This window comes from Rhineura floridana, chromosome 10, assembly GCF_030035675.1.
Source record: "Rhineura floridana isolate rRhiFlo1 chromosome 10, rRhiFlo1.hap2, whole genome shotgun sequence".
NCBI classification, from domain to species: domain Eukaryota; kingdom Metazoa; phylum Chordata; class Lepidosauria; order Squamata; family Rhineuridae; genus Rhineura; species Rhineura floridana.
In genome coordinates this window covers 25,313,393-25,435,288 of record NC_084489.1, presented here as the reverse complement: position 1 = coordinate 25,435,288, position 121,896 = coordinate 25,313,393, and the positions used below count along the sequence as shown (strand labels likewise).

At 41.5% G+C, this 121,896-nt stretch overlaps 1 protein-coding gene across 8 annotated transcripts; it reads right to left on the bottom strand.

Moving 5' to 3' along the window:
• Window positions 1-1,799: 1,799 nt before the first annotated feature.
• On the bottom strand, window positions 1,800-80,870 carry TOPAZ1 (testis and ovary specific TOPAZ 1). Of its 8 annotated transcripts, none has more exons than XM_061586339.1 (21): window positions 80,772-80,870; window positions 78,566-80,093; window positions 75,212-77,609; window positions 72,774-72,841; window positions 70,415-70,527; window positions 68,313-68,374; window positions 65,695-65,810; window positions 62,998-63,083; window positions 56,943-57,065; window positions 54,983-55,046; window positions 46,036-46,187; window positions 26,228-26,320; window positions 23,718-23,824; window positions 21,534-21,600; window positions 19,983-20,157; window positions 14,902-15,002; window positions 8,468-8,633; window positions 6,545-6,709; window positions 3,853-4,056; window positions 3,357-3,540; window positions 1,800-2,072 (listed from the first exon to the last, which is right to left on the bottom strand). In XM_061586339.1, the coding sequence occupies exons 2-21, from the start codon at window positions 80,091-80,093 to the stop codon at window positions 1,862-1,864; spliced, it is 6,183 nt and encodes a 2,060-aa protein (XP_061442323.1). In that variant the 5' UTR covers window positions 80,772-80,870; the 3' UTR covers window positions 1,800-1,861. The 8 variants fall into 8 exon arrangements, with proteins under 8 accessions (XP_061442323.1, XP_061442327.1, XP_061442322.1 ...); XM_061586343.1 differs by lacking the exon at window positions 80,772-80,870 and adding an exon at window positions 80,478-80,496 and having other exon boundaries at window positions 78,566-78,788; XM_061586338.1 differs by having other exon boundaries at window positions 78,566-80,870.
• Between the last annotated feature and the right edge of the window lie 41,026 nt (window positions 80,871-121,896).

The window sequence follows — 121,896 nt, the reverse complement described above, 5'->3', positions numbered from 1 at the left end:
ATTGGGGGATTGTGTCTGCCCCTTGGCAACTGTGCTGTAGGGTGCTTCAGGGTACTATTTTGTTTCCACTGCTGTTTAATATCTATACAAAGCCACATGGAGCAGTGTCATCAGTATGTTGATGACATCTGAATCAGGAGAGGCAGTGATTATTTTGAACTGGTGCCTGGATGCAGTGGGGGACTGAATGAGGGCCAACAGACTAATACTGAATCTTAGCAAGATGAAGACTCTATGTGTGGGCTGTGCCCAGGTCCAGGTGTTTGGAAGTTTTCGTTTTAAATGAGGCCACACTCCCTTTGAAATAACAGGTAATTTGCGGGTGCTCCTTGATTCATCATTGTCACTGGAGGCCTAGGTAACCCCCCTGGTGAACAGCACCTATCATCAACTTAACTTTGTCTTTTCCTGGGCAGGGATAACTTAGCCACTATGATTCATGCAGAGGTAGCCTATGAATGGACTACTGCAAGATCCTCTGCATGGCACTTCCCTTGAGACTGGGACAGAAGCTTCCATTGGTGCAGAACAGTGCAGCCAGGTTGTTGAGTGCAGAGGGCACTGCACTTGCTGCCGATCAGCTACCAGGGCATGTTCAAGGTCTTGTTGCTAACATATAAAGCTCTCAACTTGGGGCAAGGTTACCCGATAGGGCACCTGCCCCTGTATAGACCTCTAAGACCTGGAGCAATTTCACTCATGGCACTGCATCCTACAGAGTATCAAGGGGCAGTGACCCAAAAAGAAGTGTTTTCTGCCATTGTCCCTGCAATGAGAATACCCTTCTGTCATACATGAAGCATTACTCATCTGTTGCTTCACGTCTGGTAAAAACATTTTTTTTGGTTAGGCTTTCCCTGATCCATGTTTTGACCCTAGTACTGAATTGATTTTAACGTTTCTGTAACTTTTCTACAGGTTTTTATGTTACTTTTATTATTTATGTTGTATTTTTGTATACTGCTTAGATTTTTTAAAGTATTAAGTGGTTTAGAAATGCTTTTAAGTACTTATTTAAATAAAATAAATGAAGCTGAGTTCAGCTTTGAATCACACAAGTCCTAGCTCACACTCAATTTCTTTTTTCAAATGATACAAACAGTAAGGGTTTACCCAGTCTCAACCTTTTGACATCCTTATGCTTGATGCGTAGGAGGAAAACAATCTCCCTGGTGTTAGCACACTTCTTGTATTAAGACAAAGACCCAAAATAGTAGCTGCTTCACAGGATTCTATATCTTATTGTCAGGAGTAGGCAATATCAAGTTCAGGTTCTTCTGGAAGATCTCTGCATAATTTGCAGATTGGCAAGGGTTTTACTCCTAATTCTTTTTAATAGCAGCAACAGCCAGCTTTCCCCACCAAAATTAGGGGCCTGAAATGAAGAAACCAGTAGACTTGTCTGAAAGACCAGTAAACTCAGTCCAGTTCTGTTAGTCAAGACAAATTCCAAGGCTCAGAATGTGCTCAGAGGCACCCTGTTCTTTTAATTTTAACAATGCTTTTAGGAACTGGCTCAGGTTGGTAGATCTTGGTGTTCTAGCAAAAAACAATGTTGACAAGCCAGAGGTCTGCCCATCTCTGCCTTATTTATATAGCAGTATATATAGCAGGGATCTACCAGGACCTGAAGTTTCCTGAACGAGCAGTCCAACTTTAAACACAACTGTTATTTGGGTTCCTGAAGTTAACATGGCAAAAGCTTTGTTAAAAAGCTAGATTTATCATTTGTGTAATTTTCCATACAAGTTAGAAAACTGAATTATATCAATTAATGAGAAGAGTCTGAACACAACAGAAACCATCTTTATTGATTTATTATTTTGAACAATGATTACTCTAACTGAAGTCTTATCAATTACTAAAAAAGCCACACCTTTCCTGCCCATTTCATATTCTCTTTCAACCACTTAAGTACAGAAGCATATTCCAAACTATACACTTGCTCCATGTTAACATTTACTGTCAAATGCTTTATGAAAAGCTTTGGAGTAGATATATGAACAGCTTGAATTAACCTCTCCACAGCACTTTGATAGTCATCTGTGTTTTGTAAATTGTTGCCTTCACACCTGAAAAAAGAGTTTTTATAATCAACAAAAGTTGTAATAAACAACTAACTGCTCTGAAAGAGTTTAGCAATGTAGTATGGGCAACCATCTTGCCCCTCTTCCCCAAATACACTTAAATCCTCTTCTGTGAAATCTTTCAACTAGGAACAAATCGTAACCAATGTGACAGGTCAACAGAGCCTAAACAATGTCTTGGAAGAATCAGATCCTTTCTTCTCCAAGCTTACTACATGCTCTTAAATGATAGTGTGACTGACTATCTAGCAGAGAATGAGGAAATAGTGCAACCCCCCCAGCCCCCTGGACAAAAAACTGAAAGGAGAGTGAAAGACAACGCTGATAGAAGTAGCAAGATAAGGTGGAGAACATTCAGTAAGAGGAAGACAAACACAATGAGTGGAGTTTTCATGAAGTCGAATAAATAAAATAAATAAGTATCACAAATGGAGGGCGGAGCTAGGTATTACCAGAAACATGACATCTCTTCCCAGAAATAAGTAGAACCATAGCATGTTGAATAATGGTGTGATGTCCTTGTGCCATGCATATCCACACCTGTTTTACAAAGTTGGCTGCAGGTCGTGGGAACACATATAACACAATGCCATGTGGTACATAGTGTTATATGTTATCATGGAGTAGCAGGAGTAATGTGATTCTTGTAACATCTAATTCCACACTAATTAGCAGAAAGTAACAGATAATACACCATAGCAATAGTTTGCTAGAATAATTTGGACAACAAGGTGACAGGTGAGTGCACTTAGATCAATGTGGATACTAACTGTATTGCATTTTCCTCTATTTTAACCTTTGTTAACGATCCTGGAAATTGTATATCGAAGGGTGGTACACAAATCTAATACATTAACCATCTAGAAATGGATTTCTACAATGTGAAATCTGAGACATGAAAAAGAGAGTTTCCATCACATGGGGATAACTGCACTTAGTAGGTTAATACAAAAATAAGATGGCCAAGGAAATGTTCACACTTCTTCTCACAGTAAGTATCAGACTTTCCAATTCACTGGTTGGTCCCTATTGTTTTTATAGAGGTGACCTAAGCTGCACAGGCCTTTGCTGGCTATCGTATTAGGGAACCAGGTGTTTTTTTCTTTTACTGGCAACATTTTGTATCCTTTGTTTGGGTATTTATCATACTTATATGAATTTTCCTAAGTAACTTATAAGATTATTTTGTGTTTTAAGTCATTGGCATAAGCAACACAGCTCTGAGAGGCTACACAGTCACACACTTGGAAAATCATCAAATGAACTAACCTTTTCAGTACTATTTGAAGTATTTGACTGGAAGCTCCAGGACTCTGAATACTACTAGCATTTGAAACCAAGAAGATTTCAACTGCTAACAGCATCTCAATCTCAGTCATGTAAGAGGGAATCAGTAGAAGTTTACGGTAAAGATTTCCTTCCAGTGGTGGGTAGCAACCCAATGCTAAAGCACCTAAAGAATGACAATAAAGGACGTGAAAGCAGGTGTTAATGCTGTGCTAATCAAAATGAATCTCTAGTTTTGTGTATAGGCACTTGGCTCATTTACTGCTTTATTGCAAAACCAATATACTTGGAGCTTCTACTAGAGCTGTTTCCAATTTCCATCTTACTGTAATTACTGCTCAACAAATTTAAGGGGAGGAGAAAAGAAGTGGCGGCAAGCTTCCCCTTTCTGTTTAGAAAGTCCAAGGTTGCCCTATGCCAATAAAACTAAGGAACTCTAAACTTCAACCATTCAATATAGTAGACATTGAGAACTTACTTTTATAAAGCGTCCTGGCTTTAAGCCATGAAGAGCTTCTTCCCAGTGCTGTGATTAATGCTCTAAATAAATTAAATTCAACAGGGATGTTCTTTGCAAGCATGAATTCTACTACAGTAGACGATATTCCAAGGTTCTTGCTTTCTGAACAAGCACCTAGCAGTTTATTAAATAAAATGCTGTACTGGGATACATCCAAATTATCTGTAAAAGAAAAGCATTACAAACGACTAATTTTCTTCAGTTATTAAGTAAACCACTGGCTTCAGCAACGTAATAGTGAAACACTATAGCAAAATATTTCTGCTTCTGCTTCAATGTTTTTTAAATGCAGATCTGAAGGTTTCCTCTTCATAGGTCACAGCTGAGCTTAGAATGCAACTGGTCTCCCCTTAAGTCTGAGGCATCATTGCTTCCTGTATTAGCATCTGCAATATCAGTTTATGTTAAATGAAAAAATTCAGAAGCATATACACTTAGCAATACATATTTGCATATCATGTATGTTACGTGGAAATAGATTTTCATGAGAAGAGGGATTTTGAAGATTATTGTGGTCTGCAAAACAGCATAAATCCTCCATCCCAAGACATGCAAGCAATGTATTAACTCTTCTAAAGATTGGGTGTCAGCATACATTGGGATGTCTGTTGGCCTGGTCCCAGTCTGTTTCTGGGCCCAATTAAAAGTGCTGTTTTTAATTGTTAAAGCCTTTATCTGCTTGTGGCTAGGCTACTTGAAGGATTGCTTTTTCCAGTATATACCTGTGGTTTTGATTTTCATTGGAGACTCTTCTCTGGGCTCCTCTGCCTAGTGAGGCGAGGCAGTTAGTGACTAGAAAAAGGGTCTTTTTGGTGGTGGCGCCAGAGATATAGTCACCTAGGGTCTCAGGCATCATAGTCACCTTACTGTTTGGGTAGCAAGGTCCCATCCAAGTTCCTATGTATGAGCCAATCATCATGAAAGGGGTGCATGTTAGCCACTGAGAAGAGTCATCCTTTCATGCTCACTGGAGCCAATCAGAGTGATAGGAGTTGAGTCAGCCACTAAGACTCTTTTCAATAGCTAACACACAGGCTATCCTTTCAAGCTGTTTGGCTGCTAGCGACATCTGTTGTAGTGGGGTATGGATTCTAAGATGAAATGGAGAGCTAGGCAGATGAGTGAAAAGTAAAAATGGAGCGTGACTGTGAGGGAGCATGGTATAACTATCACAAAGGGACCCTGTACTTCTGAATTTGCCACTACACTACAGTGCCCTGCTTATGGAATGCCCTCCCTGACTGGTGCCCACACTGTGATCCTTTATGTATCAGATGAAAACCATTTTGTTCTGCTAAATCTTTTAAGTTATTCCCCTTGCTGCTTTTATATTGTTTTTAGTTGCTGTGTTTGTGACAGTTTAGACGTCTTGATTTATTTATAACTAGTTTTAGTGTTTATCATTTACATTTTATATTTGGTATTTTAATGATCTGTAAACTAACCAAGAGAACTCAGTTACATAGGCACTATGTTAACACAATATGCAAACAAATGTTCATCCCATTTTTGCCCCTCACAATCTGGAAGGATAGGTTAAAACTGAAAATCAGGCCTGCCTCAGTAAGCTTCATGGGTAAACAGGCATATAACAACCTAAGAACTGGATCAGACCAAAGGCCTGTGTAATGCACAGTGGCCAATGACATACTTATGGAAAGCTCACAGGCAGGACATGAGAGCGATAGCCCTCTTCTGCTGTAGTTCCCCAGTAATTTGTATTCAAGGAATTTGAACTCTAATCTCTACAGTGCAAGTTCACCACTTTATCTATACAGGGTTCCAACACTGCTATATTTCAAGAATCTAACCCAAGAATTGTTTGTTCCCATCCCGATGTCATCCAAAATTGCTCACTGGCTCTTGGCGTCATTTTCTGGAGTGCACATTACCAGCATGCTGCTCTTCTGATCATCCATCTCTGCCCCTACAGCTTGTTTTGAAGTTTCCCTACTCCTAATGAGTGAGAGTGTATGCCTCACTTTACTCCCTTCTCTGCCTCTGCAAACCTCATGGCACTGCAGCTTTAACATTTCATTGGCTATGAAAGAATGTGTTGTGAAGGACAGGCGGGTCAGATCCCCAGCAGGAATCCCATGCAAAGACTACTTTCCTGACTTAAGGTTGCGGGCCTCTTGAGGAAGGAGTCTTCATGGAGGCTAAGACAAGCTTTGGGTGCTCCTTTCTGGTTTCAAGGAGAACCAAACAAATTCAGACTGCCTGACTTTCTAACAGATGCAAAAATACATTCTAAAAACAGGGCATGACAAAAGAAACCTTAGAGATGTAGAAATATACAAAGGGCAGTGATGCAATGCATCTACCTAGATACATATTGTTGCCAAATGTATCCTGCTTTGTAGATTTCTGGAGGGTCTCAGGAAATTCATAAGGTTATTTTTCCTAATTCTGTAGACCTCAAGAGAGTAGAAAGAAGCGGTTGTTTTAAACTAAACAGTTGCTCTCCTTTCAGGAGGAAAACAAAAGAAAACAGTTGCCAAGCTTTTCTTAAGAATTGAGCCATCCATACCAAGTGCTTACAGCATAAATAAAATACCAGTATCCCAGTATTAGTTTAAATGACATCTGAATGAGACGGTTATAGTGTTTTTCAGAGTTATTGATTGAGAATTGATATAAACACACTTACCATAACAATTTTGTAAGCCTGGTAGATTTTGCAAGACTTCGAATGCCTCCCTGTAACGGCTCTTTGTCATGCATTCAGATGCTATTGTACATAGCAGGTTATGTCGATTGAGCACGTCCATTCTATCACAAGGCCATGATAGAGTATTTATTACCCACTCTGACTCTGGAGAGATTAATACTAATATTTTAAAAGTTATTAAAACAAGGCCATAAACGCTGACAAACAGAAGTTATAGGGCCCTGTGAGAAATCCCAGATGACCACTCACCTTCTATTTAGCCATTTAACACAGAATGGATTTCCAAGGACAGCCTAAGGAAACTCATTCTGAAGCCCAGTTATGAACTAGTGACTGGTGTGAATCTCATGGGAATGTTTGGAGACTGCCAAGAATGAGTATTATCTTGGCACCTGATGTGGAAAACCACCAGCGCAGCCTGGCCTTATTGACAGGGTTGAGTTCCTGACTGAGATATTAACCAAGTAACCTTAAGGTCTTCAAACAGGGTGGGGGCTGTTTAAAAAATATGTGACGAGAGGATGAATTGCACACATGCACTACAGTGCCCTGTAGATCTGCCTGCCTGTTTTAATATCGATATGGGACTTTGATAATGAAAGTAAATTGATTAAATTTGCATATACTATTGACTTTTGATCCATCCTTACTTTTGACCTCATGATCCATCCTGTTTTATTAATATGCAAGAAGATATATATTTTGAATGTTTATAATAAAAGGCTAAAATAAGTAGATGACCCCCAATTTGAATTGTCTAGGCCACTGTTCAAGGTTGGCTCCCCAGATGTTGCTGGACCACAACTCATATCATCCTTGTCCATTGGCTAAACTGGATGTTAATCATGGTGTTAATGGGAATTATAGTTCGACAACATCTGGGGACCCAAAGCTGAAGAACAGTGCTTTTTTGTTTACAGACCTAGCAGGTTGAGAGAATGGCCCTTATTAACCCTGGAAATTTGGAGGCTAGTAACACTGTTGTCTTCCCACCTTCCAGGGAAAGGATGTCACTCAGGTAAGTGGTTTTGGCCTCTGAAAGCCTAATCCTCAGTGATGCTATCCTATGATCCTTTCCTCGCCACTGCACCATACCATCTTGCTGTTACGGTACTACTTCCAGTGATACTGAGTAGTCAGGAGCAACATCCTTCTAGAAGCCACAAGTTCCACTTCCTGGATGGCTACTGCTGAAATCAGCTACTAATAAAATGTGTTATTTGAAGAAGAAGCAACCCTGTAGTGCTGTGTTTGCAGCATCATGGAACAGGCCATTAATCTTACAGGCCATTACATGACAGGGACTCAGGGATTTGATATTTCTTAATTTAACCAAACTTGAAATATGCAGGACACCAAAATTTAGATGAAGTACAGTTTCCCCCTCTTCCTTTCTTTATTGTGTATTTATCTTCAGCATATTTTATTTATGAGGCCTAGGTCATCAAATTCTCAAAGATATAATTAAAAATGTGAGTTTGAATCTTTTGACCATATATTTTGGCTCTCTTCAATTTTTGCTTTTACTATAACATCTAGATGGAACCTACACACCCATGTCATTATTGATTGATTGCATTTGTATACCGCCCCATAGCTGAAGCTCACTGGGCAGTTTACAACAATTAAAAACATTAAAAACAAATATACAAATTTAAAAACACATTTTAAAAAACAATTTAAAAACACATGGTAAAATGCCTGGGAGAAAAGTCTTGACCTGGCACTGAAAAGATAACAGTGTTGGCACCAGGAGCACCTCGTCAAGAACATCATTCCATAATTTGGGGGCCACCACTGAGAAGGCCCTCTCCCTTGTTGCCATCCTCTGAGCTTCCCACGGAGTAGGCACCCGGAGGAGGGCCTTTGAAGACTTGTTTGTTTTTTAATATAGAAATGTACCTCTCAGTGCCCATATTGCTCCATCTGGGCTCCCACATTTGAGAAAGATTTCCACAGCAACATTAACAATTTGGCATCTTGGTGCCAATCTCTCCTGACCAAGAAGTCCGTTCAAAAATGTGAAATGTATCTTCAAAGCATGAAGCATATCCAGAACCTTCTTGGCCTATGATACAGAGGGGGAAAGCATCATTGAAAATTATCGCAACACAAGTCTCTCGTTCATGCAAGGCACTGATACTAATCCTAAGCACAATGTTTTCTTTGGTCTTAGCTAGTAACATTGAGAAGTCCCAAAAATAGGCACAAAAAGGAGTGTTGGTTTTTACCTGTGATAAGTGCATTTCTACTGTGGTAGGATGACACCCTCATTTGGTTGCTCCTCCCACTTGCTCTTTCTCGGAGATGGTAGGATGCAGAACTGGAAGTAGATGGCTGCCTCTCACAGAGAGCATATTGTAGGCTAACTGGTATAGCCCTGCCTTCTAATGCAAGTGGGAGGAACAACTAACAGATTTGCCATCAACCATATGAAAATATTGGTTCACTGAAATTGCAATACACAAGTGTTTTGAGATACAGTCCCTTCACTGGGAATGGTCTTTCGCTAATAAATTTAATTCAAGTTTATTAAGGGTACTAATATTGCACCTGCATGGTCTACAATTCAATCTAGGGGCTCAAAAATGCAAGTGTTCTGTTGGCGTATGTTCAATAACTACTGAAACCATTTTGAACTTTTAAAAATGGTTATGTAATTTACCAGACAATGCCCCTGGGGCTCCTGATCCTTGTAAAAAAACAAAAACAAAAAGTTACCAAGAAATTATGTATGCCGTAAGAGGAAAGCAAGCACCATGTAAGAGACTCTTATAAAAGCAAATCACAAGCTCATCTATTGGTGTGGGGGGGGGGGTTGCGTTATACCCAACCAATTAATTTTTTTATCAAATAGAGCCATTTTGAAATTTGGCATGTCCTCCAGGTGACTCAATAACCATGATGTACATGGAAGTAAAGGAAACATTGTCTTCTCCTAACCTCACAGTCCAATTCCTAAGAATGTGTATGTCTCTTGGAATTGAAATGTTCACCTGCGATAACAAGCTAGTTTAAAACTGTATACAGTAGGGCCCTACTTCTCGACATTCCGCTAATATGGTGGTTTTCAATTACAGTAGGGCCCCACTCATACGGCGCTTATTCTGCCTTTTCAGCATTTTTTGGCATGATGCGCTCCAAGAAGGGCGCCAGGTGCCATTTTATTGTCGGTGTTCCACTTTTCATTTCGCTTTTCAGCGGGGGTCTGGAACCTAACCCGCCATATCAGTGGGGTCCTACTGTACAATTCTTTTCAGGCATCCACAGGTGCTGCTTGAAACTGGTGATCAACTTCTAATTAAACCCATCTCTACTCAGAACACATGTATAAAGGCACTGTTTCTGCCAAGGCATTGTTATGCAATCTTGTTTATTCATTGGCAATCACTCGTGGCTGAGTAAGATTGTCTTCCAGGGTAAGATCTTTAACAGTGGGTCCGTAAGTGACTGTGGAGGCCAATTCTGGATCCACACAGCCTCCCACAGCGAGGACATAGGTTTCCAGATAGAAGATGGTCACAATGAGGATTTACTTGACGTGCCTTCCGCTTAGCTGGTTTGTCCCTTTTGCCCTGTACTTGTGCTTCTTCAAAGTCCATAGTACCTTTGATAATGGCTGACCTCCAATTGGGACGCTCATGGGCCAAGGCTTCCCAGTTCTCGATGCTCATGTTACATTTTTTTAGATTAGCTTTGAGAACATCTTTAAACCTCTTTTGCTGTCCACCGATATTCCGTTTTCCATCCTTAAGTTGGGAGTAAAGTAGCTGCTTTGGAAGACGGTGATCAGGCATTTGAACAACATGGCTGGTCCAGCGAAGTTGACGTTGGAGGATCATTGTTTCAACACTGGTGGTCTTTGCTTCTTCCAATACGCTAACATTAGTCTGCCTATCTTCCCAAGTAATTTGCAGAATTTTCCGGAGGCAGGATTGGTGGAATCTTTCAAGAAGCTGGGAGTGGCGTTTATAGATGGTCCATGTTTCACAGGTGTACAGTAAGGCTGGTAGTACAATAGCTTTGTAAATAGGCATTTTGGTCTCCCTGCGAATATCCCGATCCTCGAACACTGCTTTATTCGGGAGAATGCGGCACTCACAGAGCTCAGACGATGCTGAATTTCAGTGTCGATGTCAGTTTTTACAGAGAGATGGCTGCCAAGGTAAGAAAAGTGATCGACATTCTCCAGCGTTGCACCTTTAAGCTGGATTGATGGCGCTACAGAGGGATTGGTTCACACTTGCTGATGAAGCACTTTGGGTTTTTTGATGTTAAGCGAGAAGCCAAGCTTTTCATATGCTTCTGCAAAGACATTTAGGATAGTTTGAAGATCTTCCTCTGAATGTACGGACACCACATTATCATTGGCATATTGAAGTTCTACGAAAGAGGTTGTAATTACCAGAGCTTGGAAAAGTTACTTTTTTGAACTACAACTCCCATCAGCCCCAGCCAGCATGACCACTGGATTGGGCTGATGGGAGTTGTAGTTCAAAAAAGTAACTTTTCCAAGCTCTGGTAATTACCTTACTTTTTGCTTTCAGCCTACTGAGATTAAAAAGCTTTCCATCTGTTCGATATGTGATTTCCACGGCAGTGGGAAATTTCCCCTCAACAAGGTGTAGAATCATGGCACTGAAAATAGCAAATAAGGTCGGAGCAATGACGCATCCCTGTTTGACACCTGATCCCACTTTGAATGGATCACTTTGAGAGCCATTGTTATCCAAAATTGTCACCATCATGGAGTCATGGAGTCATCGCAAAATATTCACAAATTTATCAGGGCATCCAATTTTCAGAAGGATGGTCGAGAGTGGTTCAATTTACAGTATCAAAGGCCTTAGTCAGATCAATAAACGCCATATACAGAGGTCGGTTTTGCTCCCTGCATTTTTCTTGAAGCTGTCGTGCAGTGAAGATCATGTCCACTTCCCCCTAGAAGGGCGGAAACCATTTTGGGATTCAGGGAGGATGTCTTCTGAGATAGGTAGGAGGTGATTTGCGAGGATCCTTGCAAGGATTTTACCTGCGGTAGCTAGAAAAGAGATGGCTCAGTAGTTCCCACAATCTGTTCTATCACCCTTCTTGAAAAGAGTGATAATTATGCCATCCCTAAAGTCTTCTGGGATCTCCTCCCTCATCCAGAGTTTTTGATGCGCTTATGAAGTTGTTGTGTAAATTCAGACCCACCTTATTTAAAGACTTCAGCAGGAATCCCATCAGGTCCACTAGCTTTGCTATTCTTCATTTGATTAATGGCTTTACTGACTTCATCCAAATTAGGGGATACTGCAAGCTCATCTCTAATTTGTTGTGGGATTTGCGAGAAGACCTCATCAGCCACAATAGAGTTACGATTAAGGAGGTCGTGGTAATGCTCTTTCCAACGCAGTGCAATAGACTCTTTGTCCTTTAGAAGTTTGGTACCATCTATTGAACGTAAGAGATTTGTACCATAATTTGTTGGTCCGTAGATGGCCTTTGTGGCATTAAAAAAGCCCTGTGCACCATGAGCATCCGCAAAATGCTGGATTTCTTGACCTTTCTTTATCCACCAGGCGTTCTTAAGTTCTCTAATTTTTCTTTGGACCTCAGCCTTTGCACTGGCATAATTTTTTTTGCTTAGCAGCACAGTTAATATCTTTTTGCCATATCTGGAAGGCTTTCCTTTTCTTGTCAATGATATGGTCAATCTCACTATCATTCTCATCAAACCAGTCCTGATGTTTCTTAGTTTGGTATCCAATAGTTTGTTCACACGCTGCAATAATGGAAGTCTTCAGTTTAATCCAGTGTTCCTCAACGTTTTCAGGGAGTTCCATAGGTAGATGTTTCTTGAGAGTTGTTTGAAAGCAAGCTTGCTTAATAGGATCTTGAAGGGCGTGGATGTTCATTTTACACCTTGGTTTTCTTCTACAGTGCCTTGCAAAAGACTCCTGACCAAATGGTACATTGTAATTTCATTCTGTGTGATATTTTATTTTGAAACACTGAAACTCAAAATCAATTATTGTAAGGTGACTTTGGTGTTATGTTGGGAAATGTTTGTAAGAAACATAAAAAACTGAAACATGTTGCTTGCATAAGTATTCAAACCTCACACATTAATATTCAGTAGAGTCACCTTTCACTGCAATAACAGCTTTAAGTCTTTTGGGGTAGGTATGTACCAGGTTTGCACACAATGTCAGAGGGATTTTGGCCCATTCTTCTTGGCAGATTTGCTCCAAGTCGTTCAGGTTGGTTGGACATCACTTGCTGACTGCAATTTTCAAAGAGCACCACAGATTCTCAATGGGATTCAGATCAGGACTTTGACTAGGCCACTGTAGGACATTCACCTTTTTGTTCTTGAGCCACTCCAGTGTTGCTTTGGTCTTGTGCTTGGGATCATTGTCCTACTGAAAAGTGAATTTCCTCCCAAGCACCAGTTTTTGAGTGGACTGAAGCAGGTTCTCTTGCAGTATTTCCCTGTATTTTGCTCTATCCATTCTTCCTTCAATTTTAACAAGATGTCCAGTCCCTGCTGATGAGAAGCATCCCCACAGCATGATGCTGCCACCACCATACTTCACTGTAGGGATGGTGTGTCTTGAGGCATGGGCAGTGTTAGGTTTGAGCCACACACAGCGCTTTGAGCTTTGGCCAAAAAGATCTATCTTAGTCTCATCTGATCACAAAACCTTTTCCCACATTGCAGGTGGGGCACTCTCATGCTTTCTGGCAAACTCCAGACGCGCCTTCAGATGGTACTTTTGGAGTAACGGCTTCTTTTTTGCCACCCTCCCATACAGGCCAATGTTATGCAGACCTCTTGATATGGCTGACTGGTGCACCATTACTCCACTCCCAGCCACTGAACTCTGTAGCTCCTTCAAAGTGATGGTTGGCCTCTCTGTGGCTTCTCTTACAAGTCTCCTCCTTGTTTGAGCACTGAGTTTTGAGGGACGGCCTTTTCTTGGCAGTGCCTGGGTGGTGTGATGGAGCTTCCACTTCTTGATTATTGATCCAACTGTGCTCACTGGGATATCCAAACACTTGGATATCCAAACACTTGGATATTATTTTGTACCCTTTTCCTAATCTAGGCATTTGTGTTACATTATCTTTCACTTCTGTAGAATACTCTTTGGTCTTCATTTTCCTTCAGATCCACAGCCTACCAATCATCCTTTAACAGTGGGGTTTTTATCCTGACAATGTGACAGCAACTTTAATGGTAAGGTAATTGTGTCCTCGATAGGGCAATTTCTTTCATCTGTATACACTGAGAGCTTTCAAAGCACAGGGGTTGAATACTTAATGCAAGCAACATGTTTCAGTCTTTTATGTTTCTTACAAACATTTCCCAACATAAAACCAATGTCACCTTACAATGATTTTGAGTTTCAGTGTTTCAAAATAAAATATCATACAGAATGAAATCACAATGTACCATTTGTAATTCAGCAATGTAACAGCATTGGTCAGGGGTTTGATTACTTTGTAAGGCACTGTATTTGGGGGATGACCAGCCAAAGCTAAGCACCTTTAAAATCCCATTGATTTAAGTAGGAGTAGTAAGCTCCTACTTTGGATTTTGATTGGACTTTAATTTTTTTACCCTGATTATATTGTCCTAAAAGCTTATGATTTCTGGAATGTTTTGGTTTCAATAAAAAAGATTTTTTCGTTCTGTTTCCCTTCTTAAGTTTTAATTGCCAATAAAAGTCAGAAATTTGCCGAGGACATTCATCTAATTTTATTGTGGCGATTCAAAGTTGGCGAAAGCATACCAGAATAATCTTAGGAGTCTGGAAGTTATCAATGAAATTATTAGTAATTAACATGAGTGAAGAAACAATGAAATTCCCCCCCACACACAGTATGCAACAATATCGATTGATTAAAGATCCCCAAAACCATGCAAAGGTCACATGTGTAACTTGCACGTTCATGTAATGTGATTAAACACAGATAGGTCTAGTAACAAGCAAACTAAAAGGTAAAGGTAAAGGTGTCCCCGCACTTATAGTGCGAGTCGTTTCCGACTCTTAGGGTGACGTCTTGCGACGTTTACTAGGCAGATGGTATATATGGGGTGGGATTGCCAGTTCCTTCCCCGGCCTTTCTTTATCCCCCAGCATACACCGGGTACTCATTTTACCGACCACGGATGGATGGAAGGTTGAGTGGACCTCGACCCCTTTTACCAGAGATTCGACTTCCTCCTTTTGTTGGAATCGAACTCCAGCCGTGAGCAGAGCTTCGGCTGCGTTACCGCCGCTTACCACTCTGCGCCACGGAGCATCTTAACAAGCAAACTAGCATAACATAATTAATCAAAGTACCTTTGACCACTGCTGCATTTTGTAATATGAAAACATAATGTCAATACCAATCCTTCCCAATAAAGTTGTGTCTGTCTCATTGTGACATGCATCAGCCTTAACTAAAAAAGAAAAATATATTAGCAACTGTGGCTTTAGACTTCTTGAAATGTTTTTTTAAATGGAACAAAATCAATATAATGAATTTGCTTATAAAAACAAATTACCTGCATTTGAGATGTTGCCTGCAACAAGCCCTCATATGAGAAAAATATATATATCACACAGAATATTCAAAGCAACATCTAGAGCAGGGATCACCACGTGTTGCCTGAGGGCACCATGGGTCCACAAAAGCCTTTAATTGTGTCCCCAGCAGGCAGCCCAGAATATAAGGTGTCATTTTTTAATATCATTAAGTCTCTTGCCCTCCTAGAAGCAAAGCTATGGAGCAAAACATGTAAGTACAGGAATATCCTGCTATACGGACATACTCTATACTCCACCATGCTCCCGTTTACGTACGCTTGCTTCACACTTACGGACACTTAACAGTGTGTGTGGGTGGAAACATACGCGATCGTGCCACCGCAAATCAGCTGGGAGGCGCGATTGCGATCAGCTCGGAGGCGCGGCAGCGCAGCAGCAGAGGCTTTAGTGCGGGGCTTTGAGGCTCCGCATGAAGGAGAGGTAAAAAAAAAGTTTTAAAAGGTAGTGCTTCACTTTAAGGACATTTTCGGTTTACGTACTTGCTCTGGTCCCATTGAGTACGTTAATGCGAGGTATTCCTGTATCCTTCTAAGCGATTTCTGTGGAATGAGTCAGCCTGGTTGCTCCTGTCAGTTTTTTTAGCCAATGAGTTAAATCAGACATGTGAAGTTGTTTGTTTGAATCCCTATGGCTCTAAAGCACTGCTGTTTTGCCCTCCCTTTTAGTGCACTTTTCCTGTGTCTGTCCTGTACAGGGCTCGCCTGAGATCAGGTAGTGCCTAGAAGTTATTTTCTGCAAATACTACTATACAGTGAGTGTGGGTGAATGTTAAGAGAATCCCTCTCTCTCAAAAAGGCAAATGTGAAAACTTCGCAAAGAGGCTTAGACAAGTCTCCTGCTTTGCAGGAGTGAAAGACCAGGGACTCATTAAGAAATCACTTATAATTAACTTACAGTACAATGGCATACATGTCTACTTAATAGTAAGTCTCTGTGTTTAATGGGACTTACTTCCAGGTAAGCTGGTACAGGATGGCAGCCTAGGCCTTGGTTTACGGTTGGCATTAGGGAAAAACAGGGTTAACAGCTATATGGCAGGCAGAAATTCAACAGGTCAAGCCTTTTCTAGTATGGAAATACGATTATGGGAAAATTTTCACGATGGCTACTCTCTAATTTTGTGTTATGCTCCACCCCTATGGCAGCCATTTTGTGTTATGCCACAACCCCATGGCAGTCATTTTGCAACTGGTGCCCCCAACACTCTCAAAATCTAGAATGTGCCCTCTGGTCCAAAAAGGTTGGTGACCCCTGACCTAGAAGGCTAAACAAAATTTCTGCCTAGAGGTGATGCTAGTCTGTACTCAGTATTGGACTTGTCCAAAACCTCACTGAATGAATTTCAAGTGCTTTGTTCATGTGACTATATCTTTTAAGCTTGGGATTCTTTTGCAAACTTTGCAAAGCCAGTGAAGTCAAGGTGGTGGTTTGGCTTTAACACAGTTTGACTCTTGACATGGGGGACATTAGAATAGCATTGTATGGGAGAGCTAGTTACAAGATTACCCACTTCCATAGGGTCAATGTGACATTAGTTCTGTGGAATAATCTGCATTATTTTATGCAAATAGCTTTTTAAACATACAAGAAACATAGCTGGACATGCTTACTACAAAGCAGGTCCCACTGGACATAGTGGGACTTATGAGGAAATATGCCGAGGTTTGTACTTTAACTTTGTTATGAAGAGTGATCAAATATAAGGTTTTTGGCTCTTCAGAGTGGTGTCTTTACAATAATATGACCATTTTCAGGGCCAAGAAACCAACATCAACAGTATGGAGACAGTAAGTTAGTTCAGACATAATGTGATCTGGCCCTTGGAACATTCCCTATCCACTCACTGGCCCTGCTTTGCACCCTGAGTGTTTTTGTCTGGTTGGTTTGTGCCCTGGAAGTCTGACAATGCCTCATACATGTCTGGATTGGGGACACAGAGGGGTGGGTGTGTTTGTGCAGAAATTAGCCTACTGTACAAAGGAAGACATCTGTTGCTCCGCCCACTTTTTACTCTGGATCTACCAATCACTGGCTTGTGGGCCTCTAAAGGATGCCCAGAAGGAAATGTGGCACTTGGGCTGAAAAAGGTTTTCCGTCCCTGCTCTTGATCATAAGACTCTGGCTTGTTTGAATTAACTGGAGTTTAAGCAGTGATAACAAAGTTTAGCCGTAACAGTAAACCACGGCCAGTTTAAAGTCAAGAGTGGGAGGTTTTTATTTCTTCTTCTTCCACGCAAAAAGAGTGCACGAGCCCCAAGCTTTTCATAGCTAGTGCACACAATGCAAAGTTTCAGTTTGACTTTATGTCCAATTTGTCCAGTGAGCTGGTGCTAGGGATGGAGAGAAATTAGATTCAGTTCACATTTCAAGCCAAATTTATCAAGTTCACACTTTCTGAAGCAATATGAGAATGAAGACACAGGCATCCTTGGAAATTCGCACATTCAAATTTTGCAATACAAAACAAAGTTTACAAAAATGCACGTGTAAGGGGAAAGTGCATTAAACTGAATGTATGAGTGAAAGTAACATAAATGCATTATATGATGAGAAATCGCTTGCAAAAAAGTGTACATTAGTCAAAATTGCATACAAAAATGTGTTTATTGGGAGAAATTCTTACTAGAATGTTCAAGAATTTTCATGAGAATTTAAATTGCAAATTGCTGCAGAAATATGAAGAAATTAATTTAAGATTGGAAAAATGAGAACTTGAAAGCACCAAAATTGACAGATACTTTTATCCCTAGTTAGCATCCATGGTAATCAGGGGTGTAGTCGTCCAGGGTTTCGGGAGTCTTAGACCCCTTACTTTATTGGGAGCAGGGTCCAGCCAGGACACTTTGTCGCCAGAGTCCCATGAGCCAATCAGCATAAAAGAGAAGTGTCTTAGCCACAGAGAAGAATCTTCTAACACGCTTCCTTGTCCTTTCCTGCTGATTTGAGCCAATCAGAGTGAAATGAGGTGAATCAGTCACTGGGAAGACTCTTCTCAGTAACTAATACTCCCTTTTCATGCTGACTGGCTCCTAAGGATGTCTGCTATTATTATTATTATTATTATTATGGTAGAAAGTGTCCAGGGGAAGGACTGGGGAGTGTGGCAATGTCGATAGAGAGCAAGCAAGCGAGGAAGCATGACTGTGAGGAGGCATGGCATGACTATCACGAAGGGACCCTGCACTTCTGAATTTGCCCCAACCCTATTGATGGCTACAGACTGTCACGTATTCCTTTCACATTTGCCGTGGTGAGTAATAAGTATTTTGCCAACAACAGCTTATATACCATGAAACTTTATTTGTTTGGAGCCAGACTGTACCATCTGTTCACAGTATCCCATTTGAGGGCATTAGATGGTGCAGTGCTGGCTTTTCCCAGCTGGCCATGACTCTGTGTGTGTGTGCATGTTTCCCTTGGCTGGAAACACCCTATCAGAAAATAAAAATATATGGGTAATGGGTTAACTCCTTTTCACACTACAGCAAGTGTTTCCATACCCAAGGACAAAGCCCAAACAGACCAGGAATGGGAAAACAAAGCAGACATATGTCTTATATGTTAGAGGAACTGGGGATCCACCTGATAACTGGATGGAACTATTATCAGGTGGATTCACAGTTGGCTACAGAAACATACTCAAAGAGTGCTTATCAATGGTTCCTTCTCAAGCTGAGGGAAGGTAACAAGCAGGGTACCATAGGGCTCAGTCCTGAACCCAGTGCTCTTCAACATTTTTATTAATGACATGGATGAAGAGGGCAGGGAATGCTTATCAAATTTGCAGATGATACAAAGTTAGGGGGATAGTCAATACCCTGAAGGACAGAAACAAAATTCAAAATGATCTTGATAGGCTGGAACACTGGACTGAAAACAATGGAATGAATTTTAACAGGGATAAGTGCAGAGTTCTACACCTAGGAAAAATAAACCAAGTGCACAGTTATAAGATGGAAGCTACTTGGCTCATACTACATGTGAGAAGGATCTTGGAATTGTTGTTGATCACAAGCTGAATATGAGCCAACAGTGTGATGTGGTTGCAAAAAAGGCAAATACTATTTTAGGCTGCATTAACAGAAGTATAGTTTTCAAATAGCATGAAGTATAAGTTCACCTCTATTCAGCACTGGCTAGCTTTATCTTGAGTACTGTGTCCAGTTCTGGACACTGCACTTTAAGAAGGGTGCAGACGAACTGGAAAAGTTTCAGAAGAGAGCAACAAGGATGATTACGGGACTGGAAACAAAGCCTTATGAGGATAAACTGAAAGAACTGGGCATGCTTAGCCTTGAGAAGGGAAGACTGAGGGGAGATATGATAGTACTTCAAAGGTTGTCACACAGAGGGCCAGGATCTCCTCTCAATCATCCCAGTGTGCAGGACACAGAACAATAGGCTTAAGTTACAGGAAGTCAGATTTCGACTGAACATCAGGAAAAACTTCCTACCTGTTAGAGCAATACAACAATGTACAACAATGGAACCAATTACCTAGGGAAATGGTGGGCTCTCCAACACTGGAGGTATTCAAGAGGCAGCTGGACAGCCACCTGTCGGGTATGCTTTAACTTGGATCCCTACATTTAGCAGGGGGTTGGACTTGATGGCCTTATAGGCCCCTTCAAATTCTACAATTCTATGATTCTATCATTCTGTGGGTCCTTTTTTAAAAGTTCTCTCCTGCTTGTATCCTGTCCCCAAATCTCACTGGGATGGTTTACCTGCCTGAAATACTTGTGGTGGTGGTGCACTTGAAAGAGTACTTGGGAGTTGACATTTTAGCGAACACCCCTCAAGAATAATAGACAATATTCTGAAAATTTTACCTGCAGCTGCAAATTCACAAAAAGGAATGCCGGGTCTCTCTTCTGCCACTGAACTGGTTAGGATGCTAGCAATGCACAGTGAATACTTTTCAAGGTCACCAACATTTTCACACCCATTTCTCACATTAATGTATAAAGTTCCTAATTTGAACCAGTCATCTTTTTCTTTACAATGCTGTTCAAAAAGTAATAAAAAGTAAATTGAATTATTCACAAATATAATACAAACACAAATGTGATAAACATAAAAAGCAGTTAAAGTTTTTGTTTTAAGTTAGCAGCATGATCCCACTTCAGTAACTTGGGCTTTGTTTGCTACTGGGCCACTGGGAAACCAGTAAACTTTGAGACCTTTAACAATATTATACATGAAAAAGATTCAAAATAGTTACTGTACAAAGAGTTTTAATAATTCTGTTCCTGTAAAATGCAATCCAATTTTGAAATAGGAAAATATAAAGAAAAGTATCTAAAATGCACTGCCTTGGACAAAATACAGAAACTATTTGCTACTTAACAAACAGGGGAAACAAAGACACTGAATACAAAGATGACTGGGTTTCTGTTTTGTTTTTTAAATGCATACAAAATGCAGCCATGAAGTTGGCCATCTGCCTCAGGAGAGGCTGTTTTACTTGTTTCCCTTCAGTGAGTTTTCCACAGAAAACCGTGCATGCCTGCATGCACACAGAGCTTTTATCCACAGCAAAAAGCTGTCAGAGATGCAAGTCTTCATCATGTTGAGAAGTCAGGTGCAAGCCTTATACCTTCAGATTGGGTACTCTCAAAGCAACTACCAGAGCAGAATCTTCTTGATTTTGTAACCAAAATCTCCAGCTGATCTTCTATGCCAACAAACAAGAGGATGAACAATATGCAGTGTCATAAAGTCACCAAGGCACTAGAGACATCTGGCAGGCCGATTTTACAAAAACGTCAACCTTTCCAAGAAGCAGTTATGGTTGTCAAAACAAGAAGTTGTGTGTATTTGAGATCATAGGATGATGGTGTAGAGGTCAAGTGAACTGGTAGCTATGATGAATTAAACAATTAATTTACAAGCAATTCACATCAATAGTAAAAGAGGTAGTTGAGAGTACTGATGGCTATGTTGACTTCTTATGCACACTGAACCCGATTCCTACTATCTTGCTCATGAAACTAAACCTATTCTGCCCCTTACTCATGAATGCTGGCAAGAGCACACAGCATTCAGAACACTTAACAAATTCTTCAATGTGAATCATGAGAAGGATGATGAAGTCACATTTAGAAACCTGAAAAGCTAAAAACTGCTTGGAAGGTCCCCCCCCCCATTTAATTTACAACTACCTTGAGAAAGAAAAGTATTATTTCCCTCCATATTTGTACAGACACTGAACCACCAAGAGCCAGTATGCCATTTAAATATTGAGCACCCCAATTCCTAAGTTATATTTAGGAATAAGGCCTACTGAATCCAACAGATCTTACTTCCATATGATTTGATAAGCATTTAGATGTTAAGTATTCTCTCAAGTCTGTTTTCAAAATAAGAAGTATGTACTGTACCTGAAATTCTGCTATTGCTGAATCCAAGTCACAAAGGCTGGCCTTATGGAAATGTCTTGCCTGAAATCTTATGAACAAAATATATATAGTTATCTACTTTGGAAAAAGCTTAAAATTGGGTTTAACATTAAAAATATTGAAATTCTGAAACATTATATATTCCTCCCCCTAAACTCTCCCACAACATTATAATCAAAATATGACCCCATCTTTGTTTTTTCCTAGCATGCATGAGTAGTGCAGAAAGGTCAAGGGAAGCAGCTGCAGCACACAACAAAAGTGTGCAGCTGGATGTGCCCTATTATTGCAGAGGATTTGAGGACACAATTTTCTGCTATCATAATATTTTAAAAATTGACAGGGGAAGAAACTGGTAAAAGATATCGACAACGTAGATTACAATGGTAACAGCATCTCCTATTCTCCAACTTGTGTCCTCCAATTTTGTCCCTACAAGAGTGCCTGTACTCTTACTGGGGATTGTGGTAAGCAAGATCCAGTGCAAAGAAGCTCCTAGGAGGGGGTGGGGAAGGTGTAAATATCATGCTTTGGCAATTAATTAGTTGGATGGGATATACATTTACAAGATACAGCAAACCAGACCTCTAAATAGATGGCCCCCAAGGAGAAATTCCTTAGGTCTCTTAGAGAATAGATGTTGGGTTGGAATTACAGAGATGCTCCAGATGGATGGGGGAGAAGCCACAGCTTGGTGACAGAGCATTCAGTTTGAATATGGAAGAAAGCGTCCTGTTTTTTTCCAGGTGCCTTATATATCTACATCTTGCAAATCTATTTCTCACGAAGTGCTGCAATTCCTATAGATTCTCAGTGGAACATGCATCTGTGTAGCTCATCAGTTACTTGGTTGGGTTTTGCTCCAAGTCCTGCTTTTCTCTAACCACAGGCTCCAACAGAGAATTTAAGACCCAGCTTAGATGTAATGACCATGGTTAAGACTTCCAGAGTTGATTAAACCATAGGTTATCATTGCATTCAAACTGGGAAACTGGTTTAACCATGATCTGATCCTGGCTTCTATCCTAGTTTGTAGTCTCAAGATTAAACCAGTTTCCAGGTTTGGATGTAATGGGAAATTATAGTTTAACAAAACCCTGCCTAATTAAGGAACATGAGAGAAAGGACAAAGGAGCATATAAGGCAAAATGCTTGTTTTTTAATCTAATAAACCACTGATTATTAGAACAGGATTTTTATGGCTGAATCAGGCCTAAAAACTCAGTAATGAGAGACCATTATCACATTGTATGCACTCATTTGAAAATGATACTGCCAAATCTTATTTCTTTTTAACTGTATATCGTAAACATGACTTAACTGAGCCCCCAATGGGAGCTTCCAAAATAAAAAAATAAAGTCAGTAAAGTAAAACAGCATACAGTAATACCTCAGTTAACAAGTCCTCCAGGAAAAAAACTCCTTTTAACAAAGTCTTTTTTGGGTGACAGAGTCAGAATGTGGCTCCTTGTCTATTGGATTGCGGCTGCTGCAGACAGCTCTCTCACACATGGCTGGAATGGTGCTCTTTGCAGGTGGCACAAGCACCTCCACAGTAAGTATTGCTTCGGTGCCCTAGAAGCATGGTTTACTTCAGACACATCTGCTTGAGTATAGCAGAGGATGGCAGAGAGAGCGCATGCACAGAGTGGTGGCGGCGGCTGCCCCTTGCCTACCTGCTCGAGTGTATGGAGAGGACTATGCTCAAAGCTTTAGATTGCTATAGAAAGATGCTACATAATAAAAGAAAAAAGGCAAGGCAGGCATCCCTGATGCATTTTCGAAGAAGCCTTCGTCTGTACGCCAGTCTTACCTGACCTGGTTGTTTCATTTCTGACATGCGTGTTGTTAGTTTTGAATAAAAAGTTTGCTGAAATACGTTGAACTGCTCCTTTTTGTGGTCCCTATCCCTACTCTTTCCATGTTATTCCTGTTTCTGGTAGGAAAGTTTCTTTTAAAGAAGTAATGTCCAGGAACACATGTATTTCATTAACTAAGGTATTTATTATGAAAACATATAATCTAATACAAATAACAAACTAATACATAGTTGAATCTCATCTTGTTGAGATTGAGAAATAATTTATAAAATATGTAGACTGACATTTTATGGCACCAGAAGTTGAGAAAATGTATCTTTTAGCTGTAACACAGAAAAGTGCATACCTGGATATCAAGACAGTTCTCTCTTTACTGGAAACTTGTAGTTGGTTTAGGAACTTGGTGATATAGTTAACATGCTCATATTCGAGAACCATTCCAGCATCAAGAAGCTATGGTCAGAAAAAAACCCCAAAACCTGAATATTCCTATAAACTTTCTACACCATTAGATGTGTACCATTTCTGTACCAGTGACACAATAAGCATATTTAGGTAATGCGTCTACGTATACTGATTTCAAAAGTCCTCTGCAAGCAATCAGTTCTGACCTCTGGCAAGAATTATCAGTCATTCCCCCAGCAGAAAGAGAAAAAGGGGTGGACAGTCCCACCCAATTTGTGCTCTGACTTCATTCACAGTCAGTATTTGCCCGCCCCAACAGATTACAGCAGTCCTTGACAGCAAAAAGGGGTCACCAACCTTTTTGGACCAGTAGGCACATTTCTAATTTTGAAAAACTGTTGTGGATGCCAGTCACAAAATGACTGCCACAGGGGGATGGCATAGCACAACATGGCTTCTGGGGAGGCCATAACACAAAATTAGAGAGTACAGTCATTGCTGCTCCCTCTCCCCAAAATAATCTTATGCTTGCTGCGGGATGTCACCTATGTCCTGCTGGTACAGATTACAGAGATCACACAATATTGCTTTCTCTCTCTCTCACACACACATGCACACAATGCTGTTGCTGTCTAATAACAGGAAGCATTCCTTAATACCAGAAAAAATATACAAGGTGGCCACACCACACTCACTCTTTTCTCACACACAGCACATACACACACTCATTACACACATACAAGTGAGACATTCATACACTTCACATATACACAGCCAGACGTACATCTTTCTGCCCAAATGCATCTCACTCACTCACACACACTCACTCTCACACAAACACACACACACTCCCTCCCTCTCCCCCCCACACACTTGAGCAGCCCCCCTTCAGAAAAGCTCCTCCATGGGTAAAAGCAGTGCCTGCCATTAATAAAAATGGAAAAACATCCCCTCCCCCCAAAAATATCCATGAAGGTCACCAACCTTGGGTGTTGGTCTAGTATAATAAATAATAATAATAATAAATTTAATTTATGTGTCGCCTATCTGGCCGATGGCCACTCTAGGCGACGTACATACAATAAATATGGCAAAATAGAATACAAAATACAATGAAATAATATAATACATAACATACTTAATAGGAGGCATTTAAAACAGGAGAATATTAAGCCTCCCCAGAAGTCCCAAAAGCCTGCTGAAAAAGCCAGGTCTTTAAGGCCTTGCGGAACATATTCAGGGAAGAGATGTGCCGAAGATCTTGTGGGAGGGAGTTCCAGAGGGTGGGGGCCGCCACTGAAAAGGCCCTCCCTCTAGTGCCCACCAACCTAGCTGCTTTGGTTGGTGGGACTGAGAGAAGGCCTTGTGTGGCCGATCTTGTCAGGCGGCATGATTGGTGGCGTTGTATAAATGCTTAAACAACTTGTGCTTTGGATCAGGGAAAGCTGGTGGAGGAATTCTATGGATAAATTGATTTTGGTGGCAACAGCAATTCCAAACTTCCAGCCAAATTTTGCCTAATCCAGTTACACTGACTCATAGGAACAGTATAGTTTGCATTACCTATGGTAAAACCATTTCAGCTGCCATTTCAGGCAACAGATTCTAGTTGGGATGCCAACAAGCATCTCTGTGTTATGTAACAGAATGCATTTTTTACTCTTCCTCCAGATACAAAATGTCTAAGGCTGCTACCAACAGGATTGAGTCTTCCCAATACTACAGACCATAGCCTTTGCAGAGGCCTGTAGAAGCTGGCAAAAGCGATTAGATTATGCCAGTGTACAGGACAACCCACAATTCTATAAAGCTGTTCAAATAATTCTGCCCCCAAATCATCTAATTTACAGTTCAAAATTCAGCTGTAACCCTACTTGCTCCCATTATATTTCAAAAAAACTGTTTCTTCTTCCCTTGTAGTCAAGTGAGCACCTTTCCAAACATACAAGGTCCATGATGTTATAGAAACAGAAAAACCTTCATGGCTTTCATAACTTTAATGGTCTGAAAAACCACCCAGCTATAATGGACTGAAGAAACACTGAGAGGCCTCAATTATAAGGTTGGTATTAAAATGTAACAGTTAAATAGCTTAATATAGTATCTGCAGGATTGATGAGATTTCTACGTATACTGATCGTAGATAATAAAATGTATTTTCAATAAATAAAAGACCTTCAGGATTCCTCCATATTCATATAACTTTTTTTCTTACTTTTGAAAATTCTAACTTTCATATAAAGGGCACAGTCAGTTTTTTAAAAAGGTTTTAGCCTTAAGTAGCACTCTGTGCCTACACACTTCAGTATGAAATGGCATAAAATCAAATATAAAAGAACACAGTATATGACAGCATGTAGTAGAAGCACAGAAATTTATGCAGAAAGCAGAATCACTAGATCAGAAAATATGTTTAACATTTAGGATGGAATCAAACAATCCAAATCGTACCTTGCACGAAATGTCAATTAACTCAGACACTACGTCTTTCAGTTGCATGGAAGCCACTTGTTCAAATACTTTGAGGAGAATGTCTACAGTTGGCTAAACAAAACAAATGACTTAAAATTTGAGCTAAACACATTGAATGTAATTAACAAAACTTAAAATACAATTTCAATCTGAAATGAAACAGCTGGCTATCATTTATAGGTCTTCAAAGATTTGATGCTTACTCCTGAAACATGACTGCCACTTCTGAGTGACTGAGAACCCATGCCTTTGCAGTACTGGGGAACCTCAAGCATCAGACCAGCATGTGATGATGGTAGGGGAAGTAATTCTCTGTGGTAGCCCCCACGTTGCAGGATGACTTACTTCCACGCTGAGGTGTGTCTTGCGCCACCACATGCTTTTTGACAACTGGCCAAGACACACCTCTCTACTCAGGCCTTTGGTTGAGGGACTGTCTTCTCTCCTCCTGCATTGTTCACAGACTGTTTTGTAGTTTCATGTTGTTTTGTGGGTTAATGTTATTTTCATCTGTTTAACTGTAGTATTTCTTTAACTCAGCCTGGGACCATTTGGTGAAGGGCAGATTATAAATGCAAATAAAAATAAATAAATAAAAAACTTACATTTGCCTAGCCCTACCTGGTTTTCACATACAGTCAATACCATTCCAGTGTGGGATCCCATCTGTATGACAGCAACCATTATGTTGTCAGGAGACTTCTGAACTAGAGCAAAGGTTAAGTTGCAACCTATGCTTTTCTATTGCCAAATGACAATGGTCACAATGCAGAGTAGTGTAAATTAGAGACAAGTGTACAGAGGGAGTTTTGAAAAAGCTGCTAACTACGCAAATTACAGGCCAATTACGTTAATAAATGTAGATGTTAAGGCACTAACAGCGATTTTTACTAATAGAATGCAGACAGAGATAGCAACGGTAATACATTCGGATCAAGTGGTTTTTATTCAACATAGAAAAGGAGCTGGTCATTTAAGATTGATAACCAACTTTGTTGCTTTAAACAGTCAAAGAACAGATCCAGCTGCTCTTACTTCCCTTGATGCTAAAAAAAGTGTTTGACAAAATATATTGGCAATTTATATTTTGGAAAAAATGGATTTCCTCAAGAATTCATAAGGTGAATCAGATTCTTAAATTGCAAGTAAAGACAAACAGAATCCTTTCAGATCTATTTGGTTTGGAGAGCTACCAGACAGAGCTGCCTTCTTTTTCCATTGATACTTGATCTTCATTAGAACAGTTGGCATGCACAATTAAGACAGTATAGGGAGATCTATAGTTTTGTTTGTGGAATTTAAACTAGTTTTGTATGCGGATGATTTGTTACTATTTATTAGTAGACCTGAAACACGTGTATTAGAATTAATAAATAATATTGGTAGAATTTCAGGAGCATACAATTATTTGATTAAAATATGAATTAATGTTAGTGGGCAATTGTAAACCACCTACTTTGTATTCTATTTGGTGATTTTGTTGGTGTCTATAGGTCCTAACATATCTAGGCATTTTAGTTGAGAAATATTTCTCAAATGACTAAATGAACTTAAATAGGTTGATAGCAGATTTCCAGGAATTTGGAAAGATGGGCAAATATCTTGTCATGGATAACATAGTGCTATGTGGTGTGTATATATATTCCTGAACCTTATTTTCAAAAGATTAATGGGATACTTTGGAAATTTATTTTGGACAATTCTCTAATTTTTCACTTAAAAGAATGCAACTGCTAATATTAGGAGGAGAATTTAATTTTCCACACATTAATTTGCACCATAAGGCATATCTTTTAGCATGCACAACCTGGCAATTTTCTTCTTACGCGCACCCTGGACTTCAGAAAAGCTGATTTTAATAAACTCAGAACAACTGTACGTACGGTTCTATGGCAAGCCACCCTAATGAGAAAAGGAGTCCAAGATGGGTGGAAGTTTCTAACAAAGAAAATTCTAAAAGCGCAATGGCAAGCAATTCCAACAAGGAAAAGAGGGGAGAAACAGCAGAAGAAGCCAATGTGGCTTCACAAAAAGCTTAGAGATGACCTGAAAACAAAAAAAGGACACATACAGGAAGTGGCAAGAAGGCCAGGCCACAAAGGAAGAGTACAGGCAGGTATCACGGAATTGCAGGGATGGTGTCAGGAAAGCTAAAGCTGAGAATGGACCATTGGTCTCACCTGAAGGGTGATTTTCCTATGAGTACGGACATCACAGCGGGTATTAGCTCCACCTATCGTGCGAAGGCAAGAATGTCTTTGAAGTCAAGACTAGGGGCGTCAGGCCCCTCCCACTCTCCAGTTCATTCGCAGCGAGTCTAAGGAGAAATATCTAAAAATACAAGAACAAGGCCAACAGGCCTGGCAGGAGGAAAATAACACAATAGTACCATGCATAGTAACATGACTCCAACATAGCGGTATAACAGAACTAGAAGTCTTGACTTCACTCTTAAATTTAAATATAATAGCGTAACAGTAATATATAACACATTAGAAAATATATAGTCATCCTCCAACTGGGAGGGTCGTGATGTCCGTACTCATAGGAAAATCACCCTTCAGGTGAGACCAATGGTCCATTTTCCCTATGAGTCCGGCCATCACAGCGGGATGTACCAGAGCAGCCCATACAGGGAGGGACCACCCACGTGTTAATCGTCATTAAGAACCTGTTGCAACACTCGTCTGCCAAAAGAAGCGTCAGCAGAGGCATAGCGATCAATTTTATAATGCCTTATAAACGAGTGTGGGGTAGACCAGACTGCAGCCCTACAAATATCGGCAACAGGAGCATTAGTGGCAAAAGCAGCCAAAGTGGCAGCTGACCTGGTAGAATGAGCCGTTATACTAGCTGGAACTGACAGCTTCAGAGACTCATATGCTAAAGTAATACATGCCCTTAACCAACGGGATAAGGTAGAATTGGATACTTTATGTTCCATAGACCTTGGATGAAAGGATACAAACAGAGACTCCGTTCGTCGAATCTCTTGGGTCCTAGACAGGTAGGTCTTGAGAGCCCTCCGGACATCTAACGAATGCCAAGCCTTCTCGAGAGGATGGGTAGGATTCGGGCAAAAGGAAGGCAAAACAATGTCCTGGTTGCAATGAAAAACCGAATCAACCTTGGGACGGAAGGAAGGATCAGTCTTCAGCACAACAGAGTCCTTATGGAAGACGCAGAGGTGTCGAGCAGAAGACAATGCGCCCAACTCCGAAACGCGTCTGGCAGATGTGATTGCGATCAGGAACAAGACCTTGAAGGACAGCATACGTAGGGGCACAGTCCTGATGGGTTCAAACGGAGGGCGTTGCAAAGCCTGCAGAACGTTCGGCAAACTCCATGAGGGAAACCGATGGACAACAGCCGGAGAGCGTAGGGCGACTCCCCTCAAAAAACGTTTGATGAACAGATGTGAGGACATAGGAGCTCCAGGAGAGGACACTGAGAGAATGGACGACAGAGTGGACGCATGTCGACGTAGAGTGTTGGGTCTAAGTCCCATCATGAAGCCGCTATGGAGATATTGCAGCACCTGTTGCATGGTGGCCTGGGATGGATCGTGGTGGTGGAACTGGCACCACTTGGAGAAAGCCACCCAAGTATGTTGATAAATACGAGTGGTAGATGGTCTTCTCGAGGCCAAAATAATATCAATCACAGCGTCAGACAGGCCAGCTGACCTCAAATGTCCCCGTTCAAACGCCACGCTGTTAGATTGAGCCAAGTAGGGTCCTGGTGCCATACTGGACCCTGGGATAGAAGGTCTGGCCTGACTGGAAGTGTCCAAGGATCCATCATTGACATTGCCAGAAGATCTGAGAACCACAGTCGGCGTGGCCAAAATGGTGCTATCAGAACCAGCTGTGCCCTCTCGGTTCGCGCCTTCCTCAAGGTTTTGGCTAACAATGGTATGGGAGGAAAGGCGTACAAGAGACCGTCTGGCCACGGTATTGTCAGAGCATCCATTGCTTCCGTTGTTGAATCCAGGTATCGGGCAAAGTACCTGGGAAGCTGGCAATTGCGACTGGAGGCAAACAGGTCGATTGAGAATTCGCCGAACCGACTCTGAAGACGATGGAAAATGGCTGGGTGAAGATTCCATTCCCCCGGAAAAACCTGTTGTCTGCTGAGCCAGTTTGCTGTCACATTCCAAATCCCTCTGAGATGTTCTGCTTTCAGGGATTGTAGATGATGTTCTGCCCAGACAAAGATGAGGAAGGCTAGGTCCTGCAGAGGACGAGACCTGGTGCCCCCCTGTCTGTTCAAATGTGATTTTACACACGTCCGTTCAAATGAGGACATGGTCCAAAGGGAACAGAGACTGAAAATGAAGTAGAGCTAAATGTACAGCCTTTAGCTCTAGCCAGTTGATGCTTTGAGTCTGCTCTGTGGTGGACCAAACCCCCTGAACGTACTGGGAGTTGCAGTGGGCTCCCCAGCCGATGAGGCTGACATCTGTGGTTACAACAGTTCTGTGTAGTTCTCTGAACGGCGTGCCCTTGGAGAGGTGTTGGGACCTCATCCACCAGCGGAATGATAGGCGCAGCGCGGGGGTCAAGCGAACTTTACGATGGTTGGAGCTGGCAATGTCCTATTGAAAGGGCAGTAGAGTCCATTGAAGATGCCGAGTGTGGGCTCGAGCCCATGGCACAATATGGATTGTAGAAATGAACATTCCGAGCACCCTGGCTAGAAGCATGACGTCTGCTGATGTTTGTTGCATCAGGGACCTTGCGATGCTTGTGATGGCAGTGATGCGATCTGGAGCCAGGAATACCATTGCCTGCAGAGTGTCCAACATTGCCCCTAGATGTAGTAGGCGTTGGGTTGGTTGGAGATGGCTTTTGTCGAAGTTGACAAGCCAGCCGTAGGTCTCTGCCCTGGAAGCGTCGGTTCCAGGAGCCCCTGAATGAATTGGGGTCATAGGATCTGAAGTTGTGGCCTCGTCCTCCTGGCCGCGTTCCTTGAAAAGGCTGGTTAGTACGGAAGGAAGGAGATCGCCTGAAAGGCCTGTGGTCGATGTTCTGGACAGTGGCCAGAACCGGTTTGTGGGCGTCTTTGGAATCAACCAGCACTGCCTTTAGAGCTTCCTCGCCGAAGAGTAATGATCCGTAGCAAGGAGCCCTGGACAGATTCATTCTGGCTGCTGAATCAGCTTGCCAGTGGCGAAGCCAGAGGGTCCGTCGAGCGACTATCTGAGCCGTCATGGCTCGTGCCCCCAATTGAGTGGCGTCCAAGGTGGCATCGGCCACAAAAGCTGCTGTCTTACGCAACTTTACCAGTGACCTTCTGAGGGCGACAGGATCAGGGTTAGTGTCCTCTAGAAGATCATCCAGCCACATCATAGCTGCGCTAGAGAAAATGGAGGCCGAAGCGGAGGCACACATGGAGAGGGCAGTGGCCTCGTGATTTTTGCGGAGGACGAAGTCTATTCGTCGCTCAGTAGTGTCCTTTAGTTGCGATTCCCCTTCCCTGGGCAAGAGAGAATGTGAAACGAGGCGAGTGATTGGTTCATCTATGCCAGGGACGTCTAACTTGGTGGCAAAGTCCGGAGCGAGGGCGTAAAACCTGTCAGCCAGGTTTTTGAAGCGGCAAGAATGGAATGGGTGAGCCCATTCCTCAGAGGCCAATTCGGCAATCAGGTCCGGCACCGGGATGTAATGTTCAGTAGGTGCAGGGGATTTGAGAACCTTGGCCCCTTTGATGGCTGGGGTGGAGGAAGTTGAAGGCGCAGTCTGGAGACCAAGGGTATTAACTACCCTGCGTGCCAGGGACTGATAGTCTGAAGCATTAAACAAGCGATACACAATGTATCCTCCTCATGATCTGAATAATCGCTCCAGTCATCTCCTTCAACGTGGTCAGTGAAGGTTGACTCCTCCGCATACGAGGCTTCGTCAATACATCTGCCTCTGGCTACATCAAAGGGGTTAGGTGAACAGGAAGGATGAGCTTCATGACACGCACGTTGGTCCATGTTGAGTTGGGGTATGGCAGGAACTTGTGGTGGTGACTGCATTTGGTTGAAAAATGCCAGCATGGCTTGAAGTTGGAAGAGGAAATCAGGGGACGGCAGCAGCCCAGTTGTGGTAGATGTTTGTGCCTGAGTGGCTATTGGAGCAGATGTTTGGGACGGTAAAACGGAGGGAGGCTGGTTAGGCGAAGGCTGAGTGTGGAAGCCAGCAAAATCTTCCTCGTCAGAGGAAGCAGCAGGGGAATGAAGTATATCGGTTATGTGTGCCTGAGTTGCTGTGGTAGTGGTGGGGGTTGGCACAGAGGCATAGCGTGGCCGCTTTGGTTTGCTATGGCTTGAAAGATGTTTTGTCTTAGCCATTGCTTTAACATGCTTAGGCTTAGTCGCCTTAGAGTGTTGCGGCTGGGCTGTTTGTGACATGCCTGGCTGATCTGGCATCATATTGGCTGATTGCGACATGCCTGGCTGTTCTGCCATCTTATATTAACTTGGGTGCAGTACACGGCCACAGAGGGGGCAGGATGTAAAGACCCAAACTGGCACAGTGTACGACCACAGAGGGTGTAGGATACACTGGCAGATGGCTAAGTGCACGGCCACAGAGGGGGCAGGATGCACTGTGGTATCAGCGTTAGAATAATATAGGCTGTATAATATAGGCTATATTTTAGGCTTGGTACACGGCCACAGAGGGGGCAGGATGTACAACATATAGTTCAGATTAGTGCTGTAGGCTGGATTTCAGGCATGGTACACGGCCACAGAGGGGGCAGGATGTACTGAATATAATTCAGATTTAGTACAAGTCAGCCACTGATATTAAAGCTCCAGCCTTGATGATACTGAATATAATTCAAATTTAGTACAAGTCAGCCACTGATATTAAAGCTCCAGCCTTGATAATACTGAATATAATTCAGATTTAGTACAAGTCAGCTCCAGCCTTGATAATACTGAATATAATTCAGATTTAGTACAAGTCAGCCACTGATATTAAAGCTCCAGCTTTGATAATACTGAATATAATTCAGATTTAGTACAAGTCAGCCACTGATATTAAAGCTCCAGCCTTGATGATACTGAACATAATTCAAATTTAGTACAAGTCAGCCACTGATATTAAAGCTCCAGCCTTGATAATACTGAATATAATTCAGATTTAGTACAAGTCAGCCACTGATATTAAAGCTCCAGCCTTGATGGTACTGAATATAATTCAACTTTAGTACAAGGCAGCCACTGTATTAAAACTCCAGCCTTGATGATACAGTTATAGTAAATTTGTGTGTGAGGAAGCCCTGTGTAAGTCTGTCTACAACACACAGACAACACACATACAGATAGCTTGCAGGGAAGGTATCCGTTGGTTAATAAAGGGGTAACAAAAAAGGTGGGAAATTTGAATCCAACAAAAATGGCGCCCGGAAAAAAAAAGGGTGGGAAAAAATGATCTAAAAATGGTGGAGATAGACGGAGCAATGGCGGCCGTCTGGTAACGAACTGGGGGAAGGGTAGCCCAGCACAGTCTCGCAGGGGGAGCCGCGGGGCCGATAGCCGCGCTTGCGGCTCTAAAAAACCCCAAGAAGGAGACTGCCGAGAGAAGCCTGTGACGGATGAGGCAGCAGGAAGGCAAGCCGCTGCCGCCGCCGGCTGCAGAGCTCTCTGCGGCGAAAATTAAAGTCACGGAGATAGAGGGAGAAAAGGAGCCGTATCAACAGGCTCTGGAGAGGCAGAACCCCGGCAGGCTGAATTAAGGCGGCAGGCTGAAATTAGGTGTCTGGGGAAAAGGGCAGGGAGCCGCAGCCGCAAGCTCCCGCCTGGAAGAGAACCGCAGCCGCGGTCCCTTCAAAAGCTCCACAGAGCGCGGCTTGAGCAGGAAAAGCGCTACGGGAGAGACAAAGCCGCGAGCTCCCGATGGATGGCAAAGCCAGGGAGGGAAAGGCTCAAAAACGGCCAAAAAAGGTAGAGAACCGCAGCCGCGGTCTCTGTGGGGACCCTCAGACAAGCAAGGGAAATAAAAGTAAATGGAAGGCTAAACACAAAAACATGGAGAACCGCAGCCGCGGTCTCTGAGGGAACCCTCAAAGGAAGTAGAAATAAACTTAAATGAAGTTAAACAGAAAAACAGGGAAAGGATGGACTGGGGAGACACACAAGTAACACTAGGTTCGCACCCAGTCAGAACAAATAAACAGACAAATACGAAAAAACTTAGCTAAATGCTACGCTATAGTATCTCAATCTTGTTCGTATGAAGGCAAGAATGAACTGGAGAGTGGAAGGGGCCTGACGCCCCTAGTCTTGACTTCAAAGACATTCTTGCCTTCGCACGATAGGTGGAGCTAATACCCGCTGCGATGGCCAGACTCATAGGGAAAATGAGCTGAGGTTAGCGAGGGATGCTAAAAGCAACTAAAAAGCTTTCTTCAGGTACGTCCATAGTAAAAGACAGAGAAAAGAAACAGTGGCACAGCTACTCAATGAGGATGGAAAAAAGATAACAGATGACAAAGAAAAGGCAGAAGTGCTCGATTCCTACTTTGGTTTAGTCTTCTCCCAAAAAAGGGTCTGTGACCCTCCCGGGAAACATGAAGTAGAAGGGGCAGGATTGAAGCTTGAGATTGATAGACAAATGGTCAAGGAATACCTAATCACTTTGAACGAGTTCAAATTGGCAGGGCGCAATGAACTGCATCCTAGAGTTTTGAAGGAACTGTCTGAAGAACTCTCAGAACCGCTGTCTATTATCTTTGCGAAATTATGGAGGACTGGTGAAGTGCCGGATGACTGGAGGAGAGCTAATGTTGTCCCTATCTTCAAAAAGGGCAAAAAGGAACTGGGGAGCTACAGACCAGTCAGCCTAACATCAATGCCTGGAAAAACTCTGGAGCAGATTATAAAGCAGTCAATACATAAGCACCTTGAAAACAATGTAGTGATCACTAGGAGCCAACATGGATTTATTTAACGAACAAAGTCAAGGAAGCTCTTAGAGGCAAAAAGTCTTCCTTCAGAAAATGGAAGTCTTGTCCGAATAAAGAAAACAAAAAGGAACACAAACTCTTGCAAAAGAAATGCAAGAAGACAATAAGGGATGCTAAAAAAGAATTTGAGGAGTGCATTGCTAAGAACATAAAAACCAACCAAAAAAAAATTATATAAATACATTCAAAGCAGGAGACCATCTAGGGAGGCAACAGGACCCTTGGATGATAAGGGAGTCAAAGGTGTACTAAAGAACAATAAGGAGATTGCAGAGAAGCTAAATGATTTTTTTGCATCTGTCTTCACAGTGGAAGATATAAGGCAGATCCCTGAACCTGAACTAACATTTGCAGGAGAGGATTCTGAGGAGCTGAGACAAATAGTGGTAATGAGAGAAGTTCTAAGCTTAATAGACAATATAAAAACTGACAAATCACCGGGCCCAGATGGCATCCACCCGAGAGTTCTCAAAGAACTGAAATGTGAAATTGCTGATCTGCTAACTAAAATATGTAACTTGTCCGTCAGGTCCTCCTCCGTGCCTGAGGACTGGAAAGTGGCAAATGTAACGCCAATATTCAAAAAGGGATCCAGGGGGGATCCCGGAAATTACAGGCCAGTTAGCTTAACTTCTGTCCCTGGAAAACTGGTAGAAAGTATTATTAAAGCTAGATTAACTAAGCGCATAGAAGAACAAGCCTTGCTGAAGCAGAGCCAGCATGGCTTCTGCAAGGGAAAGTCCTGTCTCAGTAACCTATTAGAATTCTTTGAGAGTGTCAACAAGCATATAGATAGAGGTGATCCAGTGGACATAGCGTACTTAGACTTTCAAAAAGCGTTTGACAAGGTACCTCACCAAAGGCTTCTCAGGAACCCGGGGAGGGTTAATTGTCTTGATTGAAATGCCTCCTGCCCTGTTTTAATATTGTTGTTGCAGCTGTATTGCTTTTATACTGTTTTTATATTGTATTATTGTATTTTATTATATTGTGTTTTAATGATTTTGTACGTCGCCTAGAGTGGCCATTGGCCAGATAGGTGACACAGAAATTAATTTTATTATTATTATTATTATTTATAACAGTCATGGAATAAGAGGAGAGGTCCTCTTGTGGATAAGGAATTGGTTAAGAAGCAGAAAGCAGAGAGTAGGAATAAATGGACAGTTCTCCCAATGGAGGGCTGTAGAAAGTGGAGTCCCTCAAGGATCGGTATTGGGACCTGTACTTTTCAACTTGTTCATTAATGACCTAGAATTAGGAGTGAGCAGTGAAGTGGCCAAGTTTGCTGACGACACTAAATTGTTCAGGGTTGTTAAAACAAAAAGGGATTGCGAAGAGCTCCAAAAAGACCTCCCCAAACTGAGTGAATGGGCAGAAAAATGGCAAATGCAATTCAATATAAACAAGTGTAAAATTATGCATATTGGAGCAAAAATCTTAATTTCACATATACGCTCATGGGGTATGAACTGGCGGTGACTGACCAGGAGAGAGACCTTGGGGTTGTAGTGGACAGCACGATGAAAATGTCGACCCAGTGTGCGGCAGCTGTGAAAAAGGCAAATTCCATGCTAGGGATTAGGAAAGGTATTGAAAATAAAACAGCCGATATCATAATGCCGTTGTATAAATCTATGGTGCGGCCGCATTTGGAATACTGTGTACAGTTCTGGTCACCTCATCTCAAAAAGGATATTATAGAGTTGGAAAAGGTTGAGAAGAGGGCAACCAGAATGATCAAGGGGATGGAGCGACTCCCTTATGAGGAAAGGTTGCAGCATTTGGGGCTTTTTAGTTTAGAGAAAAGGCGGGTCAGAGGAGACATGATAGCAGTGTATAAGATTATGCATGGCATTAAGAAAGTAGATACAGAAAAGTTTTTCTCCCTCTCTCAAAATACTAGAACTCATGGACTATGGAATTTGCTCCCACAAGACACAGTAATGGCCACCAGCTTGGATGGTTTTAAAAGAAGATTAGACAAATTCATGGAGGACAGGGCTATCAATGGCTACTAGCCATGATGGCTGTGCTCTGCCACCCTAGTCAGAGGCAGCATGCTTCTGAAAACCAGTTGCCAGAAGCCTCAGGAGGGGAGAGTGTTCTTGCACTCAGGTCCTGCTTGCGGGCTTCCCCCAGGCACCTGGTTGGCCACTGTGAGAACAGGATGCTGGACTAGATGGGCCGCTGGCCTGATCCAGCAGGCTCTTCTTATGTTCTTATGAAGAACAAATCCTGCCAAACTAATCTTATCTCATTTTTTGACCGAGTAATCTCCCTTGTAGACTGTGGGAATGCTGTGGACATAATTTATTTCAACTTCAGAAAAGCTTTTGACAAAGTGCCCCAAGATATTCTGATTAGCAAGCTAGCTAAATGTGGGCTGGATGGAACAACTATCAGGTGGATCCACAGTTGGCTCCAGAATTGTACTCAAAGAGTGCTTATCAATGGTTCCTTCTCAAACTGGGCGGAAGTAACCAGTGGGGTACCACAGGGTTCAATCCTGGGCCCAGTGCTCTTCAACATTTTTATTAATGACTTGGATGAGGTACAGAGCATGCTTTATCAAATTTGTAGATACAAAATTGGGGGGCATGGCTAATACCTTGGAAGACAGAAACAAAATTCAAAGGCACCTTGATAGGCTGGAGCACTGGGATGAAAACAACAGAATGAAATTTGACAGGGATAAATGCAAAGTTCTACACTTAGGAAAAAGAAACCAAATGCACATTTGTAAGATGGGGGATACTGGCTCAGCAATAAGACATGTGAGAAGGATATTGGAATTGCCGTTGATCACAAGCTGAATATGAGCCAACAGTGTGATGTGGCTGCAAAAAAGGCAAATGCTATTTTAGGCTACATTACCAGAAGTATAGTGTCCAAATCATGTGAAAGTTCCCCTCTATTGCGCACTGGTTAGGCGTCATCTTGAATACTGAATCCAATTCTGGTCTCCACACTTCAAGAAGGATGCAGACAAACTGGAACAGGTTCAGAGGGCAACAAGGATGATCAGGGGACTGGAAACAAAGCTCTATGAGGAGAGACTGAAAGAACTGGGCATGTTTAGCTTGGAGAAGACTCAGGGGAGATATGATAGCACTCTTCAAGTACATAAAAGGTTGTCACATAGAGGAGGGCTGGGATCTCTTTGCGATCGTCCCAGAGTGCAGAACACGGACTAATGGGCTCAAGTTGCAGGAAGCCAGATTTTGACTGGACATCAGGAAAAACTTCCTGACTGTTAAGAGCCATACGACAATAGAATCAACTACCTAGAGAGGTAGTGGGCTCTCCGACACTGGGGGCATTCAAGAGGCAGCTGGACAGCCATCTGTCGGGAATGTTTTGATTTGGATTCCTGCATTGACCAGGGGGTTGGACTTGATGGCCTTATAGGCCCCTTCCAACTCTACTATTCTATGATTCTATGGTTCTATGATTCTTTGAACACTCGAGCATAGGTAATTTTAGACATGATTTATTTATGATCCCTCTTTGGATGGGTAATGTTGGAGTCTAGGCATACAAAAAGAAAAGGACCTAGACCACTGTCAGGTCCCAGTTGGGGGAGTCCTCATTGATGGAGTCCTCATCAGAGGGTGACCAGGAGGTTCCAGCCAGCTCCACGTTTCTGGGGCCCATTGGTAAAGGCTATCAGTGGACTATTTGGCCTCTTCTTTTCTTCCTCAAACCACCCTCCTCCTCCCTCTTGGCCTCACCCCTTTAAAGTAAAACAAAACCTGAACAGAAAAAATGGGGTGACATAAGAATCAGACAGAGAGAAATGCGCCTCAAATAAGGATGTGAACCTAAAGGCTTATCTTGAGACTTTGAGAGGATAGACAAGAGAGTTGATGCCTTGCAATGAGGAGTGTTAGGATATAGACCCATTGTCAATTCATCTTGAAAAAAAGATAAAATTTCTTTAAGAGCCGCTCTCTTCGATGCACAACGTCGTTCCAGGCACCATAATGAAAAAATCTTCCATGTATTCTGGTACAACTTCATGGTGGAAGACCTTGTAGAAGCCAGTCTATCATAGAAATCAGCAAGCCTGCTTTCATGAGTAGTTTCTGATCGATTTCCATACATGAAGGTTCAGCCACACTGGGTCTGGATGGAACAGGCGACCCTGAGATAACAGGTCTGTCCTGAATGAGAGTGGCCATGGAGAAGACTCTACCAGGCATATTATTTCCAAAAACCAAGGCCTGTGTGGCCAGTATGGAGGTATTACTGTTGCTTTCTCCTCCCAAACTTGACGCAGGATCCTGGACAAGAGAGGGATCGGTGGGAACGCATAAAGAGTTTCTCGAGGCCACTGTGTTGTCAAAGCCTCTATCACCCCTGCCCCTGGGTCTGTATAATGGGAGAAAAACCTGCACACCTGATGATTCAGGGATGAAGCAAAGAGATCGGCACAAACTTTTCCGAAGACCCTGCAAATGTCCCTGAATACTTTGGGATGAAACTTCCATTCCCAGTGCTGGGTCCGTTCTCAGCTCAACCAATCTGCCTGATTGTTGTCTTCTTCCTTCGAATGCTCCACTATCAGAAATTCTAGATGACACTCTGCCCAACTCATTAGAAGGGCCAGCTCATTTTGCAGGGGTCGAGATCTTGTTCCCCTTCCCCTGTGCTGATACAAGTGGGCTTTGTCTGTGATGTTGTCGGTCCTGACCAGCACAGAGCCGATATCCCAGCATGGCAAAATGTAGGGCCAGGCGGATTCTACGTAGCTGCAGCAGGTTGATAGGTAGGAGTGACTCTGATGCTGACCAGTTGCCTTGGGCCATTCTGCTGCTGCACAGAGCCCTCCAGCCCCACGGACTAGCATCTGTTGTGACCACAGTTCTCGGCGCATCTCCAAATGGGACCCACTTGTAGATTTGTAGCCTGCATCCACCACTGGAGACACTAATGAATCTGCAATGACACTGAAACTTGAATGTCAAGCTTGGCCGCTATCTATCTCTAGAATGGCAACAAAGACCATTGCATCTGTCAAGAATGGTTTCTTCCCCATGGAGATACCTGAACTGCTGAGATCACAAGCCCCAGGATCTTTGCCAGTTTCATCAGATCCACTGATGAAGACGTTCCAATGGATCTTATTGTCTGTGACATCTTGGATACTCATTCGGGAAAGAGCCACCATTCTGGTGCCTGTATCTGTTATGGTTCCCAGGTGAAGAATACAGCATGAAGGATGAAAATGACTCTTTCCCTGGTTGATAAGAAAACTGTGGTCTCATTTTGATGCATGCCAGAGTGGAATAAAGATCCTCCCATGCATTCTCCAGAGAAGACGAGCGAATTAGAAGATCGTTTTAATCCCTTGTACTCTGAGGTACGCAACCAGGGTGACCATAATCTTGGTGAACACTCAGGGAGCTGATGCCAGACCAAAGGGTATCGCCCTGTACTGGTAGTGCTGACTATTCACTGCAAATCTAAGTAACAATGGGCTTGGAAAGCCAGAACATGCAGGTAAGCTTCCTTGAGATCTATTGATAAGAGGAGAACCCCCTGCCTGAGAACCTCCTTGATGGACATCAGGGTCTCCATTCTGAACCTGCGGTACTTTATGAACTGATTGAGATGTTTTAAATCCAATACCACCTGGAAGGATCTGTCCTTCTTGGCTGCTGTAAAGAAGATTGAACAGATACCCAAAAGGTGCTACCCTGGCGGCACTGGCTTTATTGCTGCAATGTCCAGTAGATGGTGAATAGCCTCCTGAACTCTGGCTCTCTTGACCGGATTTGTTGGAAAAGGAGATGGAATGAACCTGTGAGGAGGTGACACAGTGAGTTCTAGTCTGAGACCCTTTCTTAGCATCTGCAGCACCCATCAGTCTGAAGTGATGTTGCACCATTTGTTTGAAAAATTCTGCAGATGACCACCCACAGGGGGAAGGGCATAGTCAGAATTCATGTTTGTTCCCTCATGTCTGCTGACCGGAGCCAGGCTTCTTGGAGAATTGCTGCTGCTGGCTACGGGGAAGTGAAACACTGTTTGCCCCAGGGGCAAAAGGGTTGAACATCTCTGCCCCAATCTGGCTGCCAAAGGCACGAAAGAACTGGACAGATTGACTGATTGAATACAGGTGATAAGGTTTGTGAAAATTGCACTTGTCCTCCATTTTCAAGGAAGGCATTGCCTTTGTACCCCTGGACTCCACTAAAACCTTATCCAAGGCTGCAGCCCAGAATAACTTGCCTCCTGTATACATCTCTAAAGCCAGGTTAGAGCATGCGGTGGGGTCCGTGTTCCAATGACAAAGCCACAAAGTTCTCCAGGCAAATATACGAGCCACTAAAGCTCTAGCTGAAAACTGGACTGCATCCACTGAAGCATCTGCCATAAAGACCACCCACCACCTGTGAAATTTTCAGTAGAGGTTTTCAAACCCAGGCATGATCCTGCTGAGAATTGTTGAACACCTCCTCCAACCACAGCATAGCAGCTCGTGCGAAGACTGAAGCTGAGTCAGCAGCCCTTATCAATAGGGCGCTGGCGTTGTGCACTCTCTGGAGGCCTAAGTCCAACTTTCATTCCATCACATCCTTGAGCTGCACATCCAAACCTTTAGGATTTAGGGTGTGGCTTACCATACCTTGCACTAGGCATCAATGAGCAGACACATCAATTGGTCCATAAGTGACTGATCCAGCAGACTTTTTGTAAAGGTGTCAAGCATTGCTTTAATAACCTTCGGAAGCAAAAATGAGAGCTTGAGCACTCAAGACGTAGGGTTGGGATCTGGGCACACAGAAACCACTGTGAAGGATGAGGAATCCTGTGAAGGAGCCTCCTCTGCAGTGTTCATGTTGACAGCCTCCATGGCCTTACATAGCAATGGTAAGTAATGTTGTTTTGAAACACCCAATTGGAAGAAACCTCTTCCGACTCAGACACCTCACTCCGCTCTTCTTTATCCAGAACAATTAAACCTGAATCAACTGCCTCTGAACCTTCAGCAGAGGATAGCTGATGAACCCCTCCCCTGGGTACCGCATGAGGGTCTAGTGAGACATGCCTATGAATCCTCCGAAGATGCTGAGGGTGAGTAATCTGGACTTGAGATTTTGGGGCTGAGCTGACTGAGGCAGCTGAGCCCCTTGAAGTCATGCCCCCAAGGGCTGAATAATGATATTAGGATTAGGTGCAGCAGCCAGGAAAGGTTGCAAGGTAGCAGCCAGGTCTTTAGACAGGTCTGCTAACAAAGTATCTTTCAGCTGCATTAGCATGTCTGAAGTTAGATGCAGCTGCACAGGAGGGGAATGAGACTGCAGATTCTCTGAGGAAGTGCTGAGCCCTCCCCATTGAGAGGGATGCTTGAGAGGACACTGGGAGATGGCTAAACCACACAGTAGCTGAGTCCCCAAAAGGTATCAGGAGAAGATCTAGTAGAGAAGATAGTTGCTAAATCCCTTCTGTGTTGGTCTCCTTCATCCCCTGATAATTGCTCCATCCCTTACAGCCCTACTCGAATCGCCCTCAGAGGCAAGCTGCTGTGCAGGGTTTCCTGCCAAAACGGTTTCTCCCCCTTCTCTTGCTCTGCACCTTCCCTGTTGAATGGGCTGGTGCTGGGTCTAATATCCAGCTCCCTGCAGTCTCCGAGACCCACTGTAGTGAACAGCTGAAGAACTAACATGAGAGCTGCTGCTGACCTTGCTGGGGAATCCCTTCCTATGACGCATGAGACTGGCAAAGCACCCTCTGGACTGTTGGATGAGGGGTTGGCAGAAGCTGTATGAGTTCCCACTGTGCTTGTGGAAGCACCTTGGGAGGTGTGAAGCTGCGGTAATGGTGGCAGTGGCCGGCCTTCCTTACTGGCATGGCCAACTTTTCCTTAGATTTCCCCATAGCCAAGCAGGAGATCATGCTGCAGCACGTCTAGCCGGCTAGCAGAGTGGCGGACAGGCTAAGGGCTTCCTCTGCCAGTCTGTCGGCTGTGCTGCATTGCCGGCTCTCCAGAAATTGTGGAGGAGAGGACGAAGTATAGAAGGGGAAACTGGCGGGCGCAATAAAATAAGTGGTAACTACCTTTTATGGTTAGTGAGAACAGAAAAAGACAGAATGAACACACACAAATATACAACATAAATCCACAGAATACCAGCCTGAAGGGCAGAATCACAGAAGTGAGCAGAGTGCAAAGAATTTGACCACACAGCGAAAGGAAGAATAGAAAAACTGTTTTCCAGAGGCTAAGGGGAGGCTAGAAGCAGCAACAAAAATCAAACAGTGCTATTCTGCCTCTGACCACAAGGTGGAGCTCAAAACCCACCTGTGATCATCTTACATGTACAGAAGTCTCTTGTCTCCTTAAGAGCCTGGTGAGAACAAGACAACCGCCTTTAATTTTAGCAACCAGAGAGACATGGTGCACATTGTCTTGCCAGTAAGCTCATGCTAAATTAACTTTAAGGGGCAATCTGGATTTGGAGATATACAGGCAGCCTTTTATGTGGAAGAAATGGGTTGATTGTGGGATCTATACTCTAGATCAGCTGATAGGCTTAGAAGGAGAATGTTTGATATTTGCTATATTGTGGTTGAAATATTATCTACCAGTGAATCCTGAATGGCAATATCTTCAATTTACAGTACCTGCTGGTGCCTGTTTATGGGTTGTCTGCTTTGAGTGCTTCAGCAACCTAACTTGTTGGGAGGGAAAACTATTGGATCTTCACAGAAAGCTAAACACATAACTGTTGCTTATAAATGATTAGTGGAGTTGTGTAAAGAAGTAGTTCAGGCACTTAGAGAGAAGTTGAATAGGGAATTAGAATGTGATATACAACCTCAACAATGGAAAACTGTTTTAGAACATATACAGAACATTTCCTTAGACTTAAAATTGATATTGATCCAGCACAAATTAATGTTTTGGGTATACTGGACTTCACAATGTCTTTACAGGATGGTATTTATGTAATGCTGGGCATGCCTCGTTGAGGCATATGATGTGGGCTTGTCCAGCAATTTTGTTTGTTTGGTTTAAGTAGTTGTCTGTAGGAATTTTATACTGATGAAATCCTTGACATTTGCAGATGTTCATGTGCTTCTAAATTATATATATGTAGCATGGATATTAGAGAGCCAGTGTGGTGTAGTGGTTAAGGTGTTGGACTATGACCTGGGAGACCAGGGCTCAAATCCCCACATAGCCATGAAGCTCACTGGGTGACCTTGGGCCAGTCACTGTCTCTATTCATAGGGTCGCTATAAGTTGGAATCGACTTGAAGGTAGTACATTTACATTTTAGCAAGGATATTAACGGCAGAACAACTAAGTGGGTGTTGTGAGTCCTTATGGTTGCTCAGCAATTTATACTTAAAGCCTAGAAGGATAAATACCCACCATATTATGCAATGGCCTGAAGATCTCACTCCCCTTGCTACATTTGAACATATTTCTGACAAATGTCAATTCTGTGCAGATACCTATCAGGATATTTGGATCACTTGTATACATCTGTATGTTTAAATTAAGATATATTCTCAGTGAGCTCCTGGGTTTTTCCCTCCTTCACTTTTCACCTCCCTCCCCCATTTTTAAAAAAAACTTGTTATAAACATACACTTTAAAAAGAAAAATAAATAAATGTGAACCTTTAAGGTGCCAGCAGCTTCTTTTGTTACATCCAACACAGATATACTTCTGAAATTCAGCTTAAATTTCTTTCAGTGAATTATTTTTATATTAGGTTATATGCAAAGTTATATGCTAAAGTTACTTAATTCCAGTGATTTCAATGAGTTTGCTCTGAGTATGGCTAACAATGCAATCTAATACATCTCTACTTTGAAGTAAGCTCCATTGGGTTCAATGGGACTTACTCCCAGATAAGTATGTACTGGACATCACCCATTATAAACACGTTAAGAGCTGAAAGACAATCAGTTGATTGGCTAACAATAGATGCACAACCAATTAAAAAGCTTTACTTTTGTCTGATTTTTTTTGTAAAAAAGTCTATTCAATTTTACATAAATCAGAGGAATGAGCACACCAAATCTAAATTTTTGGTTGCACCCATTAACATCTTTGGCTCTTGTCCTTTTTTTAAAAACTGTCTTTATTATTTCCAAATTTATAGCTCAGAACCAAACCCAAGTAAACAAAACGGAGGACTTGTTAAGATAAACACAACACATAGCAAGTCATTATAGCATGAGTCAGAGCTTTTAAGCTACAACTGTATACCTATTTAGGATGCAATTAAACTCATATTTACTCTGGGCTGAGGGGAGTTGGATGTAGCAGACCCCTGGCTGAGCCAGCAGGGTCCTGGCTCCACTGTGGTCTGCCAGCAGAAGCCTCTTACCCTGACTCAGCTGCAGTGGAACTGGCTCAGCTGGAGGTTTGCTGAGGAAGCTCAGACCAGTGGAAGCCCCCCCCCCAAAAAGCGTGTCAGAGCCCGGGGGGGGGGAGGGACTTATGTGACATCCAACTCCTCTTCAGAGCACTCCTGCGGGTCCTAACCCAGGACAACGCTACACCGAGGAATAGAATAGACAAAGCTACACCGAGGAAAAGGTCGGTCAAAAAAAAAAATCCATTATAATGGGGAGCGCTTACTCGATGGTAAGGGTATTTAAGAGTGCCACCCTTTTATTTTCCACTCATGCACGCAGCTGTCGGCTGAGCCGATGCTCTGCTGACCTGCCAGGTCCTCCTTCACCAGCTCTCCTTCCGCCGGCTTCCCCTAAATTGGATTGCTCTATTACTCACTGGGACTTACTTCTGAGTAGACATGTAGAGATCACGCTGTTAAAGATACCAGGTCACTTACCAGTATTTTAATCCTTATGCTACTGTGGAATACATGAAATAATTCTGTCAACAAATAGGACTGGAGCAAAGATGTCAGCAGGTCATTTAGCATTTGTGAATCCAAGCATGTCCTAAGAGTACCTTTTTTGTAGTAATCTGTAAATATTTGGGCTAAAGAAAATGAGAAACAAGTGTGAAATTATTAATGTTAAATAACATACTAGTAAAACATGAATTAACACAAATAATAGATTTCAAAAGGCAATAAATGTGTAAAAATGAAGCATCGAGATTCTATTTTACTGGGCATTTTACAGATGTTTTTATGAGGATATGAAAAGCTGCTTTATTCCTTATCAGAATTATTTCATGACAAATTGGAAGAAAACACTTTTATCAAATTATTATTTTTGTTTTGCTTTACAATCTGAAAATGCTCGTATCCCTAGTTAGACCCAAGTAAGGCAGCGCACGAACTTATTGTTTGTAGCACAAAAATGTAGTTTTCTCAATACAGAATGGACCACTGGTCTCATCTGAAAGGTGGTTTTCCCAGGTATCATGCCATCAAGAGAGTATTAGCACCTCCTAGTGTCCAAAGGCAGGAATGCATGCGAGTCAAGACTTTTGGTGCTCCTTCAGGTGAGACTCAGTCCATTCCGGACGACTTGCATTCAGGATCCGTAGAAACTCGGAAGAAACATTAGTTAGAAGGAGCACAACATGAATAAACATGAATATAAGGATATAGCCTGAGCCACAGTGAGAAATGGACCATTGGTCTCACCTGAAGGGTAATTTTCATATGAGGACGGCCATCACTGCGGGATTTGGTTCCACCTATCGTGCGAAGGCAAGAATGTTTTTGAAGTCAAGACTAGGGGCGTCAAGCCCCTCCCACTCTCCAGTTCATTCGCAGCGAGTCTATAGAGAAAAATCTAAAATACAAGAACAGGGCCAACAGGCCTGCTAGCAGGAAAATAACATGCATAACAACATGACTCTAACATAGCGATATAACAGAACTAACAGTCTTGACTTCACTAGTAACTTTAAATAGAATAGCGTAACAGTAAAATATAACATCTTAGTAAAATAGCTATACATCCTCCAACTGGGAGGGTCGTGATGGCCGTCCTCATATGAAAATCACCCTTCAGGTGAGACCAATGGTCCATTTTCCACATGAGGCCGGCCATCACTGCGGGATGTACCAAAGCAGCCCATAATAGGGAGGGACCACCCACATGCTAATCATCATTAAGAACCTGTTGCAACACTCGTCTGCCAAAAGAGGCATCAGGAGAGGCATAACGATCTATTTTATAATGCCTTATAAACGAGTGTGGGGTAGACCAGACAGCAGCCCTGCAAATATCAGCAACAGGAGCATTAGTAGCAAAAGCAGCTGAAGTGGCAGCTGACCTAGTAGAATGAGCTGTTATACTAGCTGGAACTGGCAACTTAAGGGACTCATATGCTAAGGTAATACATGCCCTTAACCAACGGGATAAGGTAGAATTTGATACTTTATGCCCCATAGACCTTGGATGAAAGGATACAAACAGAGACTCCGTTCGTCGAATCTTCTGGGTCCTATACAGGTAGGTCTTGAGAGCCCTCCGAACATCCAACGAATGCCAACCCTTCTCTAGAGGATGAATGGGGTTCGGGCAAAACGAAGGGAGTACAATGTCCTGATTGCAATGGAAAACTGAATTGACCCTGGGACGGAAGGAAGGATCAGTTTTCAGCACAACAGAGTCCTTGTGAAAGACACAGAGATGACAGGCAGAAGACAATGCGCCCAGTTCCGAAACCCGTCTGGCAGAAGTGATGGCGACCAGGAACAAGACCTTAAAGGACAGTAGACGTAAAGGCACAGTCCTCAGGGGTTCAAACGGAGGGCGTTGTAAAGCTTGGAGGACCTTGGACAGATTCCATGAGGGAAAACGGTGAACTACGGCCGGTGAATGTAAAGCAGTGCCTCTGAGGAAGCGTTTAATGAACGGATGTGAGGAAATAGGGGCACCAGTGGAGGACACTGAGAGAATGGACGACAGAGTGGACGCATGTCGACGTAGAGTGTTGGGTCTGAGTCCCATCAGAAAACCGCTATGGAGATATTGCAGCACCTGATGCATAGTGGCCTGGGATGGATCGCAGTGGTGAGACTGGCACCACTTGGAGAAAGCCACCCAAGTATGTTGATAAATACGGGTGGTAGATGGTCGTCTAGATGCTAAGATAATATCAATAACAGCGTCAGAGAGGCCAGCCGACCTCAAATGTCCCCGTTCAAACGCCATGCTGTTAGATTGAGCCAAGTGGGGTCCTGATGCCATACTGGACCCTGGGATAGAAGATCTGGCCTGACTGGAAGAGTCCAAGGATCCATCACCGACATTGCAAGAAGATCTGAGAACCACGGTCGGCGTGGCCAATATGGTGCTATCAGAACCAACTGTGCCCTCTCGCTCCGCACCTTCCGCAAGGTTTTGGCTAACATTGGTATTGGAGGAAAGGCGTACAAAAGACCCTCTGGCCACAGTATTGACAGCGCATCCACTGCTTCCGCTGTTGTGTCCAGGTATCGAGCAAAGTACCTGGGAAGCTGGTAATTGCGACTGGAAGCAAACAGGTCGATTGAAAAGACGCCGAACTGACGCTGGAGACGATGGAAAATGGTCGGATGAAGTTTCCATTCGCCCGGAAAGACCTCTTGTCTGCTGAGCCAGTCTGCTGTCACATTCCAAATCCCTCTGAGATGCTCTGCTTTTAGGGATTGTAGATGTTGTTCTGCCCAGACGAAGATGGTGGAAGCTAGGTCCTGCAGAGGACGGGACCTGGTGCCCCTCTGTCTGTTCAAATGTGATTTTACACATGTGTTGTCCGTTCGAATGAGGACATGGTCCAAAGGGAACAGAGACTGAAAATGAAGTAGAGCTAAGTGGACCGCCTTGAGCTCCAGCCAATTGATGCTCTGAGCCTGCTCTGCTATTGACCAGACCCCCTGAACGTACCGGGAGTTGCAGTGTGCTCCCCAGCCCATGAGACTGGCATCCGTGGTGACAACAGTCCTGCGTAGTTCTCTGAACGGAGTGCCCCTGGAAAGATGTTGGACCCTTGTCCACCAGCGGAATGAAAGGCGTAGTGCGGGGCTCAGAGGAACTGTGCGATGATTGGAGTTGGCAATGTCCTGTTGAAAAGGCAACAAAGCCCACTGAAGGTGGCGAGAGTGGGCTCGAGCCCATGGCACAATATGGATGGTAGAGATGAACATTCCGAGTGCCCTGGCTAGAAGCATGACGTCTGCGGTTGTTTGTTGCATCAAGGAGCCCGTGATGTTTGTGATGGCTGTTATGCGATCTGGAGACAGAAACACCATCGCCTGCAGGATGTCCAACATCGCCCCTAGATGTAGTAGGCATTGGGTCGGTTGAAGATGGCTTTTGTTGAAGTTGACAAGCCAGCCGTGGGCCTGCAAAACATTGAGGGTGAACGTTAAATGACGGTGAGCCAGTTCCTCAGAGCTCGCCCGTATTAAAATATCGTCCAGATATGGGTAGAGATGGACCCCTTGAATCCGGAGGTAAGCCACTAAGGTGAGAAGTACTTTGGTAAACACTCGCGGAGCAGAGGAGAGGCTGAATGGCATCGCTCTATATTGAAAGTGCTGGTGGCCAAAAGCAAACCGAAGGAACTTTCTGTGGGCTATGCAAATGGGGACATGGAGATACGCTTCCTTTAGGTCGATAGAAACCAGGAAGTCTCCTTCTTGCAGGCTTTCAGTAGTGGAGTGGAGGGATTCCATTTTGAACCTGCGGTATGTTACAAAACGGTTGACGAACTTGAGGTCCAATACCGCCCTCCATGACAAATCTCGTTTGGGCACAGCAAATAGGAGGGAGTACACCCCTTCCGACCTCTCTGTTGTAGGGACTGGCTCTATCTATGTCCAAGAGGTGATGTATAGCTGTCTGCATGATGCTGTGCCTGGCCGGCGCCCTGGGACAAGGGGATGGAAGGAATTTGTCTGGTGGGGTCGCCCAAAACTCTATTGCATAGCCAGAACAAAAAAGGTCCCTGATCCAGGCGACCTTAGTCAGACGCAGCCACTGGTCTCCAAACATAAGTAGTCTGCCACCAACAGGAAGTGCATTATTACTGTTTGCATTGGCGAAACCCTCCCCTATATGAGGACGATGAAGTACCTCTGCACCCTTGGTACTGACCTCTGCCCTGGATACGTCGGTTCCAGGTTCCCCTGAAGGAGTTGGAGTCATAGAATCCGAAATCGCGGCCTCGTCCTCCTGGCCGCGTTCCTCGAAAGGGCTGGTTAGTGTGAAAGGAGGGAAATCGCCTAAAAGGTCTATGATTGATGTTCTTGACAGTGGCCAAAACCGGTTTGTGAGCGTCTTTAGGATCAACCAGCACTGCCTTTAGAGCTTCCTCGCCGAAAAGCAAAGATCCGGAGTAAGGAGCCCTAGAAAGATTCACTCTGGCCGTAGAGTCAGCTTGCCAGTGGCGAAGCCAGAGTGTCCGTCGAGCGACTATCTGATCCGTCATGGCTCGTGCCCCCAGTTGAGTGGCATCCAAAGTGGCATCAGCTACAAACGCCGCTGTCTTGCGCAACTTTATGAGAGACCTTCTGAGAGAGACAGGATCAGGGTTAGGGTCCTCTAGAAGCTCATCCAGCCACATCATTGCTGCCCTGGAGAAGATTGAAGCTGATGCGGAGGCTCGCATGGAGAAAGCAGTGGCCTCATGATTTTTGCAGAGAGCGAAGTCTAATCTTCGCTCAGTAGCATCCTTTAATTGGGATTCTCCTGCCCGAGGCAAAAGAGATCGCGACACTAGGCTAGTGATCGGCTCATCTATGCCGGGGACGGCCAGCTTGGTGGTAAAGTCAGGAGCGAGGGAGTAAAGTTTGTCAGCCAGGTTCTTGAAGCGGCGAGTTTGGAATGGATGAGACCATTCTTTGGTGGTCAGTTTAGCGATGGGATCCGGCACCGGGATGTAATGCTCAGTTGGTGCAGGGGATTTGAGAACCCTGGCCCCTTTAATAGCTGGAGCGTTAGCTGTTGAGGGCGCAGTTTGGAGACCAAGGGTGTTGACTACCCTGCGTGCTAGAGGTTGAAAATCTGAGGTATTAAACAAGCGATACGATGTATCCTCCTCATGTTCCGAATAGTCACTCCATTTGTCTCCGTCAGCATGGTAAGCAAAGGTTGACTCCTCCCCATACGAAACGTCATCAAGACATCTGCCTCTAGCTACGTCAAAAGGGTTTGGGGAGCAGGAAGGGTGTGCCTCATGACATACGTGTTGGTCCATAGTGCGTTGAGGTATGGCGGGAACTTGTGGTGGTGACCGCATTTGAGTGAAAAATGACAGCATGCCCTGAAGTTGTGAAAGAAAATCCTGAGCCAGCTGCAGCCCCGTTGAGGCAGATGGTTGTGCCGGAGTAGGTGGCGCAGTGGGCTGAGCCGGAGGATAAGCCCTGGGCGGCAACACGGGAGGAGGCTGGCTAAGTGTTGGCTGAGTAGGAAAGCCAGCAAAGTCCTCCTCGTCAGAAGCAGCAGCGGGGGAATGAAATATATGTTAGCTGTTCCCGGGCTGTTGTGGTGGGGTTCGGAACAGAGGCATAGTGTGGACGCTTGGGTTTGCTGTGGCTGGAAAGATGTTTAGCCTTAGCCAGTGCTTTGGCATGCTTAGTCTTAGTTGCCTTAGATGATTGCTGCTTGGCTGTCTGACATGTCTGGCTGTTCCGCCATCTTATATTTACTATGGGTGCAGTACACGGCCACAGCGGGGGCAGAATGTAGAGACCCGAACAGGCACAGTACACGACCTCAGAGGGGGTAGAATGCACTGGCAGATGGCTAAGTACACGGCCACAGAGGGGGCAGAATGTACGATGGTAACAGCGTCAATATAATGCAGATTAGACTTCAGGTTTGGTACACGGCCACAGAGGGGGCAGAATGTACAGTTCAAGTAAGTTGTTCTTTTGTACAGAGCGCCCTGGTACACGGCCACAGAGGGGGCAGAATGTACAGTTCAAATAAGTTGTTCTTTTGTACAGAAGCAACTGGAGTGGGGAGATCAGACAGCTTGCGCAGTATCAGCCGCCTAGTCCATACAAATAGATTGCACAGGCACAGCCTTGATGGAACAGTGGAGGTACGTTCAATAGCTGCAGGGGGCAAAGTGTTGACAATAGGCAGCAGTAGAGGTCAGGTGAGAGATGAACCCTTGTAGAGCTAACTAGTCCTAACTGAAATTCACATACAAGGAAACCCTCTCAAGGTAAAAAAACCCTTTTAGTTAGTGCAGGAAAGACTAAACAAAAAGGGAGGGAAGAAAAAATGGGACAAACAAAATGGCGTCTGTACAAAGAGCGAGAAGAAAGGGCACTCAAAATGGCAGAGGAAGACAGTAATGGCGGACGCTGAGGAGCGACAGCAAACTGACCCAAGGACTGTCTAGCACAGTCTCAAGGGCGTGTGACAGCCGGGTCTGAAGGGTGCAATCGCGGCTCGTACAAAGGGAGTACCGTAGCCGCTAAAGCAGCCGCCGCCGCCGATTACAGAGGCTTTCGCGGCGAAAAACTGCAGCCACAAGTCCGGGTGGGACAGCCGGAGCTTGGAAACAAGTCAATTTCGGGGGGAAATCACTCAAGCGAGAGCCGCAGCCGCAGGCTCCCGGATGGAATTTTTAAGTACGCTCGCGAGCAAAACGTCGCGGCAGCTCAGGAAGGCAGTGAAAGCAGAACGGCCTCCTAGGGAAAAACGTGAGTCGTGAAGGCACGAAACAACCGGGGGGCAAAGCTGGGAGCTGCAGCCGCAAGCTCCCGCGTAAAAATGGAGATAGCCGCAGCCGCGGTTTCTCTGAGATCCAAGCTAAGAAATAAAAGGCCAGGAAAACGTTCCGGGAAAGGGCGAACCCCCCCCAAGGGAATTCCCCAGGAATTACAAACAAACAGAGATAGACACTAGACAGAGGGAAGGAAATCACTTGGGAACACAGAAACGACAAAACCTTCACACCCTGTCAGACAAATACACAAACTAACACAAATAACTTAGCTATATGCTACGCTATAAGAGATATCAATCTTGTTCGTATGAAGGCAAGAATGAACTGGAGAGTGGGAGGGGCTTGACGCCCCTAGTTTTGACTTCAAAAACATTCTTGCCTTCGCACGATAGGTGGAACCAAATCCCACAGTGATGGCCGGCCTCATATGGAAAAAAAATTTTTTGAACAACAACAGATAAACCCTGAAGGAGCAGGTTCGTAGCTTGGGGGTTCTCCTGGAACCATCTCTGTCACTTGAGGCTCAGGTAGCATGAGTGGCACGGAGTGCCTTCTAGCAACTTCGGTTGGTGGTCCAGCTATGCCCCTATCTGGACAGGGATAACCTGGCTTCAGTTGTCCATGCTCTGGTAACCTCCAAGCTAGATTACTGCAATGTGCTCTACGTGGGGCTGCCTTGAAGATGGTTTGGAAGTTGCAGTTTGTGCAAAATGCAGCGGCCAGATGGGTTAGAGGGACCAGATGGTTTGAACATATAAAACTGATTCTGGCCCAGTTGCACTGGCTGCATGTATGTTTCCGAGCTCGATTAAAGGTGCTGGTTTTAACCTGTAAAGCCTTACACAGCTTAGGACCACAATACCTGATGGAACTCCTCTCCTGACACAAACCCACCTGTACACTACGCTCAACATCAAAGGCCCTCCTCTGGGTGCCTACTCTGAAGGAAGCTGGGAGTCTGGCAACAAGGGAAAGGGCCTTCTCAGTGGTGGCCCCCAAATTATGGAATGATTTTTGTGACGAGGTGCGCCTGGCGCCAACACTTATCTTTTTGGTGCCAAGTCAAGACTTTCCTTTTCTGCCAGGCATTTTAGCATGTGTTTTAAATTGCTTTTTAAAAATGTGTTTTTTAAATTTGTATATTTGTTTTTAATATTTTTAATTGTTGTAAACCGCCCAGAGAGCTTCGGCTATGGGGCGTTATACAAATGCAATAAATAATAGTAATTGGGCTGGTGTGGATATACCACCCCACTGCTGGGACTGCCAATCTCTTTTTTCAAATGGACACACTGAGGAATAATGCAGAATCAATCTGCAATGGGCTTTTATTTTTGGAAAGAAACCAGTTTGTTAAGAAGCGCTTTTCAGGGGCAAAAAATACGCAACAGTTCTAGATTGGGTGTGAGCTAGATAGAAAAAACAAGAATGTAGTCTCCAATGATTGTAGAATAAAATATCTTGTGTACACAGCATTTTAATTAAGTCACTTTAATATCCACTGGTTCATATGATAGCACCTAACACCTCATCAAGGGTGTCTCACTACATATATATTCCAAGAACACCTTATTGCAGGCAGAGTGTTAGGGAAATGCAATTTCCCTGACAACAAGGAAACTCACTACATTGAAGAATGTCATCTGGATCCCCTGCAACAATTCAACTGCATATTATTGTAAAAAGAATATTATGAAAGGACCTTGGTCTCAAATACGTAAGTCTGAATAATAAAACTTCCTGTTTCAGCATTAAAGTACTAGCAAAGTATGGCCCATGAACCAAAGAAGTTCAAGAGATTGCACTACAAGAAAGCTTAGTCAAGATATAATTCCAGTTCTAAGTACTGTTGTAGAACTGTCCTCATATTTAGCTACAAGTGTTTGGGATTGTGATCTAAATATTAGTCTCAATAATTGCAGCAATACCAACATTCATGGCCAGAAGCCTGAGAACTCACCTACTGCCTACTATTTCAGAACTGATGCACTAGGATACATGTTAAGAAACTATGCAATGCTAACAGCCAAATTTCTGTTCCACACAGTTGGACCATTGTAGTCTGTTACACATAAATCACTTAAAAAATATAGTACTGTCAATTCTCAAACACAGTTTGTCTCATAATGGTGATTTTATCATACCTGCACGCTGCAACAAAACCACTTCACCAATATTTATGTATGCCTTAAGTATTTCATTGAAAATCTAGAAAATAAAATAAAACCACAAATCTATTATAAATGTATTATTGCTTTTTACAAATATATTGTAAGTTTCCAAACTGTGATGAAGCCCCAAAGCAAATAATTTAGTTTTTAAATATTATTATTAAATTTAAATCCCAGCCCTCCTCCTAGAAGACAGCCGGTGTGGTGTAGAGTGTTGGACTATGTATCCCCACACAGCCACGAAGCTCACTGGGTGACCTTGGGCCAGTCACTGCCTCTCAGCCTCAGAGGAAGGCAATGCTAAACCACCTCTGAATACCGCTTACCATGAAAACCCTATTCATAGGGTCGCCATAAGTTGGAATTGACTTGAAGGCAGTCCATTTCCCTCCTCGCAGAGGGAGCCCAGGGAGGCAAACAAAAACACTAAAAACATATTTAAAACATCTTAAAAATAAAACATCTTTAAAAACATCTTTACAAAACAAATCTTTAAAACAACTTTAAATAAAACTTACAAAACAATTCCAACACAGATGCAGACTGGGATAAGATCTCTACTTTAAAGGCTTGTTGAAAGAGGAAGGTCTTCAATATGCGCCAAAAAGACAAGAGAAGGTGCCTGTCTAATATTTAAGGGGAGGGAATTCCAAATGATAGGTGCCACTATACTAAAGGTCTGCTTGCTATGTTGTGCAGAATGGACCTCCAGATGAGATGGTATCTGCAGGAGGTACTCACCTACACAGCACAATGATCTAAGCTGACACACTGATCTATGTTTAGTATACCTGAAAAATCAATACATACTAAACTGTGATAAGATTTAAATCTAGACAAGAATGTAAAGCATAAATAACTTCTGAATGGAACTGGAATAATTGTTTTACCATCATAAGAGTCCAGGTGTGCTCCTGGACTCTGCTCTGAACTTGGAGGCCCAGGTCTTGGCCATGGCCAGGAGTGCCTTTGCACATTTAAGACTAGTGCGCCAGCTGCGCCCGTTCCTGGAAATGCCTGATTTGACTATGGTGATGCATGCCTTAGTTACATCCCTTAGTTACATGCCTTAGTTACATCCCATTTAGACTACTGTAACGCGCTCTACGTGGGGCTGCCTTTGAAGACTGTTCAGAAACTTAAACTGGTACAAAGAGCTGCAGCCAGAGTATTAACAGGGGCTGGTTACAGGGAACATACAACTCCCTTGTTACAACAGCTCCACTGGCTGCCAGTTTGTTTCCGGTCACAATTCAAAGTGCTGGTTTTGACCTTTAAAGCCCTATACAGCCCAGGTCCAGGCTATCTGTCAGACCGTATCTCCCTATACGAGCCTGCCCGGGCCCTGAGATCTTCAGGAGAGGCCCTTCTCTCAGTCCCAACACCCTCGCATGTGCGATTGGTCCGGACGCAAGATAGGGCCTTCTCGGTGGCTGCTCCTAAGTTCTGGAACTCCCTTCCTAGGGAGGCACGAATGGCCCCCTCCTTGCCATCCTTCCGTCGGCAAGTAAAGACTTTTTTATTCCGACAGGCTTTTGGGATAGAAGGTGTTTAGGATTGGGCTTTACAAGGCTTGTTTTAATGTTTTATATTATTATCTGTATTATTTTAAATTGTTTTTAGATTTTAAGTGCCTTTTATGGTTTTTAGGTTGTGCATAGTTTAATTGCATTTTAATTGTATGTTTTTCTATGTTTTTAACTACATGTAGTTTTATTTGAAAGCCGCCCTGAGTTCCAGTTTGGAAAAAGGGCGGGGTAAAAATAAAGTTTCAATTCAATTCAATTCAATCATCATCACTGCCCATTTTCTTAGATTCTTTCATTCCCTGAGTCCTGTGACATGTGCACAGAACTCAAAAACTAAAGGCATGTTTTGTCCTTTAACTGGTCAGCTCAAACAAAGTATTTTAGAAGAAACACACTGCTCTTACCTTGTCATTTCCTGGTACAAGAACATGTGAATACCAGCAATTTATTCTCTGACAACCATTCAATGTATTGAAATGCAATCTGCAGTATCCATAGGGTAGTAGATATGCCAATCCTAATGTAGTCTGCAATATAACCAGAGATCAGTCATTTCCCCCCCCCCTTAGAGTTCTCATTTAATTATCTCTGGTACACATATTTAGGAATTAATGTGCATGAAGCAAAATATGGTTCACATAACACTAAGTATCACAGTGTGTTAATCTAACTAAGGTTTGTTTGAATATACAAACCCATCTCAGCAGACTAACCATGGTTTGTTTTCTGCCACCCCAAATATGAAGCCATGGTTATTGGCTTATAAACCATGATTTGTTTTAATTATGGTTTGGCATTATATTTGAACCAGACAGCCTTGCTTAACCATGGTTTGTTACTTTACCTCTCATGCTCACCAACCTACAAAGGCATGAGGCAAGACTAGATGGAAAGCAGACCAAGCTTTGAGGAAACAAGTAATGGCTTTTTTGTCTGAGAGATGACCTGCAGTTTGTTGAACAAACCATGGCTTAGTGTTATGAGTACGCATTGCCACTAGAATGGTGAATATATTGTGTAAGTTTCTTTTTTACTGTAGATACAGAATTTAGAATGTAAAATAGCAAAAAAGAACAGACCAAGGCTGCATATATACTGTACCTTCAAAGTACCACCCAAGAATCCTGGGAACTATAGTTTCTCCCTCACAGAGCTACAATTTCCAGGCAGTTAAGCATGATTCCTCCCACTCCAAAAAGAGCCAGAGTTAACTTGAACCAAAGATAACAGGACCCAAAACATAATCATAAACTGACAATCAAACCCTGGAAGGGAATGCAGTCAGATCACTGCTGCATAACACAGATACCCCTTCCAGTTCACACGATTCTTTGTGTAGGATGGGGACAATGAGCTTTACGGTTATGGCATATGTGTAACCTTAGAAGAAAATGAATCCATCAAACTCAGGAGTTATAATCAATAATGCATGTAAATTGCAGGAATTATGACCAATAATGCAGTTTACATGCAGCAAGAAACCAAAGAAACATAGCCACAGCTCAACTATTTTAACTCAAACTAAAGGGAGCCACAGAGCCTCTCCACTGCAGTTCCCAGCAATGAGCACTTCAAAGCCAAGTCAGGTAGGATGTCTCCATACCACTGTAAAAAAGGAACTTGTTACGGTAAGTCTAATGTTCTATTTTCCTACAGTGGAGGAGGCTATCTTCATATGGAATGTCTGGAAGTAGTACATATCCTAGGGAGAATCCCTTTCAGTGCTGTAACCTAAGGTCAATAACCTACCTGCCGAAGCATTTGCCTTCTGAAAGAACTTTCTGTGGCATTATGGGCGATCCCCAAGAAATAGTTCCTCCCTCTAGAAACTTCCTAGCTTAAGTGCAGTGCTTGCCTGGCTCAGTTATATTTATTTGGGACTTTGGGTACAGTGAGTAAGGAATAAGACAGGTATGTAAAGTTAAATAATAAAGGGAGACTCAACTTAAGTAGGTTCCCATGGAACATGGCTTCCCTGATGTAAAAGAAATAATTTAAATGAACAAGTATAATTTTATAGGCTTATATACATATATTCAATGTATTAGGAAGGGTGCCAAGAAAAACACCCTGCTTTTATTTTGATAATTGTGTTTTATTGGTTGGATTGTTTCTATGTCTGCATTTTTATTTGTCACCTGTTTTGAGCCACTCTGTTTGTGGAGGGGAAAAGCTGGGTACATATATATTTAAACAAACAGAACATCTAGAAAAGCAAACAACTAACAGATAAGACAACAGGAGATGAAAGGCCAAAACACCAAGTTAGGGACATAGATAAGAATATCATGCCACGAGAGCATCTCATGATTGTATGGCTTGAACCACATATCCACCACCCCACTCTGATTACCAGTGGTCAGATTTTATATAATTGCAATGGTAGCTTCTAAGACTAGAAAGAGTGCTACCTATTTGGAAGGCAGGTTTACGAAACTTAAAATCTGACTTGGATAAGGTCTGCACCCATTGGTGGCCAGATCAACCAACTATATATTTGTGAATGCTAATTTATAATGTTAGGGACTTGTACCTTAAGATCATGTATGATCTTATTATTAGTAGTAATATTTACTAATGATATTATTTCTTATAATATTAGTATAATATATTCTGAATCTCTCTTTCTTGTGTCAACTAGGAAATTTCAAAGGTCTCTAGACTGGACCTTGTGCTGGTAACACTTCAGTGGAGGCAGTCTTCAGCTTTTTAGTGCTACACAAAGGAAGATACTGAGGAACATGTAGCTGCCATACAGACATCAACCAGAGGAGCATTAATACTCCAGGCAATAGATATGGCAGCACTTCTCATGGAATTGACTGTACCCCACCCCACCCCAGGTCTCTAACAGTATACAGAGATGCATACTCTAATCCATGTTGATGGTGGCCTTGGGCAAATTTCCCACAATGGATGAGTAAAATGAGAAGTTGCTGGTTGTCTGAAATACATCTCGAATCCCCTTCATTTATCTAGCTGATTCTGTTCTTTCTCCTTCTGATGACTTGGGTGTGGGCAAAAGGAAGGATCAATTCTTGATGAAACATGGAGTTAACCTTAGACAGAAATACCTCTCTAACACCACTGGATCAGGATGGATGATGCTAAGCTCCTTTCTCACTGAAGTAACTCCCAGATCCAATATCCTATGCATAGAAGTGATCACTACTAAAACGTCACCTTCCAAGACAGAATCTTCAAGGACACCAAGATTCCTGCTGGATCAAACCAAAGCCCTATCCAGCACCTGTTTCCCATATCATCCAGATGACCATGGGAAGCCCATATGTAGGTTACAAGGGCAATACCATTCTACTCCATCAACTGGTATTCAAAGGCATGCTGCTTCTGATCCTGGAGGTAACATATAGCCATTGTGACTTTATATTCCTAACCTCCATGAATATATCTAATTCTTTTTAAAGCCATCTAAGTTGGTGGCCATCAATGTGTCCTGTCAGAAAAAAATTCATAGTTTTAATTTTATATTCTGTGAGGTAGTACTTCCTTTTGTCTGTCCTGAATCATCCCCATTCAGCTCCTTCCAATGCCCCCAGGTTCTAGTATTATGACACAGGGAGACCAAAGTCTCTGTCCACTTTGCCTGCAGCATGCATAATTTTATAAGCCTCTATCATGTTTCCCCACTCAACTTTTTTTCTGAGCTAAAAAGTCCCAAATAGAGCCTTTCCTCATAATGAAGTTGTGCCAGACTCCAGATCATTATGGTTATTCTTTTCTGAATATTTTCCAGCTCTGTGATGTCCTTCTTGAGGTGCACTGACCAGAATTGTATACAGTATTCCTAATGTAGTCACACTATAGATTTGTATAAAGACATTATATTGGCAGTTCAATTTACAATCCTTTCCCTAAATATCCCTAGCATGGAATTTGCCTTTTTCACAGCTGCCACACATATAGGTGACATTCACATATAGGTGACACTTGACTACTTTAGATGGTACACATTTACACATATCTAAATTAACTGCTCATGTGACCTGCTTTCCAGCAGGGCATCAAAGAACCAGTTTGGAGCTTGTGAACACTTGGAAAAGCCACTCGATTAAAACTTTGAAACTACAGAAACTTGGGGTGTCAACTGGATAAGGCTGGTCTCTCTTCTTCAGGACTAAGCTAATAAGGTGATCTCATCAGCAATATTCTCCTCACACTCAAGACTTAATACATCTAGTACATGTGTAATGATTACAGTAGGGCCCTGCTTTTGGGCGTTCCGCTAATATGGCGGCGCCAGCAGGGCGATCAGCTGTAGAGCAGGGAGCTCCAGCCAATGTGCTCCAGCTGACAGTGATCAGCTGGAGTGCGCAAGCTTCCCGCACTCCAGCTGATCACTGTCAGCTGGAGCATGGAGGTTAGAGCTCCCCGCACTCCAGCTGATCGCTGTCAGCTGGAGCATGGCAGCTAGAGCTCCCCGCGCTACAGCTGATCACGCGCTACAGCTGATCAGCTGGAATGCAGCAGCTGGAATACAGTAGGGCCCCACTTTCCAGCGGTTTTCGCTTTTTGGGAGGGGCCTGGACCATAACCTGCCGTATGAGTGGGGCCCTACTGTATTTTGTGCAGTGTGTACCACTGACCAGGAGGCACACCCTCCCTTTGTAGCAATTTTTCTTTCTTCTTCATGCCAAGGTAACAATGCAGGAACACTAGGTAGTATCAGTCATTTGTTAAGGTGAAAAAAATCTGAAGTGGTTATTTTTACAAGCATTAGGGTGTGGGAGTCTGGTATCAGATCCTCCATGGGTGCAGCTTATGACAGATGTAAACCTGAGGATTTAGGGAGCTCATTGCAAGGGGTAATGGCTCAGAGCAGATGGCCTCACAAGTTCAGCCACAGCAAAAATTGGTTGGAATTGAAGCCCTGCTTCAACAAGACTACAGGGAAAGCATGTGTTAAATGCAGACTAACACAACTGCAAAGGATGACATCAAGTGTCTGCAGGCCACCAAGTCACAACCCCCAATTAAATGGTCAGTGTTTCTTCTAAATTGGGCAGAACATCATATAGGATCCCTATTGGCAGATAGTGTGTGAGGGGAATTCAGCACTAGAGAAGAGTAGCTCAGTTGTCAGGTTCTACATCAAAGAGAGTGGAAGTTGCATCCACAGGCCTTCAGGGACATCATCACTAGGGTTAAGGTGTCTGGAGATAGGTCTCTGTGTCATTGGTCAACAAGGTGAGCAGGTTCTTTGCCAGGTTCCAGCACAAAAGAATGGAGGAATTAGATGCCCTCACAACTTAAGTGGCCAGGGTGTCTGCTGTATGCCTTTTTGACAGCTGCAGTCCTCACAAGGGCACTATGAAAAAACATAGCAGATAGGGCAGAAATCATTCTGATAGCTCCGAACTAGCCCAGGTGAGTGTGGTTCTCAGACCTGATGCAGATGTGATGTTACAGGGCAGGCTGTGACAACTACCTCTTCAGAAGGACTTGCTGGCCCTGCCTGGTTGCAGGTCTGTGCATGGCATCTGCCATAAAAGGTGCAACAAGAACTTCCTTGATGAGGCCTTTTGCCTGCAGGATGGATCTTCTAGCAAATATGGTGGTGAATGCTGCCCTGATAGCAAGAACTGGTGCTTCTTGACATTTTCTTACACAAGTAAAGTCACTCTTTTCTTACACAAGTTAACTCCCTCTCACTCATCTGGATTCTTGTTAATATTTTGCTCAAACAACTCAAGGGCTTAGCCAACAACAGGGCTTTTCCATGTTTCCTTCAACACTTCCTCAATCAAATCTGGAAACCAAGTCATAGAGTCTAGAGGCTTTGCCTTGGGAAAAAATTTCAGTCATCCTTCAGGATTGTAAATTGGTTAAACCCTTGTCTAACACTCCTTGCCAGTGTAAATTAGCCATTAAAATATACTAGAGTCACATTGTTAGTTATGTATATGATCTTAAGGAGGCTGGGATCTTACTTATGGAAGAACTAAATATTTCTCCAAGCGTGAATAATAAGGGTAAAAATATTTGAGTTACAACTAAACACAATTCATTGCTTTTCTACATTAAATAGTTAACAGTCAGGTTGAATAACCCTCTGTAGCAATACAGGAAGTGGTACAGGATGTTGCAGGGCAAAGGGCAAAAATCACCTTTCCCTGTTTTGTGAGAAGGAGGAAGGGCACTCTGGACCCAAGCCATAGGTATTAAATTTTGATAAATTTTCAAAAATTATAAGCCAAATGTATTTATCAGCTATATATCTAAAGCCAAAAACATTATTTAAAAGCAGGAGAAATGAAAAGAACAAAGCAGGATTGCTAAACCCTAAGTAAGAGAAACCTCAACTGAGCGGGGATCATCATGTCAATGGTATTTAACCGTTTAAAGCTGTTCAAACTGAGCCTTAAGTATTTGTTAACATTTGAAATGCTTAAATGTTAACCAAGTTTATGCTTAGAGGAATTTATTTTAAGGACTTACCATAGCATTTTTTCCTAATTTCCAAGATCCATAACTGTTAGGATACAATGACTGCAAAAGAAGATCTTTCCCTGAGAATCTGAAATCTAAGGTTGAAGATAAGAATACTGCTAAACTGAATGAAATGGCCATGTGCCAAAATTATACATAATCTAAATTACAGTGTTGTTGTTTTTTAACCTTTGCTGGTCTTATTCCAGAAATGATTTTATAACTGAAGTTTTAGTTTCTTTCGCACTTACATTTTAACTCTTCTCAAGCTCTTTGAGTGATAGAAATCTTAAATGAAATTCTCAGGATAATGCCACAATGGAAGGTGAATTCTGCTATTCTCAAACTCATTCTGTGGCAACTTAACACAAGGTAATTTATGTCAATATTGCATATATGCAGGAAAAACTGTGTACACCTTCACACACACATTTCCTTGTACGCATGCATTTTGTCAGATGTTACAGTGTCTATTGTGTGGCCTAGTTAACACATAACCTTAAACCATAGCATGTCTAGCCAAATTGTGGCTTGTATGAATATATGGATGTTGCCTACCAGACTAGTCACAGTTTGTTTTCTGGCAACAAACTACAATCTGAAGCCATGGTTTGTTGTTAGTTTACAGAACATGGGTTGTTTAACTACATTTTGGTATTATATCCTAAGCAAACAGTCTTGTTTAACCATGGTTTGTTTGGCCACCCCATCCTAGAAATTTGCTAAGCTACAGAAACAGAAAGCCAGAGCATCTGGAAAATAAACCAAGCTTTGAAAAAACAAGCTGTGGTTAATTTGCTTCTCTGTGTGACGACTTCTGGTTTGTACAACAAACCATGTTTAAACCATAGCTTAGCATTATATACTAATGTAGCCAGGGGGTATTACACTGATTTCCTACACAAAAGTAACACATTTTGGAAATCATTTTGTGTCTAACTGCTCTTTATCTTTCTACTAAAACTCAACAACATCCTAAGGACAGTACAAAAACTATTTGAAAGAATTAAAGGGTTTTGCTAGCACGTTAACTTGACATTGCTTTAAAGCAGGGGTTAAGGAACCTATGGCATTCCATGTTGTTGGGCTCTCAACTTCCATCAGCCTAATCCAGATGATCCATGGGCAGGGATGATGGGAGTTGTAATCTAGCAACATTTGAAGGGACATAGATTCCCAACCTCTACTTTAAACAGTGCCTTAACTATAGGAACAGTATTCCTTATAAGTGTGACAACTTCTAAGCAACTGTTTGACAACAACTGTGTATTTTTACATGCACCCTTGTATTCTCACAATACCTCTGTGTTAGTGAGTTGAATGTACAACAAATGACAGAATGCTTCACTTAACTATTAAGCTCTAATTAAAATCTCAGAAGGATGTCTCAGCATAACCAACAGTTTTGGTAAAACCAATATCCAAGTCTGACTTCTAGGGTGAGAGTCTTTGAAATATTTTGGAGTTCATTGTAGAACTATAAATATGAAGGAATCCAAGGATCCATGATTAGGAACACAGTAAATTTAGTTCTACAGAACTCAGATCATCAAGAGAGCAATCCAGAAACATCAAAATCATTTGGGACCTTTGATTACAACAGGATCTGGACTATACCCGTACTTTACATGCATGGATTCATTTCTCAAGATGTCATCTGATCAGGAACTAACTCAAGATGGTGACCAGAATCCAAACACCTAAGGACACTAGTGTACACTCAGTAGGGCTTTTTTTTTTTACTCTTCCCAGATTTGCTTTTGAAGCCCCCTTCTGTTTTCAAAAACAGTTTTCATGTGGCTGAAGAGAAGGTGACTTCTGTTCAAGATATGTTAACGCCAAAGCTCCCTTGAGTGCCAAAACCAGTTACATGGTTCTTAGTGTCCTTATCAGTGAAAATAAAAATGGCACTCAAAGGGTAGTCTACAGATACAAAATAATGCATCTGTTCAGTTTATTTCACCATCGTTTTTAGATTTCATTTAGCTAACCTTCCATACAATTTTCATCAGATGGTGATTTCTGCTGATCAAGGAGGCATTTATTCTACTTCCCAACATATTAATGACCTGGCAACAGCAGATCTAGAACACAGGTGCAATTAAGCTAAGAACCCTCTGGTTTGGATCCAAAAAATTAACTAAGCGAAGCAAGCAACAGAAAGAAAATTCCAGACTTTATCGCCAGGCTTTAATACAGAGTCACCCTACTTTTTACAGGCTGTATTTTAACTTTTATGAGCATAAATTAGCACACACACACACTGTGTATTTTGGTCAGGTAAACAGATAGCATGGTCAAACCTTGATTTATGCCTCTGGAATGCACTGTGGGCTTGCACACTCCCACCTCTTCCAGAGCATGTCCTGTTTTGCAGTAACCATAGTTCATTGTCACATCTGAATTGGGCAACCTATGGTTACCACAAACACCAGAATCAGAATCCACTTCCCACTTCAATTATGATGCTGATGCGGTTTGGAGGCAAACTATGATTAACAGTAACAGCTCACCCAGTTCAAATGTCATGAAATGATGACTACTGTGAGCCAGGAAACAGAGGACGCAATCAGCATGCATGACTAACCCTTAGCTTTTTCCTACCAACCAAACTCTGGCAATGTCTGAAATGAGCCTTTAGACAGACATAGCAAAGTAGTGCTATAGTAAAACAACATGTGTAGATATTATGGACTAATACAATACCATTCACCCACGGCTTCACTACTGTGACTTCTCGTTGGGAAGCAGTTTTCATAGCAGGAAGTGCCAATTCTAGTTGATGGTCATGGCTCACAGATTCAGTATATTGAGTATTCTCACTGTATTCCAAATCGGGAAGAAGATATTCATGTGACTAATAATGCAAAAACTTTATATCCAATATTGAAAATAGAATAAATTATACTTCCTGTAACCAAGGACACCTCCCTCAAGGAGGATAGGCAGCTCCTATAGCTCTACAATCCTTGTTGAATGCCAGGAGACACAGGGGACATAGCAAGTGTGTTCAAATGAGAAGATGTATGAGCAGATAGATTGGGGGAACAATGTACCGGGCATGCCATTTGTCTCTTCATGATCAGTACCATCTACACTGCCTAGTACTTCTAATATTTCAAGCAGCAGTTTCTCCCATTGCTGTCGCTGAGACATCTCGGATGCTGTAGCTTGTATTCCACCACTATGGTCAGTGGACCAAAGACTCCTTCAATGGATTCAAAAGATGGAGGACACAGTCGTTGGGCTATCATTAGTGTTACACACGACAAGGTATTTCTGTAGGTGAGCAGCTAAAGATTTTTCTCTTGAGTAAAGTTGGTTGTTACATAGAGGAGGGCTGGGATCTCTTCTCGATCGTCCCAGAGTGCAGAACACAGAATAATGGGCTCAAGTTGCAGGAAGCCAGATTTTGACTGATCAGGAAAAACTTCCTAACTGTTAGAGCCATACGACAATGGAACCAATTACCTAGAGAGGTAGTGGGCTCTCCAACACTGGAGGCATTCAAGAGGCAGCTGGACAGCCATCTGTTGGGAATGCTTTGATTTGGGTTCCTGCATTGAGCAGGGGGTTGGACTTGATGGCCTTATAGGCCCCTTCCAACTCTACTATTCTATGATTCTATCCATTCTAGATGCCTACCAAGGTGATTGGTTGCTCCTACTGCCTTCACACCTATCAAGTGCAAACTAAGTTAGGGCAAATGATGGCCAATTCCTGCAAAGCAGGTGATTTTAAAAAGAGCATTAAGTGGGAGGGAGCCCTTCTCCCACTGCTTTGAACTTCTGCTTTCTAATGTAGCACTCCTATTTAGCAGGGCTACTGAATTAAAAAGTCCCAAATTCCTTACTTTCAATGTGCTCTTTATTTTCTTATCTTCATGTTCCCAGACCTTTATTTCAATAATATGGATGCCAACACACATGAATTATGGTGAAGATAATGACTGTGGAAGGCATTACAGCTGAGTGAGAACACTATGTCATCTACAAAGATAATCTCCCAGTTTCTCATTCTGCTATTGAGCTTCATCATTATGACTGGGGAGTCATAGACAGTAGGACTACTGTTCTCAGGCTTGGCATCAGAGATCAGCATGGCTGGGAATATTCTGGAGCTCACCCTGTCAGATGCTCACTGCTGACTCCCAAAATTACCATGGCAAGGAGCAGCAGCAGCAACTGCATGCTCACCCTCTCATCTGGAAGCTATGAACCAGTTGGATAACCTGTGACAGGAGGATAGGGGGAGTATGACCCTGTTAATTCTTCTGTACCTCAGTTGCTTTTGATACTACCAATCATGATATCCTTCTTGACTGGCTGTCTGATAACTGAGAAACTGTGCCGCTGTGGTTCCATTCTTATTTGGTGGGTCAGTTCGAGGTGGTGATGCTAGGGGACTATTATTCCACTCCACAGCACTTGTGCTGTGGAATTTCACAAGGCTCCATTCTATTTTACCTCTATGTCAAACTACTGAGTGACCCTATCCAGGGATTTAGAGTGATGTATCACTCTAAATTACACCCAGCAATATTTTTCTTTTTCATACTCTGGTGAAGCGGTAGATATGCTCCATAGATGGCTGAGATGAATAATGGACTGGAGGAGGGTGAGCAACCTGACAGGCTGTTCACCTGCAGTGCAAAATTGTATTCTACACATTCTGGATAGAGTTGCTGTTAAAAATCTGCCCTAACTCTTAATGCTCAAATGGAATCTGTGGCACGAACTGCCTTTCAGCAGCTGAGGCTGGCATGCCTGCTGCAATCCCTTCAAGAGCACGGCAATTTATTATTAGACTACTAATAATAGGGTTGCCTTTGAAGACTGCTCAAAACCTCAACTGGTTCATAATACAGCTCCTTAGATTATTGATCAAAACTGATCAACTAGAACATCTTGCTAGTTTTAACACTGGTCCAATGGCTTCTAGTCTATTTCTAAGAACAATTCAATTAAAATTTCAGTTTAAAACCACATATAGCTTGGGACCCATGTATCTTAAAGGATAACTTGTTCCCACATCTTAAACAATGGCCTGCCTTGTTCAAGGTTCTATTTCTGAAGCCCTTTTCTGGGTGCCCCACAAACCCTAGAAGCTAGGATGGTGGAAAGTGGGGAAAGGCTCTTTTTCACTGCAGCCCCCCATCTCTGGAATGCTCTCTCCAAGGAGACCTTCTGATAACTCATTTTATGTATACCTTTTATCTATCTAATCTTGACTTTAAGACAAAAGAAAGGTTTGAAATAAAATGCTGTCTTTCACTTTCTTCACATAACTAGGAGTATTTAAAACATTACTACTTTAATACATACATTTTTGCAGTGTCCTGAAGCTTTGCTTCTTCTTTCATAGCTATTTTCTCTGAATTTTCTTTCTGTAAAATAAAAGGTTATAACTCTGTTAAAATAAACTGAGCCTTGTTTCCACTTCATAACTTGGTATTGGTTGGTTGGATTCAATGCTAGTCATGTTCAGCCTAGACCTATCGACATGAATGGACATGACTAACAGATCCATTAATTTCAATGGGTTTACTCTAGCTTAGATACATTTTAATGTCATTTCATAGATACAACCCTGTATTAATAGATTATTCAAGAGGAATTAAGAGTAGTGGTTCAAAGCCCAACTCCCTAAAGCAAGATGTTGTGGGCTAGCCCTCATTAATTTCTGTTTTCCTGTAAAAACAGTGTTATTTCCCCTGTAAACGTATGTCATAGCTGAACAGATTAACTGCCTGAGAAATGAACATTGAATTTCCTACTATTTTTTCTTCTTCTTCTCCCCCCTTTCCCATCTCTCTGTCAACAGTCTTTGTTTATACAGCTGTCTAGGATGGCTACTAGAAAGTCTGGGAAAATAGCCAAGAGGAAAAATAAGCATTTGTGTGGTGCTTTCAGGTAGCAATGGTATGTTGAGCCTCTGACAGTGCACAGCCTGTAGTATAGTCACCCTCTACAGGTTGACAGGAACCAGGCTTGTCAAGCCTTGGGGAAGCCCCCATCCTGGGTACAGCCTTGAGCATTGCCTATAAAAGAGACAGAACGGAGCTGTTTGAGACCAGTCCTTGGGATCTGGTCTGACACTGCTGCTTGACTGATTAATGGAGGTTGGAGACAGAAAGGCATAATATATTGTAAGTATTCCTTGTTGTATTTCTGGATATCTAAAAGCGATAAAGTGGACGCTGTTATGTATGTGAATGCACTGTTATTTGCATCAGCACCTTAGCACTGTTTAGTGAACTTATATACTACATGCCTATTTAACTATTACGCCCTGGCTGCAGCCAGCTTTATATCTACGTGTTATATTCTTAGTCTGCATGCACGCTTTATGCACTGGCTGTGGACAGTTACTTGTATGTAAGTCTGAACCAGACCTTAAAATAGGAATTAAAAATAGCATACTGCGGAATCCTACTTTTATTTCCTGATACATCCTCAGCCCAAAGAGGAACCTGGGTAGGATTTCTTTTTCTAGGGTTACCTACTCCAGTCATCTGCTGTCAATAATAGGACTCACTTAGGTGAGAGCAGTGTTTGACATATAAGACTCTGGATAGACATAAGCCTAGGAAGAATGTGTACAACCCTCATCTCTGGGCATCCACTAGATAAGGGTCCAGGTAGCAACAAAAGTGTCCTATTTATGAAGCAATACCAACATAAGCTTGCCAAAGTCTTCTTCAAACTCTATAAGAAAGGAAATTCCATGCAAAGCTCACACCATTACTAGACCTGTTAGCAGTGGTAGCTAGGGCCCACTGGGACTGGCAGGGCAGAAGGCAGAGAGGCCAACAGTAGGCACAGTCAGAGCCAATGATAAGCGGAGACAACTAATTCTAGTTTTGCCCCCATCTTCCTCCCTACTGAGTTCTACAATGGCAACACAGACTAATGATGAGGAAGCTGACAGCCAGGGACTGAATGTGAAAGACAGCAGGGTAGCCAAGGGATGGCTGGTACTAGTGGAGCAGTGCCCCATTTGCCCTGATGGACCAGCTTCCTTTGCCTGTTAGTTATGTGTGCTTTTATTAATCTTCATCTAATTTCCCAGCTCTGCTTAATTTTGATTGACACATGCTGAACATTGGCAACAGAGTTTCAGATTCATGAAAGAGAAATAAAGGTACCATATCAAACTATTTTCTGAGAAAGGTTTACACATGTCCACCTTATGAATCTCATGGTGTTAAAGCAACATACCAAGGTCTTTAAGGCTGAAACTCTCCACACACTTACTTAGGAGTTAGCACTGTTAAACTCAGTGAGACTTACTGCTAAGTAAAAATGCAGAGAGGTCTGCTGCAAGTGGTGCAACTTATCACATGTAAAAGATCCCTCAAATAAATGACATATTGTGTTGTGTTATACTACCTTTTATACAACAAATTATCAATGCACTTCAGTACCTTTTCATTTGTGTCAGAATTCTTTAAAAGATCATTTGATTCAGTCAGCTGCCCATCCTCTGTTACACCTCCTATAGCACCGATTCTACTTAGGTACTCTGAATTAACTTCAACTGGAAAAAAAATGGAACATGCATTGTTCATTTATAGTAAAATTAAGAACAGATTGCTTATGTAGAAAGTTGGGTATACAGGAATACCCCACTATACGGAACTTCACTTTATGGACACTTGCGAGTACGGACATACAGTAGCACCATTCCCCCGTTTATGTACTTCGCTTTGCAAGAATGGACACTTAACCTTTGGTTGTGGCCTGTTCTTTCGGTGGGGGGTGGAAAGAGACACAACTGTGTGACCGCAAATCAGCTGGGAGGCGCAGCAGCGCAGCAGCAGAGGTTTTAGTGCGTGGCCTTGAGGCTCCGCGTGAAGGAGAGGTGGCACAGTGGCAGCACAAGTGAAAAAAGGTAGTGCTACACTTTAAGTACATTTTCTGTTTACATACTCGCTCTGGACCCATTGCATACGTTAATGCGGGGTATTCCTGTATTGTTTCACCAGTATTTAGAAAGGAACCATTCTTACAGATTAAGTAGTTATATTGTCCTAATTACGAAATTCCTTGTGTTGAGCAACTGCTAAACGTACAAAGTAATACATCATCATTAATAGTGTAATAAACAGCAGCAATCCCATATGTTCCAAGTAATGTAATGACAGCAATTATCATATTAATATACTAATGTGGAACTCATTTTAGGATTTAATATTAAAAAGTCCTAAAAATATGCTCTATGAATTCGCTTCTAAACTTTAGACATGCACTTAAAAATAAAGGATAAAAAATTAACGCTAAGATTGTGTGGAGCAGCTGGCGTTTTTGATTCTAATATTTTGTTTTATTTAAAGAGAAGGGGAAATATTTGACTATATCATGAAACCAGTAGGCCCACACATTTTAAAGGAATGCAACCAAGTGTTGTCAGGAGTAGCTGCTAAGCCTTAGTATTATGAAAAAATTATATCTTTATAGATTCATGTAAATACATTAATAGAATCTGGATAAGCAGGCAATTCCCACAAAGAACTAGGTGTACAACATAGCTCCCGTAGGGAGTTAAGCAGCATGTCATCTATCAGAGTGCTCAGCAGCTCACATGAAGCAAAGCATATGGCTCTTTTCCCTCTGCCCTTAGACAATAAAAGATCCGTAGTGCAGGGTGTCAGGATTACACAGCTACAAATAAGTAATTAGGAGGAAGTTCAGTTTCCCTCACCCACATATTCCTTTTATCCTATCTAACAGTTGGATGTAACCCTCAGATTCATACATAATTGAGGCAGACCTGGATTGTCACTTTAAACAGGTTTGCCACAGTACAGGTAGTTTAAACCTGGCATTTCAAGAAACATACAGGTTTAATTTACTAACAGTTGCATGCCAAGTGTCTTCCCTCATCATTATGTACAGTCAGTCCCTGCATAATTGGATTGGCTTCAAGGCAGCTACAACTGAGATTAGCTTTAAAATAACCCCAAACCCACATGATGCATAGGACAAAAGGAACAGCAGTAAAGAAAACATACCGGAGGAAACTGATGGCCAAGGAACGATGGAGTGGCTGAGCACAAGCTAAGGGTGGTAGGGAAGAATGAGCATGAAAGGGCAGGGGGTAAGCTCCTTTCAAAGATAGCTCTGCTGTTGCATACAAGTATAGACAATTAGTTCAGCTGCTTATCCTTGCTCACTTCAACAACATTGCTATTATGTGTAGTACATCAGAAATTACATGTAGTCATTTACTGAAAGTCAATAATTGACTATTATGTGTAGCCAATCATGGCGGGGGGCGGCATTGCCCAGGAGTTCATATGAAAGTGATATTTTCTGTTCCTAGAAAGAGTGAAGACTGAATTTCACAAATGTTCTTTGATTTGGGGGAGCATTGGCATCACTTAATGGCTAGAATTTATGGCAAGAGTGAAAAACCTTTTCTGGCTGGTGGACCAGATCCTCATCTTCCCAGCCCTGCTGGGCCAAATTTGACAAGTGGGCAGGGCCACTCACCCATCAATCACCCAACATCACTGTGACACCAGGTGATGCTGCACTTTGAAACCCTGATTGTTGGGCAACAGATACTATTTGAAAGCCCTTTTGCAAACAGTACTTTAACTCTGAAATCCAATGGGGAAGCCTGGCAATGCAAGTTTGGCTGCAGGCTGGAAATTCCCCATCCCTGATTTAGGGAAAGCCAGTGTGCCATTTAAGAACAGATGCTGTTTAGAAGACCTAATTCCCACACACCTCAGCTTGCATTTTTTCTTTGCTTTTGCATTTTAAAATTCCTATTCGTACCTTCTGTCAGTGAAACACATATATCTGTTACAGACTTCGATGTTCCATAATCTTGAATGGGATCTTCTCTGTAAGCAAGAAGATTTTACAAAATGTAGGTGAAGAAAACAGTTTCTAAACAAAAAACACTCTAATACATAATGAGTAGGATGTATATAACTGCTACCCTCAATCTGGCTCCCGAGTTTTAATTTCTCCTTTTTCCTTAGGCTGTGGATGCCAAGATACACTGACAATTTTTACAACTCCAGCAATTATACCAGGTGCTCAAAACTCACAATTTCAGAGTAAAAGAGATCAACTAATAGGAGATGTACCTCAGAATCAGATAAAAATCTCTATTTAGCTGCACTTAACGTTTCAGCTAGTTTACACAGAAAGGGGCAATTAGGTGAGCAGTGGACAACTGACCGGAAAGCTATAGGTAAGGACTAGAAGCCTCTCTTAAACAATCTGAATCTGAAAAAGGAACAAAGAATGGAGATGTAGATCCAGGGTGATTTATTTACCCAAGCTGCTTCAATTTTATAAGATGTTGAAACGTCCTCTGGACTTCCTAAGGCAAGGGCACCATTTGCCCAAGCACAGAAGAGAACAGTTCTTCTCAGAAAGAAAAGGATTCTTCTGCCCAAGTTGCAGTCACAAAGCTCAAGTAATTATAGTTTTTTCCTTAACAAAACTGGTTAGAATTAATTTTGCTGCAGTTATGCTCCTTGCCACATGGCTGCTCAGCATCTGCAGGATAAGATCAGCTCATATTTTCTGCAGGCAGAGGGCCAATTTTCACTGACAACTTGAATATCTTAAAGGAAACTACTATCCATATTTTCAGGAATGCATATATACAATAGTTTTTATTCAACTAACTTTCACTCAGAGTAGATCCATTGAAATTAATGATCACAACTAAGTAAATGTTAGTTGAATACAGCCCAGGATAATCTCCCACTTGTCAGCTCATTATTTCAACAAGTATTGTCTTGACAAATAAAAACTTTTATTAACCAAGTCTAGTTTTCACAACACCTTAATCTATAACACTTAAGTTCTGGAATATGGATATAAGCAGAGCTTGGAAAAGTTACTTTTTTGAACTACAACTCCCATCAGCCCCAGCCAGCATGGCCACTGGTTTGGGCTGATGGGAGTTATAGTTCAAAAAAGTAACTTTTCCAAGCTCTGGATTAGAAGTGACTTTAGCAGCAGTGGCATTATAAAATAAAATCTCAGAATCGTGTCTAAAATAATCACAAACTGTGCCTAAAAGTTAAGAGTAATCACAATTTTGCTATTCAATTTTAAAGACAGGCTTGCATGCAAAAGATAAAACTGTTAGCTTGTACTAACTTGTGTAGCTAGGGAGGGGATATGCTCACTTAACAGAATAATTTTATTATAGAACCATTTTCTTATTTTGTTTTTTTTGTTTCATTATTGGTTTAATATTTAAAAGACAGATGAAGGTTCCTATTTTCTGAACCTTGGGAATCACAAAATGTCCAGTTTTAAAGCTGAGAATTTAGCACAATTAACCAATTCACAATTTTAAAGGATGTACACAAGGTTTGTTTTTAAAGGCACAATTCAGTTTCACATGCATAGTGAGGGAATATTCATTTGCCTCAAAGCTGTTATTTATTCTAAATGAATTCTTTGCAAGGGATTACAACTTCATACAGATAATTCACAACACAGGCAGATATAAGATGATCAAATTTGCGAGTACTGAAGCTAGGATGAACCATTCACAACTGCCTATACAACATGGCAGTAGATGGCATCTATTATTTGCCTTTCCTCCTTGGTTGTGTTCTATTTATCTATATCCTCAAATGATAAAACTGATAAAAGATAATATAATGCAGTATTTAACATTGTCTACTTCCATAACTATGTCAGGCAAATATATCCATGTTTATGGCAGCTGTTTATCTAGCAAAACAGAATTAATCTAAATAAGCTAAAAAGGTTTACTGCACCTATACATAAAAGCATTTTTAAATGCTATAGTACTACTGAGAACAATTATCAAAATAAAAAATAAGATAAATTATATATTATTGGAAAAGAGCTTTCAATATTGTCCTCCACCAAAACGCAAGTCCAATGTGCTTCAAATTTCACTTCAAGAGTAATAGTTCACTGTTATAGTCTGAGTTTTTACATATAACATTGGGTTATAATCTAGTGCTTAAGAAAAATAAAAAGCAGAATAACCCTTCATTGCTAATCTCCAACTCCTACTGTAAATTCCTATCTATTACTTCAAATCCTAAACAATATGCTTAGAGGAAGGAATACACAATTGTTAGGAACTCCCCATCTTCTGAAGACCTCAAGGCCACTGAAGTGAATTGTACTTGAAGACTACCCAGAGCGTAAGTATCCAGTAACACAATACACCTATTATACAAATTACTTCAAAAGAATATGCCTACCTAGGACAGCATTTCAAATGGCTCTTCCTTGGAAGCTGAGGGGGTTCTAGTTCCAACTCCATTTTTTCCTTGGAAAAAATGCTGACATTAAGGTTGGTTTTAATACAATGCTTCTTTTCTTGTTCCTCATTATCTCCAAACAGATCTGGGTCATCCTGGATTACATCAATCACAAGAACATCATCTTCATAAGCCTTAAGAACATCTGGATAGAAGTTAGCTTTGTCCTCTGCAAAGTTATTGCTGTAATTACCTTTGTCATTAGTTTCCAATGCCGCAACAGAGTTAAACATTTGCTTTTCTAAATAACCAGTGCTCAAACAGTCAGGATTACCTTTCAAAGCCGCCAATTTCAGCTTACTCTCTTGGGGAGTCCCCGCACCATTATGAACAGTCTCATTATAAAGGCTTTCAAGAACATTGTCGAATTGGTCTTCATGTTCTTTCAGTACAGTAATTCCATTAACTTGCTCAGACTGGAACCGATGCTTAGAATTTACATCGGATGAAGTCTTAGTTCTAGCTTTCTTTACAGGCACAGAAGAATCTTCTAGAATGTCCAAAGGATCACAGGTGTCTCTTCCTGATGATCTAGCATATTTTACTTTTCTGGATTCAATGTTATCCTTAAGTAAAGGAATTTTGAAATTTGATAAGTTCCCTTTGATTAATGTTTTCAGTAGTAGTTCTTTCTGGGCAACTGATGTCTTCTGACAATTTGCCTTGCTTTTTCCCCTGTCCGCAAATGCACCATTATGGGTATCTATGGAAATATTTCTCTTTGCTATACTTCCTCTGTTTTTAGCATCTTTTGCTGGTGAATTCAAAGCTATTTTTGTTTTCTTTACAAGTTTAGTACTAGAAGGTGTGCAGTGTTTAGGTCTTCCTTCTGTATTTATAGAAGAAATTCTGTTCTCATTACTAGTAGCTGAGAGAGCCTTGCATATATGTAATACAAATTTTGAAGTTGGGTTTTCACTGGGAAGTTCTGTTTTATGACCAGTTATCTTATTTGCAGAAGCTTTGGTAGTGCTAGCCAATGACTTATCTAGCTTCACGTGGCCAGAGTTAATTACTGAATCAGTACCTCTTAAGAATCCTCTTTTAGAATCTGATGCATGATTTTCACAAACCCTCAAGTAGGTCCTTGCACACGATTCACGGGGCCAAACATTTTTACCACAAATTGGTACCACTCTTTGACAGCTGTACAGTTGCAACTTCCTCACAGTTTTACCTACTGTTTTTTCTTTGAGTGTTCTTTTTTCTCTTTTCATACAGCCTTCAACATTATTGTTGTGGCTTGTAATTTTTTGACTGACTAGTGTCTCCATTATGGAGTTATTACCCAATTTATTACTAAAGTCAGTTTGTGATTCTATGCTGTTTGCCTTAAGAACAACCTTTTGCTTTTTAAGAACCTCGGATTTCCCAAAGTCAATGGCATTGTATGTAACAAAGTGTGCTCCACTCATCCTTTCATTGCTAGCTAAGTTGGCAAATTGATTTTGAGGTTTTTGAGCAGGCTGCTCAAGAAGAAAATCAGGTGTATGATCAAATGAAGATAATATTGTTTTATTATAGGTTATGTTTTCCAAAACGGTTAAAGAACCTGCTGTGGCAGTTTTATCCTTCATTTGTAGTCCACACTCACTGGGTATGTTCATACTAGTGTGAACTTCCTGGACTGCTGGTCTTTCCAGACCCTCAGGCATTTTTATCCTTTTGCTTGACTTTTTAAAACCTGTACACCACTTGCTTTCCCTGAATCGCTTTCCATTTTGACATTTTGAGGAGCTCTTATTATTTTGGCACACCTCTTTCTCAACCCATACACTTTTTTCTGGAAGTGATTTTCCAGGTTGTACTATATTAGGGCTACTGTTCAAATCATTCTGTCCCATGCCCCTGCTAGAAAACAGTACCTTACCCTGACCAACTGCAACATGCAGAGATCCACAATGAACTTTATAGCTCTGGGTAGTCTCGATACCTGTAGGCTCTAACAGTGCCTTAATGTAACGGCAGTCAAGCAATCTCACTACTGGAGTAGTCCTTTTGATTGTGCATGGCAAGATTTTATGCAGAGAAAACCATCTGCATTCTTCACCTTGATACAATACTAATGCATTAGCTTCCACTTTTTCAGCTACCGTTATATCCAAAAGCTGTGAATAACTGGCATTTTTCATAGAAAATGAGGAACCATCACAACATACTTTAGCCTCTCCTCCAAAACAATGCCTAACCGGGTCTTTTCTTTCAGCCTCATTGGATACTGGAAGATGTATAGACTGCTCTAGCAGATTCTGTATATTGCAGTCTTGAGAAATACTCAGATCAGTGTTGGAAAGTTTTCCATGCGATATGGTTGAAATTTCAAGGATGTCCTCTCCTGCTTTAAAAAAAAGAAAAAGAAAAAGGAATAATTGTTAATCTAATGTTGAATGCATTCTAATATACAAGGCAGTACTTTGCCAAAAGTGGTATTTGCATTCATAAATATTTATAAAAATGACTTTATAAACTGCAAATCAAATGGCTTTATAAATATAAAAACCTAGTTTTGATCTACGATGGGTGGTATTAGCACAGCAATATGTTTATTGCTACATAAAATATCTGTTTTATAAGAAAAGCTTTTTAAAACTGCTAAAATAATTTGATCAAATAATTTTGCAAGTATTTCCAGAATGGCAAAAATTCGCTAAATCAATTCAATGGCAATTCAATGCCACACATAAAGAAAACGTAGTGAATTACACAAATCAGACTGCAAAAGTAATTATCCATGAAGAACAAGCAAAGCACCCCAAGCAGAAAAAAAAAAGAACGTGTGGAGTTTCAGTTTAAACTTTGCCACTTTCAGCGATACCCCAGTTAGCTTCTCCTTAACAGAAGTGCTTACATATTCACCAACTATTAAGATAAGCTCCTGAAAAAGAAGCATATTAAGCTTTTTCAGTAGCTTAGTTTTACATATTGGCTAAATTTGTGATGTTTTATACTTTTCCTAGTCAAAGTGAATCTAAAGAAGCAATTTAATGACTTAATGTAAATTATAAACACAAGGAGTGGTTCCTGGAACTCAGTTTCAGCCTCTGTCTTCACCACCAAGCTTCTTTGGGAAGTGTTTCAATAAAATTACAACGGTATCAGGTTTAAAAATGTCCTGGTTGACAGTATCCCACTGGAACAATAAGATAAATGAATTTAGTTTTTATATTACATTAGAAAAAATACTAAGATTTGCAGGCTCAAACTATGAGAGAATAAAGGCTGGGAAAAACAGAAGCTAAAGGGGAAGATCATGACAAACAAAAATGAGGATAAAGAGGGAATAAGCATCCTTACTAGATCTTTTGGTCTTTTTTTTAAGTTCAGTTGAAGTCACAATTTCAGCCTTTCCATCTCTCTGTTTCTTACTACCACCATCTACTCTGCTAATCAGCAGATCCTCTGCAGGTCCACAATACAGCATTGTTTGCTTCTCTAAGATCCCTTGTCTGTACCCAAGAACCTCTGTAACAGACTTCTCTGGTCTCCAGCTAAGCTTCTCACCATCATTTTTGCATGCCTTTGATTTCAAAGAAGCTCGGGTTACCATCCTATGCCTTCTTTCTTCTGCAGTGTTTGTATACTTTTTATTCTCTTCTTCTTTGTTTTTTCTATACTTTTTATTGTCTTCTACATGTGCTACATATTTCAATATGCTTCTGCTATTTTGTTTTAGAGCCTCTGCACCCACATGAGATTTTGCTAGGGTCATCGCAATAGAAGAGATCCCTTCTTTTCCCCCCATCACTTGTTCTGTCTCCTGAACCTTTACTAACCTTATTCTGGGGCTCTTCACTAAACTCTTTGTTTCTTCCACAAGATCACCACTTGAAAGGTGTGGTACAGAAGATGACCTTACCCTCACTAGGTTTTTTGTACAATTCCCAGGGCTCTGTTGGGGCGATTTACAGCAAATAATGCCACTTTTCCTTCTTTCATGTTTCAGAAGGCTGATGTTTGGTATACTAGACTCTAAGTTAGAAGATAAGTACCTCTTCTTTGCTCTTTGTCTTTTGTTCTGGTTTCTTAAAGTTTTTTGCTCTGAACAACCTGGTTTAGTCCTCTCTCTCAAGTTCCATGTTTTCTGCTGAGGTCCTGGTTTGGACACAGAACAGCTATTGCTTTTCTGCAGTCTCCCTTTTACTTTCTGAGATTTGAGTCCTGTTACTGAACTCTCATCCTTTTCCATTAAACTTTTAACTTCCTTGTGAAGACCTGATTTTATCAAAGAACACCTGTGTTTTTTTCTCAAGCTTTCTGCATTCTTCATGCAGCTTTGGATTTTCCATTCAGGTTCTAACAAGGGGCGAATGCTATCTTTCCCTGGGGCTGTATCTTTTTCATGAGATCCCATTCCAAGCAAGGAGCTCTCTCTTTTCTTCCTAACCCTCGATACTTTTTGCAAATTAACTCTAGAAATAGCATCATGTTGCTGTCTCCCCATACTTTGGACAGCCTTCCTTGAATGACTTTCCGCTAAAGCCTCCTTCTCCTCTTCCAATTTTATGCCCACAATATAACTACAGCCCTCTGCAAGTGTACTGTTTTCCCCACTATTTCTTCTCTTCTCCCTTCTTTTAGAGACAAGACCCATGTTTAGTTGGCGCTTCTTCCTTAATAGTACATTGGAACTAGGAAGAAGTTGCTTGCTTAAATTGCTGGGTTTTATCAAAGGTGACAAAGAAAGTTCTGTGTGCCTGCTCTCACCTTTTTGAGAGTTATTTATAGCAATTGATTGCTGCTTAATTTGGGCTTCCATCCCTATTTCTGGCAACAGGCAAACAGATGTGCACTTCTGCTTACTCATCTGTCCTTTCTGCACCATCTTGGGACAAAAGAATTAACAACATTTTCTTTGGTTAAAAAAACTGAGTAATGTTTTCCCTATAGATATACTTTCCTCAGCTATAATTCTTTCAAATAAAGTAGGAACTTCACTAGAAACATATGGTCACATATGATTTGCCAAATCTAGAGGCATAAATGAACCCTTGCTAATTAAAAACTAAAACAACCCTCTGGCGTTCATTTTATGCTGCCCCAAGTAGGTTCAAACTTAAAAATAAATGTTTATTTTAAAAGATATAAGAGGTTTAAATGGGAGGGCATACCACACCACTCAAGCTACAGAAATTTGTCTGGGTTCATCTTTTCCTAAGACGTAACAGAGACGTATTAACATATGAAGACAAAAACATATTAAGCCTACCCTTGAACACCAGCTACCTGGCCCCTCCACATTCCTAGGATTTGAAGTACTTTAAGGCAACCAGGGTAGGGTCTGTAACCCTTCTCCTTTCATAGGAATAAAAATAAACCCTTCCATTCCCTACAAAGACTCTATGCTTCACACACCTGCAAAAATTATACCGTCGCAAGTCTAAAAAACTACAACAAAACCGGGAAAACCATACTTCTGAAGTCTACCCCACCACACTACTTTCCTTCCCTCTCAACAATTTAGCTGCCCCCCTACAACTCTGTTAAGGCAGGCCCTTGGTACCTTTCCCTCTTAGCGCGTGCCTGCTACCCCCACCCTTGACAGGCCCGAACCAAAGCCTTCAACAACCACTGCCGCCCTCCTTCGCTTCTGCCTTCCCACACTCACACGCTTAAAGAGGCGGGCCCACCTGACCGTGTGGAGTAAATAAGCGGCCAGACGCTGCCAGGGGGCGGTGGCTGCACGCAGGCGTTTCGGGAGCGAGGGTATAAAGAAGGCGGCTAGGGAGTTGGGACGTTTTTCCTCACGTGAGGGGGTCGTGCGCTGGGGGAGGAGGGGGAGCAGCAGGGGAGAAGAGGCGTTTCGTTCGCTGTATTCTTTCTCACTTTTGTGTTGTCTCGCTACTTTAATACTTTCGTTAGGGCTAACCTAGGAGAATTGATAGAAGCTTTTCTCCTGTCTCTTAGGGGGAAAAGCCACTCTTTTTCTCCAGCAGCTACCAAGGGAGGAAATGCACACCTTTCTACAGAAGGTACAACGAGGGGGAGAAGAGTCACAAAATGGCGCGTGGGGAAATGTGGTCCCTGGTCAGGCGCGCATTTCCCCTCTCATCCCTGGTGTGGGGAGAGCTGTCCCTCCTAAGGAAAAAATGGGGGATTATAAGTCACCGTTTCCCTTGACTCAAGTGCATTCATTGTGTGAGTGGAAGACACGTGTTAAATGCAAAGAGTTGATACTGATTTTCTGAGCTACAATCAGCACGCACACTTCAACCTCTTTGTACTCTGCTCATTAATAACTAATCAATTATATCTTTTTCCCTATCTGTGCTCTTAACTGGGATATCTGAAGAAGCTACATGTGTCTGAAGGGTGAGATAAAGTACTGAATAACGCTTCAAAGAGGCGTCCACGTTACGTTAGTTTCCTTTTAAGGTTTCCTCTAATTTCTCGTAGTCTGCCACTAGATGGTGCTCCTCTGGTGTGCCATGTAGAAGTTTAGTTAATGAATTGTATTAAGGCAAGTTGACAATTATGTACGCTTATGTAGCTTATGTTTATTTTTTATTTAATATTGCTTTGCATTAAGTAGATCTTGTCTATAACTGTATTGTTTGGGACTCCTTCATACTAAAAAAACTAGATCCTGTGTTTATAATGCCTTGAAAGGCCTGGGAGTATTTCTGCTTTATTAATCTCCACCCCCTTCATTTAGGCCAGAGGTAGAGCCCTGCTCTGAATTTTGTCAACCTGGGAAGTGGAATCTGGAAGTCTACAGAACAAGCATTTCTCAGTGGTGGCATTCTAGCTTTGAACTCCTTTCTGAAAGAAACCCTCTGCCATCTCACCATGCATTCTCTTTGGAGTGTTTAAACATTTTTATTTGAACAAAGGTTTTATGGGATAATATTGGATAATTCTGAACTCCTGCTGTTGCTTGCATCTGTAGTTGAGATGATGCTTAGAAATGTTGCATAATTTGAGATGAATATCAGGCCTGGTGGATCTTTTTTTAAAAATAACTCTGGTATGATAAATTATAGACGGTTCTTTTATAGATGCTAAGCCCAGGAAAAATGGGTAGGGGCTCCATGTTCCCTGTTCTTATTTTCTTCTACACCTTAAGAGTGGTCAGTTCCTGATGGTGTAAAGATAGAATCACAAAAAAGCATAAAATACAATGATCCTGAAATTCCTCAGTCTTCATTTAGCCGCTTTTAGTTCCAGGCAATCTAATAATAATATAAAGGAAAAAGCATGGTATAGTTATTTTATTCATTATTTCAATTCTCACAACATTTTCTGAGATGGGTCAGTATTATCCCCGTATTATAGACATGGAGGGTGACAGTGAGTTGTGGCTTGTTCAAGGCCACCCATTAAGTTCATGGATGAGCTGAATGGAGGGCCTCTCTTAGCTGGTACTAGTATGCTAGCTCTTTGATACTTAGGCAAGAAGAACCATCCTCTGATCCTTCTTATTTAAATAACCATTAATCTTGATACAATGTATTCCTAGCACTTAGTGTCATCAGTGAGCATGGTGCTTTACAGATTACAAGAGGACAGGTTCCTGCCTCGAGAAGTTTACAGTCTAAAATTTGACACATGAAATAGCACTGGGAGGGAAGTGGAAGTAGAAGTAAACTGTAAAAGAGTATGTAATTGTTTCAGTATACTTCAGTAGGCTAAGTTGTAGTTCATTAAATATTCTGTATATTACTTTTAAAGTCAATCTAACTTCAGTTTTTAAACTACTTCCCGGATTTGAGGAGTGGCCTTCATCACAAAGTGTATTTACACAGTTACTTAGTTTAATGTTATATCCCTCTTTGCCCATCTCAGGCGTTGAAGCTGGACCTATGAAGGGCCGCTCGTGTTCAGAACAGTAGAACATCCCTCCCAGCAGCTCAGCAAGCTACCATTTATTTTTAATTGCTCCCCACAGTGGAGGCCAATTAAGGATGAAGACAGCAGGGTAAGGATCACTCACAAACCCTTTGAAGGGCACAGACTAAGCATTTGCTTTGCCGGAAGGCTGCCATTAACACATTTCATTTGTGCAAGAATGCAAACACTTGGACACATTCTGTAGTATTAAATGCAATACAGTTCTACTTGAACTAATTTTTAGTGCAGATGGCTACAGAAGTGACAGAATATCACCCCTAGGTTATAAACTTTGAAAATTAAATTTATAGTCTTCATACTTCCCTGTTTCAGTAGGAAACACCTATATAAATTCTAAGACCTGTCTTTCTGTTTTCTCCCTATAAATACCAGGTTTTCAGATTAAAAATATAGCATTAGTTCAGCTTATTTTTGGATTTGCGATAAAGAAGGGATTCCCTTGTCTTCTTAATGGATTGTAGATTTTTTTTTAGTCTGGGTATTTATATATCACCCAGTGATAAAATTCCCATTGTGGTTTAACAAAAAGAAATTCTGAGAAAACAACAAAATGATTATAAAACAGCGGTTTGCAACAGTTGTAGGTTTAAATGGAAAAATGCATGCAACGTATAGTGAAATGTAGATTTATTCTGTTATTAATTTTCCTTTAAAATCCATTTATTCAGAGAAAGTTTGAATACATTAAACTATTACTGATTACTCATTGAATAGATTAAACTACAAAGGAGTTTCAAGAGCTTGTGACTTTAAAACTTCATGAGACACAGTAGGAATATTGCTAACTTTTCTTGTAGAAAAGCTACATTTAGTCTCAATTTACTCACTGCGCACTAAAACTTTTCTGTCTCTGCATAACTGTTCCTGTGGGTTTTCATGGAATAGTACAAATGTTAGGATAGGGTGAACCACCTCCTGTATTTTAATTTCCCCTAAAAAATATGACATGCTGTTTGTCATTATGATGTTCTTTAAAATAAAGCAGACTGTCTCTCTCCCACCTTCCTGGTTAACAAGTTGTACATCATGATTTTAAAATCTCTGTCTTGATGTGACAGTTTTTAATTTTGCTTTTGTCTTGATGTGACATAGTTTTTAATTTTTTATTGCTGTAAGACTAAGCGTATTTGTATGTTAAGTATACTTAAGTGTGCATTGTACATTTAATGCCCAAATGGCATCTGTCTGAAGACATGTTGTCTAATCTCGGCATGAGCACAAACTCCTAGGACTGGCATAAGGGTCTCTTCTTGTTGTGAGGTGAGAACTGCTAGAGTTAAGGAACTGGTGCTCATCACCCAGCCCCTGGTGAGTCAGACCGCTTTTTGATTGGAATGAAATGAACCACTAGTGTCAGGATAGACCAAGGTCTCCCGTAATCAGGACCGATACATGGGATATGGATCCTGCTGCTCTTTATAGGACTTGAAAGGGAAAGGTATCATTCATAAATGACGTTATATATATTTTGGTAATTTAAAAACCAGTCCACTCTTCTGAGGATGTAAATGCTGATTTGTCTTGATATTACTACAGGAAATTGATGCTGTGAAACATGCTACATGTCAGATCTTGAAATGTTAGTCTTGGTTTTAAAGGGGTCTTTTCCCTCTGAAGATATGGATGCTATTTCTAGAATCAAGGTAAATGCAGCCTTCAGTGGAACATGGAATCTTTCTGAAGACATTAGTGTGGTGAGCATAAAATGCTTCTGGAACCTTGCTGTGTCTGGAAAGGTTCCCTGTGGAGTTGCTTAGAACTCTCTGCATATGTAATCCATCTTTCTGTCTCCCACAAGCTTCCTGCATTTGACTGACAATTCACTAACTGGCTGGAGTCCAGTCAATAGGAAAACATCTTGATTTACACAGCGTTGTTTGCACTGCTAAGATAAAACAAAACTCATAAGAGAGACCATAATTTTTGGGTCATATCCTTTCTGCAGCGTAAGCCATTAACGGAGATAGTAAGAATAAACCATGTTGAGAGCATATGGCAAAACTTTTCAGTGGCTGAAGTCTCAAGAAGTATGCATTATACCATCTTATTTTAAATAATAAATATAAGCTGCTTTTAATATACATTCAATATATTTAGTAATAGACTGTCTAGCTGGATTCAAGTTACCTGTCTGTACTCATGCATATTACTAGGGTCTTTGTAAATTAAACTCAAATTCTGGCAGTTCAAAGATGACAGTATTGAGACCATAAGTAAATGAACATTCCCAAAGAAGGAATAGTGTAATGTCCCCAACATAATAGAAGTGGCAGAAACATCAGAGCTCAAACTCTTGGGGACAATAGCAGGACTCCATTCCCTGTGCATAACATGCATTCTTGGGTCTGGTGACTGTAACAAGCCCCCAGTTAGGCTTGAGCATGATGCAGGTGGTCCCACTGATGACATTTGTGTAGCTGGCTCAGGAATGTATGAATGTATCGCAGAAGCATGGCAACACTGGATGCCAGGTGTGCCAGTGGTTCCCATCACCACCAGGTGCTTAGGAGACTATAGGCAGCCACCCAAAAGGCAACTCAAAAGGAGCAAAGCAAGTGGAGGCTTGTGGGGCCTCACAAAAAATAAGAGTTAAATGAGAGGAGTAGGCAATAGAAAAGATACCAGACAGGAGTTCATTGGGGGATCAGGATTGGTGAGAAATCTAACATGGATAAGGGAGTATAGATAGGTAAGAATGTTAAAAGTTTATGGCCCAGCAGCATCCAGGCTATATTATGACACACACCAAACTTGTTGCAAATGCAGAAGAATTTTGTCAGTGATTTGTCCCCAGTAATCCATACAATATAAAAAGAGAACTGTTAGCCAATAGAGCAAGGCTAGAGAACCTGTAGCACTTCAGATGTTGCTGGACTATAACTCCCATCATCCCTGTCCATTGGCTGTGCTGGCTGAGCCTGATGGGAGTTAAGAGTCCAGCAACATCTGGAGGGCACAGATTCCCCATCCCTATTATAGAGTGATATGGTCGTTCAGAACTGAGGTTAAGCTTGGAGCAAGGAACTGGGTATATAGGAAGACCTGTTGAATCCTCAGAATCATGGACACTCCAGCAAGAAATGTTTAGCAGTGAGTGGAACACCCTGCAGGGGTGGCATCTATCTCCCTTGATGGATAAGGACACCATGCCCAATAATTAACTGAACCAGGACAATTTCTTTCATTTGGTTCTTGAGTCATGCCATTGGCCATCATTGATTTCAGTGCAAGAAATGTATTATTGGTCTGTCCTCACAGGTTTTGTCCTTGGTCCTTAAGCTTAGAGTTTAAATGGGGGTGAAAATCACTTAATGGAACTTTTCAGTGTTCATCCACAATGGGTGCCCACCTTAACATGGAATCTGTCTCGAGGCAAGTACAGCCACCATTGGCTGAACTGAAAGCACTCAGTGTGCACCAGGACCCTATATCATGCCCTGGAAGTTGACTTGATACATAGCTGCTGCAGAAGGCACTCAGAAAGTTGGACTTGTGTCCCTATGGGCTTAGAAGCAAAAGAGAGAGGAATGCTAAGAAGAGAGAGCGAAGAGCCGGACAGCAGGCAAGATATAGTGGAACTTTAGAGGGGAATGGCAGATGGGTTGAGATTTGACAAATGTAGCTGGGAAGAAGGGACAGTGTGAGGACAGTAAGTCAAACCTAAAGAGACTGGAAAGGGGAGAGAGTGAGGAAGGAAAGGTGGCATCTGTTAGAGAAAGGAGTTAGAGACTCGGGGCTTATTCCATTTCATACTTACCTGGATAGGGTGAAGCTTAGGAGATCCACAGGCAGGGGTTACTCTTCGAGCCCCGATGGCACCACACTTGCTGATCATCTCAAGCTACACTGACTAACCACGCAAAATTTGGCACCTGAACCAAGATCTGGGGTCTGAGAGACCGAGGTTCCTACTTACCTCCTGAGCCAGATGAAAGGATAGCGTTGCTCCCTTTCATAACTGCACAATTGAACTAAGTTTGAAAACCATTGATTTATCCCAGTGCTATAAATTGAGTGAAATAAAACACAAGATACATTTCTGCACCACAAACAGCTCAATTCATTCTTTTGTTAGCCAAGTTAATGGAGAATTGGGATTAGATGTGCCCCTTTCCCTGGAGGGACAGTGGTGCAGAATGTAGGTAGGTACCCAGGGATGTCAATCCCCTCCCCGTACCATATACCAGGTTGGCTTGTATTGCTACGTAGCAGAGCATTTAGACTCATGAACAACAGCACTTGCTCCAATAGTTGGCCACTCAGCAAACCTGCCTACTAGCACAAATGTTCTGTGCACAACAGCAATTATAGGCAGATTTGATTTAACAAATATTTGGCTCCCTTGAGGACCCTATGGTCAACTGAGACTAGAAGGCAACATGGGTTTAAATCCCGAGGTTGGGTCCCAAAGATTATCCTGAGGTTTTGAACACTTCTGATGCCCTAAAACTAACGGTCCCTAGTGTTGACTTTCTGCCTCAATGGAACTGTTGACATCCTCGCTGCAATTGATTCTGGGAACAAAGAGAAGGAGGTCTTCTAAAACCCCTTAAATCTGGGTGAGGAAACATAATTGGTGTCACGCTAAGTGAAGTATGCCTCTGCGATGCATCTACACACACCAAGACAAAAAAGCCTGGGCAAACCGATTCATACAACAGATCAGGTTGCTGAACTAGTGATGATAAAGCAATATTTAGCCACACTACCCTACTCCACCCTTAATCATGCCACCAAGTCTTTTGAGGGTGCCATCCAGCTGATGGAGGCCTTCTCAGCTCCTTGGGCACACATATTCTGATAATTATAGATTATGCCACCTTGCAACCAGAGTCTATACCCTTAAAGAGCAGTACTACAGTGACAGTGTTGTAATCACTTTTAGAGGTATTTTTGAGGGTAAGCTTTCCCAAGGAAATATGTACCAATGCACTAAGATTATGAGGAACATACTTCAACAGTTGTGGGCCCTTCTTAAAATAAAACCTCTCAAGACCTCTTTTTACTACCTGCAAGCCAATGGGTTGGTTGGTTTAACCCAACATATGTTACAAAAGCACAAACAGGGTTGCTCCTATTACTGCTGTCTGGAAAGACTGGCCAGACACTGCTGAAGTAGGGATGGGGAAGATGCCCATGTCACAAGTGACCTGGTAAGATCTTGGGGACCAGTGTTCTTAGGTGGCCAGCTATAACATGGAATGATCAAAAGGCGAGGCTAGCTCTCCTGGTCAAATCTCTTGTATCTATCTTGAAGCCAGAATAATGCATGTTGTAATTCTAGTATAATGTCAGGATTTGTGATATGCTGACCCAAACCAATACATTTATCTTTGGTTACAGGCTCAGCTCATCTTTAGCAATTATAGAATAGATGGTTTTGTGAACAAAAAGCTGCAGCTCTCTTGTTTAGCTGTAAGGTACTGGTCTACATTGCTTCATTATGAATCTGCAGTGCAGACAAAGGTTTGAATCACTTTCTCTAGAATGAATGCTGCCTCTTTACAGTAAAACAATCTGTAAGTTTCCAACAAAGCCAACCTTCCCTTTTTTAACAAATAAGAGGATAATGTTGCTCCAGGTGGTGTGTTCTAATTTCTTTTAGGAATTGTTAGTTTTTTGCAAACATCTTCATGTATAGCCTATATAAATAAAATGTAAGGTGACTTATTCATAATTATCTACAAAATAAAATATATTTAAATTACCCTTTCCTTGGAGTAATATTTATGCTGTTATGAGAATGCTTCTCATTAAAAAAATTGTACAACAGGAACACAAAGGAGTTTACAACTGAATTTTACTGCTAATAGCTTTAACATGGAAAACAGCATGTTATATAGTGTGTTGACAAATTGCTGTCCAGTGTTGTCTATGAAATTTAGGATGAAGATTTATGGAATGATAGAAAACTTATAAATGTAATAAAATGTTCAAGCAGTAAAATTAACAAAACTACCAATGTACAGAGCAAGATGTTGAATTGCTTAATTCTGATTTGACTGTATTTATATTGCTTTTAAGCATCTGTAACACTATTTGAAAACATTAATATGTGCATGTACTTAATTGAATTCACTTGGAATTTATTTCATGAGTTTCACTTCTGCCATTGAGTATAGTATTTTGTTTACCATCCCCATAGCATTTTTCAGAGTGCAACGTGCTTCATACTTATCTAACATTTTCAAAATGCCCTTGTGTGATGTGCTCAGCAGAGACTGTCATGTGATTCATGACTTGGATGGGCATTTAAACATGAGCCTTGAATATGTAAACCCAACACTATCTACTGCATTATACTGCTCTTGTAATTAGCATAACTTTATCTTGTCTTCCAGAATATTAATCACCTTATACTATTTGAATACATTGTGAAGAAAATATGCCCATTAATTAAAATAAGTGCATAATAAAGCAGTAATACTTCCCCTTCTCCAAAGGCAGAGTAAAAAAAAAGTTTTTCATTATGCATACCAAATCTAAGTAGGGTGCAAATTGTAAGGTAATGCTGGGACCCAGGAAAATGGAGAAAGAGATAGAAGTGGAGTAAGGCTTTATTACATCAGCTGTGGTATCAACCAAGTAATTCAACTGAGGTCTGCCACAGGACTGAGTCTGAAACAGGGCTCCGTAGTGTGTCCCCAAAATCCACACTTCCGTCTCTTTCCCCAGAGTTCTACTTAGTAAAAAGGCAAGCTCAGATTATTCACAGCAAGGTCCTGAGGCAGTTGAAGAGATAGATTTCTAGTGGGATTTTTTTATTCCTAATGTGTGTTCTAATTTGCTCTAAATAAAATGGTTTGGCCATGATCCTATGTGTACAGAGTACATCTTATAATCACCAGAGTAGTATTGTTCTGCACTCCCCCCCCCCAAACTAACAATAGCAGTCAGGACATCTACACAATAAATAAATGCAGGTTACATCTATGATTATCTGTATCAACAAGTTGCCAGACTCACAGGATCAAACAAAGAAATACATCCCAGCATACTTTTGAATAAAGCCACTCCCCTTCTTAGCATAATTAATTACCCTAATTATTCCTTCAGTGAGGGTGAACTGCTGCAGGATTAGAAAACATTTTTTAAAAGTAATTTTAATCCCCCTTTCAATCAAATAAAAGCTGCATAAATTTTAAAAATACAAAGAGGAGACACCAGGGTCCAGTGGTGCTCACTTGCACAAATAGGCAGTTCAGTGAACTAAAAAGTCAAATATAAAAATAAAATTAAGCAAATAGCTGATTAGGGAAGGCTGATCAGAGAAACAATGCACACAGTCCTGGAGCTTAATTAAGGAACAGCTTCCCGGTCAAATAAACAGGTAGACCAGTTAACTTCAGACACCTTGGCTGGATTCAGATATTGACAAGACGAGGGAAGGGAAAGCTGTACAGCTAAGGCAGATGGCCATTTGCCCTGGTAGGATTAAATTTTGTTTTTTTCTGCGTGGAGACAAATGGATGGGACCTCCTGGCCATAGCAGTCTTTTTGGATTGAGATTGAGTGGTTCAGGTTGCTGATTGGCCAGAGAATGGGAGATTAACAGAAGTATCCAAGACATTCTCTATGTTGAAATGGATTGTGGTAGGATGTGTGGGACAGAAAATAGTGGTTTTGAGATTTTGGGGGGAAACTTAAATTGCTAGGCATTTCAGTTGAAAGGGATGAGGCCTGTAAATAAGTATGCATTAAGTTTTTCAGCACTACACACTGACCATGTATAAAAACATAACAGTACACGTGTTACATAAAATCTAAATGATAATACAAATATTAATAAGAATATAATAATACAACACATCCTGTTATATAAACCTTTCAGTATTCCTATGAAATCTTAATCCAAAATCTTTAACATCACAATTAGTTTTTAAAATATGATGAAATATATATTAAATACCTATTTTCTTAAATTATATGAATTATCTCTAAAATCTCAGTATCAAATATTTAAATACTTGCTTATAAAAATGCATTAGCATGTATATATTCATTTCTTTATAGCAGCAAGCAATCTGACCTTAAATCAGTTATACCTAGTGATAGATAAGATAGATAGATTAGATACGATTGTAAGATTCCATTTATTCATTTCCTCCCTTATCATTTTTATATGGATATATCATCCTTGTTAACTTTATAATTTCCAACTGTTCTCATATCTTTCTAATTCTTGCTTTCTTGGAAATTGGCTCTGTTTCCATGATTTAGCAATTAATGTCCTTGCCATACTTAATATGTACAATATCTGTGTTTTATATGTTTTGATATTTTATAACAATCCTTTAATCTCATGGCATATCCAACTTTAACTGTTCCCCGTTTATTCATCGCTTTATTCTCCCATGGGGTCCAATACCACTGTACTGCAATTTTAATGTAATTTGTTGCTATTGAAAAATATGAATCCTTCCTGAATAAGAAGTCCCACATCTCTCTTGGTATTTCATTTTGCATATCTTTAGTCCATTTTATCATATACTGTATCCTATTTTTTCCTAATAATTTGGTATATTTTAGCAAACCTTGTTTTTTTAACATCTCCACATCTACCCTCTTTCAAAATATCTTGATTTCTTATTTTATTTATAGTATTTATGTATTTTTAAAATAAGCAGTTTCAGTCTAGCATGGACTCAGTGCAATAACATCAATTTTTTGGAAGTCTTGAAGATATGGTGACTTCCTGTTTCATATACCAATTGCTATGGCAAATACCATGTGTCTAATATTAACATATAAGAATGTCTGTATCAGACAATATCTCGAAGGAAAGAAAATGAACTGGGGAATGTGTGATGTGTGAACAAAATAAGCATTTGTTAATAAAAATGGACTGTGTGTTTGCATAAAAGCAAGGCCGCAACTCACAGAACTGTATAACATTCCCCTATCCTCAAATGAATAATTTTGCATGTGCACAATATGTACATAAACCAGCCCAAGGCTAAAAGTGAAAAGTGTTTTGTGACCATTGCTAATATATTTGGACATTTCCTTTAAAATTAATATCATATGGCCTAGGCGCGCTTAATTGTACAACATCTGAGGATAATGTGGGCTATTCGTTTCCTTTATCCTAAATACCCAGTCATGGTTTTAAATCCTAGATATACTGTGTGCCCTTTCCAGTATAATCAGCCTAATTTGTCTTCAGCTGCGAGCAAGTGAACCAAACTTCATTTAGTTTAGCAAGCATATTTTCCTCACAGATAGGTGGGTGTACTAGAATCCTTAAGAAAAATGCATAATTTAGGGATTTTATAGCAAGAGTGCATTTCAATTAATCCTAATACTGGACTTGCACATCAAGTAACTCTTTAAAAACCTAGAAACACCTGTGTTGTATGGGTGGGGGGACAAGGAGAGAATCTGAATTCATTAAAATTTAGCAGCTACAACCTTTTGTAAAGTTACCTTTTTCTAGTCTTCCCAAACATACTCAATCCTCTGGTATACAGAAGTTAGCAAAAAAAACCCCAAAACCTTTATCCTTTAAAAAACCTGCACATTTTCTTTGATGAGCTTTGCTGCCATATGTTCTGAGGTTAAGTGAGGATCCATGTTCCATGTCTGTAGTGATTCTTGATGCTTGGCAAAGGATCTCTTTTCACATCCCCATACAGATCAAACGAAAAGGTTCATACCAAAAATTTGAGTCATTGGCAAGTTGTGGGAAGGGAACTTTTGTTTCTTAATCTTACTGCTTCTGAATGTGTTCTGGACTAAACATGTGCACTGGTCCAAACTGGTTCAGATCGCCACTCAGCAATGAAACTTACTTGGCGATCTTGGGTAATGACTAGGGTAGCCAGGTTCAGGGCCTGAGACTGATCCTGTATCTTTAGAAGAAGAGAAAGTCAGCCAAGTGCAGGTGTTCTTGCAACACTATAATGGGAAAAACCACAAGGTGGAATTCTCCCTTCCCCCTCCACAACTTTTAAAGATATAGAAGACCTCTTGGTTGTCAGGCCCGGCAAGGAATAGGGCCAGGGAGGTGATTAATACCTCCTTGTGAGGGGATGGTCCCCACCTGCCTAAAAGAGGCAGTGGTAAGATCACTCCTTAAGAAACCCTCCCTGGATCCAGAAAATCTAAGTAATTATTGGCCAATTATTGTTCCCTTTTTGGGCAAGATTCTGAAGCGTGTGGTTGCAGACCAGATCCAGGCTATCTTGGATGAAATCAATTTACTAGGTCCATTTCAATCAGGGTTTAGACCTGGTTTTGACACAAGCTGCCTTGGTCATCCTGAATGATGACCTATATTGGGAGAGAGATGGGGGAGTGTGTCCCTATTAATCCTCCTTGATCTCTCAGAGCTTTTGATACCATCCATGGTATTATTCTGGAGCGTCTGTCTAAGCTGGGGGTGGATGGCACTGCTTTGCAGTGCTTCCAGCCCTGCTTGGATGGTTGCTCTCAGAAGGTGGTGCTTGAGGAGTATTGTTTGGCCCCATGGAGCCTTCAGTGTTGGGTTTTGCAGGGTTAAATTTTATCTCCCAAGCTGTTCAACATCTACATGAAATCACTGAGTGAGGTCATCCAGAGATTTGGAGTATGTTGTCATCAATATGCTGATAGTGACTGGAGGTGCTAGACAAAGGTCTTGCCTCGATGATGAACTGGATGAGAGCCAATAAATGAAGCTCAATCCAGACAAGACTGAGGCACTGTTAATGGGTGCTTTCCTTTACTGGATGGAGGGATGTGGCCTTCTCTTGATAGGGTTACATTCTCTCTGAAGGAGCAGGTGCATAGCTTGGGGGTTCTGGATCCATTAATGTTGCTTGAGGCTCAAGGGGCCTCAGTGGTGAGAAGTGCCATCCATCAGCTTCAGTTGGTGGCCCAGTTATGACCCTATCTGGACAGGGATAGTCTGACTTCTATTGTCTATGCTCTGGTAACATCTAGGCTAGATTACTGCAATGCATTATATGTGGGGCTGCCTTTGAAGACAGTTCAGAAACGAGCTGGTGCAGAATTCAGCAGCCAGATTGCTCACAGGGACAAGACAGTCTGTGCACACAACACCAATTTTGGCACATCTACATTGGCTACCAGTTAGTTCCCAGGCTCAGTGCAAGTGCTGATTTTGACTTATAAAGCCTTGTACAGCTCAGGACCCCAATACCTCAAGGACCACCTCTCTCCATATGAACCAACCTGGACCCTTCTTCATGTGCCCCCTCTGAGGGAAGTGCAGAGGGTGGTGACATGAGTACGAGCCTTCTCACTGGTATCCCCCCCCCCATTTATGGAACACTCTCCCCAGGGAGACATGCCTGGCACAATCTATCTTTAGGCACTAAACAAAAACATTTCTCCCAGGCATTTGGCTCTTAAATTTGGAGGGCTTTTGATGGTGTACCCTTTTAGCGGGCTTTATGTGGAAGTTGCAGCTGGTGCCGAACACAGCAGCAAGGCCAGTGAGTTGGGCTGGCTAGTCATTACCATATAAGATCAGTTTTAAATAAACTGTACTTACTGCTAGTTAGCTACTGAGCAAGGTTCAAGGTGCTTGTGTTGACATATAAAGACCTACACAGCGTAGGACCTAGACAAGCTGTGCTGTTTCCAAGGACTACTGGTCCCCACAGTTGAAATGGGCAAAGCATTTCAGCCCATACAGTTTGAAGGAAAGATACTCTCTTAACAGTTCCACATTTGCTGCTGGTCCTGATGGTGTGATATGCAGCGACATGTGGGAGGGCGTTTTCTATATGCTCTCTGCTCACAAATCTGGTTGACACCACCTCTCATGGGTCTTAGGCATCTTGTAAAAACATTTTCTTAGGCATTTGGTTGACTGGAGATGCTGCTCTTGCAGTGCTGTGAAGTAATTTTATTTCTTGTGATATTTTCTTTAGATTGTTTTATTATATATTATTTTAATGTTCTACTCCACTCTGGTATTGATTTGAATGAAACACGGATTATAAATGAATGAAGACACCACCACCTCTCCATTGAACTTACAGTCCTTGGTGACCTTTTCATTTCAGCAGACATTTTAAGCATTTTTTTTGAATTTTATGGTTAATTTTGTCTTTATTGTATTTTACAACCTTACTGTACCCTACTTAGAAACGACATTGCTAAGTGGTACAGTAGAAACTTGTTATAACGTATCTTGCTATACTGCAGATTTGGATATACCACAGGTATGACAATGTCCCCTGAGTAAAATAGTGTATACAGAACAGCAGTTTTCATTAGAACACAGGACACCTATAACACAGGTACATCCTTTGTTCCCCATCCCCCAAATTATAACGAGCTTTCACTGTATATACATTGTTGAAATAAATAAATAACCCAAATAAGTTTCAGTGACCATTCAGAGCTGAAGGTAAAATGAAACCAATAGTCTGATCAGAATTAATCACTTCTTTGTGTTCAAATTTTATAGAAATCACCAAATTGTATTTTGCTGTATGCTGGGGTTGGGAACCTCAGGCCCTGGGGCTGAATGTGGCCCTCCAGTCCTCTCTAGCTGGCCCTCAGAACTCTCCACAGGCCACATCCCTTCCTGTCCTGCTTCGCACCCCGAGTGTTTTTGCCTGGTTGGAATATGTCCTTTAAACTAGAAGCTAGCTTACTGTCCAAAGGTAATATAGACATTCGTTGCTCCATCCATTTTGCCTCTGGCCATGCCCACCAAGAGCAGAAGGCCCTTGGAAGGTTCCTCAGAAGGGAATGCGGCCCTTGGGCTGTATATCTTTCCTCCATTTTTGTATTTTTTTAAAAAAAAGTCAGAATATTTTTGTCAAATATGTACTTTTATTAAAAGCTACAACTGGGGTGGGGGTGGGGTGGGAGGACAAATGCCAAAATTATTCTTCTTTGGGCAGAGCTTCACTGGACACAGTGGGACGTACTTCCATGTAAACCTGCATAGAATTATGCTGCATGAGACTTAACAGTGCAGTCTTATGTTAGTCAGACGTTAAGCCTAGTGTCTTCAATGGGTCCAATTCCCTGGTGTGTGCGTATATAGGATTGCAGGCACCCTAATCTTTTCACCTCTAAAGTCATTTCACGATTCCTCTACTAGAGCAAACAAAAAGGACGAGTGTCATGGCTGTAAACGAAGACTCTGTCAAACAGGCAAAACCAAGAACAACTCTTCAACGGGGGAGGGGGGAGAGTGCTTATATTTTTATTATTAAGGCAGAAAGAAGGCAGACACCTTAATCACAGTCTTTCTCTGGGGAAATAAACAGTCTGCCCTATTTATTATATTTTCGCTTGTGTCTCTTGGTTTTATCACTGCCATGCCATTGAAAGCACCATTGTGCTTTTGGATGACATTATCTCTACCGTTTGAAGGCCCATATATACAGAAGAGGCAATAACATGCTGCCTCTGTCTTGTGATGACCTTAATTACACATTCCTTCCTGTTCTTTGCCTGTCGGAGACAGCACAGCCGCTATCATGTAACACACCTGCCTTCTGATGTCAGAGAAAGCAGAGGGGGCAACTCAGTCTTATTATTTCTTTTGCTTCCTTTGTTTTCAGCCATTGAGCCGGCTAACAGCATCTGCAGCTATTCAAGGTTTTTTAATGTTTTGAAAAATTGATTGTGGTTACATTTATATACCATTCTTAGGCTTTCCCCTAACAAACTCTGAGCCAGCTACAGTGGGTGTCAAGCAACAAAGGCTCAGGCCTGCTTAGCTTAAAATATGGGGCTGCATAAGGTACCTGCAGAGACCAGTTTCAATGTAACTTAGCCTTTTCAGTTGAAGATTTTGGATATTCCTTTCTGTTTTAAACATGGAGCTGACATTTACTGAATCAGACCACTCTAGCTGTGTGGCATCTTCTATCTGGCATCAGTGCCTCTACATAGAGATCAGGTTCAACTTCTCAGCTGTTCCTGCTATCTGATGTCTTGAGGCCAGGAACTGACCCAGGAACTTTATACATATAGCATGTGCCCTAAGACAGTGGTTCTCAAACTCTTTCTTCCCCCCTCCCATTGGAGAACTTGAAAATTGCTGGGAACCTCAGCCGATCAGTTAACCAACTTTTTTTTTCTCTTCAGTGTCAGCATAATTGTCTAAAACAGCACTGTATTACAAAAATCACGTGGCATGGTCAGACTGCTGAAAAGGGCCCCTTTCACTGGCCAATTGAAAAATTAGTAGACTGCACTAACACCCTATTATAGAAATCACCTATGGCAGGATAGCCTAGTTAGCCCATTTGATAAATCTGGCCCTGGTCAAAATTGTCATTATCCAACAAATAAACCAAGTACAGGGCAAAGTACTGATGCTATCGACTGCCACAATATTTTTGTGGACCGCCTGAAGGGAGCTTGTCCACCAGTGGTCCATTTACCACAGTCTGAGAACCTCTGCTCTAAGGACCGAATTAGGGTGTGACGTGGGGGTTCCACTGTTGGAACATTACCCTCCCCCCAAAAGCAGTCCCAAATTGTGCTGGGACTGCTGCAGTTCATTTCCTGATGCATATTGTGCCCCAAGGGTTGATGGGATGGGGGAGACATACATGCACAATGTAATAAACACTGAGCTGTGATCCCTACACAAATAGATCAGCAAGGGACTTGCCATATGTGGCTAAGATTGCAGGCTGTTCTTCCCAAATTGGGGCCACCCATAATTCCTTTTGCATCTTTGGAAAATTTGCTATTTCCCCGCATAAATTTGTATATTTGTTAAGCAGAGAATAAAAGCAGTCTGAAATGCGTGTGTGTTTACCTAAGAAAGCAGGCTTTTATCCTGCATTAGGATCACTGAGACTTGAGACTTAGTAAAATAAGAAAAGCTAGTTCATTTATAGAAATACATTGTAGATAGAAAGGCATACCTAGTTCTAACTAACTAATTAGCTAAGTTGGAGGCGCAACACCCAGGCTTGGGAGTTGCCCCCATGGCTAGAAGAAAGAGAGCAGAGACAAAGGTGTCTCCTGTCTCCCGGACAGTCGGAGAAGAGTGGAAAGGGCGGAAGTAGGAGGGGCAGGTAAGCTTCCCTTAAGACATATCAGTCTAACAGCCGGAAGGAAGTCAGGCAGAGCATCACAGGTAAAGGTAATCAAGCCTATCCATCTGGAGGACCCTAACTCTATCTCCCTTCTGGAACATAAACAAAAGAACAAAACAGGAGTTGCTCTTGCCCCACTTCCAACATAAAGCTCAGCTAAGGAAACACTCCCTTTTGTCATCTAAAAGAGCAGGAAGAAGATGCAACAATACATTTGTTCCTATATTGATTTGGTATTTCTGATCAGCAGATAACAGGAATGTATAGGGAGCCACACAGGAAAGTCCATTGGAAGTGAAACCAGCTGTCTATTATTGTACTTGGCAACATGGGGCATATCTCCCCTTGCAAGATGTTATAATGGGCAAGCCATCGTTTATTTACAGTCAATTGACCACAAATACAAAGTTATGTAATACAATGATAGAATTTTAAAGAAATAGGATAAGTGTACATTTTAATACAACTAATTTTTTTAAAAATAAGATACATAAAGAATACTGTAAATAAAATCAACAGACAGCTGGAGATGGTTCGGTCAAAATAGCAACATTAAAAAAAATTGCAACTTGCTCTGTAACTGACCTATTTGAACCCTCAAGGGGAATAGCCAAGAGAGTCTAAAGGTCAGCCTGAAACTGATAGTTAGAAACTCTTTTTTACAATAATCAGCAAAATCAGTCATCACTTGAGACCAAACATGTCTGTGAGATAAGGGCAGCAGCATCTGGATAAAGAAAAATGAATACCTTTGTAGACCCAATCTTAGGGGGATGGAAAGGTGCCACCCTCAGAATGGATAGGTCAGCCAAATACGAATTAAATAAATTGGGGGCAAGGGCACACCCTTTTCTACAATGTTATTATGGAAACCATTGGATTTTATCTTGTACCTTATCGAAACCAAAGCTGTAGGATTTTTCCCCATTCCTAATTAAGCATTTTTGTTGTGAAGCACAATACACACCCTTTTAAACATTCTAGCGTATTTTAGTTTATCTTCTCCACACACACATTTCATTACAAACCAAGAGTAGCTAATGTGGTGCCTTCCAGATATTTTGGACTACAACTCCCATCAGCTCCAGCCAGCATGGCAAAGGTCAGGGACAGGAGTTGCAGTCCACAAAATCTGGAGAGCTCCATGTTGACAACACATTATAGACCTTTAACTTGGCTTTTTGTGTGTGGGTGTGTGCGCACAGTTCCTCTGGTGAAGGATGACCCTAAAGCCCTAAAAGGTGTTGAGTTTGAGTTGATTTATCTGCTTTGAACAAATCTGTCCCTTCACCTACTTCAGTATTGTTCTTGTGCTGAGCACTTTGCAGCACAAACCTATGCATCCTTACTTATTAAGTTGAACGGTGTACAACGAGATATACTCCCAAATAAGTGCATGTAGGATTGCAGCCCTAATGTCAAAGAAATGTGCAAATTCTTTGGGGAAATTATGCACACTTGGTTGTAGGTGAACTGCTATGAAGATAGCAATACGCAATTTAGGATGGATGTGGCTTATGGGTATTACTAGTGGTAAGCAAGAGATGCATTCACGAGGTCAAAATAAATTGTCAAGGTTAACAGTAACAAACAATTAGTAATTAGTAACAAAGGTCCAAATTACACATGACCTTTACAAAGTAGTTCTGCCCTTAAGTGTTGAATGTTGTTTTCACACATTACCAGTGTGGGCCCCTGATCTTGACTGGGACCCTAGCGGAGAGAGCTTAAATCCTTTGCTCATCACTCTATCTAAATCGGGGGGTGGGTTGTTTGCATTGTAAGAAAAGCCACATTTCAATTAGCCCAGCTCTGGAACAGGGTCAGGTTAATTTTTTGGTATTCCACTTACTTTAATACTCAATATTATAACCATCAAATTATCTTTTCATAGATCACTAGAACGTATCTAAGACCTGCTCAAATCCCATCATGGTCTCCCAAATGGCTCACTATGTGGTTTCAGTTATTTTCTCCATGCTCTTACAAACCTTAAAAACACAGTAGTAACAGATTAAGTGAGGCCCTTCACACAAACAGCTTGCCTCATGAAAAGAGCTTCTATGGGCAGAAATTTAAGTGGCTTCCATGTGCAGCTGTTTTGTGTATGGCATGTTGACTGTTCTATGAAGATTCCCCTTATTTACCATCCATACATCAAATTCTGATATCAGGAGCAACATACTGGACAGTCCCAGTGGCTGGCATGAAATTGTTATGTTGGTGGACAGAGGGTGAATCCTATTAGAGGTTTGCCCAAACTCCAGTCTACACATCATAGGAACAAAGGAAACTGCCTTATACTGAGTTAGACCACTGATCCATCTAGCTTAGTATTGTCTATATTGACTGGCAGCAGCTCTCCTGGATTTCAGGTAGAAGTCTCTCCCAGCCCTACCTGGAGATGTTGGGGATTGAATCTGGGATGTTCTACATGCAAGGCAGATGCTCAACCACTGAGCTATGATCCTGAACAAGCATTTGAAATTATTTTACTTGAATTTTTGTGGCAATGGACTAATTTGCTATCTTCACTGGTGGTGTTAAATACTTTATATTAGCATGTGCATTAAACATGGCCCAGCATCTGAGATGGCCTATGGGTCCAGTTGATGCTGGACTACAACTCTAATCATCCCTGACCACAGTGAGTAGAGCTGATGGGGTCTGTAGTCCAACATCTAAAGAGTTACAGGTTAGCCACCTGGTCGACATGAAGGGGATCTGTTTGTGTCCAGATAATGTTTAAATTAAGTAGAACTGAGAACTGGTGCCCAAAGCTGGGTCATATTGCATGGCAACAACAAAGATGATCCAGTCTGATTCCATGATTAAAACTATAAGGGTGTTTTGTCTTTCAGAAACTGTTCAGCCTAGGGAGCACATTTAAGTGAAAACAAATCCTTTTACAGTGGCCTATTTTCGTTTTAACTTTAAAAAAAAAAAAAACCAACAGTAACCACCTGTATTTCCCTATTATAAACCATCAACATTTGTGACAGTAGGTTACAAAGGTTCCACAATGAAATTGGGTCCATCCAACTTTCCTCTCCTGGTGAAAGTTTTCTTTCTGAGGAATTCTGTAGGCAGCTGACTGTGGCAAGGGACAACCCTGGTGTTGTGAAGTAGCCGTTCTCTTTTTGGCGGCGGCCTGATTCACAACACCAGCTGCTACACCAAGCCGTACATTTTCTATCTCCATCCTCATGCTCTTGGATTTATGACTCATTGGTTATCCTTCTTTATGCCCATACCTACAAAACAGGAAAAAGAGAAATGTCAGATTTTAAGAGTAAGAGCCAGTTAGCTTCCCCACCTTCTTTTAAGTGTTATAAAGTATAAAACATTTCCCCAAATAAAACCACTCAATTTATGAGGTGTTAATCTTTCCCTAATACAAATTTAGTGAAGCCAAAGTAATCATACGAGGCTGACTTCACATTGTTTATTTTGTGTCTGATTTTCCAGTCTCCTAGTTAAAAACCTATGGGAGAAAATATAGAGTAGGAAAGTTGGGCATAACATTCCTTGCTCTTCAGAGTAGTAGCTTGTCAGTTTTTGGTAGCAAAAACAGCAAAGAGTCCTGTAGTACTCTACCATAAAGTTTTAGTTTTTATTACTATAGAATTAATCCATGTCCCATGGGCCAAATCTGCCTCCCAAGACCCCCCAAATTTGCAATTACATTATTTTTTTTAATCCAGTTTTCTTTTCAACTGATTGCTATTATTATTATTATTATTATTATTCTGCATTTTCCACAAATACACATGTGCTCAAAGCGGTTCACACAAATAGTCCAAATGCAATAGCACAACACATAATAAAAAGTATAATCACTACATTAAGAAAAAAAAATATACATCAAAGCATAAATGACCGTAAAGCTCAACAACAAAGCCAAAGCAAAAATATTTAAAAACTAATCCCCAAGCTGATACAAACATTTCTTCCATCCCCTGAATCCCCATAGCTCAACCAAAAGGGCCAGAAAGTCTTCTGAAAAAAGCTGCATTTGAAGGCTTCCAGGGCTGGAGGGTGGGGCAAGGCAGGTGGAAATAGCCTCCCCTGATGACAAACGGAGTCTCTCTCCCCTCTCTTATGGGTTCCCTGCTGTGATACCATGGTGCCAAAGGTTTCTTGTAGCCCCCAAGGCCCTCAATGTGTCCTTAAAATTTTTTTTTAACTGATTGCTCCCATAGATACCCACTGTGATGGCAAAGGGTTTTTGTGACCATCCAAGACCCCCCATGTGTCCTATTTTTAAAAAATAGGACCCACTTCTGTATGTGGTCCCCAGATGGCTGATCATGGATCAATGCAGCCCTTGTCCCAAAAATGATTAGATACCCCTGCTTAGGATAAGCTTTCATGAACCCATGGAGTCCATCATCAGATTTATGAAATGTTATCCTAATGCTGGCACAGCTGCATGCATGGGTACTGGTGAGGGATGGAAACAATGAGATAAAAGGGTCATTTAATTCAAGAGGTCGCAGTAAGCTTATGATGCTTCTATGTAGAACTCAAAACATACAAGCGAGAAGAACAGAGTGACCCATTCACAACAGCAATCACAGGTGATAATGCACTTAAACCAAAATATTTTTTTCTGTTGTAGGAAAGATATCCCCAAGCTCAATTAAGCCCCCATTAAATAGAATCAAATTTGCTGATGCATTCTAGTCCAGCAATTTCACACTGCTTTTGTACTTTGTTCTCTTTTGAAGGGGAGTGTGATCTTGAAAATTCTGAAAAACATAAAGTAGTAAATCCTGCATTGATTTTGTTCTTTTGGCTTATGAGGCAAACTCTGAAAGCATGAGTACTTCAGTACTTCACTAATTGCTCCCATTAGCCAGCAGCAGGTGGTGACTTTTGGAATTGGTGGGGCTGAAATTTCTGAATGAAACATCTAAAACTCCCACATCCAACCTCTGTGTACAACCTCAACTTTGTGAGCTCCAGAATCTCTGTTGCTGCAAATCACCATGTTCTCTATAAATGATGTGAATCCCATAAACTCAGTCTCAGATCTATGCTGTTAGGTGTCTGATGGATCCAATCCTTTTGAATCCTTCAGGTCTATCTTACTGTGTCATACATATGGAGACAACAATACTGGGCTACCTTACCGGGTAGTTTGAATGATTAGTAAGCTAATGTATGTGAAATGCTGAAATATGTAAAGAACACTAAAAAAGCACTGCATACATAAGATTACCAGGACTGCATCACTATAAATGATTGTTCCAGAATAGGTGTCATCAGGCCCTCCCTTAGCATGTGCGGGGCCCAGGGCAAAAGCATAGTTGGGAGCCCCCCACATTTGCTCCGGGTCACTGTCTTGGTTTTGGCTGAGTCGCCGTAGGTGCGCAGGCACCAGTCCTGGAACTGCCGGCCCAGCTCGCTGTCCCCGGGGCAGCTACCACTCGCTGACTGTAGCAGGAGCGGCGGCAGCGGCTTCGGCATGGTGGGTGGGCGGGCAGGCGAGCGAGCTCCTGTCCCAGGCAGAGAGAAAGGGAGCAAGCAAGTGCTGCACCCTGCCTGGAGTGGCGAAGGCGAGCAGGCAGGGAGGGAGGAGCCGACTGGTGAGCAGATTGCCAAGCGTGGGGGGGGGCAAAGTGCGGGGCCCGGGGCAACTGCCCTGCTTCCCGGTGCCTAGGGACGGATCTGGGTATCATTCACTATTTTGGCATTCACAATCACTGACAAACATTAAAACCCTTACTTCATATGAAACAACCAAATCGATGGGAAACATCCATTTCTTTTACTAAACTGAGCTATGACTGTGACAAGTTGGTTAACAGGCATTTAAATCACTCATCTGTGTTAAGTTTTCCTGGGTGTTCTGTGGTGCGCTGATGCTACAAAGCTAGGATTGGGGAGAAGTCTGTTCAGTGGAGCAAAACTGTAAGAATCCTCACATTTCCTGCATTCCAACCTACAAGCAGTGGTAGTCAAAAGTGCAAAACCTACCTCTCCTTATGACACACATGGGCAACCCATGACCTGCCCACTGCCGTTGGCCACTTTCCATGAGGCATGAATGTTCCTCCTTGCCATCCAGCATGAATCAGCTGGTGATGGGGGGGAAGCATGTTAGGACATTTAAGAAACCCCCATTTTGTGTGTCTGTTTATGGGGGCGGTGACCAAGACACCAGATACTTTGCAGTGTGTGCTGGGGGCCTGAAAAAGACAAGATTCAGACTACCTGTCACAACCCCTCATAAAGCCCCTCGTGCGAACCTCACAAGTGAAGTTTGCAAAGTTGGCATGCCAACTTTGCACATTTAGGTTATAACTTGCAAATGATTATGCCGGCTGGATTTTTGAGGCTGAGACACGGCAATCCTTATGGGGCTGTCCACCTGTTGCCTAGATGCAATAAAACCCAACCCTACTTAATGAACAAAATAACAACTAGAAAACATCCCCTTTGAAATACATGTTAGTGCTAATACAAAAATGTGATTAGAATTTGGCTGCACTAAATAGCTGAAAACGCAGTGAGCCCTTGACCTTATTTTTACATTGGACCAAGGTAACCTTTCAAAACTGAGGAGCATATAAGCCATAGAAAATCAATTCCCACCGTCTCTGATTTCCTCCCTCCCTCAATCTTATATCCACACTTAAAGAAACAAAGCTATAAGTATGTGGATTTGGGTTGAAGAAAACAAATATATATTTATGTCTGGTTTGATATCTTTATATAAAACAGAATCACAGTACTTGGGGAACAAAAGATGATAGTGCAATCCTATACATCATCATCACCACCACCACACTGCATTTCTATCCCACCTTTCCTCCAAGGTGCTCAAGGTGGCATACGCGGTTCTGCTCCTTCTCCATTTCATGCTTGCAACAACCTTGTGAGATAGGTTAGGGTGAGAGATTGTAACTGGCCCAAGGTGACCCAGCAAGCTGCATGGCTGAGTGGGGATCTGAACCCTGGTCTCCCAGGTCCTAGTCCAACAATCTAACCACTATATCACACTGCCTCTCATGTCTAGTCAGAAGTAAGGCCCATTTAGTTCAATTCAGCTTACTCCCATGTAAGTGGGTAAAGAACTGTAGGCTGAATTTACCTGTGTGTGTTTTGAGTGCAGAGTTTTATTCACTATGCCTTGAGAGAAAAGTCACATTTGAATACAAGGCTTCCTAGAAAATCAAGTGACACTGCAAAAATAGTGGATGCTATTTTATTTTATTAGCATTTTGCCTTTACCCAGAAAAAAAAATGATTTGGAAAAAGAATGTGTATGTGCTTTGGTAAGGAAAATGGCAATACTTTGTTGAAGGCCAATGGCTGCTTCTGAGTTGATTGTATTGTACTGACTATTTGTTGGCTGTTTTACTGTATAACATCTACTGCACCAAGATGTTTGGCAGGATTAATCTAAAGAGGATAGAAAGAGGACTGAATTAATAGGCTGTTATCAAAGAAGGAGAATCTATTTGCATGAAATATTAATAGCACTAATAAACTTTTGGCAGATGAATTCCACAGCATATGGATAGCATCTATAATCACGTTCACCCCGGAATATGAAAACCACCGAACAGGTGACAGAATATCTTTCACCATGACAAATTACAATTAAATTGCTTGATGCCTTGTGAGTTGCAAGCTTCTGAATTGTTGGGGCCTATTTGGACAGTTCTCCCTTCTAAAGGGATCCTGCTTGAGAGGAGAGTGAGTTTGTGCTGGTTTCCCCCCCCCCATCCTCTTCATGGTAGAAAAATGTCATTGTCTGAAACAGGAGATCCCAGGGTTAATTTGATTTGGGATCACTTTCTCTGACCCTGGAAGATCAAACCCTTTTAAAGTATCATTCAAATTTTAGGTGTTCATCTCTCCTTGTGATGAGGGGAGGAATTACTTTTTGTGTAAAATATGAGTGCAACAGACAGGAGTTTACAGACATCTGAATCATACAGATCCATTTTTCAAGGAACTGGTGTTGGCTTTAATTTCCTGTCTGCTAAGTGGCCATGTGGAGTGGTCATGCCAAGTCCTAGGTCACCAAGGCCTAGGAGGACATTTTAGGCCTGTGGGGACATTTGGAATTGTGAAAAAGTGTAGTGGGCACCAGTCATAAAATGGCTGCTCTGTGTGGGTGCGTGGGGCATAACACAATGTGACTGCCACATCCAAAAGAGCAGAAAAAATTAACAGGACCATAATATGGTGCAGTTATGTCCCCCCATCCCATAAATGGAAAAAAGTCACATCAGACACTGCTGTGCTTGCCCACACAGATAAGTTTTTTGCACCTCTCCTCTGTTTGGAATGGAAGGGAGGCTGGGTGTCTAATCCTGGCATTCAATGAAATGTGGGCATGTTTAAGGGGGTGTTTTCAATGTAGGAGAGGCTGAGCCAATGCAAACAGGAACTGAGTAGGAAGTGCTGAGTAGGAAGTGCAAACAGCCTCTCAATTTTTCAGGGCATATTTACTCAGATCTATCATGTGTGTCAAAGGAGGTACTGGCGGACACATTGGCACCTACAGGTGCCACACTGGTGACCATGGCACTAAATCAAAGTTTAGGGAAGGGTGGGGAACCTGTGGTCTCCAGATGTTGTTGGGACTCCACCAACTCCAACCAGTCAGGGCTGATTCAAGTTATAATCCAGCAACATCTGGAGGTTCATCACCATTGATTTAGTGTGACATGAATGACCTAGGCAAACCTTGCGCTTCTATGTCCCCCTGCCTCCAGCAGAGTCTAGAGTTGGAATTCAGAAACTTTTGCTTTTGCTTTGCTTTACCACAGCTTTTTGTTATTTCCAAACTGAGGAAGTGACATTAATGTTAACAATAGTTTGTGAATCATATGGAGAGGAGAGGAGAGAGCCCTTAGACACATTCAAAACACATTAAATGATGGTTTAGCTTGACATCCAAATGCAGCAAGTGACAAATTCCAGGTTTGCTGCTGTATGGTGTATGAAGTGACCTAAGCAGAGGGGAAACTTGAGGGACCCTAAATTGTACAAGTTTGGCTACCTGGAGTGGTCTGAGAACAATGGATGATCTGGACACAATTGTCTTGATTCAGTCATATTTCTCTCTTTCTTTCTCCCAGGGAGAAACAGGAAAAAAATGAAATAGTTTGTAACTGAAACAGAAAAAGGAGCATAATAGGCAACTAGGAATATGATAAATGTATCTCAAATTTGTGTATTGGGTAGATAGAGCAGCAGCAGCTTCTTTACCCTCATAAGACACCAGAAGTTCATTCTGGATTTTGAGAAGTAGAAGAGGTTGCCAAAGGCAAGAATTCCTTAGAATCTGCCCCAACTAAAACTAAACATATTTGGGAGAAAATCACTAGCCTGGATAGTATGCTGTACCCAGGCAACCTACCTGTGGCTAATCTTTGGAACAGACAAGGCCTTTCACCAGAAATTCATTATGACTGTCTACACGTTGAACTGTGAATGACTGGCACTGGTTCCTGTTAGATTTAAAACAATAAAAAATACTGTTCAAAATGTAAGGCTAAGTAATCCTCACCAAGCCAAATGTCCTTTCTATTCCCCCCTCCTACTAAAAGTTAGTTCCTCATGAAATATGTACTAACTTTTGAGCAATGTCTGTCTCATTTGTTTGGTCAAGTATCTCTCATCCTGGTCATTTTTGCTACAGCTCTATATTTGCCTAATGGCAGTAAAGCTAGATATCAAAGCAATCTCCCCCAACATTGGAGGGACTGGCCTATCTTGATATTTTCACATGACAGATGCTTCACTATCCCCACCAAAGATCCCCTTCTTAATATTTGCCACACACCAGCACAGCTTTGTGTGCATTTATATTTCTACAAAATTATATTTCTACAAAATCAAAAACTGCCTAAAAACAGAGAGGAAGAGTTTCTATATGGAAAATACAGAGCTTGGAAAAGTTACTTTTTTGAACTACAACTCCCATCAGCCCAATCCAGTGGCCATGCTGGCTGGGGCTGATGGGAGTTGTAGTTCAAAAAAGTAACTTTTCCAAGCTCTGGATTAACCCACAACATAGGGTAGCTTTTGCAAATCTGATATTTTCTAGATGATTTGGACTACAGCTCCCATATTAAAAGCAGCATTATACCAAGGCTCCATATGCATTTTACATTTAAAGCAGCATCATACCACTTTGGCTTCCCCAAAGACTTCTTTTTTTACACTTCCACCCAAAGGATGCAGAGAGTTCTTAAGAGACCCCTATTCCATTCACAGAGCTACAATTTCAGAGTGGTTTAACAGTCAATCTCTCTTCCCAAGGACCTCTGGAATTGTAGCTCTGTGAGTAGAACAGGACCTCTTAACAACTCTCAGCACCTTTTACAAGCTGCAGTTCACAGGATTATTTAGGGAAAGCCATGCCTGTTTAAAGTGGCATGATACTAAATTAAATATCTAGCACAGATGGGGCCTAAGTCAGACCCTGGGACCTTTTGCATGTGCTCTACCACCTTGTCACAGCCCCTCCCCAATGAACAATGAAGGCTACATTTTGAAACTATTTAAAAAAATTATCTTATGTTCTCACATTGGGCTCCCAGTGGTCTTCTACCCATGGAGATCATCACATCTCCCCAGTGTTAGCAACGCTGAAGCATTCTGTATTCTCATAGTGGTATCTTAAACATGTCTGGCCAGAATGGGATCCCAATGAGTCAGTGGGGCTTACTTATTTATTTCATTTCTATTTCACCACTTCAACAGCCATTTTGTGTTACCAGGACAGCTTTAAAAAAATCACAAAATAAAAACCACAAGACTACAATTTGTTGTTGTTGTTATGTGCCTTCAAGTAAATTACGACTTATGGCAGCCCTATGAATCAAGAGCATCTCCAAGAGCATCTGTCATGAGCCACCCTGTTCAGATCTTGTAATTTTAGGTCTGTAGCTTCCTTTATGGAATCAATCCATCTCTTGTTTGGCCTTCCTCTTTTTCTACTCCCTTCTGTTTTCCCCAGCATTATTGTATTTTCTAGTGAATCAGGTCTTCTCATTATGTGTCCAAAGTATGATAACCTCAGTTTCATAATTTTAGCTTCTAGTGACAATACTTTCATTCAAATAAGTGTGTATAGGATTGCATCCTCAGACCATTCACTGGACCCAGCTAAACTAAAATATAATGTATTGCTGGTACAGATATATCCTTACTATTCTTTGACATCTTTTTGATAAGGAACAAGTTAACTTCAGAAATTATTTGCCAAACCAGAGCAACTGTGGGCACAAAGTTATTAGTCCTATTAATATACATGCAAATTCTTTCCTTCTTTCTTTAGTAACAGTAGCCTAATAATTTAGCCCCTCTTGTCTGTGATATCTTTATCGTCTGCAGGTTAATCCTGCAAGAATTCTTTGCTACAATATATATGTCGCACAGTATATAATATCCAACAATACAATTTTGCTAATCCTGTTTTATGAGTTTTGTTGCCCTGTCTGGTCAATCCAATAGTCGTTAAAAAAATCTCATGGAAGTTTTTTTGGCAAGACCTGTTTTTCTTATATAGCTTCAATTAAACGGTTTAAGAGCCAAACATTTTATTTGAACATCTGCCAATGTCCTTCTGACACAGAATGTCAAGATACTTAATTAAATAGGCCTCCAAACTCTTTCAGACACTCCACCTTATCCAGTCAGCTTGGACATAGTAAACAGAAGTGAAAAAAAAAAAATCAGTTCAATCTTTAGTGGATTCTCCACACAATTAGGACTTAGTTAGTCAAGTCAGACACATTCATTGCCCATTATCTTAAAAGCAGATTAAACAACATGTAAAGATGGTCTCATTAACACTTTTTTTGTTATCTTGTTTACTATCTAGTGGTCTCATTAACTTTAATTATTAGTCAAGGAAATGAGCAACACAGGAATGTTAAGTTTTCCAGGCAAGATTTACATGTTTAAAGAATGTAACAAAGATCCAGAATCTCTCCCTTCTGTGCTGTATCTTCATTTAGTTTCCTAAACAAACCAAATTACACTGCACAAATCTTCAACCACCACAACAAAAGGTATTGAGGAACAGCAACATTTTATTTCTTCATTTGCAACTTTTTCTATACCGCTCATTGGCAAAAGGTTCTCTGGACAGTTCACAAATAAAAGTTAAAACCATGAAGCATAAAAATAGAACATGGACATAAAATCTTAAAACAGTTAAAGCAGCATCAGAATAAAATCAGTGACAGAAAAACATCAATAGTGTAAAGTACTTTAAAAGCACCGAAAGCTAAATAGTTTGGGAAAATAAAAAGACCACAATGTAGGTGCCAGGTGAGCCTCTCTGAAGAGGACATTCCACAATTGAGGTGCTACCACTGGAAGGGCCCTCTTCCTAGTGGCCACATCCACCTCATCTTATTTGGTAGGGGCACCCAGAGAAGGGCCTCTGCCGATGATCTGAGAGTCCAGAGGCAGATACATACATTGTGATGTGACTTGCAACACCAGCTGTTTCTGAATATGAAATGTTAAACAAAAAAGTGCCTCTTTCTTCTCTTTTCAAGGTAAGTGTGACCTTACATCATGTACTAATAAATTACTTATAAATTAAAAAAAGAAAAAGAAAATTGACAGCTTTCCCAGGCACAACAGTAGCTTTGTGCATAAATACATATGCACATATGACAAACTACATTTTCATAATGTTACCTGACCCTGAGTATAAACTAGTTCAGAAAAATGTGACTGATTGAATTATTCAGAAATTGCAGTTAAAACTGTGAACTGTAAATGGCACTTTAGCCTCACATGGAAGGATATTGGCACAGGACAGCACAGCAAGGTCTCTAAATCCAGGCAACAAAAAGATATTCAAAGCAATACATTATTTCACTTTGTTTAGTTGAAAAAAATTACTTTTTAAAAATATCCTCAAAATTGTTCTTTGTGGAGGGTTTTTAATTCAGCCAATAAATTAAACTGGCAGAACCGAGGCAGTTAAAGATTTGTTTAACAGCAGAAGTATTACATTCTCTCCAATTTTACATTGTTGGAGTTCTTTGTGGAGATTTTATAATTGTCATATTGAGGGTGGTAATATTCGAACATAATCTTAGGCCTTGATAATGCCCATTTGTTTTCCTGCCCACTAATTTTTTAAAATTTATATTTGAAGAATGCTAGTTCTGAGGGCAAGTGGCAGACCTTTGCTCAGTGTTTCTGCTATAGTCTATATTGATTATTACACCACTCTGTTCCTAAGACTCAGGATGGATAGCCATATTTCCATATCTCACTGATCTTCACAACATGTCTGTGAGGAATTGTCCTTTTATGAGCTCACCACCTATCCCTGTTTGTTTGCTTAATGCAAATTGTACACCCTCTAAGCTGGGGAGACATCATTTCTAAGTGTTCTGTATATATTCATTGAATATAAGGCTACCAATGGCTACTACCTAGTTTCTGGGATATATGAGTGGAGAGAATGCCTTCTGCAGACTTGGAAGAAAAGATGGAAGAACCAGGATTTCAATGACTGGATGATGGCATCATGTGGATGTCCCACAAAAAAGTGAATGAACAGAGCATGACAATTCTACAGCTAATGCCTAGTGTGAAAAATATCCCAGGTCTCTTGGGTCCTTGTTCAACATATTAACTGGGACACAAAATTCTCTAAAAACAGAATTTAGCATCCGATTGCAGTGTGAATCATAAAACAACTTTAGCATTGGCTTGATGGATCAGATGGGGCTCTGTGTAGACCAGCACTCTGTCTCTAACAGCCTGTCAGTTGCTCTTAGGACAAATAGAACACATCAGAAACAGTCTAATCTCTGATCTTAAGATCTTCCATTCTTAGCTATCATGGTTAATGACCACTGGTAGAAGTATCATCCTTGAAGTGTTAGATTTCATCCAGAATTTGGGTATCCTTTCCTTCATCCTACACAGCTGGTATTGCACAATGGGGAGGAGAGCCTGGCTGGGAGTCCAGAGTCTGTGAGTTCAAATCCCCGCTGGTGTCTCCCTGGTATAAAGGGCCAGCTAAAGATCACCCCCACAGTGAGTGGCTCAGGGGCTACGTGCCCTGCCACCTGTGCTGCCGTGGGCAAGCTGCATAGTCCCAAGGAGCCCAGTTGCCCCCCAGCTGGTAGTTGTGGACAAGGAAGGGGCTGGCTTGTGCAGCTGTGGCAAGCTGAGCAGGCCCTAGCTAGCTGGGGAGGACTAGCCTCAAGGGGAGGCAATGGTAAACCCCCTCTGAATACCACTTACCATGAACTCCCTATTCACAGGGTAGCCATAAGTCGGGATCGACTTGAAGGCAGTCCATTTCCATTTTTCCTTCACCTTATCACCTGAGTCAAGATTTTCCAATGAATTATTTAAAGTATATGAAGATCCTTGCTAAAAAAAAAAGTATAATGGAATAATAATAATAGTTGTTGCTGTTGTTGTTATTCAAAGTTCAAATCCTTCCATGTATCAGCACTATCACCCCTAACTCCCAACAGCAAAGGCAGGTGATTGCCACCATCTGCCAGGATTGTAGCCAAAACATGACTACTGAGAAACAAGAGGGACGTATTGACATGCCTGTGAGAACTCCAAGGTCTACAGAAATGCAAAAATGCTATTTGGGGTGGGGAAAATCCCTCCCTAAATACACCATTCAGGACTGAGCATACTCAGTAGTCACAGAATGTAGAGCGGCTGCTGAAAAAGAACACTAGAATGGCGGAAAGGGAAATGGAAATCCCTTTGTGGTGGGTGTGGTTGGCTAGAAAAGGAGTACAGTAATACAGTACCTCAGTTAAAGTAGATGCGTAACTGGACATCACTTCTTTAACAGAAACTTTGGTACTAGAGGTAGGAATAAAATGGAAAGAATAGGGATAGGTTCCTACACTCGCTCATAGATGGTGGGGACAGCTTCAACAGGGGCTTTAAAGGGTGCCTACCTGGCACCCATCTATTCCTCCTCCTTCCCCTCCCCCTCCTTCTCTGAATTGTATTTCACCCTTCCCTCCTCAGCCCTGGGAGAAAGCAAGAGATCTATTTAATGCAAAGCAAAGACAGGCTTGTCAGTTTTTTGATAGGGAAGGCACAGGCTAGTCAGTTTCACCTTAAAGCAAAGGCACAGGCTTGAAAGCTTATTCACAGCAAAGCAAAGCCGGTCAGTTTCACATTTTAAAAAAGCCTTCCTTAAAAGGAGCTTTATTCCTGCAGGATTCCTTAACTGAGGTATTACTGAACTTTTTTTAAGAGGGAGGACAGGCTACAACATTTTATCATTTCTGTACTGTAAAATACCAGAGGGGTGGAGAAGGGTCAAAATGGAGTTGACTCTGGCACTCTTTAACTATCTATAAGAGCAATGACGTGAACTGACCAAACGCAACCACATGCTCACTGAATAATTGGGATTCCTGTCTGGCATAAAAAGAGAAAATGAGGTATAGCCTTCATCTGCTGCTTCTCAGCCACAGACAGCTAGTTTTAGACAGCAGACCAATGCACTGCTCTTTGAGTGCCAGAGGAGCCTGCTATAATGATACATACATAGAAGCACTGCAGAGTGACAACCCCCTCAGACTGTCAGATCAAGTCCTCCTCCTTGTCCCGCTGCATTTAAATGGTCATAATAATAGCAAATACATTGCATTTGCCAGCCAGTGAGCCATATTGGCTTTGCATGCATTCTGTGCTAATTATAATGAGGAATAATTAAGCTATTTGCTAAATTAGCAATTCCTGCCCTATAGCCTCATGGCTGGGCAAGGGTCCACAGAGGGGGTTTGCCACGCTACCTTGGTGTGAATTTGTGCTGACAGAACAGTCCATTCATCTTTACGTCTTTAGACAGCTGTGCTTACCTAGCAGAATGTAAACATCTTTGAACTTTGCTTACTGGATAAAATGAAGCATTAGTTTCCTACTGCATTTCCTCCTGCAAGATCAATCATACATGTAGGCTAGACACAGCATCCCTGTGTTTGTAATTAATCTCGTAAAGGTAGAACATCTCTGTATCGATTGCTTGCTATATTTGTCTGGAGTCTTAGAGAGGAAAAGGGGGAGTCAAGAGAGAAAGATATAAGTACAAGGAGAATAATAACTCCTGATCTGGACATGCAACACAAATGCAGATAATCTAATTTTGTACATACAAAATAGGAATATGCCTTTGTGTCAGCTGATTTGTTGCTGAATTGTCATTCTTTTTACAATAAATTAAACCTTCTGGTTCTTATAAGAGAAGTTGTGACTTTTTCTAGGTATACCAACAGAGAAAAGCTGATCACAGAAAGGTTAAGTATTTTATCTTGATTTACCCTGCAAAATGACATGCAATCCAGTTTTTATCTGGAAAGACCTTGATCTGTTCTTGCCACTCCTCACTAAGTTGCAAACCAAATATTTTTAATTGATGCAAAAAGAAGAGTCCATTGATACACATTTGGTTTTCAAATATTTAAGGAATAAAACCTAGTTTTGTTCAAGGGTTATTACACTGTACAAATATTTAAAATTTGCCATTTGAGGGAAGAATTGCCTTAAAATAAGAGGAAGAAAAGTCTGACAAACGTGTGAACCTTGTAGATAATTGGACTTATTCTGTTTTCTGTTAATGTATTAACGTTCTTTTCTGGATACGTGGTGGCAATATAGAATTTAAACAGTGGGCAAAATGTCAGGGTAAAATTGAACAAATCTACAAACATGAAGGGAATATCTGAACAACTGTATTGAGGAATTACAAGATGTTTATGATGAGTCTCAGGCCATATATGTATTTATGAATATACAATCCTCTTGAAATGGCACTACACTGTTTGATGCACAAGACAGTTACAAAAAAAGCTTAATGCTGAACTGAATTCAGTAATTTCCCCCTATAGATTAAGCAACACGAAGACACAAAATGATTGTAACACATCACAGTATCATTCATTGGCGATCACTCGTGGCTGAGTAAGATTGTCTTCCAGGGTAAGGTCTTTAACAGTGGATCCATAAGTGACTGTGGAGGCCAATTCTGGATCCACACAGCCTCCCACAGTGAGGACATAGGTTTCCAGATGGAAGATGGTCACGATGAGGATTTGCTTGACGTGCCTTCCACTTAGAACAGATTGTGGGAACTACCGAGGCATCTTTCTTCTAGTTACCGCAGGTAAAATCCTTGCAAGGATCCTCGCAAATCACCTCCTACCTATCTCAGAAGACATCCTCCCTGAATCCCAAAATGGTTTCCACCCTTCCAGGGGAACAGTGGACATGATCTTCACTGCACGACAGCTTCAAGAAAAATGCAGGGAGCAAAACCGACCTCTGTATATGGCGTTTATTGATCTGACTAAGGCCTTTGATACTGTAAATCGAACTGCTCTCTGGACCATCCTTCTGAAAATTGGATGCTCTGATGAATTTGTGAATATTTTGCGACTCCTCCATGACAACATGAAGGCGACAATTTTGGATAACAATGGCTCTCAAAGTGATCCATTCAAACTGGGATCAGGCGTCAAACGGGTGTGTCATTGCTCCGACCTTATTTGCTACTTTCATCGCCATGATTCTAGACCGGGGAAACTTCCCACTGGCGGGGAAATCACATATTGAACAGATGGAAAGCTTTTTAATCTCACTTCCAATCAAGTGGGGAAAAATCAATCCCTAGGGCACTTTTCATTGCAGAATTTACACAGGAATAAGAATATATTGTACTAGGAAATTGTCATGTACTTGTACCAAATAATGTTCCTAAATTTCAGCCACTTACCATTTATAGTTTTTTCTTCTGTGCATAAAAAGCACCTGGGACAGAAAATTTCCTCCCAAATTCCAATTGAATCTATATTTGGGGTATTTATTTATTTACTCCAGCCAATTTATTGCAGCAATTTCTGCACGTCAAAAAACTGACCCAAAGAAGCAGATGTAAGCGCCCATATCATTTTCTTTTTGAAAACTAAAAATACATTTTCTACTGATTCCTGTATCTGGGCAACATTTTTTTTTAACCCCAGCCAATGGCAAAACCGAGGAACAGAATGCTCCACAGAGTTTTCCAAACAAAAACTGATCCAGGAAAAATAAATTACTTTCCTTCTTCTGACAGTTTTTTTGTTTTGGGACATTTTACTTGTCCATGAGGCATTGGAATCTGGCTTGGGGTAATAATATCTCCCCAAAAAGCTCTTAAGGTTTTTTGGCTTCTCCTTGCTGAGGAATGCAGTCAATTTTACAAGCAAAAAGCTTGGCACTGAAGGGCTTATTCTCATATGGGTTTTGTCTCTAGCTGACTTCTCCCATGGTGTCTTATTATTATTTATTTAATTTGTATCCCGCCCTTCCTCCCAGCTGGAGCCCAGGGTGGCAAACAAGGCACTAAAAACACTTATGGGTGAGAAGCTCACAGGAAAATCAGTCACTGTGTTGAGCTTGGGTTAGATTTTTTGCATGTTATTGTAACCCCAGTGGCTGTGCAATCACTGCAATATCTTCTGAAGAGCGCATCTGGCCACATTATATGGTAGGCAACAATTTGCTGCTTTCACACAATCAGCTGAACCCACATTAGCCTGACTGAAAATCAACAGTGCTCAAGCTCATATCATCATAGTACTAAGTTCTAATCAGATATTCCTATCACATCATATTTCAACACAAATTATGTTTTCTTTTGATTATGATTCCCAGTTTGGGAGACTTGAGGTATGCTACACTGAGGGTGGTAATATTCAAACAGCTTTAAAATGTTAATATATAATTGTTGTTTTTAAACAAGTCTCTATTGAAACTACTGCAGCATATAATACATATAGGATTTTTATGAAAATTGATTTTAGTTCAATAGTTAGCCAATCGTGCAACAGTATGGAACCATTATATGCTTCCAAAAGGCAATTAAAAATACAAATATTCAGAACACAAATATTCAGTTTTACTTATCTATTTGTGCAACTTTTGTTTTTAAAAAATGGAAGAATGGAGGATTTTAAAACAACCATCTATGTGAACATAAGAAATATCCCCCCCCCCTTTTAAGCAGGAATATTTGCCTGTTCATTTTTTAAAAAAATTGCTGACTAAATAAAGTGACAAATCTCTGGTCTGAATCTTTCTGCATCTATTAATCAGTTCCCTCTGCAGCAAGCTCCTTGTGGCTGTGTACAATCAGACAACAGAGATGCTCTCTCCAGACTGTTGATTCAGCCACATAAATTGAAATGACAGATTGTTCTAGAATATAATTAAGAAGCCTGATCCAGGGCTCTTTTTGTCTCCTCAGTGGCACAGAGAAATGGGTCACTTTGAGAGACTAAATACCTTTAAATTTAGCCTTTATGTCACTTGGAGGAGAGACAGAGGACCTTTTGAACATATTTGTGCAGATTCCATGAAGTTTGATCTCTGCGTTCTTATAGAAGTCTACTTGCTGTCTGACATACGTTGCTTTGAGACTGCATAAAGGAAAAGAAGAGAAAGGAATTATTTTGTCTTGGTGTTTGCCTGAAAACCATTTATAGACTGATTTTAACACTGGGGATATACGATAAACAGGAAACAGATTGAACGTACTAGGAAATTTGAACTACCAGCCATTAACTGCAGCCACCCATCCACAGGCAGACAAATGAAGAAAAGTGTGCATAAGACATCTTTCATAATTGCAAGGGACATATAGCCCTGAAGAAACTGTTGCTGTTGTTGTTTTAAATCAGCTTAATTTGGGGGGCACTTTTTCTTAGAAGTTTTTTATTGTAATTATTAGATACAATATTTAATAAAGCAATGATTTATTAGAAAGTGACAGGGAAATGTACTGAAAGGGATTGGATGAACAAATGTGTAATAGGAAGACAATGTACAAACACCCTGCAAACAAATCAAGATAAATGCTCAATAAAGACCAGACTTAGTTTAATCTCCGTGTAAGCTTTGTGCAATCAAATCAGTATGAATGCTTAATAAATAGGTCAACTGAAGGAGCCCCAAAGATTATGGCCCAGTTCACATAAACCATGCTAACTATGGTTTAATTGGAATGCACATGGTGCTGGTGTGCGCAGCTGAAAGGTTCTCACTCTGTTCCTCTATCTGCTCCAAATGCTCCCACACCATGGATGAAACAAGCCAGAATCTGGCTTGTCATGGCATCTGAACTAACCCTGAGGTTAGTTCCTCCAAAACAAACCACAAACAGTAAGCCAAGAACAAACTTTGGTTACTGTTTGTGGTATGTTTAGAGAAAACCAAACCATTAATCTACGTTCAGATGACATAACAAGCCAGACTCTGGCTTGTTTTGCCTGTGGTGTGGTGGTAGCAGGAGCAGAGGAAGAGCACTTCAGGAACTCATTCATATTAAACCACAGCTTCAGACACATGACATGTGCATATGTCAGATGAGAACCAGAAGGTAACACGCATTAAAAACACACAAACAGAGAAACATAAAATGCAATTGTAGCCATAACTGGGATAAAATATTGCAGTTCATGAGCATACACACATAGTATGTAATCATCAAAACCCAATGGGAATCTGGTAAACTCACTCAAGACATACATAGATGATCAGTACCAGTGAGAATCACATAACAATCAATATTGCTCAGGAAGTTGTAAAGCATAGCAATGATGACTTCTCTTCAGGGCTCTGTGTAATCTGAACAATAATACAAGTGCACCTGTACATGTACGCTTCTATCCCCCATCCCAAATTCAACACAAAGGTAACCCAAATTCTGTCCCAAGAAAAATAGGATTCTATGAACTGAATAAAATGGTGGAAATTTGTCACAAAGATGGCAAGGTCTGGTTGGAAACAATTTCACTATGAATGTTTGTTTCAAGATGCACATCACTCTCAGCTTTCATACAAGAACATTTGTCACTTTGCAAAATCAAGTTTGGCAGAGGTGACCAGAATGTAAAAAAAGTGCAATGTTCCTGTGTGTTGCTTTAGCTATGTTTTAGGGGAAATCCTGCAGGTCCCTATTCCTACCACTCACCACCCATGTTTCACTTTTAGAGAGTCAATGTTCCAAGTAAATATATAAAAATACATAACTAGCATTAGAAAATAGGTCTACCATTTTTGGTAAGTCTCGTGACAAGCAATGTTGAAGATTAGTCTCTAAGAAACTCCTATCCCAGGTATATCCCTCCACTGTTTCTCAATAGGTAAACCTGCTGTCTGTCTATGGTATGGATGGAATCTTCTTTTTTATGTTTTGTTTTTAAGTGTGGCCCCTTAGTGGTCATTAATGATCCAATTCCTTTTTCCTCCATTACCTTTTCATTTTTACAATCTCCTCCATTATTATTTTTTTGCTTTGCAGAGAATTATCAATATTATAATCGCTATTTATTCAAGAGTCTCCACTGGTATCAATATTCTGAATTCTGTAATTATTGCCTGTTTACATTCCTTTTCAAGTGCGTTGCAGAGCAGATTAAGGTAGACAATCAAATCAGTGTCTTCCCCACTGCTGCTTATAATCAACACCTCATTCCCCCACTGCTGCTTTCTGACAGTCTGTTACAATCAACACTTTATTGACATCAGTGAAAGGGAATATACATTTGAAGAGCTCACACAGAAAGTAGATCAATAAAAGTATCATTCGGACTGTTGATGATTTCAAAGCAAATTTTTAAAAAACGAACTGGAAAAAAAAGAATGAATCGGAAACCAGGTGCAGACAGTTGCTACTGCAAAATTCTCTCTGCAGAGATAGATAATATCAGAAATAATAATTATTCCGATGGCAAATCTGATTACTGCAGAAACAGAGCCCATTGCTAATCTATGGGCAGACACAGGCTGCATTCAGACAGCAGTTTATTCTATTTTCCTGATGTTTCCTTAACTGGTAATTTCTGCATTTTATTTCATTTTTCACACAATGTAAAAACCACTTCTGGAAATATTGTGGGAGTTTAGCACTCATTTCCATGTTAATTGCTTCCAGAAAAAATCCATTTGCAAGCCCATTAACCCAGAAAATCATGGGACTAAAGTGATGAAATTTGGGGCGGTATACCAGTGTACTTCGTGGGGAACTCGTGGAGAAACAGAATTGTGCATGTGAGGAAAGGGTAAGGGAGTAGCGCCATGTTCAATGACATTCATCGTTGTCACATCATACCATGCCCCAGGGTGAATGAAATTTAGCACAACATGGCAGTATATCGTTCAAAAAGCCACAGTTCCATAATGCAACAGGTACTGCAGTGTGAAAGGAATGTTAGAAACTGGGTAAGAAATGTTACCATTATAATCAGTAAAACTAACAAAATAAGCCCCGTCTGAATGTAACCCTAGTATCCAGACAACGTCCTTCCACTCATCACTGAAACTCTCAGTTCTTTCCCTGGATCTCTTCACGGCCTCCAGCCCTTACTTAATTGCACTATTGCTACAGACAACTTGACACACATACCCAACTGTATGTCCCAGGCAGAGCTTGGAAAAGTTACTTTTTTTGAACTACAACTCCCATCAGCCCCAGCCAGCATGGCCACTGGATTGGGCTGATGGGAGTTGTAGTTCAAAAAAGTAACTTTTCCAAGCTCTGGTCCCGGGGGGGGGGGATGACTTCTCTTGGATTTAAAAAAAATGGGCTATACTTCACGAGTGTCAGACACTCCCTTCTCCCTCCAAGAAAATGGGTATATCACTTGGGTTACTTTGCAAGGCTGGTGTAACCCATGCTGTCTCAGCCACAGCCCCTGCAATATGGGTGGCAATAATGATAGACTTTCTCTGCAATGGCATTAACATTTTTTTAAAAATAGAGGGAATAACATGTTTTGTATGAAATATGATCAGAGTTAGAAAGATCATGAACTCCTGTCTCTGCTGCTCCCTTTTTGAGCTACCACACTACTCCCCAATCTCAGCAGTTATACTAACATTCTGGATGCATGAATTGACTACAGGGTAGCCTTCACCAGTGAAGACCAGCAATTAAAGGCTTAAAAACAAATAAAAAGTTGTAAATTCTAGACAACGGGTGTTTCACACTAGCCTTCTGTTTGTAGTTTGGGTTGAACGCAGCTACTTCTGCAGGGATGGGGAACGGGCAACCAATTGAGATGGTCCACCCTCAAAGACATGGAATAAGAAGGATTCCTCGATGCTCAGGGGGATTTTCCAGGTGACATGGCTGGAGCTCCTGTCGAGGCTCTTGTCACACTATGGAATAGTGAGATGTGCAGAATCATCAACATGATTGCTCCTGAGTGCCCTTGCCGTTGCTGCAAAGTGGGAAAAGGTTTTGTGGTCAGATGAGACCAAGATAGAGCTTTTTGGCCAAAACTCAAAGTGCTATGAGTAGCGCAAATCTAATACTGCCCATGCCTCAAGACACACCATCCCTGCAGTGAAGTATGGTGGTGGCAGCATCATGCTGTGGGGATGCTTCTCATCAGCAGGGACTGGGCATCTTGTTAAAATTGAAGGAAGAATGGATGGAGCAAAATACAGGGAAATACTGCAAGAGAACCTGCTTTAATCCACTCAAAAATTGACACTTGGGAGGAAATTCACTTTTCAGCATGACAATGATAGCAAACACAAGGCCAAAGCAACATTGGAGTGGCTCAAGATCAAAAAGGTGAATGTCCTACAGTGGCCCAGTCAAAGTCCTGATCTCATTCCCACTGCGAATCTATGGCGCTCTTTGAAAATTGCAGTCCACAAGCAACTTCCAACCAATCTGAACGACCTCGAGTGAATCTGCCAAGAAGAATGGGC

Bases quoted from the DNA above. Each gene is read 5' to 3' on its own strand.
- TOPAZ1 (XM_061586338.1), bottom strand. From the start codon at position 80,093: ATGGTGCAGAAAGGACAGATGAGTAAGCAGAAGTGCACATCTGTTTGC. The intron at 55,047-56,942 runs GTAAGAGCAGTG...TTTATTTTCTAG, and splicing joins TTGTACCAGGAAATGACAAG to ATTTTCAATGAAATACTTAA. The intron at 4,057-6,544 runs GTAAGTGTGTTT...TTTCTTTTACAG, and splicing joins AGGCTTACAAAATTGTTATG to ATAATTTGGATGTATCCCAG.